Source organism: Trichosurus vulpecula, chromosome 3 (genome assembly GCF_011100635.1).
Source record: "Trichosurus vulpecula isolate mTriVul1 chromosome 3, mTriVul1.pri, whole genome shotgun sequence".
Taxonomy (NCBI): domain Eukaryota; kingdom Metazoa; phylum Chordata; class Mammalia; order Diprotodontia; family Phalangeridae; genus Trichosurus; species Trichosurus vulpecula.
In genome coordinates, this window is record NC_050575.1 from 178521861 (window position 1) to 178664532 (window position 142672).

At 44.6% G+C, this 142672-nt stretch overlaps 4 protein-coding genes across 9 annotated transcripts; 3 read left to right on the forward strand and 1 right to left on the reverse strand.

Annotated features, from left to right (window-relative positions):
* Positions 1-13735: 13735 nt before the first annotated feature.
* Positions 13736-26115, forward strand: SAMD10 (sterile alpha motif domain containing 10). Of its 2 annotated transcripts, none has more exons than XM_036752455.1 (5): positions 13736-14571; positions 22231-22412; positions 22644-22812; positions 23228-23368; positions 24026-26115. In XM_036752455.1, exons 1-5 carry the CDS (start codon positions 14481-14483, stop codon positions 24046-24048), a joined length of 606 nt encoding a protein of 201 aa, XP_036608350.1. In that variant the 5' UTR covers positions 13736-14480; the 3' UTR covers positions 24049-26115. The 2 variants fall into 2 exon arrangements, with proteins under 2 accessions (XP_036608350.1, XP_036608349.1); XM_036752454.1 differs by having other exon boundaries at positions 14209-14571; positions 22602-22812.
* A 13966-nt stretch (positions 26116-40081) lies between these two features.
* On the forward strand, positions 40082-76183 carry ZNF512B (zinc finger protein 512B). 2 transcript variants are annotated; one of them, XM_036748294.1, is made up of 17 exons: positions 40082-40108; positions 48243-48402; positions 51799-51878; positions 53334-53462; positions 55390-56174; positions 56356-56588; positions 56856-56927; positions 65737-65883; positions 66519-66643; positions 66861-66953; positions 67387-67494; positions 67795-67965; positions 68080-68274; positions 68822-68923; positions 69530-69592; positions 70212-70310; positions 70563-76183. In XM_036748294.1, exons 2-17 carry the CDS (start codon positions 48285-48287, stop codon positions 70812-70814), a joined length of 2772 nt encoding a protein of 923 aa, XP_036604189.1. In that variant the 5' UTR covers positions 40082-40108; positions 48243-48284; the 3' UTR covers positions 70815-76183. The 2 variants fall into 2 exon arrangements, with proteins under 2 accessions (XP_036604189.1, XP_036604190.1); XM_036748295.1 differs by lacking the exon at positions 66861-66953 and having other exon boundaries at positions 70563-70837.
* A 3206-nt stretch (positions 76184-79389) lies between these two features.
* UCKL1 (uridine-cytidine kinase 1 like 1) lies at positions 79390-114869 on the forward strand. 4 transcript variants are annotated; one of them, XM_036748297.1, is made up of 15 exons: positions 79390-79591; positions 96089-96276; positions 96865-96971; positions 98272-98442; positions 100366-100437; positions 101144-101333; positions 102509-102570; positions 104776-104792; positions 110166-110264; positions 111254-111347; positions 111611-111673; positions 111846-111968; positions 112231-112338; positions 112738-112894; positions 114179-114869. In XM_036748297.1, exons 1-15 carry the CDS (start codon positions 79464-79466, stop codon positions 114253-114255), a joined length of 1656 nt encoding a protein of 551 aa, XP_036604192.1. In that variant the 5' UTR covers positions 79390-79463; the 3' UTR covers positions 114256-114869. The 4 variants fall into 4 exon arrangements, with proteins under 4 accessions (XP_036604192.1, XP_036604191.1, XP_036604193.1 ...); XM_036748296.1 differs by lacking the exon at positions 104776-104792 and adding an exon at positions 107837-107856; XM_036748298.1 differs by lacking the exon at positions 104776-104792 and adding an exon at positions 107837-107856 and having other exon boundaries at positions 96092-96276.
* A 12672-nt stretch (positions 114870-127541) lies between these two features.
* Positions 127542-136006, reverse strand: LOC118844190 (tripartite motif-containing protein 54-like). Its single transcript, XM_036752029.1, is given in 11 exon segments — positions 127542-127632; positions 127879-128105; positions 128206-128423; positions 130004-130128; positions 130223-130245; positions 130476-130709; positions 131560-131667; positions 131670-131732; positions 131735-131936; positions 132120-132268; positions 135887-136006. Coding segments are annotated over 11 exon segments (1560 nt in total).
* Positions 136007-142672: the final 6666 nt, after the last annotated feature.

Sequence of the window (142672 nt, forward strand, 5' to 3'; positions counted from 1 at the left end):
TTCATACAGTGCTGAATTCAAGTTAAAAGTGATTCAGTTTGCAAAAGTGAATGGAAATCGTGCTGCTGAACATAAGTTTGGTCCTCCTCCAACTGAGAAAACAATCTGAGACTGGCTATGGGAAGAAGAAAGCCTACTGAAAACGCCATGGCAGAAGAACGCCATGAGAGGCAAGTCAGCAAAATGGCCTGATTTAGAGAGGGAATTGAAGATGTGGATTGAAGAGCAAAGGGCAGTTGGAATTCCTGTGTCCACAAAGATGGTTCAGCATGAGGCAAGGAGAATTGCTGATGAAAAAGAAGTTACTGATTTCAAAGGAGGACACAATTGGTGCCTCAGGTTCATGAAACAGAATGGACTAAGCATGTGTACATGCACCAGACTTGCCCAAAAGATGCCTGAAAGCTGTGAGCAGATGAATAAAACTTGAGTTCAATAACTTTATGTAATACATTTTTTTTTCAAATTTCGGGCCCTAAAATTAAGGCACGTCTTATACATGGGGAAATACGGTATTTGCCCCAAACCATACAACTTAACATCAGTAATGAGGACTCAGTTGAAAGCAGGTCTTTTGATTTCATCTAATATTCATTTCATTATACATATACATCACTTTGTTCTTTTCTAGAGACCCAACTGAGTTACCAGAGTGGTACAGGCTAGAGAGTGGAGCTCATATTTCCGTAGCACATTAAAGGTTTAGAGTGCTTGCTTCACACTGATCTTGTAGAGGAGTTGTTTTAACTATGCATTATGTGATCCTCAATAAACTCCAGTGGCTCCCTATTGCCTCCAGGAACAAATGCAAAATGTTGTTTGACATTCAAAACCCTTCACAACCTAGGCCCCTCCTACCTTTCCAGTCTTCTTACATTTTACTCTCCAGCACATATTCTTTGATCCAGTGACCATGATCTCCTTGTTCCATGAACAAGATACTCCATCCCTCACCTCTGGGCATTCTCTCTGGCTGCTCTCCATGCCTGGGATGCTCTTCCTCCTCCACTCCAACTATTGACCTCCCTGGCTTAAGTCCCAACCAAAACTTCACCTTCTACAAGAAGCCGTTCCCAAGCCCTCTTAATTCCAGTGCTTCCCTTTTTAAACTATTTCCTATTTACCCTATGCATAGCTTGGTTTGTATATATTTGTTTGCATGTTGTCTCCCGCATTAGACTGTAAGCTTCTTGAGGATAGGAACTGTCTTTTGCCTCTTTTTGTATCCCCAGCACTTAGCCCAGTGTCTGGCACATAGTAGGAACTTAATAAATGTTTGTGGAATTGAATATGAGAAAAGTGAGGATCAGAGGGGTTGAGTGACTTATACAAACTTGCACAGTAAATTGGATTGCCCAAAGTCAGACAATCAGGATTTGGATCCATGTCTGCTGATTCCAACATCCTTTCCCCACTTGTGACATGAAGAAACTACTTTTCTCCTGTGTTTTTTTTTTCTATGCTTACTCTTTAGTGGAACTTCACTTCAAAGGAGGAGGGGAAGAAGTGATGTCTGAATGTCTGTCAAGTTTATCATGATATAGAGTATAGCCCTAAAGAATAATAAACTCAGCTTAACAGATGAGCATCTCCCAACACCTTCATGTAGTAGAAGGAGCACTGGATTTGGAGTTAGGGGACATGGGTTCAAATCCTGCCTCTGCTACTTGAGGTCTGTGTGACTTGGGGTAAGTCACTTCCACTCTCCTGACCTCTGTTTCCTCATTTTCAGAAGCAGTTGGGCAAGAAGGCCTTTAAATTCTCTTCCAGGTCTAAATATATGATCTCATGATCATTGTTCCAGCAGACAATTTCTTCCCTGAACTCAGACAGAAAGGGGGAATAGAAGGATCATTAACTTAAAGCACTTAAAGAGCATTTAGAGATTAACTAGCCCAGAGATGTCAAACTCATAGAAATGGGAGACACCAATCTATGCATAAGGATCCCAGTGGACCACATATTGACTTAGTAATTGTATCTGTATTTTATCGTATTTTTATTTATTTTGCTAAATATTTCCAATACATTATAATCTCTGCTTCCAACCATATGGGGAAATGTTGTTGGGCCACATGTGGGCCATGGGCCACGCATTTGTTACCCATAACCTAAGCCAACCCCTTTTATTTTATTTGTGTCACCAGCGCTCAGCACATACCTTGGCACATAAATAAGGACTTAATAAATGCTCATTCATTCACATATTTTGTACATGAAGGAACTGAGGCCCAGAGGTATTGAACAATTTGCCCAAGATCACACAGGCATCCAGAATTTGGACACAGGCCCTCTCACTCCAAAGCCAGTGGTCTGGAGCAATGCAGTCAGGACTGGCAAGGAGGATGTTAGACTTTGGTGCCCCAAGCAGTTGAATAGAAGAATGGTTTTATACATATGAGGATTTGACTATGTTTCACATCATATTTTGTTGTGTTTTATTTTTAATTTGCTAGCAAAGTTTTAAAAACCTTTATTTTCAGTGGGATTCAATTCAACAAATATTTATTAATAACAGTGTTTACATAGCACTTTAAGGTTTTCAAAGCACTTTATAAATATTATGTTATTTGACCCTCACAGCAACCTTCAGAGGTAGGTGCTGTTATTATTATCCCTATTTTACTGATTCAGAAACTGAGGCAGATAGAGGTTAAATGACCCAAGTGGAATTTAAACTCGAGTCTCCTCGACTCCAGACCCAGGGTTCTACCGACTGTACCACCTAGCTGACAGCTATTAACACCAACTGTGTACAGAGCACTTTGTTAGTGCAACATTTTCTCTAGACTCACTTTCCCAAGCCCTCTCAGACTTGGTCCCCAGAAGGGGGCTTCTCCCATAAGGGATGCTATCACTATGCTAATGCTCTCACTGTCAAGGTTCTATCTGGTGTGCTCCCAAATAGAAATTAACCAGTTGAAGTCTCTCCAATATTAACCAGCTGACATTAGTTCTTTTTTTTACAAAAGGAATTTATTGAGAAGGTAATAAAAATCACAGCTGACATTTATAGAGTGTTTATATGTGTGTCAGACACTATGCTAAGCTCTTTACAATTATTATCTCATTGGATCCTTACAACAAACCCTGAGAGGTAGGTGCTATTATTAGGCCCATTTATAGATGAGAGAACTGAAGCAAAAAGAGGTTAAGTGACTTGTCCAGGATCGCCCAACTAGTAAGCATAGTAAGTTATAACAAGAATAGTCATTACAAAACCCTCTGTCTCAAACCAGGAGGAACACACACACAAAAGGTCCTTGGGGAGAGCGCTTTGAAATTTAATGTACAAAGGCAGTAAGATATATGTGAAAAGAACATGTGGGCAGTAGGAGTATTTCAATATTCCTGGGCCTAAGAGTCCTTTTTTTTCCTTCACAAAATCCCACCAAGTGTGCTTCTAAGGATGGTGTCCTCAAAGGGTTAATCTCTCCCTTGTTAAACTAGGTTACCTCCTTGAGAGACTCAGTGTCTCAAGTGACAGGTCAATCCATTGATGGTCTGGGTAAAGGTTATTTGGCTGCTGCTACTAACTTTGCAATGCCAGTTAGTGGGACCTAAGGCGGCTTTGATAGATCTTCCCGTCTCCATGGGCACACAGGCACTCCCATCTCAGAATACTCGTTCACCTGAGATCAGGAGAGAAACAGCACAAAAAAAAATAGGTACAATGTCCTCAGGGACACATGGCAGCCAGGTTAGGAGATAAGGTAACCCTTGCCCTCACCTGATGGCTCATATCAATCCTCCTCGATTGAAAGCCTCCAGGGAAGAGAGATTGTTCAGTCAAGGCACTCTGGGTTCTGCCTCAGCCTCTTCTGTATCTTCGATTCTTCCAGCTCCTCAGCCAATCAGAAGACTCCTTCAGGTCACAGCACCAGCTTCTCAATCGCTCATGGCCCAAAGAAAGATCACTAAGCCTCCATATGATAGATTAGCAGCAAGCAAAAACACTGAAATTGCTCAAAATAACCTACCAGGATCAGCCAATCCATACGCACTGGGCCCTCATTGGCTTAATCCCCCATTATATCAAGTACCGAATGACATAGAAACTTTAGCTAAACATTTAAGCCCTAATAGAGCTTAGGGTTTGGTAGTTATCACATGCAAAGATAACTATGATGTAAATCAAGTGTATATTGAGACCAAGAAATGTCGTAGATAAAGCACTAGGCTTGGAATGAGGAAGACCTGGGTGAAAACCCTGCCTCATATACGAGCTGTGTGATCCTGGGTGAGTCACTTAACCTCTGTTTGCCTCATTTTCCTCATCTGTAAAATGAAATTTGTAATGAAAAAATGAAAGGGTTGGACCTTAACAGCCTTATGTCCTCTAAGGTCCTTTCCAGTTCTGTATCTGTAATTCTATGACCCTTTGATCCAGTGATCTATTTTCTTATGATCTATCACAAAGTGTCATGGTGAGGTCAGAGAGGAGAAAGGCTATTGTGGAGGAAGTAGCATTTTATTTGGATTTTAAAGAAAGGACAGCTAGGTATCATAGTGGACAGAATGCTGGACCTCATCTTTATGAGTTCAAATCTGGTCTCAGGCACTTACTAGCTGTGTAACCCTGGGAAAATCACTTAATCCTGTAAAATGGGAGATGGAAATGGAAAACCACTCCAGTATCTCTGCCATGAAAACCCCAAATGGGGTCACAAAGAGTTAGCTACAACTGAACAACGAATCCAATACAAAAAATTGAGGAGAGCATTAAAGACATATGGAATAGTATGAGCAAATCACAAAGGTATAGGTTGTGTGCCAAGAACCGTTCAATTTAATCAGAGCCTAAAGTATGTAGAAGAAAGCAACATGAGATAAAATTGGAAAGGTAGGATGCCATGAGGCTGTGGAGAGCCTTGCATGCTTGACAGAGACATTTTAACTTTACGCCATAGGTGATAAGGGACTACAGGGGATGCTGTTATTTGTGTTGTTGTTGTTAGCGGGTGTGAACAGATCTAGACAAGATTAGCCAAAGAAATGTTCGAGGGAAGAGCGTGAAGGCAGTTGGTTTCGTAGTTAGTCTGAGCAAGTGGCAGTGAAACTTTGGCCTGGCATGGTGGCAGCGGGGATTGAGAGGAAGGGGAAAGATATGAGAGATTTCATGGAATTCATGAAAGAAAGGATTTTATCTTTATATAGGCCAGGAGCACTATGGAATTTTGGACTGGTGGTATCCAAACCAGGAGATCACAGAGAATGAACTGGGGCTTAACTGTGAGTGATAGTCCCCTTTCCATTTGGGACTTTTCTGGCTAGGAAAAAAATATCCTCTTGGCCCAAATACACGTTCTTTCTTTTTTTTTTTTTGCCAAATTCCACCTCTACCCAAAACCCTCTCCCCAAATCCTTCATTGTCCCTGATTCCTGCTATATTTCAGAATGAAGTTCCCTCTTTATCTTCTTCCTGTGTGAGCAAAAGTGGGAGGTCCTGAATAATCCCTTAAAGGTGGGCTACTTTTATTACTAAATCAGAGGTCACAGGAGACAGAAGCACCTTGCCTAAACTACAATCCAAGAACTCCAAAGCACTAGGCATCACTACAATCCTCACTATAGGTGATGTATCAAATAATTGTAGTGAAGAAATGGAATGTAGCTTTCCATAGAGCTAGGCATGTACTCTGGCTCCTTTCTATAGAGATATGTGCTCTGGAACTTTGCTAAAGGATGTGGGTGACCCAGCAACTCTAGATAGATCCACTGTTACCTTAAACTGAAGTGAATGGCATAAAAGATGACTGGTTTTAGAGTCAAGGAGAACCTCCCCCAATGTAGGCCATCAGAGCTGTAAAAAGAAACTACCTCTTTGGGGGTACCATGAACCTGTGTAGCAAGCATGCTCTGGCTCATCATCTTAGAACCTCCATCTCCCCCTCAGGGTTCTAGGTATACCCTGAGGGCTTAAAGGTGTTCTCTTCTCTAGATGTGGTATGACTTTTAGATAAGTACTTGTCTTAGCTGTAGCTGGGCTGGGTCCTGCAAGATGCTCCTTAATGTTGGGCTGCCTTCCAAACCTGGCATGGAATGGACTGTGGGCTCCCTGGATTCTCCAGACTCCCCAGTATCCCAGATACCTGGATGCTTAGACACCTGGATGGCTCATTCTTCTGACCTTTCAAAACTCACAAGGTTAGAACCTCCAATTCCTCCACCTAAAATGAAATAACAAACACTGAGGCAAAACAATAAAGTCTATTTTCATAGAGAAAGAGCCCAAGGCCTTTCCCCTTAATAGAACTGTACTGGATACTATTAGTAAGTCAGTCAACAAGTATTTTATTAAATAACTACTAAGTGCCAGACACTGTCTTGAGCACCAGGGACACAAAGAAAGACAAAGGATAGGTCCTGCTGTCAAGAAGCTGATAGTCTAGTGCATTCCATCATTGAAAGTCAAACCAGGAACTGAGATCCACCAAGAAAGAGCACCCATAGGGAAAAGCTTTGGCTCTGTTTGTGTTCCCTTACCCCGCTCCCTACCCTCCAGTTCCAGCTATGCAGCTAAATGGAAAGGCTTCTGTTAACCACTTTGTTAGCAGACCAAAACAGTTACTGAATGTCTATGCATGCTGCAAAGTCTCTCCAAGGCACTATTATTAAACACTATTCCAACTCGTCCAAAAGCAGCTCCTCAGTCTCTTTTTGGGGGGGGGGGGAGAGGTGGCCTATATCAATAGCACTTTGCATATGTATTGGTCCTCATTATACTGGAAATTATCATAGACCTGAGTGAATCACTAGCTATGCAAGTCACTTGACTTAGACTGTTCACACAGTTTGAAGGAATTAATATTTCTTTGTTGCTGTTGTTCAGTCACATCTGACCCCATTCAGGGCTTTCTTGGCAAAGATAAATGATAAATGGAGTGGTTTGCCACTTCCTTCCACAGTTTACTTTACAGATGAGGAAACTGAGGCAAATAGGGTTAAGTGACTTGCCCAGGGTCACACAGCTAGTGCGTATCTGAGGTCAGATTTGAACTCCAGAAGATGAGTCTTCCTGACTCCAGGCCTGGCTCTCTATCCACTGTGCTACCTAGCTGCCCAAACATTTCTTAAGCCACCTGCTATGTGTGAGGCACTGTGCTAAGAGCTAGGGATACAAAAAAAGATAAAAGACAGTTCTTGCCCTCAAGGAGCTCACAATCTAATGGGAGAAGATAACACATAAAAAGCAGCTGAAAAGAGAAGGGGCGTGATGAAGGGTAGAGGAGTGCAGGAGCAGGACATAATGAGATGGTTGCCCTGGGAGCCCTTTTTAAAATAGAGGAAGTAGGAGGAGAAGTCCACCGTCTACCCTCTACCTCTCCAGTCAGAGGGAAAGAGGAGCCCTAGAGATGGAGAGTGCAGAGGAGATTTCAAGGTTGATTCCATCTTTGCAGAATGAGGAGATTCCCAAGAAGCACATGAGATGGTGACCCTGCCACAGTCCTGCCTGCATGCCCTTCAGACCCCCAGCACTGTCATCCCACCTCTTCTAGGAAGCCTTTGTGGATAAACTTTAGATAGAATTTCAGGTTTCTCTCATTCTTGACACATTTGAGACAGCAGAGTAGTATAGTGGATAGGGTGCTGGCCCTGGAGTCAGGAAGATCTGAGTTCAAATTCTGACTCTTACTATGTGCCCATGGGCAAATCACTTAACCTATCTCTCAGCCTCAGTTTCCTTGTCTGCAAAATGAGGGGGTTGGACATAATAGCCTCTAAAATCTCTTCTGGTTCAAAATCTATGCTCCTATGATCGGCATGAAACTTGTGTCTACCCCCACCACACTCCATCTATATAATACATTTTTCCTAACATAGATACAATGTAGTGTCTCAGGCCTCAATGCGATGACTACAATGTCATTTGCAAAGAGGAGCATTTGAAAAACACTTGTTATAAGTCAACTAGATGGCACAGTAGATAGAGTGCCAGGTCTGCAGTCAGGAAGACTCATCTTCCTGAGTTCAAATCTGGCTTTAGACATTTACTAGCTACATGACCCTGGGCAAGTGACTTAACCCTGTTGGCCTCAGTTTCCTCATCTATAAAATTAGCTGGGGAGGGAAATGGCAAACCAGTCCAGTATCTTTGCCAAGAAAATCCCAAATGGGATCATGAAGAGTCAGACACAACTGAAAACTACTGAACAATAACAACATGAGTGGTTGTAGTTATGGCAGCAATAAGAGTGGCCTGACAGCAGGAGAAGCTTCTGCAGTTGACAGAAAGCCCAAACTTGTCTAGTTGATCGAACAATGCCAATCTGAAGGGAAAATAACTAATTAGCAGCCATGCAAAACTGCTTCTTCCTGCGATGAAGCTTAACTACTAGCACATTTCACCTATAGTGCACCTGTAAATTGTTACCGATTCTGTTCTGATTGTTCTGTTGATATATGCTGTCATTTATGTGGTTATCGTTGCTTTCCCTAGGAATAAACTTCTTGTCTCATTCAAAAAAAACCCCACCGTATGCTACAAAGTCTTCCTCCTTAGTAAAATCCATAGTAATATAAGAGATCAATTTAATTATCCACCTAGGAAAACAAAATGAATTTTTAAAAATTACAATAGCTAACATTTACATAGCACTGTGTGTAAGGGCACTGTGCTAAGTGCTTTACAATTATTCTCACTTGATCCTCATGATAACTCTGGGAGGTTTTTGTTTTGGGGGGTTTTTTTGTTCAGTCACTTTTAAGTTGTCTGAGGCCACATTTGAATTCAGGAAGTTGAGTCTTCCTCTGACTCTGGGCCCAGTACTTTATCTGCTGCACCATGTAGCACAATAACCTCTTAAAGGGGAAGGGGGCATATACTATGAGTCACATTCTGTAGGGTTATTTGGTTTATTTGTTTTTCAGTTGTTACAAATAGCTCTAGCTCACTCTCTCAGGGCCAGGCCAGAGAGATCTCCCATTAAGGCTCCCAGAGCTGTGTAAAGGTATCTCATCTAATGCTGTTAGCTCAAGTTCCCTTTACCCCTATCCCTCTCATTGTAGCACCTCAGTTCCACTTAGTCACTTAACATTAATTAGCATTTTAAAAGGAATACTTATTTCAAATATATAGCAATAATTAGAGTACAGATATCCCTTCTCTCTCCCCATCCCCCCAAATATCTCCTGGACATACTTTCCCCTATAACTTCTTGGTCTCTGGGAAGAGTGGACTCACAATTAGCACAGTTTCTGCTTAGCACTAGTCACAACAAGTTCACATCTCAACTACCCCTGGTCTGGATCCTGAAGATCAGTTCTTGCTCCTTGTTGCTTACTTGGCTGCAAAATCTGGCAAGGGCTCAGTCTCCTGCCCTTTAGGTCAGAGTCTCCAATCCTTTTGCTTAAAATTGAAAAGAATAAATTTAAAGGCCAAGTACTGAATCTCCTTTTCACAGGGTCATATTTCAGTCTCAATAGGAAATGCCCAAGGTCTCAAAACTTATATCACTGTAAAAATCTTCAACACTAATATTCTTCAAGTGATACTCTTTGACAGCTAGTTCTAGGATGCCATGATCTGAGAAGTATGAAAATTGCAGGTGACCTACAGGGCAATGGGAGGATTATGGTAGACACTGTAACATGGTTACAATGATAACTTGCCTGCACAACATTATCAGGGATATGTACAAATGAAAAAAGAGGTCCTGTAGTGAGAATGAGAGAAAATCAATGGACATCCTGGTACCAGTGGACAAGGAGACCTTGGTATCCTGGAGATAATTAAAGAACAAGAAAAAAGGAACACTTGGAGCCCATTGGGTAGTTCCTCTATGGGATATTTATGGTACAGCAAGGACAAGAATACCATAGAATAAAAGAGGCTAGGATCTGGGTGAAGGGAACATTCACCCTAAGGCTGTCTCACCTCTACCATGTTAGGATACAGGGTAAATAAGTTCAAATACTTGTCCATTTGTTTAACATTATAACCAAGTCTTCTGTTCCCTCCTCCAGGAGAGTTAACGTTAGCATGTCAGTCCTCAAGACAAGATCTTTGCATCTTAGTCCTACTAACAGAATAGGGGATAGGGACCCCTTAGTCTCTCTCCTTTCCTTGCTTTTCAGCTCAGGGTGTATGGAAGCATCTCCTTCCAGGGAAGGAAGCTTTGCAATTGTCTTTGCAAGCTTTGTCTCTGAAAGTAAGATTGTGATTGCAATATAGAAAGGAAAACAACACTGAAAAACTTAAGAACTCTAATCAATGTAGTAGGGAAATACAGAATGAGGCATATGCTGTCAGACATGGCCAATGTGTTGATTTTGTCTTAATTCAACTTTTTTGTTAAAACAGAGAGTTGGGGGGTGAAGTGAAGAATCATTGAAAAGTTATATTGATGCAAAAAAGCATCAATAAAACAGATAGATAGATACATAGATACATACATACATAGATGATAGATTACATGAGAAAGATTTCTAAGAAAGGTGCTGAAAGATTATAGACCCAACGACCCTGGGCAGAGGAAACAAAATTTGGCATGGGCTTATTCTTGTAACCTTTCAAAACATAAAAGGTCAGAGTCTTCAATCCCTTCACCTAAAATTAAAAAGAATAAATGAAGAGGCCAATTACTGAATTACATTTTACAGGACCATATTTCAGTAGGGAGTACCCAAGCTTTCAATCCTTATACCATGGTAAAAATATTTTTTTATCATTCTTTGAGTGATACTACTAGACAGCTAGCTTGACAGTTAAATGGATATTGTAGGGCTGGAGGCGGGGGCGGGGCATTATCCAATATGGTCTCTCATTCAAGCCTCCACTACCCAAGGTGACAAGATGTTCGAATCTGACTGTAAACTCTATACCCACCCATATAATGGAGCCTTTGAAAATGTGTTGGAGATGGGAGTGGGGGAGGAGACAGCATTTCTGTAGGGGCTCCTTCTCCAAGCAGAGGTAGCAGGCTTTAGGAGTTCAACACTGCTCCACTGGCTGCTGAGGAACTGGACTGTGTAACAAAAACCTCCTTCATAATACTTTTCTGCTCCCACATCTCCTCTCTCTTTTGACCCCCTCCACTTCTCACCCCTACGCCCACCCCACATCCCTTCCCTTCTTCCACCCCAATCACACAGCTGCCTTGTTCTCTTGGGGGACTTTGTCCAAGAGACTCCCTTCTCCTCCCCCAGTTCCCCTGCCTCAATGTTGACAAATCCCACTAATTCTCCCTGAGCCTACAAACTGATCAATACCAGGGAAGGGAGAGGACTTTGGGGGGATGAGGGGTAGTTAACTTGTTACAAAGCATACCTCAGCCCACATAGATCTCTATGCTTGTGTCTATGTCTGGTCCTGCTCAGACTAGAAGCAACCCCACAATGACCATTATCACCCTGGGCACTTGATACTCAATCAATAAGTCTTTGTCCTTGGGTGCTGCAGTCTCTACCACCACTTCCCTTCCCCGTTGGAGAAGCCAAATGTTCTTTATGTGTTTGCCTTGAGTCCTTTGGGGGCAGGGAGGAGTGACTGAAGCCTGAAGTCGCCCAGATTTCCTTGTATTTAACAACACAGATTGGGCTGGAACCCCATGACCTGACATAATCTTTAAATCCTGCTTTGGCTCATGGCCCATGAGGATACAAAGGGGAGTGAATAATACCTCTCAGCCTGTCACCATTAATATGTTCTGGGGAGTGGAGGCAGAGAAAGGGGCATCTGCATATGTCTATATATCTGGGTAAATGTGTACTTGTGTGCTTGTGAATTTATGAATTTGTGTCTATATGTGTGAATATCTTTGCATGTGTTTTCTACACACTGTGTATATATATTTTGGATAACGTGAATGCATGTATGTGAGTGTGTATGTGTGAGGGAGTATCCATATGGATTTATGTCTAAATGTGCCCGTATATGCTACATACATCTTGTCCATTTGGGGCATCCAAACTGTATCTCCACAGCTCCTTCCCAGGCTTTCCCTTGAATGATCCTGTGATGAGCTCCTAGGCACAGCTCCACAAGACAGGCCCCATCTTAAAGCTAGAGCAAGACTCAGGTCACAGCTGATGTCATTAATTGAATTGAAGGTGGTGTAGTATAGACAATGAAAAAAAAACCAACATGGAATTTGGAAGCAGAGGATCTGAGTTTGCAGTTCTGTGGTGGGATCTGGGGTATGTTATTTCTCTCTGGACCCTTAATTGTACGTTCAAGTTGTTATTGCTGATCAGGTTCAATGTTCAGCCTAAGACCATAGGATTTAGAGCTAGAGGGAATCTTAGAGGTCATTTGATCCCACCCCTCACTTTACAGATACAAAAATTATAATTTTTCTAACCAAAGTACAATGTCCACACTAATCATTGCTGATGTCGCTACAGCCAAGGCTTTGTACAGTGGAATAACATTGGTGTGAGGGAAGAGTGGGCTAAGCTTTGGGCTGACAGGATCCCAAATCACCTAAATTAATTCTCAGACCAGAACAGGAAATAGTTCTCAGCTACTTCTTTTCTGCCCAAGGAAATGGCAGCTGAAATAGGTGAGAATCCCTAACCTATGGTATTAGGGAGATCCCCTGGTGGATACCAGGCCTTCATCCTCAGAAAAAAAGAAAGAAAGAAAGAAAAAAGTTAAAGACCTAGGAACAAAGCTATAAATCACGGGAAACTCCTATCCATCCTGAGTACTTTGAGGCAGAGAAGCAGAAGGACCCATAGACTCCCCCCTTAACAAAAATTCTTTGATTCTCCTCCTTAATAACCCCCCAAAATGCACCCCTTTTCTGGATACCAGGTCCCATTCCCCCAAAGCTATCAGCTAAACTACCATATGGGACTCCATATGGCCTTACCCCACCCTCACTCCCCACCCACCACACCCCCTCCAAGCTGCGGCTTCTGCTTTTTAGGAAAATTCAATTCATCTTGAAAAGCTCAGAGAGACTCAATGGCTGGGTACCCTCAAGTCCTTCCTAGATCTCTAAAAAGCAATTAGTCCAATTAACCTTCCTTCCCTCCCCCATCAATTTGACCTAGATCTTTAAGATGCAAGCCTGCAACAAACTGAATTGGGAAAGTAAATATGCTGAGGGAATGATATATTCTGCAATGACTTTCAAATAAAAGGAGGAATGATTTGTGGATTATCCACTGTTTTATATATGTTGTCAATCCCTAACCCTGGTAAAATTGAGAGCTGACAGCATTTGTGGGCAACTTTGGTCAAAGAAAGACATTCGCTTTCAGGATCCATAGGTATCTGACCCATGGGGGATATGATCCCCTCCCTGCTTAAGGCTGGGGCTAGAATCCCAAAATACTGCACAAATACTGCAGTGAAGCAGGAGCAGAAAACAGCCTTAGTCTGTTTCTTTGTCCCTCGATCCCAAAGGGATGGTAAAGGATATATTATGTTTAATGGGGGGTCAGGAGCTTTACAATGGGGAGGGAGGGAGGAAAGGCAGAGGGAAAGTATCTTTTCTCACACTTCGGCTCCAAAAATTCTTACTAGCACTTCAGCCACTTTGGTAGGATGGACACCACTCAAATCCAACACAGATTAAACCACATCGGTGTGTGATGGGGGTGGGGAAGTTCACACTCAAAATCACAGAGACCTGGAGACAGCCACAGAACAGATTTAAAAACAGGTAAGGCATCATACATATACACAGATGAACACAACAAATATTCATGCATTCGTTCATTTGGCAGACACCTATTAATCTGCAAGGCATTGCGAATACAGATACACATAAACCCAGATCTAGATACACGCGCGCGCGCGCGCACACACACACACACACACACACACACGGCATTCCAAATGAGACTCAAACATAGACAGCCGGACGTCGAGAGGCGTAAGATATAGATGGTCCACACACACATGTGCCAGTAAGAGGGGAGTGAGGGGCTACGCCGACCATCTGAGGCCTCAGTTTCCGGTGACTATTTGTCCTGTGTGGAGAGCCCGGGGTGGGGGGGGTAGAGGGGGAGGTTGTCTTCCTCCGCACCCCCCACCCCGAAACCCGAAAGGCTGGGAGAGGTAAAGGGGGTCACACCCAGGGAAGGCACTTGGGTCATTTACCTTCAGAGCTATTTTCCCCACCCACCCGGGGGGCCGGGAAAGCAGGGCGGGGCTGGCGGATCTGGGGGCGGGCCCGAAGAGACCTGGGCAGCCAGAGAGCGGGGGCGGGCGGCTGTAAAGAAACCTCGACCCGGTAAGCATAGGCACACGCGAGCACACACAGGCACACGCATACGCCGAAAGACACACAGCTAGACCCAGCACACACGTTCCCTCTCTATGACACATTCCCCGCCCCTCTGCACTTCCCGAAAAGGGGTGTGTGAAGTGTGTGTGTGTGTGTGTGCGCGCGTGAATCTCCGACTAGGCGCTGACTGGGAGCCGGGTCCGGGCCAGAGCCAGAGCTGGAGCCGGGGCGGGACCCCAAGCCCGTGTCCACGCCTCCATCCCGAGCCTCTCCGATTTCCCCCTGCGGCGCGGATGCCCCATGTTCACGGAGCTGAGGTCCAAGCTGAGCCCTCCGAGAGGCCGCGCTGGGGCGGTGAGGACGAGCTTAGGAGAGCGCAGAGATGTGGACGGTGAGAGGTGGCAGGGGTTGGGCATCGGGGAGCCGGGGGGGGGGGGGGGGGGGATGGGGAGGGCGCTGGGGCCAAGGTGAAGAGAGGGTTCAGGAAGAACGGTCAAATGTGGCAAAGGAAACCAAAGGTCTAGGGCTGATGGGCGGGAGGTTCCCATCTGCTAATAAAGCTGCGGCACAGTAGAGAGAAAGCAAGTCGGTTCTCTGGTTTGCCCCGACTCCGCCTCAAACCCAATTTATGGTTTCTTGGGCTGGCGGTGCGCAGTCGGGTTAGATTGGCGGGGAGGGGGGATGGGGGGGGGGACCTGGGGACTAGAGCTCTAGCCTGAGGTCCGTTCTAAGCCTGGCCCAACTAGGTTCTGGGCCGAGGTCTCCTGGAGACCAAGAAGGGAAATGGTTGGGGGATGTCTGAGGCAGAGCTTTCCAGCCCCTCTCAATTCTAAAGTCAATGCTAGGGAGAGAAGACCCCTCTCGCCTGAAGGGTTGGGGTGACTCCTCCGTGACAGCTCTCCCCATTCCCGCAGCAAAGGTCGGGGAGGGGCAGAGAAAAGAAGCAACGACAAATCAGTCGCCTTTGTAGTGGGGGGTGGGGGGAGGGAAGGCGGAGCTGTCTTTGATTTCCCATGTTCCTGTTGTTCCCAGCTCTGGTCTGATCCCCCGGGAAGGAAGGAAATGGAGAGGGGGACAGAGCCCACACCCTCTGTCCCGGGGTCCCCCATTTAGGGACATCGGCCCTCCAAAGAATTCTCTTCTCCTTCAAGGGCGATACCTCCCTAAGGGACACTTGTCTCTCTCAGGGATATTGACCCTTACACAGATTCAGCTCCCTGTCTTACGAATGCAGCTCCTCTTATAGGGAAAATTATACACCTCTCTTCCCACACAATCCTCAAGATCAGGAGGGCTTGGTTTAGCAACATTTTGCAAATGCCAGAGCTGGGGTGGGGGGGGAAGGAGGAAAGACCCGGGGTTAAGGCCACTTCCATTCCTTAGAGGAAGCGCCCTCCAATGATTCACCTTCACTTTTCCTCTCCTCCTTCCCAAGGGGGCCCGGATGTAGAAAGGTCTGGTAAGTGGGGAGTCTAGGACCCTTGCCTCCCATTCAGACTGTATTTGTGAAAGTCTTTAGCCCAGTTTGGTGGTGAGTTGGGAAGGGGTAGCCTTGCCCCTCTGACTTCAAAAGGGAAAAGCAGGAAATAAGGGGAGGTGCTAGGAAGGCTTAGAAGGCAGGTATGTACAGATGTCAGGTGGGAAGAGACACCAGGGTGTCAGACAGGTTTCCCTAGGGAGGGAGGGTACTGGGGCAGGGTGATTATATTGCAAACTTCTTTTCTGGCTTGGGGTGTTTCAGTAGCCCAATTCCCCTCATTGAGTCCCCAGGACACCCTAGTCATGGGAGTACTTAAAATAATTTCAATCCTGTCACTGGAGAGTTAGAATGATCAAAAGTCCTCCCATCTTCCTCCCATCTCTCTCTCTCTCTCTCTCTCTCTCTCTCTCTCATGCTTGAGCTCACACTTTTTCTTCAATTATTAAACTTTTTTTCCTCCCTCCTACTAAAAGCCCACACAAAACCCTTGTATCATATAAGCATAGTTGAGCAAAACAAATTCTCCCACTGACCATGTGAAAAAATGTTTTTCTTATTCTGCATATTAATCCATTACCTCTCTGTCGTGAGCTGGGCAGCATTTAATTCTGGTTGATTGCCACATTGATAAGAGATCTTAAGTTGTTTGTATTTATAATATTGATGTTGCAGTATAAATTGTACTCCTGGTTCAGCTTACTTCACTCTGCATCATTTCAAAGAAGTTATCTCTGAACATTCCACTTCATTTCTTTCTTTCTTTCTTTCTTTCTTTCTCTCTTTTGAGGCAATTGGGGTTAAATGACTTGTCCAGGGTCACACAGCTGATGTGTCTGTGGCTGGATTTGAACTCAAGTCCTCCCAACTCCAGGGCCAGTGTTCTATCCACTGCACCACCTAAATGCAATAGTACCCCATGGCATTCATATGCCATAATTTGTTCAGCCATTCCTCAGTTGATGGATGCGCCCTTAGTTTCCAGTTCTTTGCCATCACAAAAAGAACTGCTGTAAATATTTTTGTACATATAAGTCCTTTACTTCCTTCTTCCATCTCTTAGGGGTGCAGATCTAGAAGTGATGTCATTGGGTCAAAGGGCACACACAGTTTAGTCATTTTGGGGGGCATAATTCCACATTGCTTTCCAGAATGGCTGGGACCAATTCACAGCTCTGCCAATGGTGCATTAATGCGCCTGTTTTCTAGTGGCCTCTCCAACATTTCTCATTTTTTTTTGGTCACCTTTGCCAATCTGATGGTTCCATTGTCATGGATCTGATTTTGACCACAAAGGTAAAAAACTGCTTGGTGAAATAGAAAGGAACCTTGGAAGGCAGTTGCCATGACATTTTAGAGTATGAGGTAGATAAGGACAAGATCACCAAGTATAGTGTAACTTCCCCACTCTGTCCAGATTTTGGGAGAACAAGTTTCAGAGTTCAGAGAAAGAATACATAGGATCTTATAGCCTAAATTTATATAGGAGAAGTTAGCACAGAAGGCATAGGAATCTCTTGAGAAAAAAAAATCTGAAAACACAGATGAATTATTCTAATAAGGAAGAAAGGGGGAAGCTTTCTAAAGAAATAGGCATAGATACACAGGGAGTGTACTGACATCTTAGTTTTTTTAAAAAGATCTATGTACAGGGTATCTCAAAAGTCTTAGTGTAGTTTAAGTTTTAATAAGCTTATGGAATTATTTATATTTCATTAATTTTAATTTACCATTTTATTAATAGGAATTATTGTTGATATTAATTGATTGATATTTAATGAGCTTATTAAAATTAAATTACACTAAGCCTTTTAGGACACCCTGTGCATAAGACAGAAAAAAGAGAAGAAAAAGCAGGTAATGGGGGATGAATAGAAAAAAAAGTGGCATATTCCTTTAAGAACAATACCAGCAACACTAAAGCCAAGGCCTAAATAAATGCTAAATGAAATTAAAGGAGAGGGTCCTTTTAAAAAGCTTGGTGAAAGGGGTGGAGCCAAGATGGAGGCTGGAAAGCAGGGACTTGCCTAAAGCTTTCCCCCAGGACCCTGCAAACACCTATTAAAAATGGCTCTGAACAAATTCTAGAACTGCAGAACCCATGAAATAGCAGAGGGAAGCAGGGCTTCAGCCCAGGACAGCCTGGATGGTTGCTGGGTAAGGTCTATTGCACTGTGTTGGGAGCAGAGCAGAGCCCAGCATGGGCTGCACCAGGACCAACCAGACCAGGAGCCAGGCAGAACAGGCCTTGGCTCCCTGAATCAGTGAGCTGTGGCAGTTACTGGACTTCTCAACCCACAAACACCAAAGACAACAGAGAAGATTAGTGGGGAAAAAACTGCAGGGACAGAGTGAAAGGAGTTCATGGTAGGACACCCCCCCACACACACACACACCCCCAGGGTGGCAGAGGTAGTACAGCTCTGAGGCTGCTTCCAGGGCTACAGCTCCAGTTGCCTCCAGCCCCAGCCCCACCTGGTGGGAGGAATTAAGTGGGGATCAGAGCAGGAGTGCAGAGCCTGCTTAGATCTGAGTTGCGGTCCAGGTTGGTGGTTCTTGGGGGAGGAGAAGTGCTGATGTGGCAGAGCTTGCTGTGTAGAAAAAGCTCTGAAAACAACAGTGCAGCCCCTCAAGCTTGGTAAAAAGTACTCTCTACTCTACAACCAGTCATACCCCACGAAAAGCTCAAGGGTCAAGTAGTTGGCTGGGAACATGAACAGGCAGCAAAAACACTCTCAGATTCAGATTCAGACTCAGACTTTGAAATCGTTCTTTGGTGACAAAGAAGACCAAAACATAAAGCCAGAAGAAGTCAACAAAGTCAAAGAGCCTACATCAAAAGCCTCCAAGAAAAACATGAACTGGTCCCAGGTCATGGAAGAGCTCAAAAAGCATTTGGAAAAGCAAGTTAGAGAAGTAGAGGAAAAATTGGGAAGAGAAATGGGAGTGATGTGAGAAAATCATGAAAAACAAGTCAATGACTTGCTAAAGGAGATCCAAAAAATACTGAAGAAAATAAAAAACTTGGTGAAGGGAATAGACATTTATACAGCACCTCGTAAGTGCCATGCACTCCACTAAGTGCTTTTTACAAATATTATTTCGTTTGATCATCACAACAACCCTTTGAGGTAGGTGCTATCATCCCCATTTTACAGTTGAGGAAACTAAGTCACTCAGGGGTTAAATTACTTGTCCAGGATCACATAGTAGGAAGTGTCTGAAGCCAGATTTGAACTCCCACTTTTCCTGACTCTAGGCCCAGTTCTCTATCCACTGAATCACCATCTGCTTCATCTTGCCCCTCTTCAGGGCAAGAACAAAAAGAGAAAAAGAATTATGGTAAATATGCAACAAGTAGAAATACCCAACTCCTGTTTTGCTTCTATTCTCTCTACCAAGAAGAATGATCTTTGGACTGGCAAGGACAGAATGAAAACATTTACTGGGAAAATGAAGTGAAAGATAAGTGAGGTAATGTTAAGAAAGCAACTATGTAGTTGCCTTTAGTGAGTTCAAGGCACCTGGCCTAGACAAACTCTATCCCCGGGTCTGAAAAGAACTGATAAACATTATTATTGAGCTGCTATCAGTCATCTTTGGAAAATTCATGAAGAATGGGGGAGGTGCTGTTAAAGTGGAGATGGGCAAATGTACTAATCATTTTTGAAAATGAGAAGAAAATGGATTGTTCCAACAGCAGACTAGTGAACTTGACTTTCATTCCTGGCAAAATGATAAAAATGCGTTACTAAAGTGATACTTCATGAGGAATAGGTCCTGTTCCACTTAAAGCTATCCAAGAGGAGGTAAACCACAGTGTGTAGCCAAAGGGCCAGTGGCTTGACAACCAATAACAGGGCACAGACTTGTCATTAGGAAGTCACTGATCAAAACTGACCTATGACCAATGTCCTAGGATATCAGAGGATTTAGAACTGGCAGAGAATTTAGAGATGATCTCTTCCCTGGTTCCCCTCTTATTTTACAGATAAGGAAACAAGTCGCAAAAGGTTAAGTGACTTGACAAAGGCCACAGAGGTGGTAGCAAGGAGTAGAGAGAGGCTTTAATATCAGATCCTCTGACTTCAAATCTTTTCCCTCTATCACATTATTCTAAAAATTTTTTTTTAAAGCATGCTCATTTGACTAACAGTTTATTCAGTGGGAATTCATGGAAGGGATAAAATTCAGTTCAGCACCTCCTACAAAGTCATCTATTGATAATTTAAAAGAAATAAATTGCTCAAGTTTCTATAGCACTTTAACATTTTAAAAGTGCCTTACTCATATTAATTCTAGAATTTGCAGTAAAGAGATTATTCCCATTTTACAGATGAGGAAGCTGAAGCTCAAAATCATTTGCCCAAAGTTACACAGCTAGTAAATATTGAAGCTAGAAATTAAACCTAGCCCTTTGTTCCAAGTATGGTGTTCTTTCCATTACTCTTTGCTGATATTATAAAAGGGCAACATTTGCTATTTGGCAGCTTTGGGCATTCCCAAACTGCCCTTGCTGCCTTTTCTGAACATGGCAATAACGCCCCCTGTTTACTTGATTTGATGATGCAGCCCATATAAGGAAAAGTCATGCTAGAATAACCTCATCTCTTCTTTTGGCCAAGCTACTCAATATGATAGACTAATTAGAGGAATTCTATACATTAACTTTGGATTTCAGCAAGACATTTGACAAAGTTTCTCCCAATGTCCTTGTGGTCAAAATGGAGATAGGGACTAGATAACAGAACAGTTAGGCGGATCTCAAACTAATTGAATGACTAGACCCAACAATCAGTCAATACATTGATGTGAACTTGAAGAGAGGCTTTTAGTAAAATGACCCAGCAATGGCTTTGAATTTATTCTCTTCAACATTTTGACCAGTAACTTGGATGAAGACGTGAATGCCTGTTTTCAGATTTGTGAATGACACAAACCCAGTGGGATTGGTAAAATGCTAGGCAATAGAATGGGGATCTCAAAACATTTGTAAGATGAAACAATGCACTGAATATAATAAGGTGAAATTTAAAGGAGTAAATGTAAGTCCTGCACTTGAGTTCCAAAAATATTAACTAGATAAATGTTGAATGAGAAAGGTATGACTAGGCAACAGTCATGTGAAAAATATCTGGGCTTGCAAATAAACTACAAATTCAACAAGAGTTTATATTGTGACAAGGCAGACCACATACACACACACAACCCAGATGCAATATTAGGCTGCATTAATAAAAGTGCCAAGATTGAGTAAGGTGACAGTCCCGTTGTCCTCTACCCTGGTCAGACTATATCTGCAGTAGTGTGTTCAGTGCCAAACCCCACAGTTTAGGAAGGACATAGGCAAACTGGAATGTATCCAGAGGAGGGTGCTCAGGATGTTGAGAGGATTTCCAACAATTCTTCTGGAGGATCAGTTGAAAGAACTGGAACTGTTTACCCTGAAAAAGAAAATTTAGGGATTCTTGAAAGCTGTCTTTGAAGAACTCATGTTAGGAAACACAGTTGGACTTGTTTTGCTTGGCCCCAGAAGGTAAAACTAAAAGCAATGTGTGGGTGTTATAAAGACATAGATCTTGGATCAATATAAGGGAAAACTAATTATCAGACCTGTCCAAAAATGGAATGGACTTCCTCAGTAAATAGTAAACTCTTCATCACCAGGAGTGTTTAAGTAAAGTCTGGATGACCATTCTGTATTTTTAGTATGCTTTAGAATATAGAGAGGATTCCTATTTAGGTATGGGTTGAATTCAATTACTTTTATGATTCCATGAAAATAAATCTAATTCTTCTTCCACACTATTGCCCTTCACATATTTGAAGACAGATATCATGCTTTCTATTCTCCTTTTCCCACCCCCGGATTGTTTTCTTCTTCAAGCTAAGTATCCCAGTATTTTCAGACCATCATTGTATGACTCAGAGTTGTTATCTATGTAATGGGTATTCTGGAACTGCCTACTCTCTCAGGAATGAGAAATGTTGGGCTCAGTCTCCATCACCTAGTACCCAGTGAATGTCTCTTGAATTAAGGAGGGAAGGAAGGAAGGGTGGAAGGAAGGAAAGAGATAGAGGAAGGGAGGAAAAGATGGAGGAAGGGTAGAAGAAACAGAAGTAGAATGGAAAAAAACTGTTGATTTAAGTTGTAGGGAAAGCTGAAACACCTTATGAAGAAGGGGTAGATAAGAGACCAGAGGCATGCTGGAGCCAGCTCTTACCAGTTTGGCAAACTGTTAAATTTTCATTGTATTTATGTCTCAGAAATCATCAAATGCTAAAAAATCAGGGCTTGATTTATTGTTTTGTTAATTGTCTAGACTTAAGAAAGTGATGGAGAATGCAGATTAAACTTAAAAGTGTGTTGTGGGTATAATTTTTCCCCCAGACAGCAAGTTGTAAAACATTTACCACCACACCCCTTGTCTGGGACCCAGGAATCTTAGCTCTTTCTGGGTTTGGTAGAGCAGAGGAAGGGAATAGTCTTAGGATCTGGGTTTAAGTTCTGCTGATTGTCCTCAAACCTCATCACTCCCACCCTCCTCCCCATTCCTCCTTGTGTCTCCATAGCTGCTGCACATTTCAGCTTCTGCCGGAGTCTTTTGGAGCACACCGTGTCTGCTGAAAATCTTCCCTGCCGGCTCCAGCGGGCACCAGGCTCCAGCCTCACTTGGCATGATAGTCGGAGCCAACGAGCTGGAGGGAGCAGGACAGTCAAACTCCTGCAGCAGCCCGGCACTGAAACGCAGCAGGTAATGCCCTCCCCAGACTCTCATCCAGATCCCTCCAATATCCGCCCCCCCACCCCAACTCCCAAAGTCTCCCAATTCATTCTTATGTGTAACTTCAGTCTCTCCCACTACACAATTGGCCCATTTCCTCTGTCTATCCACCCACCTCCCCAGTTACCTGTCCCACTGTTTCCCTACTTTTATGGCTAGGAAGTCCTTCCTTGGGTCTATCCAGCACCCTTCCTGCTACAGGGCCGGCACTATGACCACTATGGGTTCTACCACACCAGCCCCACACTGGGTGGCCTGATGCGGCCGGTGGTCCTGTGGAGCCAGCAGGACGTCTGCAAGTGGTTGAAGAAGCATTGTCCCCACAACTACCTCATCTACGTGGAAGCCTTCTCCCACCATGCTATCACTGGTGCGCTGGGAGATTGGGGAATTGAAGTGTTTAGTATGGGTTTGTGGGGCTGTGTCTATGCCCAAGCATGTGTGCCCATGTTTACATGTTTGTCTCTATTTGTCTTTGTCTATGTGTGTGTTCATGTCTGTTAGCTATGTCTGTGAGTGTATGTGTATGAGAGTAAAGGTCTATGCGTGCCTTTATGCCTGGGTGTATATCCCTTACTCTAGCCTAAGTTAGAGGGTGACATCCCTCTACGTTCCCTAGGCCTCATATTGTGCATGTTTATCTCTCATTCTAACTACGTCTCCTCAGTGTGTGCCTGTGTGACTGTCCCCCACTCTAGCTTTGGCCTCTCCCCATGTCTCCCAGTGTGTTTCTGTGTTTCTGTGTCTGTCTTCACCCCAGCCATGGCCTGTCTGGGTATACCTAGGTCGGGCATTGCTTCGGCTGAATGCAGAAAAGCTTCAGCGCATGGGGCTGCTACAGGAGGCCCAGAGGCAGGAGGTGCTGCAGCAAGTCCTGCAGCTGCAGGTACGGGAAGAAGTCCGGAACCTGCACCTGCTGAGCCAAGGTGAGGGCTCTCCTCAACCATCAGCAGCTATAGGGTGGGGGAAAGGAGGTGGGGAAAAAGAAGATCTCATGGGCTTTTAAGTAGGAGGTGGGGGAAAAGCTATGAAGGTACAAGACCTGGGCCTCGGGATGTTACCCTCCAAATCTGGCCTGGCAGGAGGAACTTGGTGGGGTAGGAGTTATAAGTCAGGCTGCTTTGGGATAAGGGTCAAGATAAGAAACCTAAAGAGGGAGGGTGCCTAGGAGATTCAAAGCAAGATTGACTCGCTTATTATCTTTGACAAATGTCCTCCCCTCTCGGAGCCACTTTCCTAATCTATAAAATGAGATAATTGGTCTAGGTGATCTCTAAAATCTTTTCCAGTTCTGACATTCTGTGGTTCTGAGAGATGGTCTCTGTTGAGGGGCTGAAATCTCTGACTGGGGTTAGCACAGTCAGGACCAGAGCCAGGTACCATCTACCATAAGCTAGGTTCTCATGGGAAGAAAAGATTGAGTGTAGACAGCAGGCAGAATTTCCTGAAGCTGCTGCCCTGAAAGTTTCAGATGTTCAGGTAAGGCTTTCAGAGGCAAGTGAGAGGCACAAATCTATCTGTTCACAACCCAGCTTCCTGCCCCACTTCCCTAGCTGTTCTTTCTTTCTTATTGTCCTCTACAGCTTCCTTTGGAAACATCTCCTAGCTCCACTCCTTCAAGAGGTGTGGGTGAGACCCCAGCACTGTGATGGCTGACCTGAACTAGAAAGAATGACAGACCGCTGGGTCAGATGAGGCATCAAACAGCAGTTTCCAGACCAGCAGGCAGTGATGAACCAGAGGCTGAAGCTTGTGTGGCCACTCCTGGCCAAAATACACACAACTTTACCCTGAGGTTAGAGGTCTGCCTTTATCAAGCTGGCCACAGGTTGCAGGACCTCCAGGACATCTACTGGCAACAAGAGACTCAGTCTTCTTCTTATATCCTAACAGAATCCAGGGAATCCGGCCCCTGTAGGGTTGGAATCCAACACCCAAAGTTGGGGAGGGGGCAGAGAAGGGAAAGAAGACATATATCTAGCACTGGCTCCTCCTGCAACAAAGATTCTGGAGTTTTACCCCTCCTAGACCCTTGTGCCACCTATAGCACATATTGACATCTGTTGGGGGGGGGGACCGCAGTTCCAGGAGTATTTGATGCACTAGTTCCTGTCTGTGATTTCCCTAGACAAGATGTCTATTTATAGCCTTTCTCCCCAATATTGGTGACCTTCTCCCATCTGTAAAGTCCTGGAAAATGTCCAGGCATGGAGGCTGATTCTACTACTCCTTCCCCCATGGCTGTGTCTCTCTCATACCCTCAACACTAGGACTTGAGCCACAAGGAGGCTTCCTAGAGAGATTGGCTGCTCAGCAACCAATTTCTGCCCCACCCCCATCCATTTATTTATTTCCCCCTCCTCAAGCCACATCCTCCCTGTTTGTCTCATTACTAGGGATTCTTTGTTTCTCTCAGCTTCCTCCTCCCTACTCCCAAGTTTGTCCTCCCAGAGACCTTCCTGATCAGTCTCTGAACAGGTGTGACCCACCAATGGAGAGATTTCCTTTTCCAGTGGGACTCCCTGAGGTCCCCTGGGGAATCAAATAAATCCAGTTTACACAGAGCTTTGCTGAGACCATCTCTGCTCTGAGGTCATAGGTTTGTAGCATCTGACTGGCTGTAAAAGTCCCATTTTGGAGTGGTTGCAGATGTCCCTGCACTACAGTACATATGCTAAGGGGTGGCTGTTTGCTTAGAATTTGGTCAATTTCTTGGGCAGTGGGACCCTTTCAGTCACTGGCAATGACCCTAGAGCAAGATGGTGCCATCTGAGGACTGGGCTGGGCAGTATAAAGTTGGGTTATAGCAGATCACAGAGCTGAAGCTGGGTCTGCTAAGCTGGGAAATGCAGTGTTAAGAAGAGATAGAGCTAATTAGCTACCATCCCCAGTCTAAGTCCTACTTATTCCACTCTAGTCTTCCTATCCTAAACCCCTTTAGAAAAATCTCAGGAACAGAAGAGCCAGGGGCTTTTCCATCTAGCCCCTCCCCCTCACATCTATTCCACAACCCTAACCTAAAATGATAGTGTAGTAGGTATGGGGAGAAACCCAGCTTTGGTAGACTGTACCTAGGCAACTCCTATCCTTACTCCCAACAATATGTCCATTTCTATGCTAGGCAGTGAAAACTGCTGTTACCCCTTCAAGGTGTCTGAGGTGATGGCCCTAGGCCCCGGGGAATAAATTAAGAAGGAATTTAACATCCTTGGAAGTACAAGGGGAACTGTCCCCTCCCCCACTTACCCTGAAATACTTCCTCAAACCCTAACCCCACTCTGACTTCTCACTGGTAAATGAGCCCTTAAAAATGCAATAACGTCATAGGATTTAATTTAACCCCTTCATTTTACAGTTGAGAAAATGGAAGCCCAGAGATGTTAAGTAAGTGACTTGCCCATGGCCACATCATTAGTTAGTGGAAGAGCCAGGATTTGAACCCAGGCCCTGTGACTCTAAATCCAGCACTCTTTCCATTCACTGCACAATGCTGGTTCCTGTTGTCCCTGGAGCAATATATGAACCCAAGCATCTCCCTCTTCCCCTGCCCAGCCACTGTGCCATGTACACTTGTTGGTTCTCTCTGTCTCTGTTTTTGTCTCTGTTTCTGTCTGTCTCATTTTTTTATACACTTGATGTAAAATTATGAAATAAAACCTGGTTCTTAAGTGACTGTTCGGTTGGTGACATAGGTGCCAAAGGAAGACTGTGTAATTCAGTGTGATTCAACACATATATACTAAGCATGATATACTTATATTCAGTACAATTCAATGTATATACGAAGCATATATACAACACATATATACCATGTGCAAGGAACTATGTGAGACAATGAAGATACAGACATGAAATAAAACTTAGTTCTTGCCCTGAAGAACCTTACACTCTACTTGAGGAAAATGACAAGTGCACAGAAAAATATGGTATAAGATAGATGGTTATGAGTCAAGGTGACATCCAGACAAATAAGGCATAAGAAATATTAAGGGAGGGAGCAGAGATACTTTACTTTCTACTAGAGAGCTCAGGAAAGACTTCATAGAAGAGGTGGCATTGGATCTTGAATGAAGAGGATTGCAACAGGCAGAGATGTGGAGGTAGTGAAGATGGTACCCATTCCTGGAATGAAAGACAGCTTTCAGAAATGCAAGGTTGTTAGAGAGTGCAGGGTAAGATTGGAAATTATTGAGATGTCTAGTTTGGCTAAAATGGCAGAGTGAAATTGGGCTGCATTCAGATTGTGAAAGGCCTTAAATGCTCAGTTAGGGAATTTATATTTTACTACATAGCAATGCTTCTTGAGCAAGGGTGAAGTGTTGGCAAGTCTGTTCATTTGGCAGTCTTATAAAGGGTGGACTGGAGAAGGAAGAGGCTGAGGGCACCCAAGCCAGTAAGTAGGTTATTCCAATAATCTAGCTATTCCAGTAGTCTAGGTAAAAGGTAATGAAGATGGGTTTTGGTGGTGGAAATGTGAATGGAGATAATATTGAAGAGCTATTGTGGAAGTAAAGTTGTTAGGCCTTATTATGTGTTTGGATTTGGAGAATAAAGGAGGAGAGGACTGTCAAAGGTGACTCCAAGATTATAAACCTGGATAAAGATTGGGTGGATGGTAATGTACTAAAGAAAGATAATGGTTTGGAAAACAGGAAAGTTTAGGAAGAAAGATAATGAGTTCACTTTTGGATATGTTGAGTTTAAGGTGCCAAGACACCCCTGACAGAGATGTCTAGCAGGCAGTTGGGGGAACCGAGATCAGGAGAGATTTTAGGGTTGGATTTGGCAGGCATCTGCATAGAGGTGACAACTGAAGCCATTGTAGTGGATAAGCCTTATGAGAGAGGAGGTATAAATCAAGAAGAGAATCAGGCTGAAGACAGAACCTGGGAAGGGGGAGGGGAGGGCAGGGAGGAATATGAACCACTGAAGGGGACTGAGAAAGAAAAATCAGGCAGACGAGAAGAGAATCAGAAAAGAACAGTGTCTCCGAAGCCACTCACACAGAACAAATCAAGAAAGCATTACTCAATCATGTTCAATGCTGAAAAGAGGTGAGGTCAAGGAGGATGAAGGATGGCCAGGACCACTGGATTTTGCAATTAACAAGGTCCCTAGGGACCTTGGAGAAATCAGTTTCAATAGAGTGGTGGGGGCAGAAGCCAGATGGCAGGGGATTAGGGAATGAGTGGGTGGTGAGGAGAAAAAAGTAGTGGGTATATATTATACTTTTCTAGAAGCCATTTTGTACATTAGGAGAGACCTCAGAATGTTTATAGGCAAAGGAGGAGACAGTAGAGAGGGATAGATTGAAGATGAATAAAAAACAGGGAATGATTAACAAGGCAAGGTCTCAAAGAAAATGGAAAGGGATAATAATAATGGCTCACAGTTACATAACTCTTTATAGTTCTCGTAAAAATCTTGTTGAAGTTGGTATATATGTTATTACCCTTATAATTTGCAGATAAGAAAAGGGAGAAGTTAAGTGACTTGACCAAGGTCACAGAGCTACTGAGTAACAACACCAGTACTCTAACTCAGATCCTTTCCTTCCAAGTCTACTGCCTCTCTGAGGATGGAATCATAGGATCATAGATTTAGAGCCAGAAGGGCCCCTAGAAATAATCTTGTCCAATGCCTTCATCTTACAGAGGAACTGAGGCTCGGAGAGCTGCGTGACTTGTCCAATGTCACACAGTTATTAAGCGGAAGATCTAATTTTTGAATCCAAGTCCTTTGACTGCAAATCCAGCTCTCCTTAGAGTGTGCCATACTGTCTGACATAAGAGGAAGATGCAAGTGTCAGTGAAAGCCTTGTTAAAGAGCTACCTCAGCCTCTGAACCGAAAGAATGAAGAGAGGCTGGACAGATAGTTTTGAACTAGAGAAGAGAGATAAGAGAGCCCAGTACAGGAGGCCTAAATATCCTCAATAAACTAAAAAGGTTATATATTGAGGGAGAAAGGTACAGGTAGGGTACAAGTGGATGCTTGAGTAGAGAGTAGAAGTTTTGGAACAGATACTGTGACTGCGTGATATGAAGACAATCATAGATAAATAGAAGAATTGCAGTCAGAAGGGAGGGCTCAGGGGAGGTCAGAGAACATGATTTTTGGTGGATCTGATCAGCTGTGGCTTCCTCCTGAAGTGCTAGACTGCTCAGAATAAAGAAGAGACTTCATAAATGCTGGGAGATAACCCAGGGTTGTGCCTCTGTGTGCCAGGTTGGGGAGGGAAAAGGGAAGCAAGGGATTCAAGGGAATAGGCCAGTGTCTTTGTCAAAATTTCCAACCATAGATTTCCAGGGGTGGGGAACCTACTCTTTCAAGGTCACATGTGGCCCTCTAGGTCCTCAAGTGCGACCCTTTGACTAAATCCAAACCTCACAGAACAAATCCCTTTAATACAAGGATTTGTTCTATACAACTTGGACTCAGTCAAAAGGCCACACTCAAAGACCTAGAAGGCCACATGTGGCCTTGAGGCCAAAGGTTCTCTATCTCAGGTTAAGACTGTGAAGAGAAGGAAATTAAATCATAACAGGAGTCGTAGACTAGGAGGAAAGGTTGAGATGAAAGGACCAGAGCATCCTGATTAAGACAAAGAGCAGGTTTGGGAGGGAGAGGTGAAAGAACTCAAGCTTGAGATCAAATAAAGGAATTTCAGAGTTCAGTATCTTAGAGGTGGAGCAATTTCAAGTGATGATGGGTAACCACATGGAGATTGAGATCACTGGAATTCATTGAGTTCAGGAACTGAGAAGTCAAGGAATTAGAAAAGGTATCAGTGTGAGCAATGAAATGACAGGAGATGATAGCAGGGTTGGAATGGAGCAGAAAACTATTATTCAAATGCTTAAGTTATTGGGGAAGGTATATGAGTAAGCAGATGACAGCAGCAAGGAAGAAGAGAGGGGGATATTAGATAAAAGGAAGGATGTTGGCTGATGCTGGTAGTGCAAGACCCTTAAAGTGGGAATGGGGAGCTTCAGACTCTGTGAGTCCAGGAGTGTGAGAGGAGTACTTAGCATAGGAAAGTGTTACAAGGGACTAGGTGTTTCCAGGATAAAGCCATGTTTCCTTTAGTGCCAGAAAAGAAAAAGAAAAAAAACCCATAGGATTAGAGATTCAGAGCTGGAAAGGATCTTAAAGGTAATTCAGTCCAACCTCTCATTTTACAGTTGAGGAAACCGAAGCCAAGAAAAGTGACATGACTTGCCTAAGGTTCCAGGGTTTGTAAAGGGTTTGGCTGGTACATTCATTGAAGGGGTTTTCCCAATAAAGTGTGGGAAAATTTGCTTCAAGTAATTTGCAATGACTAAATGCTCAGAAAGATATGGAAAGGGTGTTAATGAATCCCTAGACTCTCTGGTTGCCCCAGGAATAATCAGGCCCCGCTGTAGACCCTAATGCAGCAGCCAGTGACCAGCCACCAGGTCAGGCCAGTGGGCTATTCAGGCCACTAGGTGGCGATAGTACCACATCCCTTCTACTCCTCTTAGGCCCCCTACCTCCATTTTTACACCCCTCTGTACATCCCCATTCCCTTCCCAAGTCAGACTGTATTCTTCAGCCCCAACCCCTGCATCTCTTCATGGTGGTTCAACCACTCAGCTTCACTTTCTGGCTTCTTTCCCCTCCCCAGCCCCATGCTGTTCCATGCAGTTACCCAAGCTCTGGACTGGGAGAATATCTTCTCAAACTGAAGACTGCTTTGGAAGGAGGGTCTGAATAGACATGAAATGATGGAAACAGCATTGGATTTGTGTTGAATTGAACCTCTCAGCTCTGTGTGAGAGCTTGAACAAGTCATTTAATATCTAGGCCTTAGTTTCTTCATCTGTAAAATGAGGGGGTGACCTCCAAAGTCCCTTCCAGCTCAAAAATCTATGATCATATATTCTAGACAGCTACAACTCACCATCATCTGTAAGATAAAATACAAACTCCTTTGTCTGGCATTCAAGACCTTCCATACTCTAGCTCTACTCTGCCCATCCAAGTTTACCCTTATCTACTGCTCCCATTCACATAGTCTAAATTACAGATAAACCGGACTATTACTATTCCAAGATCTTGTCCCTCTTCTGCCTGCTTCTATCTTTGTTCCTTTATGTGTGCCCCACCCTCCATGTAGAAATACAGTTAGAAATTTTTGTGCTGAGCAAGTACCTCAAAGGGCACCAGTAACCAGCACAAACTACCTTCAGGTGAAGAGGGGAGAAGGTGGAAGACAGAACCTGAGCTGCTAGGAAGTCTGCCATGCAAAAGGGGGAGGGGAGGGAGACTCAGTTCACATCATAATCTACCTCTAAATCTAAGGTTCTGTGATCCTTAGCTTCCTGTTTAAAACAATTTTTGCTAAGTGGGTAAACTCTGTTGTTTCTGTGCTGCTGAAGGATGACAATTGTTTTTTCAACTTTGTATCTTTAGTCCATAGGACAACTAAGAGCACTTTAAAAATGTACATAGTAGGTGCTAAGTGTTGGTCGAATTGGATACTTTTTTTTTTTGCAGTGACTAATGGAGCTCGAGTGGTTTTTACTACTCACCTGGAAAGGGATGGAGGGGTAGAATCGAGGAACTAGGGGTAGGGCTAGGTCCCTGGGGAGGTCCCTGGATAGGAGTTAGGAAGGTTGGGGATTGAAGTAGATAAAGTCATTGTGGCAAAGTATGGGACAGATTCAGAGAACATTCAGGCTCAACTTTTAAAGCTGGAGAGAGGAAGGGATAGGCTGTCTGGCAAACACAAAAGGACCAGAGCAGTTCTTAACCTAGAGTCAGTCCATGAACTCTAGGTTTAAAAAATTTAAAATTAAAAAATTGATAATTGAATTTCAATATTTCCATCTTTTATTATTCTATATATTTTTTCTTATACATTTAGAAACATTAAAGTACGTAAGTTTTCAGCAGACTGCCAAAGGAGTCCATGACATATTAAAAAAAAAGTTAAGAACCTCTGCCCTAGAGTAATGAAAAGACAGAGGTTAGTAATATAAAATCTTCATTTCTGAACTTTAATTATTTTCTCTTTAAAATTTTTTAAAATTTTAGTTTCTTCCAATTACATGTAAAAACAATTTTTAACATTCACTTTTTAAAAATTTTGAGTTTGAAATTCTCTTCCTCTGTCCCTCCCCTCCCCACTCCTTGAGAAGGCAAGCAATTTGATATGGGCAGTCATACAAAACCTATTTTCATATTAGTCATATTGTGAAAGAAAACACTGATCCCCCCCCCGGAAAAAAACCCAAGAAAAATAAAGTTTCAAAAAAGTATGCTTTGATCTGCATTCAGACTCCCATCAGTTCTTTCTCTGGAGGTTGATGCATTTTTCATCCTAACGCCTTCAGAATTGTTTTAGATTATTATATTGCTGAGAATAGCTAAGTCATTCACAGGTGATCATCATACGATATTGCTGTTTCTATATACAATGTTCTCCTCACTTCATTTTTCATTAGTTCGGGTAAGACTTTCCAGGTTTTCCTGAAATCATCCCACTCATCATTTCTTATAGTATTCCATCACAATCATATACCACAACTTGTTCATCCATTCCCCAATTGAGGGGCATTCCCTCCATCTCCAATTCTTTGCCACCACATACACAAAAAAGGTGCTATAAATATTTTTGTACATACGAGTCCCCTCCCCTTTTTTACATCTCTTTGGACTACAGACCTAGTAGTGGTCAAAGAGTATGCAGTTTTTTAGTCCTTTGGGTATAGTTCCAAATTACTCTCCAGAATACTTGGATCCATTCACAACTCCACCAATAGTGCCTTAATGTCTCAATTTTTCTACATCCCTCCAACATTTATCGTTTCCCTTTTCTGTCATATTATCCAGTCTGATAGGTGTGAGATAGTAACTCAGAGTTGTTTTAATTTGAATTATTTTCAGGGTGTTGGGGTGGAGGAATATGTTGCTCATATTTCATTCAGACTGGAAGAAAAGAAGTGCATTATTGAAGATCTGGTTCCTAAACTGAAGATACCTAGATCTCCTCACTCAGCTTCCTCCCAAATGGAGGGCCATTTCCCTGGGGCTGAGACCTTGGAATGTCCAAGCTATGAAAACTGCAAAGTTTTGCCTCACAGATTTCATGTCTCTTGCTCTGCCCCTCCTCCCAATAGAGCAGAGACCTAAGTGTCTCCTAATCAACTCCTGACTTCTTTCCCTCCAAACTCCTTCCTATTGCCTCTAGAATCAAATATAGGTTCCTTCTTTGTCCTTTAAACTCCTTTAATTCCAACCTACATGTCAAAATTGATCATACTTTCCTTTCCTTCAAGCACACCTGCCCTTCTTACCATTCCTCATACAAGATATTCCATCTCCTCAAGTCTTTGCACAAGTTATACTCCATCCCCCAGATTCACACCCTTTCTTTCTTCTGCCTCTTAGAATCCCAAGCTTTCTTCAAAGTTCATCTCACAAGCTACCAACTACTAGAGATTTCTCCTGATATCCCAATTCATACCTTTCCCAAATGAGATATTTGTGAAATGGTTAGCACAGTGCCGGAACATAGTAGATACTTAGTAAATGTTTGTTCCTATCCCCTTCCTTCCCCCCTCCCCAACTCCATACTCACATTACCTTATATTTACTTTGTGTATATTTTGTATCTACTAACATACATACTTGTTTTCTTCTGATACATTGTAAATTCCTTGAGGGCTGGTACTGTTTAGTTTTTTTCTTTAGATCTGCAGGACCTCAGACAGTTCTGGCACTTCCTGGCATACAATAATTGTTTAATAAATGCTGGTTAATTGATTCCCTAGTCTCCTCTCTTTTCCTCTTTTTTCCACTCTTCTAAATCTGCTGAGGGTAGGGGGTGGGTAGAAGAGATACTAAGAGCTCTTCCATTCCACTGGAAGAGAAAGCCCCCAATCCTACCACCTACCTGTGCCTGCTGACCTCTCACATCCTCAGTGACTAAACCCTTCCTACATAAAGTGGGCCTTGTAGAAGCACATTTAAAACATCTTTTTTAGTTCAATTGAAAATATTAATAAATAACCCTTGCCAGACTTTTTACCTTTAGGAAAATGCGTAAAAGGTCAAGAAAAAGGCAAACATCTCTCTAGTGAAAAATCATTGACTTTCCCATCCCCTGAAGTGAAGACACTCAGACAAACTTCTTAATTCAGAAAGAATTAAGATGCTGCTCTTAGGGAGGTAGCCCTTTAGTGGTAAAAGAGCAGTAAAAGAAGAAATTAAATAGTACTGGTTGAAGATTAAGTGACTGTTGTTCTGGAATGATAACCTCAAATTATATTTTAACATATTATAAATTTGTCCTTGTTCAGGGTTTCTATAAATGTTACATCAAATTGTATAGCAGTAGAGAGAAATCCAAGGGCATAAGGACTGTGTCAGTTTGGGATATTTCTCTAAACTGGAAATGATTGAATGAAGTCAACAAGTTAAGGTATCAATCATTTACTAAATGCTTACTATGTTCCAGGCCCTGGGCTAAGCATTAGGCATAGATACAAAGACAAAAAAAAACCCACAACAACAACAAACTCTGCCCTCAAGAAGCTCACATTCTTTTATATATCTATATATACACACACACATATGTGCGTGTATGTGTATGTATATGTATATGTGTGTATAATGTTTATTGAGCATGATTGCATAAAATAAAAATTTTAAATAACCAGTACAGTACTATTGCGATCATTTTAAATTCAGATTTTCTAGGTCTAACACATATGAAATATGTCCAACATTTAAATCTAATCATATTCATTCATTCCTGAATTTGATTACAGTGCATATAGCACATATAGACATTGCATAGGAAATACATAGACACAAGGAAACAGAAAGCCTGTCTCACAGAAGTGGAGAGAAGGTCAGCTTAGGACTGTGGAGGTGAGGAAGATGTCTTCTGTGAAGGTCATTCTTTCCCTACTTTCCTCCCTACCCCCCTTACAATGCTACTGAGAGATGATTAAGTTCATATATTCTGCTTAATTAGCTTTAGCTGGTACCATGATAATGCTCAGCAATTCTTTTACTCATTCCTTAGCTCCAGGAAGTGCTCAAATCATTCTAATGGGAAAGGTAACATATACACAATTATGTATATACAAGATATATCTATATCTATATCCATCTATCTATCTATCTATATATATATTTATATATACTGGGTAAACTGTGGGTAGTCTCAGAGGGAAGGTCTTAGCAGTAGGGGCTATCAGGAAAGACTTCTTGAGGAAGACAGTAGCTTTGTCTTGAAGGAAGCCAAAGAATCCAAGAGGAGAAGAATTCTACTTAAGGAGGACAGCCAGTGAAAAGGCACTGTGTTGAGAAATGGAGTGTCACTTTGGAAGAACAGCGAGACCAATTGTTGGATTGAATGGTAGAGTATGTGACTGGGAGTAAAGCATAAGAAGACTAGAAAGGCAGGAATGGGTCAATTAATGAAGGGCTTTAAAAGCCAAACAGAGGATTTGATATTTAATCCTGGAAGAAATAAGGAGCCACTGTAGTTTATTGAGTAGGGAAGTAACCTACACTTTAGCAAGATCATTTTGACAGCTGAGGAGGATCAGTAGGGAGAGACTTGAGGCAGGGAGATCAACCAGAACGCTAATGCAACAGTCTAGGCCTGAATGAAGTGGAGCTGCCCTAAGAAGATGGCTGTGTCAGAGAATAGAAGGGAATATATACATCCATACATACATACATATATATACAAATATATATGAAAGACATTGTGAAGAATATTTTTTAATAAATTTATTTTTTTTTTAGTTTACAACACTCAGTTCCACAAGTTTTGGGGTTCCAAATTTTCTCTCCCTCCCTCTCCTCCCCCCAACCCCCTAAGACAGCATGTAATCCAATGTAGGTTCTATATTAACCTTCACATTGAACTTATTTACATAATAGTCCAGTTGTAATGAAGAATTATAACCAATGGAATGAATCATGAGAAAGGAGAAACTAAACCAAAAAAAAAGGAAAGAAAAAAAAAGAGAGAGCAAAAGTTTGCCTCAGTCTGCATTCAGACTCGATAATTCTTTCTTTGGATGTGCATAGCTTTTTCCATCATGAGTCTTTTGGAGATATCTTTGAACCTTGCATTGATGAGAGGAGTTAAGTCTATCAAAGTTAGTACTTACAGAGTGAAGAATAATATTAAAGATAATAAGGATAATAATAATGTTAAATTGTTAAACAATAATGTTTTGAATTTTAAAAATATTTCTGGAAGATGTACCTAAAATGCAGAATACAGTATTAACATTTTTCCTTCAACGTCATCCTAGGATTTTGAAATGGATACTCATGAACCACACCCAGACAATCCAGAATTGTATTTAATGTTGTAATCTAGCTATGGCCTTTGGACACCAAGTCATAGAAGCTATAACTGGAAGAGCTGGAAGAGATCTTTAGAGGCCACCTAAAGGTCACATTATGGTCAATTCTCAATTATTTGGATGTGGTTTATGAGTGCCCATTTTAAATCCTGGCATGATTTCTTTTCCCTACGCAGTCCATGTGGGCTCATTGAAAGCAACTTTTGTTCCTATCAAGCCTAGCTAGGCACTGTGAGCCAGCTGGAGGAAATTCACAGAATATATGTCAACATTAACTAGAACATAAAGAGGCAGAGTACTGTAATGCATAAAAAGCTGGCCACGAAATTAGTAAAACCTGGTTTCAAATCTTGGTTCTGACACTGGCTTGTGTGATCCTGGGCAAGTAAATCACTTATCCTTTTAGTGTTCTGGGCAACTCTCTAAGACTATAAAAAAAGAGAAAGTGCTGACCTGTGCTGGTAGAGGGAGTTTCCTCACCTGGGAATTCCCTATATTAATGAGATCACAGGTCCAGTTCCTATTATAGAGAAATTGCTTTTTGCTCTTAAAGCTCTTTATAACATGGCACCTTCCTACCTTTTCATTCATTCCTACCTTTTATCATTGTAATGTGTGGCTGTCTCAATCTGGCTTGCAGGGAGGCAAGAATAGACATTTCTATCATCTTCTTCCCCACTCTTCTCCAAAGGAGACTGTAATTCCTGGTAGGAGGGGAAGCTGGAGGTAGGGGCCAGAGGCTGGCCATTTTGCTCTCAGAGAGAGAAGATACTGGTCTAGAATTTATGTATATGTATATACATACATATATGTATACACACACACACACATATATATGTATACATATAATCCGCTCCTTTAAATGTCATTGGTCTAAGGGAAGTAACTTTAAGCTAAACTCCTGATTGCTATTCATTAATGCGGAAAGGAGTCTCCAAGCTTTATATACAAGGCTTGACCCCCTTCCCACCAAATACTAGTTCTGCAATGAGTACGAACACAGCAAATAGTAGAGAAACCTATTTATTTAAGTTAACAGGAAAATAGAAATGAAAGAAAGTATACATATGAGACAATATAGAACAAGGGAGCTTTCCCACTAGGAGTAAGGTTAATCAGCTCAACCCACTGAAGAGAGAGCCACAGATCTCACCCAAGGGGAAATTCCCCTGAAATATCTAGTGAAGCAAGCTGTAGATAGACCATCAGCTCCTCTCATGTCAGCTTTTTTCCAGAGTCTTTTTCTCTCTTCAGCAATCTGAAGAACGGTTGCCATTGAGGATCATCTCTCTCAAACCTGGAAACCAGAATCCCCGAAAAGATTCAAGTGATCCCATCTCTCTTTTCTCCTACTCTCAACAACTCTTCCCTACCCCTCAAACGAGTGCAGAGCATTGATCTCCACCAGTGAGGAAAGAGTCCCATATAATGGTCTTTGGGGTTCATGCTACATTATACTTCACCCCCCCTCCACAAATTCTATGACCTAGCTACATTGGCCTACTTGTTTCTCCATGTATACAAGACTCTATCTTCTATCTCAATGTGTTTGCACTGGTTGTTCTCCATTGTTAGAATGCTTTGTTCTTTCACTTTCACCTTTTAGTTTCCCTGGCTTCCTTCAAGACTCAGACCAAATTATACCTTCTGTGGCTGGCCTTTCTTAGTCTCACCCCTCCCTCCCCTCCCCAGTTGCTGGTGTCTCTCTCTATCTCTGAGATAACCTTTCAGGTACTCTATATATATCTTTTATAAAACCATTTATTTGCATTGTCTTCCCCATTGGAATGTAAGCTCCTTGAGGGTAGGGACTATTACTATATTTCTTAGTATCTCCATCACTTTGATGCTGGGTACATTGTAAGCACTCAATAAATGCTTGTCGATGGACTGACTGCATGTCCTGGGAGATATTCTGAGACCCACTTTCCTTCCCCAAACACAGTATCCTAAGGCAAATTAGTTGAGAGGAAGAGAACTAGGGACACAGGAACCAAGGGAACACAGGTAGAGACATGGACACTCCCTCTTATTTTTTATAAGAAATTTTAGGGGAATGTCAATGTTCTGGTTCACGAAGCATGTGAGATGAGTAGCTAAGGTTGTTAACTCTGTAGTCCAGAGTTAATTGAGAAAAGAGATGGCTGCCTCTTTATCGGTCAGACCAGAGATGGGACACCATCCTCCCCACCCTACCCCGAAAGGGAGAGTATGAGAAGGGAGGACAGTAGAAAGTAGGAGGCAGCAGGAAATGAGTACAGTAGCTCAAAGGGAGACAGCTCCCCAGGACAGAGACAATAGCAACCTGGGTGTGTCAGTTGGGATGGCCCAGCAACACCTGGAGGAAGCCTGCCTTGCTGCACTCCAATCCCTCCATTGTTCAAGTCTGGGGCAAAGCTCCAGGAGGCTAACTTTAGTTTTATCTGTAGTCAGTGCTGTGGGTAGAAAGTCTTAGTTCCCAGAGAAGGTAGCCTTATGTACAGTAGTGTGATAGAGAAGGTGCCAAATTGGGAGTAAGGAGACCACAGGTAAAGTTCTGCTTCTGAAATAAACTGGCTTTATGACTATGAGCAATCACTTATCATCTCTGGACTTCATTTTTCTCATATGTAAAATGGGGCTAATTATTCCTGTCCTGTTGACTTCACAGGGGAGTTTATGAGGATCTGATGAGATCATCACATATTTCTCCCTTTCTCAGCCAAATTCCCAAGAAAAAGCCATCTATACTCAATGCCTCCATTTCTTCTTCTATTCTCATTCCAACCCTTTAATCTGGCACACTACTTCATTCAACTGAAACTGAGCTGTCCAAAGTTACCAATGATCCCTTATTGCTCACTATAATGATCTTTTCTCACTCTTCATCCTTTGTAATCTCTTTGCAGCATTGGTGTATCCCAAGACTGTCCTGGGCCCTCTCTTTTTCTCTTTCCACACTCTTCGTGATCTCACCAGCTTACATGGGTTTAATGATTATCTCTATGCTGACAACTCTCAAATCTATATATCAAGGCCTCCTCTCTCTAGGGAGCTCTATTCACAAATCACCAAATGCCTAAAAGACATGCCCCATAAGCATCTTAAAAGCAATGGGCAATGTCCAAAATAGAACTCTTCTCAACCCCTATACCCATTACCCCTTTTCCAAAATGACCTAACTCTGTTGAAGGTACTACCACCATCCTCCCACAAACCCAGATTTACAACCTCACTGTTATCCTTGATTTCTCACTCTCACTCACCCAGCATATCCATTGTTGCCAAACCTTTCCTTTCTCTATATAACTCTCAACTGTCTTTGTTTTCATATGCTGCCTAAGACTTTATCTGTGACCTGGAACAAGTCCCTTAAATTCCCTGGACCTGTTTCCTCCTCTCTCAAATGAAAGAGTTGGACTAGATGGCTCTGGAGATGCCTTCTTGCTTTAGAATCTAGATCTATGATCCCACGATAAAAGGTCTGAGATGCCCAGTCAAGGAACAAAATTCAGTGTCCAACGGGGGATGCTCCCTTCTAGTAGACACTCTTCCCCAAATGAGTTCTTCCCTTTTCCTCTGCAGAATTTTTTGGGGAAGATCAACACACTGAACTGGAAGCCCAAATGCCTGAGTCCTTTTCTGTCAGCTCCTGCTATGGCTTTCACAATCCTGAACCCAGCGGGGCCCGGAGCAATTGATCCCGGAGCCCTAGAATTGCTCAGTTTCCCCAGTGACCTCAAACTGCCCCACTTGGACAGAGGTCTGTCCTTCGACCGAGGCTCGGAATTTCGGAGGTTTTGTCAGACCCCCCCAGCTCGGGCCGCAAGGAAGGGGCTCCCGCTGTTTAGGCCACCTTGTCCCCACCCTTCCGGAAGGTTTAAGGGGAGCAATTGCAGTCCCTCGTTCACCCAGGGCGGTATCGATCTCCGCTTGACTGATGGGGGGATGGGGGCACAAGCTGGCCTCCTCGGCCACGCCAAGAGGGACGGACCCTGGAGTTCCCGGAGCCCAGGCTGGGGACTCCGCGTGCGCTCCGCGGTTGGTGGCGGGGGGGGGGAACAGTAGCCTCGGGCTGAGGCCTCCCCCAGCCCCGTAGTCGATCCCCATTTCCCTGGGAGACTGTGCGGGGCTGCAAGAATAACGCGAGAGTTGCAAGTTGCTTCCCCCGTCCCCCCGCCCCACCCCCCCCCGGACTGTAAAACTGTCAAAGGTAGGAGGGGGAGGGAGCGCGCATGAGCCCAGCGCGGCGCGCAGCCTGCGCCGGCCCGGGGGAGCCGTGCCGAGCCGCGCCGCGCCGCGCCGAGCCCAGCCAAGCCGGGCCGGAGGTAAGCGCGCCCGCCTGCCTGCCCGCCCGCCCCCGGCCCTGGCCCTGGCCCTAGCCCCCGGGGGCCTCCCCCTCCGGGCAGCCCTCCGCGCCCCGCCCGGGCCCCGCGCCCCCTTGCCCCCAGGCCCCGGAGCCAGCACAGGCCGGGGGGCGGGGCCGCCTGGGGCTAGGGGGGGCCGGGGGCGCTGCAGACCCCCTGGGCTGGGGGTGCGGCCGCTCGCTCGGCCTCCCGCGCCTTCGCGCTGTTTTCCTTCCTTCTCCTCCTACAGAAAAAGTCGCCATTTTGCTTCGCTGCCTTCGGCTTGCTTTGCGCCCCCCCCCCCCTCCCCGAGTTTGGAGCTGTCCCCCCTCCCCCTCCGGCTCGGCCCGGTCTGCTCGGCCCGGCCTCCCTGTAATCCGGCCCCTTCCGGCTCGCCGCCCGCCCGCGCGGGACAGGACAGGACTAGACGGGACAGGCCGGGCCGGGGCGGGGTGAGGGGCGCGGGGCATGGGTGGGGGGCTTATTGGGGAAGACGATCCGGTCCCCCCGTGTACCCCTACTTCTTCCACCTTCCTGGCCGCTTCTCCCCCTGTCCCAGCAGGGCCACTCACAAGGCGGAGGGGGAGGGTCAGGCAGGTGACAGGTGGGTGTGGGACCTGTTCAGTGTGGCCCCCAGCAGGGTTGGGGTTGGGAGGCCGCTGTGCTCTCGGTTAGAAAATTGAAATCCGAGCAGGTCTACATGGGAGAAGAAGGGGATGATCCGGAGGTCCTGCTGGTACCTTCCTGGGGGTTGTGATGGCCATGAAGACATTGACCCTCTTTGCTGGAGTTGGCCAATCGCTTCCCTACACACTACCCCAGTCCTGTCTTACCCTTCTACCCCAACCCCAGCCCCAACTTTGTCTATCTCCCTTCCCCTCTTCCCCCCCGCCCTCAGCTCTGCCCCCTCAGATGTAGGTGTCTCCAGATTCTCCACAATCCATCCGCGGTTGCCTGTCTTCTTATTTTCCCCCCCTTCAAGCTTTCTTGAGCCATTTCTCTTTGCTGTGACCCTAGGACTGAAGTAAAACTTCCTGCTCTTGGTTTGTTTCCATGAAATGGTGTTCTGGCTTGCTCTGCCTTTGTTTGGTTATGTGAATTTCCTGGGTTGTGAATTTTTTTTATTAAGAGGATATAATTGTTGTGACTTTTGATGGGATTTTTTTTCTCTGGGTGCAAATGTCCCTCTTTTCCCAGTTCCCTGGGAACTGGGCTTTTGGAGGGGAGATGCAAAGGGGCAGAGGGCTTCCTCTACCCTAATGAAGTGGGTAAATGTAGAAAATCTCTCCTACTCCTGTGATGTTATTGTGTGAGTCCTGCAGTCTTCCTGTGTCTAATCCTGAATCCCTTGGTTTTCCCTAGTCCTGAGCTCAGATCGTTGGCCTTCCTAAGCCAGTCCAAAGCAGAGCTCCTACTCAGTTTATAATAATGATAGCTTATGTTTATATAGTTTTATGGTTTGCAGAATATTTGATGTATATTAATCTCATCTGATCCTCACCCAGTTATTCCCATTTTACAGCTAAAGAAACTGAGGCCTTGAGAGTTTTAGTCTGTGGTCATTTGGCTAGTATGTGTCAGAGGCAGGATTTGAATCCAGATCTCTTCAAGTCCAGTGCACTTTCTGTGATACCACTAGTGCCTTCTGAGTTGATTCATATTGGTATCATATGGGGGTGGGGTGGGGTGGGGTGCGAGAAATAGAGAAGAAAAAAAGTGGCAGGGATTATTGAATTAACCCACCAATGGCACCTTACCTTAGTAGGTTTCTGTTCCTTTGCTGCCCCCTTGACGGGGCATGGAGTACATATATACAAGTCTGAAGCTTGGTCTCTTGACCAGATGGGGTCATCTCCCTCTCAGCACACACAAACACACACATTTCCCTTTAAGCTTCTGTCTCTGAAGTTTGCAGTAAAAATTATAATCATCCATACCTGGTCTCCGCCTGAGTCTCTTTCTAGAGGATAACTCACTAGTAACCTGACCTGAAGTAGTCATCTTCAGAGAGGTCAGCAGGAGAGAGGGAAACCCAGTAAATTTGTTCCTACCTTCTGAGAAATCATTTAGAGAGAATAGAGACTCTCTAAAAATTTGGGCCTTGAACAAGGGGATTTGTAAATGAACAAGTGTAATTAACTAGCCGGTTGCTCCAATCTTCTTGTAGTACTGTCTGTACCTGTAGATTTGCAGAGTTAAAGAGGTTGGTTCTCCAAAGACAAAAGCTTTTCCTGGGTTTGTCCTAGTAATTACTTTGTTTCTTTATTCCTTTGTTGTATTCTTACTTGGGCTGGGTCCTTTGGGGAAGGGAGAAAAGAGGCTGAGCTGGGAGAAGGGAACAGGTATAATAACTTTGAGGAATGTATGGTGAGAAGTGTTTTTCTGAGTGAAAATTAGACTGCCAAAGTATAAAGTAGATAGAAGTCAGGGATAAATTGGATAAAGTTATGGATGTCAGATTTGGAAGAGACCTTGGAGATCATCTAGTTCAGGCTTACTAGTCTAAATAATTAATTTTTAAAAATTTTATATATGCACATATGTTGATAACTATGTTTTAGTAAAATTGGTTTCCTTTGTAATTCAATGTATTTAATTTGATGCTTAAAAATATTATTCTGTGAAGGAGTCCATAGGCTTTACTAGGCTTCCGTGACAAAAAAAAAAAAAAAAGATTAAGAACTCCTGACCTACCTATCCCATAATGTTTTGGGAGAATTGAGTAAATCTGACCCAGCTGAAAGTAAAGTTGCTTCCCAGGGTTAGGGAAGAAGACATAGATACTCAGTTTAGGTGCTTAGTATATCAAATAGTACCTGATTCAGGGTTTAGATTAGTTTCAATTCAATATTTATTAAATGCTTGCTGTTTGCCAGATATATTGCTGGGCACAAGGGAATAGAATGACAAAAACAAACATCTCTTGCCCTTAATAAGTCTACACTTTACTGGGGGAATTTAACATATACATAAATCGATACAGAGTACTTTGGGGCACAGTAATAGCTGGAGGAAACAGGAAATGCCTCTTGTAGGAGGTGGCCCTTGAGCAAAGCTTTGAAAGAACCAGGGGATACCAAGAAGAGGAGGAGCAAGGAGGGAGAACATTCTTAGCTTGGGGAGTCTTCTAAGAGGTAAGAGATAGGATGTCATATATGAACAACATCAAATAGGTTGGCTGGAACAAAGAAGGTGCAATGAAAAATCATATGTTATCAGCCTGGGAAGATTAGTTAGAATTAAACTGTGAAGGGTTTTAAATACCAAACATATAAGTGTGTTTTTCATTTTAAAGACTGCTGAGAGCAACTGAAGATTCTTCAGTAGAGGGGTGACATGATCAGAGCAATGCTTTGAACAGCAGTTATCAAAGTGTGGTCTAGGGGGCTCTTGGGGATCTCCAAGACCCTTTGTAGGGGGAGGTCTTTGTGGTCAAAACTATTTTCATAATAATACTAAGATGTTTAAATTTCTAATAAGATAAATATAACACATAAAAGCCCTTTGAGGGGGATCCTCAATAATTTTTAAGAGCATAAAGAGACAGAGACCAAAAAGTTGGCTTTAGAATATCAATTTGGCAGCTGTTTAGAGGGTATTCTGTAATGGAAAGAGGCTTCATATAGGGAGACCAATAAGGAAGGTTGTGAAGTAGTCTAGGCCAGAGGCAAAGAGGGCCTGAAATAGGGTAGTGGCTGTGTGAGTGGGGAGAAAGAACAAGGTGTTAGAGATGTTATAGATATATATTTGAAGGAATTGTCAACTGAGTAGGGATGGGGAGTGAGAAAGAATTAAAAATTGAGGATGACTCTGAGGTTCCAAACCTGGGTGAATAGAAATTCTTTGACAGAGATATCTTTTAGGAAGAAAGGTGGGTTTAAGGGGAAAGAAAATGAGTTCTGTTTTGAACATTTTGATTCTGAGATGCTTAAGTCCAGCAGGCAGTTGGAGATGTGAGACTGGAGCTTAAAGAGAGATGAAGGCTAGATGTGTACATTTGGAAGTCATCTATATAGAGATGATAATTAAACCCATGAGAGCTGATAAGATCACTAAGAGAAAGAGTATACACATAAGAGAAGAAGGCCCTGTTTAGAGCCCTGGGATGCACCCCTACAAAGGGGATGAGACATGAGGATTTTGCAGAAGAAACTATGTAGCAGTGGCCAGACAGGGAGGAAAATAAATAGGAGAAAGCAGTGTCCTGAAAATTGAGGGAGAAGAGTGTATGTAGGAGGAAGGGTTAGCCGGCAGTGTTGAATGTTGAAGGGAGGTCAAGGAGAATGAAAACTGAGAAGATGGCATTAGGTTTAACAATAAAGAGACCATTGATGACATTGGAAAGAAAAGTTTCAATCAGGTGTTGGCATCAGAAGCTGTATTGTAAGGAACTGAAAATTGTGAGTAAAAGGTGAAAAATGGAGGTAATTTAGACAGCTTTTTCCCCACAGGAATTTGGCTGTGAAAGGAAAGAAGGATATAGAAAGATAGCTTGAGGAGATGGTAGGGTGATGAAGAGATGTCTAGATATAGAAATGTATGTATGTGTGCATATCTATCTATCTATCTTTTTATCTATTTATCATCTATCTATCTGAAAATGTTTCTAGGCAGACAGAAAGGAGCCAGATAGTAGATAAAGGAGAGGAAAGAACTTGTCAGAGAAGCAGTTATTTGTAGTCTGGGAATACTCTTCCTCATTTTAAAGTGCGTGAAATACCTCCCCAAGACAAGAGGAAAAGGAAGATGCCCCTCAGGGTATTTCAGACTCGGGCATATGAATTCACCAGCTATTGGCTACAGGGCTTTTCTGAGCAATACAAAGTCTTCTGTTAGGCATTTAAAACTTCTCATGACTCCCTTCTACCTTTCTAGGCTAGTCCTATATCACTTCTCTTTAGGTACTCTGTAGTCCAGCCAAACTGTCTTTCTTGCTGTTCTTCACACTTAACATTTGATCTCCCATCCATAGGCATGGAATGCACTGCCTTCTCAGTCTTGCCTCATAGATCCTTGGTTCCCTTTTCTGCTGAGCTTGACTACCACCTCCTGTCTGAATGCTTTCTGGAGTTTCTCTTCTCTCTCTCTCTCTCTCTCTGCGCCTCTGCCCTTCCACTTGGTGCTCAGTAGCCTCCCACTCTCCCACAAAAAAAAAAAAAAGCAAACTTAAAAACCACCAAAAATCCTTCAAGTGAAAGTGGAAGAAAGGCTGTGTGGAGAGACTGGTGAACCGATAGGATGGGGGCTTGGCTTGAGACCTGCAGTATGGCAGGAGAGAAGAGAACTTTGCCGGGATCTGCTTGGGGCGCCTCCCCTACGCTCTGCCTCAGGCTCCTTGTTGCTCTGTTCTGCCTCTCATTCAGGCCAGGCTCTCTCCTCTGTTCCTTCTCCTGCTCTTGATTCTCTATCTCTGGCCCCCCATGTGTCTGAACCGTGTGCCTACCTCCCTCTTGTCTCCTTTCCCCCTTTCCCTTCCCTGTATCTTCAGGCAAATTTGCTTTCTGGAGAAGTCTGTGGAATTGTCCAGTTATGTCAAATGAGAACTGTCTGTATAGATACTGTATTTACCTATATTTATGTTGTTTCCCCTAATAGAATATATGCCCCTTGAGGGCAGGGACTCTTTTTTTAATTCTCAGCACCTGACAGCACACCATAGTGGCTAGAGTTGGCCTAAAAGCCAGAAAGACTGGATTTAAGTCCTATCTCTGACACATATTGGATATGTGACCCTGGGCTTAACTGCACAGTGCCCTGGACACCTCTCTATGTTTAAAGCTTTAGAGAAGGTGTCAACCTGCATAGTTAAGAACTTCCTTACCTAGAACTCTGTGTGTGTGTGTGTGTGTGTTTGTGTTTCATTCTATGTGAAAGAAATCACAAATCCAGTCCCTATCCTCAGCACCTACCATAGTGCCTGACTGATAGTAAGCACTTTATAAATATTTGTAAATAAATGAATAAATAGCGTTTTTGTGAGAGAGGAAGAGGGAAAACACAATCTAACCCCATCCTACCTGTTTAGCTTTTTTATACATTCTCTTCGTGTATTCTCCATTAGAGTGACCTCTTACTTTTCTTCATACATGATCTTCATCTCCCACCTCTGTGCCCTTACACTGGTTAACCTTTGTGCCTGGAATTCACTCTATTATCACCTCCAAATCTTAGAATCTCTAGTTTCCTTCAAAGTTCGGTTCAGATACCACCTCCTATATGGAGTCTTTGCTTATCCCCCTTGCTACTAGCACCTTCCTTCTCCCTTTCCCTGTCAATTACCTGGTATTTCTTTTGTATATACTTAGGTGTGTATGCTTCTTTCCTGACAGAACATAAGCCCTTGAGGGTAAAGACCATTTTATTTTTGTCTTTTTATTCCCAGCTTCCAGCACAGTGCCTAGAACACTGTACGCACTTAAATTCTAGTTGCTTTCTTGAGCATATTTTTTGATGCCTTAGTGAGCCAGTTTATAGAAGACCTCAACTCTTGCCTTTGCCTTTGGTTTCTCCTGCCCTCCTAGATCTGACAATTATGTATTTGGTCCTTAAACCCCAACTTGGTTTGACTCTGCTCCATGGCCAGACAGTGAAATTCCTTGATCATCTTTCTTCAGTTCTTCTATATGATTTTAATTTTTGATGGGGAGACACAAAACAGCCCCATAGGACAGAACTAGGAACAATGTCAGGAAGTTTCAAAGAGGTAAGTTTAGGTTTGATATAAGAGATTACTTACTAAAAATTTATAGCTGTCCAAAAATAGAATAGACTGCCTTGGGAAGTGGATGGTTCCTGATTTGGGCATGGTGTGGAAGGAATTCTTATTCATGTGTGAGCTGCACTACATGGATTTTGAGAACCTTGCAACATTGGGATTCTGTGAGAAGATAGTCCTACCTCAGCATCTGGGGCAGGAAGGAATATATTGGGGAAATCTAGACTGATTGGCTTATAGAAGGGTTTCCATGGGGATCCTGGCTAATGGAGGTCTTTGGATTGGCATATGTAGTATATTTCTTCTTGTCTCCTATTCCTGTTACCTAGGGCTCAGAGAGTTTTCCATGGAGCCCCTTAATTTGCCTGGGGAGAGAAGGCTGTTCTTGTGGCCTCCTTACCCTGGCCTTGTCTGCCGGCTTAGGAAGTTTGTTTCAGCATTAACCATTGGCTTGAGCCTTAAAGTGGGTGATGAAACCTGGAGGGCAGATGCCATTCTTGAGGGCTCGGCATTTTGGAGGATGCCAGGCTTTGCTGTTAGGGGGTGGGGAGCCTTAGGCCTTGAGACCACACGTGGCCCTCTAGGTCCTTTTGTTAAGGGGATTTGCTCTGTGAAGTTTGGGTGAAGTCAAAAGGCCACAGTTGAGGACCTAGAGGGCCACATGTAGCCTCAAGGCCAAAGATTCCCTACCTCTGCATCCAGATGAATAGATAAAAAAGGATCACTTCACCATTAGTTGTCACTGTTCATGTCAGGAGCCCCCAACTGGGATCTCCTCTTGTTCTCCTCCACAGTGGGAAATTCAGCAGATGAGTTATTTTGACCCAGTATTTGACATCGTTTTGCCCATGTTGGCAGTAGTCAATAGACACTTCCAATGATTAAGGTTAGAATTGTTGGGGTGGTGGGTAGGACAGTAAGATACAGAGTCAGAGGTGCTTCTTGTTGTTGCCTCCACCCTAGATGTGACTGGGGAGTCCCAAGGGAAAGCTTTTTCTTTAGAACCATTTGTTATAAATAGAAAATAAAGAATTCTTGGCCGTGCTTAGAAATGACTCTAACTTGGGGGGAGTTGGAGGGGGTGGGACGAAGCATGTGAGCCTTGCTTTACATAGCATATATAAGCCTGTATGTAAAAGAATTCATTAATCAAAGAAATCCTGTGGTAAATATCACACTTACAAAGCAAATGATGACTTGATAAAGTATTTAAAAGCTACATTTGTATAATATCTATAAAGTTTGTTTAACTACTGTAGTAAATTGTGCTGAACCTGCTCCCTCCCATCTCCTCTCCCTGTACTTAAGGTCTCCCCAGTCCTGCCCTCCCGTACCCACCAGTGTTCCTATTCCCTGTTCCTCTGCCTTCCCCTGACCCACTCCCTGCATCTTTCCTTATAGGCTTGGTGCATTTTCTTATGCATCTGTACTTGGCTTGCAGAGATGGGTGACCCATACGGAGGAAGCCGAAGGCTCGCCGGACCAAGTAAGGGTGGTTTGGGGAAGGATGGAGAGAGGATGGAGAGCCAGCTTCCTGCCCCTCATGAACCTCCTAAACTTGGTAAGAATACTTTGATCATTGACAGATTTCTGTCCCCATTCCTCAGGAACAGCTAGGAGTATGGTTTGCTGGAGTCAGTGTCCTAGAACCTCCACTCAAGGCTTGGGAATCCACCTCAGAGGTTTTGTCTAATGTTCAGACAATTGGGGTGTAGTACACTCTTTGTACTGTCCACTGGCAAGTTCTGACTTTTGAGACTGACCCCTTCAAATTGCAGTCTGTGAGTGAGATCAGAGAATAAGTAAAACCAAATCAGCCCCAACCCCCCAAAAAAGGACAAACCAGCTCTTTTGGATCCAAGTACAAATTAGCTTTATATAGAAAGACATCATGTACATATGCACACACACACACATATATGTGTGTTTTATATATATGTATGTATATATGCACATATATATATGTACACATATAAAATATCTATGACCAGTTCTCTATCAGGAGCATGGATAATTGAGAAATGTTCATAACTAAATTGAGAAATGTGGATCTATCCTGGCTGTTCTCCCTACTTCTAATATACTATCAATCAACCAAAAAGCATTTTTTAAAATTAGATGCTATATGGTTAACAAAAATCTATTTTCTCTCCTTCCTAACCCTCCTCCATATTAATAAGAAAAGAGAAAAGAACTCTTATAACAAGTATGCATAGTCAAGTAAAACAAATTCCCATGTTGGCCATGTCCAAAAAATATGTCTGGGGGCAGCTAGGTGGCTCAGTGAGTAGAGCACCAGCCCTGGAGTCAGGAGGACCTGAGTTCAAATCTGGTCTCAGACACTTGGCACATTTACTAGCTGTGTGACCTTGGGCAAGTCACTTAACCCCAATTGCCTTGCCAAAAAAAAAACAAACAACAAAAAATATGTCTGATTCTTCGTACTGAGTCCATCAGCTCTCTGTCAAGAGATGGGTAGCACGCTTCATCCTCCATCCTCTGGAATCATTGCTGATTGTTTTGTTGATCAGAGGTCTTAAGTGTTTCAAAATTGTTTGTTTTCACAATATTATTATTGTATAAATTGTTCTCCTGGTTCTGCTCACTTCATTCTGTTTCAATTTATGTGAGTCTTCCCAAAATTCACTGCTTCTATACCTTTGATTATTTCTTTTATTAAAATACATTTTATTATGGAAGGGAAGAGGGGGCAGATGAAAGGGAATGAGTGAATCTTGCTCTCATCAGATTTGGCTTGAGGAGGGAATAACATACACACTCACTTGGGTATCTTACCCTACAGGAAAATAGGAGGGAAGGGGATGGGGGAACGGGGGCAATGATAGAAGGGAGGGCAGATTGAGGGAGGAGGTAGTCAAAAGCAAACACTTTTGAGAAGGGACAGGATCAAGGGAGAAAATAGAATAAAGGGGGAGGGTAGGATGGAGGGAAATATAATTAGTCTTCACAACATGAGTACTATGGAAGTGTTTTGCATAACTATACATGTGTGGCCTATGTTGAATTGCTTGCCATCTCAAGGAGGGTGGATGGGGAGGGAGAATGGGAGAGAATTTGGAACTTAAAGTTCTAAAAACAAATGTTTTTTTAAAAAAGTTGTTTTTACATGCAACTGGGAAATAAGATACACAGGCAATGGGGTATAGAAATCTATCTTGCCCTACAGGAAAATAAGGGGAAAGGGGATGGGGGGAGGGGCATGGGAAGATAGAAGGAAAGGCAGACTGGGAAAGGAAGCAATCAGAATTTTTGCCACCTTAGGGTGGGAGAGAGGGTAGAAATGGGGAGAAAATTTGTAACTCAAATTTTCACTCTTGTGAAAATCAATGTTGAAAACTAAAAGTATTTTAATAAATAAACAAAAAATATATTTTATTAATCTTTTGTTTTTACTTAATTATAATTTCATCCAATATCTTTAGAGCTATTTCATATAGCAAGGTTATTTTTTTAAGAAAAAGAGGAAGAAGGGAAAAAATCAGCAAAACTGATTAATATATTGAGAAAGTCTGAAATGTTCCACATCTGACCTGCTCCTTCAAAGAAGTATCTGGGAAGGGTGACTTCTTATCCCTTCTTTGGGATTATGTTTATTCTTTGTAATTTTGCAACATTCACTTTTGATTGTTTGGCAGTTATTGTTCTTTCCATTTATGTTGCTGTAGTCATTGTGTATATTGTTTTCTTGCCTCTGCTTACTTCACTCTGCATCAGTTCATGTAAGTCTTTCTATGCTTCTCTGTATTTATCATATTTGTTGTTAAGCACAGTGTTACTCTATGTACCACAGCTTGTTTAGCTATTCCCCAATTGATGCTGCCATAAATATTTTGGTGTTTATGGGGATTTTAATTCTTGTCAAAGACTTCTTGGCTTATACGCCTATTAGTAGAATCTCTGGGGCAAAGGGTATGAACATTTTATTCACTTTATTTGTGTAATTTCAAACTGATTTGCAGAATGGTCATACTGACTCACAGATCCAACAACAGTGCAGTAGTATGTCTGTTTTCCCACAGCCTCCAACATTGACTATTGCCATCTTTTTTTCATCTTTGACAATTTGTAGAGTGTGAGGTAAAACCTTAGGGGTTTTTTGATTTACATTTCCTTTGGTATTAATGATCAGAGCATTCTTTCACATGGTTGTTAATAGTTTGAAATTCTTCTTTTGAGAACTTTGTTCATATCATTTGACCACTTATCTATTGGGGAATAGCTTATGATTCATCATTTATTATGGCATAATAGTATTTCATTTAATTTACATAGCATAATTTTTTCAGATATTCCCACTTAGTGGGCACCTCCTTAGCTTCCAGTTCTTTGCTGCTACAAAGAGAACTGCTAGAAATATTTTTGTTTATACAGCTCTTTTTCCTCTTTCTTTGATCTCTTTGGTGTGTAGGTCTAGTAGTGGTATTGCTGAGTCAAAAAGGGTAGGCACAGTTTAGTGACTTTCGGGGCACACAGTTCTAAATAGTTTTCCAGAATGTGTGGACCAGTTTACAGCTCCACTCATAGTATATTAATATACCTGTTTTCCCATATCCCCTTCAGTATTTCAACTGGTATTAAGAACTTATTACGTGTCAGTTAGTATGCAAAGTGCTAGGGATACAAAAAGGGCAAAAACAGTTCCTGCCCTCAAGAAATCTTACATTCTGATGGAGGAGAAAAAATATAAATAAATAGATACATCTAAGATACCTATATCATAGATAAAGAGATAACTTTAGATCTAAGTAGGCATTAGTTTCATTTCCAGAAAAATGCACAGGAATTGTTAAGGGAATAAACTCTGCCCTTCTAGGGACATAACTGCCCCGTTTCAGTTTTGAGCAGAAACTTCTCATTCTTTGGGGGGTGAAGGGAGGGCAGAGGGCATCTCCTCCCTTCCCAAGTTCAACAATCCTTGCCTCTGCTTTGTTCACAGGAAATTCTACTAGTGACAAGATGGAGGGCAGGAAGAAAGGACGGCCAAAGGTCGAGAACCAGGCACTGAGAGACATTCCTGTGAGCTTCTCCCCAACCTGAAACCCTGTCTCTGTTCTTTCCTTCCCATACCCTTCTGACATAAAACTGTTACCACTGCTGAGCCCCTGGCAAGCTTTGGCTAACCCTGTGTCTGACCCTCCACTGTCCAGAATGCTCCCAATCTAAGCTTCTTTTTAGACCGAGTGAAAACACCTTTGCCTCCCTCTGTCCCCCAACAGTGGAGGCTATCTGTGTTCCTTAAGGAAAAATAGCTGCTAGGTGGTGCAGTGGATGGAGCCCTGAGCTTGGAGTCAGGAATTCCAATCTGACCTTAGGCACTTACTAGCCATATGACAAGTCACTGATCCTTATCATTTGTCTGCTTCAGTTTCCCCATCTAATAAAATGGGGATAATAATAGCACTTATCTCCTAGGGTTGTTGTGAGGATAAAATGAGATAATATTTGTAAAGTACTGTACAGATTTTCAAGTGCTTTATCACTATTATTAGGATCATAGATCGATCAAGAGTTGGAAGGAGCCTTAGAAGCCATCTAGTGTCACTCCTTCATTTTACATATGAATTAACTGAGGCCCAGGAAAGTGAAGGTCACACAGGTAGTAAGCATCAGAGGCAGGATTTGAACCTAACCACTTTTGACTCCAGAGGCAGTGCTTTTTCCACTGTACTCTGCTGCCTCCCTCTAATTTTTAAGTTATCTCTTTAAAGAACCAGCTAGGTGGTGCAGTGGATAGAGTGTGGTGCCTGGAGTCAGTAATACTCATTTTTGTAAGTTCAAATCTGATCTTAGACACTTGCTAGCTGTGTGACTCTGGGCAAGTCACTTAACCCTATTTGCCTCCGTTTCCTTATCTATAAAATGAACTGTAGAAGGAAATGGCGAACCACTCCAGGATCTTTGCCAAGAGAACCTCAATTGGGGTCATCAATAGTAGGACACGACTGAAAAATGACTGAACAAAATCTTTTTAAAGCAAATAAGCTTTGAAGTTTTAGCCAATTAAGGTCCTTAGTGTTCTAAGGCAAGGGGCCCTGGCAGAGCCATGTAGCTAAAATGGCCTCTTCCCTGCCCAGGGCTTATTTGGTACAGGGAAGGGGTGGGGGTGGGGGTGGCTAGTGAACCCTATCCTGGTTGAGGGTCCATCTTGTCACTATTGTTTCCTGAAAGGGAAGTAGGTCAAGTATGGTATAGTTCTCTCTTGTTTCCCCTAAGGATGAATAAAGAAATCAGACATGTGGGTAGAGGAGGGAAAAGGGCTGATCGGGGGTAAATTTGAAGAGGGAAGAAAAGAAAAGTATGTTAGATAACTGATGTCCCTGTTACAAATGGGAGAGTGGAAGCTCACCTGGGTTTTATTCAGCAGACATTGATTAAGTGCTTGCTGTGTGCAAATGCATGCACTGGGCTTGGGCAAAGTTTAGATAAAGGACAATATAAACTCCTGGATATTTCATCTCTTTTCTACCCCAGCTCTCCTTGATGAACCAATGGAAGGATGAATTCAAAGCCCACTCTCGGGTGAAGTGTCCAAACTCAGGGTGCTGGCTGGAATTCCCAAGTATTTATGGACTCAAGTACCATTATCAGCGTTGCCAGGGGGTAAGACCATTGGCTGGATAGTGGGGCCTGCTAAAAGGTATATATTATAAGTCTTCTTGATGCAAATGGAGTTTAGGATTTGGGAAGAATAAAGAAGAGAAACTAATGGAGATGAGGGAGGAGGGATGGAGTAGGGAGACTTTAAGGACGTTGGCCTTAAAACCTCAGGTCTAAATTTATAAAGCATTACAGATATGGGTGTGTGTGTGTGTGTGTGTGTGTGTGTGTGTGTGTGTGTATACATACACATATATATATGTATTGTGTGTATTTTGCATATATATATACATACACACACACACACACACAGAGGCCCATTGTCTGTCTGAAAAGTTCTGGGTGGGTTTTTTTGGTGGGGAGGGAGTGGAGGGGCAGGGGGTTGTACAAATCAAAATATATCTGTTTTGGATGCTGACATGTTTCAGAACACTTCTGTTTTTCTTCATGTATCATGAATGTTTCTGTATGAGCATCTTTCTAAAGGTCAGAAATCTTTGTGTAATGACCAGGCCTAGAGGACATGATTCTCAGTGGTATAAGATTTCACCTCAAGGGACAACCCCTATATTTAGTAGGTTCTGTTTATGGATTGTCCCAGTATTGCTACTCATTCCCTTTCTTCCCCATCCCCATGCCTCAATTCTGGGATTGTTTTTGTTCGTCCTCCCCCAGAATCCCCACAATTGTTTTTTCTTCTGTTTCCTCCCCATCCCTATGCCTGGCTTCTGGGATTGCTTTTGCTGATCCTCCTCAGGGATCTGGAAGGGGGTGCCCTATGCCCTCTCTTACACCTTCCTTGTTTAGCTACCAGAATGAGTATTTCCAGGTTAAGATATCGGTATTTTTGAGTCATTTCTGCACATTGGTCCAAATTATAGTGCCTAAGGAGCTTTCTGGGCATGTTGTCATTCCAGCTGTTAGCCTCTCCCACTTAGATGCAGAAGCAATCTCTTCCTCTTTCTCTCTGCCTCCCTCCAACTCCTCAGGAATCTTGAAGTCCTTCGGAGGAGAAGTTTGTTGATTTAGATATCCCCCTATCCTTACAACCAAATATCCTACCTCTTTCTTTCTTACCCTTTCCAGCCTTTACATGAGAACTCAAGGCTTCTATTTTATTATCCCCGTGCCTTTGCTCCCAGTGTTTCTCCATGACTGCTAGCATCTGTCTGATTCCTACCTAACCTTCCAGGCCACCCTCTCTAGGAAGTCTTTCCAAATCCCTCTAGTCAGACTTGGTCTCTTCCTTCTTTCAATCCCTGCATCACCCTCTTGTAGCATGACTGAAGGCAGGGATTATGTCTTGTTCATTTCTGTGTCTCTCTCCGTGCCTTGCACAAGACTATGCACACATTAGGTATTGAATAATATTCATTGAATGACTAAATGAATGTAGTCAGGGTAGCATTTCTGCCACCCTGGAAATGGATAGGCTGATATATAGCATTTGCATGTGTGGCTATGTGTATATTGTATTAAACACATCTGTAACATGTGAACCATGTGTCTGCTGTGCATGGGCTCTATGTTGAGCTGTATGGGAGATGAATGATAACAGAGGGGTATCAGTTATCTTGCATGCTTTCTTTTTCTACCCTGTTCAAGTTTAGCCCAAACTGCTTTTGTTGTTCCTCTTTGCCCACATGTCTGATTACTTTGTTTATTTTCTGGGGGAATGAAAAAAAGCCATAGCTCTTTTTTCTTTTGCCTCTGGTTTGAGGCTGGGGATTAGGAGTTGGGAGTAGAAAGGAAATGTCAAAGAACAGGATTTTCCTTGTGTTTCTCCACCTCCTGTGTGCTATTCAGGATCTGGGGATAAGGAACTTGGGGACTGCATTGCCCCCAGTGGGAGCATCACCTACAGGACTTGCACTATTTCTGTGGTCACATTATCCCTGGGCACATGTGGCTCTGTCTGCTCTTTCTTCAGGGTGCCATCTCTGAGAAGCTGACATACCCATGCCCCTACTGTGAAGCTGCCTTCACCTCAAAGACTCAGCTAGAGAAGCACAGACTGTGGAATCACATGGACCAGCCTGTCCCAGCCAGCAGGCCTTTCCCCCTGCCTAAAGCTGCACCCCCTGGGAAGCCAGTACAGACCAACAAGCCAGTCCCAGTCACTAAGCCGGTCCCAGTCAGCAAACCAGTCCCAGTCAGCAAACCAGTTCCCATCACTAAGCCGGTTCCAGTTAGCAAGCCAGTTCCAGTCAGCAAGCCGGTTCCGGTCACTAAGCCTATCCCAGTCACTAAGTCGGTCCCAGTCAGCAAGCTGGTCCAAGTCAGCAAGCCGGTCCCAGTCAGCAAGCCAGTCCAAGTCAGCAAGCCGGTCCCGGTCAGCAAACCTGTCCCGGTCAGCAAACCAGTCCCAGTCACCAAGGTGGCCCCAGTCAGCAAACCTGTCCCGGTCACCAAGCCTGTCCCAGTCACCAAACCTGTCCCAGTCACCAAGCCTGTCCCAGTCACTAAACTGGTTCCAGTCAGCAAATCCGTCCTACCTAGCAAGCCGGTGCCAGTAAGCAAACCTATTCTGCCCAGCAAACCCTTCCCAACCAGCAAGCCCATCCAAATCAATAAGCCCTTCCCATCCAGCAAACCTGTCCTTGTCAGCAAGCCAATTCCAATCAGCAAATCAGCATCACCCAGCAAAGTGTTGCCGATGAACAAGCCGGAGAGCAAAGCGCAAAGAACTGTGGGAAGGAGCGGTGGTAAGAAGAGGTATATATGGGGTCCGGATATGTCTGGTATCTGCCTCTCCCAACCTCTCAGCTGGGTTGGGGTTCTGTTTTGAATGGGGAGAGAGGACACACTTTAGCTACAGGTTGGGATGGATAAAAGGAATGGCTCCTTTAAAGGCTCCAGCCCCACTCCTCCAGGTCACTGTGTATATGAATTCCAGGGCTGCTGAGGGCTTGGACACCTGCCCCGTCCATCCAAAACAGGCAAAATTGGAGAAAGAAGGGGATCTACACCCAGAGAATGGAGAGTGTGCCCTAGACACATGTGAGAGTAAGGACTTCCATATGACTGCAGCAGAGGCCATTGCTTCACCTGCTACCAAGGCTACAGGCAGCAAAGAGGCCACAGGCCCAGTATCACCCCCAGAAGAGGACCCTGAGCGTTCCAAGCACAGTAAGATTAGAGCCCAGGATGAGCAAGGGGAACACTTCAGAGCCCCCATACCTGCATCTGTCTCCACATCTATCTTTGCAGTGGGCATGGAGGGGCTGGAGTCCCCTCTGTACCATTCCTGGCATTGATATAGCTGGGTAGGAATGGTCCTTGGGATGGGGGGAGGTCCCTAGACTGGTTAGATGAGAGGTGGCACTAGAGGTTCACCCTTTTCTCTATGGTTATTTAACCAGATTTGGTATTCTTGTTTTCTCTCCCTTGAGTCAGGAAGGAAACAAAAAACGCCTAAGAAGTTCACTGGGGAGCAGCCATCGATCTCAGGGACCTTTGGTCTTAAAGGTAAGGACTCTTCCCCAAGGCCTAGCACCATTCTTTACACATAATACAGGTTTAATAAGTGGTAGTAATTGAATAAATGAACTCTTCACCCCCAGGCAAATGGGAGACCCCAGGAGCTCCTCCCAGAATCTGAGTAGTAATGGATATGATTTCAGGAAGTGCTGATCTCCCCTTTCTCCATCCCAATCCTCTCCAAATTTGGAATAGAATTCTAGGCTTTTTTCCCGGTGGGTTGCTGGGAGGCAGAACCAGAACTAACACAGCGCCACTGGGGTTGTGTTTAGGCAGCAGGATGGGGAGACGTTTCCTTCCTCTTCAGAGAACTAACTACCTCACCTGCTGCCCATTTCCTTACAGCCCTGGGCTGCCAATCATTAGGGGCCTGGGGCCTTTACTCCCCTTTCCTAAGGCTGATTTTTTGAAGTCTCTCTGGGCCACCTGGGCTTGGGGGTCCTATGTCATAGCAGGAGGGCAAGGGACAAGAGTTTAGGGTAAGGAGGAGAATCACCAAGATGAGGGGAAGGGGATGGACAGGAAGACTAAACTTGATGATGTCACTCCCCTACCCCCTGCCAGCCAGTGAAACCCAGTATAAATTCGAGTTTAATGTGCCATACCCTCAGGTAACACCCAGTCAGTGTATACCGAGTATGAAAGGTGGCAACACCATGGGAAGAGCTGGGAGACTCATGCATCTATGTGCAATTAATTACAAGGTTAATCCTAGCATACCTTTTCAGAACCACTGTTACAGAGGGATCTTTGGCATGATCTGGTATGATCACTGAGGCCTGTTAGTGGTGTCTTAATTTGCCTGATGCTCCACAGCAAGTTAGGCCTTTGTTCTTAGACTCAAGACACCTTAGCTCTAGTCTTGACCCTAGCACCTTAATTCATCCCAGATTAATACCCTTGTCTGGCACTTATCACAAGCTCCTTGTCCTTTGGTTTTCATGCCTGTCATTTCTCTGCTGAATTATAAGTGAGCAGGGCCTCACACACTGTGGACATTCAATGAATGTTTTTTTTTTCCAGTGAATGAAAGTGGAATGTTTTATAGGCAGATTACACAGGATAGCTATGTTTTTTGGAGAGTTTGAAATATCTCATCTCATTCTTACCAGGAAAGAAATGGAGCTTGACAGAGAAGTGACTACTAGGGGTGGGGAGCCTGTGGCCTCGAGGCCACATGTGGCCCTCTAGATTGTCAAATGCAGCCAGAGGTAAAGTTTGGATTCAGTCAAAGGGCTACACTTGAGGACCTGGAGGGCCACATGTGGCTTCAAGGATGCAGGTTCCCCACCCCTGAACTAGTCCTAACTGCTCAGTGTGATAGAGCCAAGACCAGAAATGATTCTTTACTGTGTCTCTTGTGCAAACTGTCAGAAAACACTCTTAATAACAGAGGAATGCATTCTCCTTCAGAGTTAGGGTTTGTCAGAGTCTCCTTTGTTCTAACTCTATGTTTCCTTCTTCTTCAACAGCTCAATATTGTTTCCATTATTAAGGCTTTAGAAGATGGTCAGTTAGTCAGCTAGCATTTATTAAGCATCTACTGGCACATGTTAAGCGCTGGGGATACGAAGACAGACAAAGAATAAACAGTCCTTGCTCAAAAGGAGCTCACAGTCTGTTGAAGGAGAGACAACATGAAAACAACTATGTAAAAACAAGATATATATATATATGTATATATGTATGTATGTATGTATGTATACATGAATATATATACATACGCACACATATATATAATATGTGTGTGTATATGTACATATACATACATATATACATGTGTGTGTATATATATATAATGAATTGAGAGTAGGCTGAGAGAGAAGTCACTGAGATTAAGGAGGACTTCTTGCAGAAGGTGGGACTTCAGCTGAGACTTGAAGGAAGCCAGGGAAGCCAGGAGGCAAAAATGAGGAGAGAGAGCATTCCAGGCATGGGGGAGAGCCAGTGAAACTACGTGAAGTCAGGAAATGGAATGTCATATGTTTAAGGAACAACAAGGAGGCCAGTGTTGCTGGATGGAAGAGTTTGTTGGGAGGAGGGGAATGGGAAATACAGGAACAGGAAATTACATCTATGCCAGTGAATAATATGAATGATGATGAAATGATGATTGGATTTCTAGGAAGTTTGGTTTAGTTTAGTACTTCATGGATTTGTGTTTTCATTCATGAGATTACTCCTGGAACCAACCTATTGGACCATCTCCACAACTTCCAAGATGGTCGTTTGAGAATTGTGGTCCCCAAAATTCATCACTTTTTTGTCTTACCCGGTGACAAATCTCTTCAAACTTAGCTTGCTTTGATGCCATACTTTCATGTGGTTTGATCTTGTGCTCATGGAAGCTTTGCCAACAAGTGTGTAAGGCTCTGCCAAATTGGAAATACTTCACCATGGGCCCAGCAATGATCAGAAGGGATACTTAATTGCAGATTGTGGAGTCCCTGGGAGTATAGGACCTTTAGAATTCCTTAATTCCCTTGGCCTCCAAGTAAGGCCCAATTTAAACAGTCCTATTCAGAATGGTATCTCTTGTAGCTTTATAGGTCTCCAGGGAAAGAACATCCACAGTCTCTCTTAGCAACCCATTCCCATTGCTGCATGATTGACTATCCAAGGCAATGTGTGATAGATACCATTGTAAGAGTGGTGGAAAATGAGGGAGAGGCTAAGTCTGTCTGTATCAGCAAAGGGAAATATAAAACTGAGGAGAAAAGGGAAGCATAGGGCTTAGGGTGAAAGGTTGTAGAGTGATAGAAAGTTTAGTTAGTAGAGAGGCAGCATGGTATAAGGGAAAGAACATTGGACTTGGCATTTCCTCAGTCTCTTGGGATCACAGAATTATAAATTTAGAGCTAAAAGGGATGGTAAAGACCATCTAACCCAACTCCTTTATTTTACAGATTAGGAAACTGAAGCCTGAGGTCACCCAGGTGTCAGAGGCAGAATTTGCACCTGAATCCTCTGACTCAAAATCAGGTGCTTTTCCCATTGCATCACTTATTACCTTGGGCAAGTCATTTACCTCTTTGGGCCTCAGTTTCCCTGTTAAATGAGATAGTTGGATAAGTTGGCTCCTGAGGTCTCTTCTAACTCTAAATTTATGATCTCACAATCCTATCTAGATTCTTGTTGCTGTCATTTATAGTCCTTTGGGTTATTCCTTCTTCTGAATTCAGAACCTAGCTTACAGTCTTTAGCATTCTCAATTCTTTTTTTGAATACTCTGGCCCTCTAGTTCTTCACTAGTCCTCACTTCACAAGTAATAGGTCTGTCTGAGTGGCCGTACTTTTCACCTTCCTTACTTCATCCCAGTTTCCTGCTTAACTGATTTTGACTCAAGCACTAGAATTCCTGATTTAGATTATGCCAGGAGCATGGTACTTTTGTGCCTTCCTGGCCCCATTATGACACTTGTCAGATATATCCATTACTGTAATACTGTCCTGAATTATTTTCTTTTTTGGGGGGGGTTCAGCCTATTAGCAATAGTTTTAAAATTCTAAACATGTACATGCTATTATTTGATTTTCAAGTAAAACATCTCTTTTCTTAGAGAAAGAGGGGCCAGATTAAGGGTAGGCCAGATGTTTTCTGTAGGCCAGCAATGAAATTCCTTCTTTGTTTCTGCCCTCCTGTATGGTCATCCCCAAATAATGCTCATCACAGAGAGTAGGAAAGAAATAGTAAATGAATCAGTGTGGTTTTTTACTGATATTACACACCCTTGATGTCAATAAATACTGCATTTTGACATAAGGCGATTTCTCATCCGTGTGTGTCTCTGTCTCATTCTGTTTTTCCACATTTCAATGACTTGCCTGTATGGTTTCTTCTCACGGGAGGGCTTCTTGCAGAGTATTAATGATCATTTTCCAGGATATTTTAAGTACAGAAATGTTATAGGATGCTTAAGTACAGGTTATTTTTTAGAATTAGTGATTCTGTGACTGGGCTTCTCTATTGGTAGCCAATTGCAGGACTCACAGGAGAGGCAGTAGCCTCTTCGATCTGTGTAGCTAGATGGATTGTATAAATCTATCTGTAGTTTTCATTATTGATGACTAATAGGCTGTAGGCATCCACTGTTCAACAGGATACAGGGACCATGATACAGGTGCCAGATGTAGCTTCTCTGTTGTCTTTGGTGTTTGTGGGTTGAGAAGTCTGGTAACTGCCACAGCTCACTGATTCAGGGCACTAGGGCCTGTTCCGCCCAGCTCCTGGTCTGGTTTGTGCGCGCAGCCCACGCTGGGCTCTGCTCCCCTCTGCTGCCAGCTCCATGCGCGGTAGACCTCACCCAGTGACCATGCAGGCTGTCCTGGGCTGGAGCCCTGCTTCCCTCTGCTATTTTGTGGGTTCTGCCATTCTAGAATTTGTTCAGAGCCATTTTTTATAGGTTTCTGGAGGGACTTGGCGGGGAGCTCATGCAAGTCCCTGCTTTCCAGCCGCCATCTTGGCTCCCCGAATTATTTTCATATAGCTGCAAATACCCAAGTGTGTATAACCTAATATTCTAGGAGAATAATTAACACCTTCAAGATCCTATTTAGATTTTTATGAATGATTCAACAATTAAGATCATACTGAGGGCAAAACACTGTCCTAAGTTTTGGAAAGATGCAAAGTTTTAAGTAGGCTGGGTGCCTCTATTCACAGAGCTTACAGTCTAGTAAGGGGATGTCACAAACTCTGGTGACCATAATACAAAATATGACATTGACAAGCGTATTAGAAAGATACAAACCAAATTGTTCCCTGAGGAAGATCCAAGGGGGAAGGTCATTACTGATCAGGAGATTCAAAGAAGTCTTCATGGAGGGGAGGTGGCATTTGAGTTGGGCATTAAAGGCTGGGTGGTAATTCATCAAGCTATGACGTAAAGGAAGGACATCACAAACATAGAGAAGAGCTCGTGGTTGGGCAATAGAGAATAGGCTGTTTTGGTTGAAGTGTAACATGTAGAAGGCAAAATCATGTTAGAGAAAACTGGGAAGGTGGGCTGGTGCCAGCTTGCAGACAGCCTTAAATGCCAGACCAAGGAGTTTGATTTATTCAGTATGCAGCAGGATCATAAAATGATTCAGAGCCACCTGGAACCTTAGAATTAATCTAGTTCAACCCTCTTATTTTACAGTTCAGGAAACTGGGGCCCGGAGAATTAGTTTGCCCAAGGTCATACAGGCAGTAAGTGGAGAGTCAGGATGTGAGCCCAGGTTATCTGACATCAAATTCAGTGCTCTTTCTACTGCACTAAGTTTTCCCATCAAAAAAAAAAAAAAAGTGAAGTTAAAGATTTAGGGGCAAAGAGATGACAAGATTTACTTCTAAGTATAATTAGTCTGACAGAAGAATGAAATAGAGGGGAAGAGAATAGAAGTAACCTTTTAGGAAGTTTTGATAATCCAAGGTAATCATAATCCAAGTTTATACTGTGATAATGGCAGTGAGACTCAAGATAGAATAAATTCTAGAGAAATCCTAGGAGGGGTTTTTTTGTTTGTTTGAGTTTAGCTTGCCTGCCTGCCTGCCTTAGGTTCATTAGTTCTGAAGCAAGTAACAACATACTTGAATTGAATTTCTGGGAATCTTCAGAGTCAGTAATTTTCAGTTGTCATGAAACTTAGGTTCTGACCTGAAATTGCAAATGAACATCCCAGAACTGCCAGTAACACTTTAAATAAAAAATGGGCAGCTTTATTCTGATTAACAAATGACCAAACGAATTTTATATAGTTTGATTAATGCCTTTTGTTTTTACATCATTTACTCTTAGACATATTCCTTTCCCCCTTTGCTCTTCACCCCCTTCTTCCACTATTGAACTCTGTCTTATAACAAAGAAAACAGTTAGGCAACACTAATATATACTGTGACCTTATCTGACAGTGTATTCGGTGTCTTGCACCTGTAGCTCCCCTACAGGAAGGATGTTTCATTATCTATTCTCCAGAACGAAGATTAGTCATTACAGTTATTTAGAATGCAGCTGCCTTCTTTGTGTTCTTTTCATTTACAATAGGGTAATCATTGTGTATATTGTGCCCTTGGTTCTTCACTCTGTCTACATTACATGTTTCTCTGAATTGCCCATATCTGTCATTTTAAAAAAAATCTTTCATTTTTACATCACCTTCATTTCCAAATATGTACTTCCAAGAGGAAAAAAAAAAGTAATTCAGCAAAACTATTGGACCATCAACTCAGTCTGACAATATGTACAATGTTATGCACCCATAATCCCTCACCTTTGCCAAGAAGAGTAGGAGATTGATTATTTCACTTCTTCTTTAGAGGCAAGTTTGATCATTATCTAAGTACAGTGTTGACTTGGTTTTTTTGGATCTTTCCATTTACATTTTTCCTGGTAATTATGTATATGGTTTTCCTGCTTCTGCTTACTTTACTTTGTATCAGTTCATGTAAGACTTCTGATGTTTCTCTGTATTCATAATTTCTTACAACACAGTAACATTCCATTACATTTGTGTATCGTTGTTTATTTATCTGTTGCTCAGCTGATGTGCATCTATTGTGTTCCTGTCCTTTGGTACTACAGAAAGTGCTGCTCTAAATATTTTGCTGTTGATCTTTACAGCACAATAATATTCTATTATGTTAATATACCACAATTTGTTTAGCTATTCTCCTATTAATAGGCAATCACTTTGTTTTTTATTTTTTGCTATCACAAAAATATTACTATTCATTCATGTATTCAGCAGGCATTTATTATGTACTTACTATATGCTAGATGCTAAAAGGGCTAAAAAGGAGAAAAACAACAGTCTTTGCCCTCAAGGAGCTTACATTTTATTAGGAAAAACAACATGGACATGTCAGAACAAAATCTTCTGAGGAATGCGGGAAGTTACTAGCAACTGTGAAGATCAGGTTAGGCCTCTTATAGGAGGGGGTACTTGAATCTTAAAGGGAACCAGAGATTCTGTGAGGTAGAAAGTAAAGTGCATTCCAGGCCTGGATGATGCAAGGACCAGAGAGGTGAGATATGGACTATTATGGATGGGTACCATCAAGGCTAGTTTCTCAAATACAGAGTGTATGAAACAGAATAATATGCAATAAACCTGAAAAGGGAGGCTGGAGCCAGATTATGAAAGACTTTAAATGTTAGAGGAGTTTGTATTTTATCCTAAGGTAATAGGAAGACGCTAAAGTTTGTTGACAGCATTCGGGCAACGGGGAGGGGAAAGAATGATGTGGTCAGACTTGTGTTCTAGGAATGTCACTTTGGCGATTGTGTGAATTTGAAGGTAGGAAGGTAGGAAGTCATTTAGAAGGCTAGGTCCAGATGAGAGGGAGTGGGACCTGGATTCATGTGGTTGTAGGGTGAATAGACAGAAGGGGACAGATATAAGAGCTAATGTGGAAGTAGGATTGATAAGACTTGGCAACTGGGTAAATATGGTGGATGAATGAGAGTGAAGGGTAGAGGATGACTTCTAGGTTGCAAAGAGTCAAAAAATGAAGTGATCAGGAAAAGGGGAGATGGAGGCAATGAATAGAGACATATTTTTCTAGGCATTTGGCTATGAAGGGGATAAGAGGCGTAATGCTATATATACATATTTTGGTTTATGTGAGATCTTTCTGTCTTGGACCTCCTTGGAACTTATGCTTGGCAATTGGATTACTAGGTTAAAAGATATGAACATTTCAGTGACAAATTGTTTTTTAAAATGGAAACCAGACCATTATAGCTCCAACAACGATATGTTGGTGTGTCTGTTTTCCTTTCTTGTAGCCCCTCCGTCAATGACTATTTTATTTTTATCATCTTTACCAGTTTGATGGATGTAAAGTGAAACCTTAGAGTTTAATTTGCATTTCTTTATTATGAGTGATTTGTACCAGTCATTCATATGATTGTCAAGAGTTTGTAATTCTTCTTTTCAAAACTTCTTTTGACCACTTACCTCCTGGGGACAAATTAATTCGAATTAATACATGGTCTAATTTCTACTGTCATGAATATGAGTTGTACCCTGTGGGGGTATGTGTGTGTGTGTGTGTGTGTGTGTGTGTGTAACTCAGCCTTATAAACCATAACTCAAACCTCCTACTATGTATAGAACCTTGTGTTACATTCTGAGGGAGATGCAAAATTGAGCTAAGAAAGTTTATGCCCTCATGGAGCTTGCTGCCTAGTTAACATATGGATCATTTGGTTTTGCACACATAACTGAAATATTCAACATTATATAGTAAGTTGGGAGGTGGAAAACAGAACTCTGTGAGAAGATTCTTCATCTGTCAAACGAGGAGGTTGAACTAGGTGATTTTTACGGTCTCTTTTAGCTTTTAATCCTTTGATCCAAAGAAACTATTTTGTAATATGATTTGTTTTCCTTTAATATAGCTGCTTAGTAAGGTCAAATTTTGTGTCAGGTGTTCTTGTAACTTAGCTTATATTTATCCACATATATAATGTAAAAATGTCCCTTGGGTGTGAAGCCCCTGAGTTTGAGTTCTGGGAAAGTCCCTGAGGCTCAGTGTTGAAATGGTAGACTCAGGACCCCAGAAACATCAAAGGGAAAGTAGAGAAATAAGGTAGGCTGGTTACCTTATGTGCTGACTATTACTGGGGAACGGGCCTGGAGGGGATATCTATGGGGCTCTGTATTTCCCTGAGACACCCTTAGTATCTCTCTGAAGCCTAGAGTAGGGCCTGGAGGTATGAATGTAGACCTTGGTGCAGCCAAAAGGGACTTGGGACTCGTGTCATGCTAGACATGACAGTGGGTCTGTTAGTGACATCCTTATCCCTCCCAGGCCTTGCCAAGGCAGAGGACAAGGCCAAGGCCCACCGTGCCAAGAAGTTGGAAGCCAGCAGCAGTGCTGAGGAGGGGAGGAAAAAAGTCATGGCAGCTAATGTGAAGAAAGAGGTGGTACCTATAGCCACAGCTCACGTGAGCACAGGTGAGTAGGTGGAAGGAATTCTCCCAGCTTAGGAAAGTAATACCAAAGAATGGGCTGATTCCTGTTTTAATAACAATAATAGCTCACATTTTTATTAAGATTTTCAAAGCATTTGAAAATATTAGATCCCCACTGAAGAGCCTGGGATTATCTAAAGAAACTGAAGGTCAGAGAGGTTAAGTGACTTGCCCTGGGCAACACAGTTTCTCTGATAGGGTTCAAACACAGATTTTCCTGATACCAAGTCCAGCTCTTGAAGCTGTTTACCACACCATCCTCTCTGATGGCCTGGGGAAAAGGCAGGGAGGGGTTAAGGGTCCTTGGACTGTCCTAAGAACTGTACTCGCTCTTGGGGGTACAGAGAAAAAGAGGCCCAGATAGCCTCAAAAAGCAGTGTGTTCCCATGGTCTTATAAATGGGGAAAGAGAATGACTTTGGGCAGGCAGGTTCTAAGGAGAAATTGGATGTGGGTGGGCAAGACATAGACTTACTTCTGAGCAGAAAACCAGTACATATCATTATTTGAGTACGGGCTTTCTGGAGTGTGAAGATTGGTGCCATGTGTTGTCTTCCTCTCCTGTCCAGGTCCTCTCTTATCCCTTTCTCTCCACACCTCTTAACTTCTTGTCTTCCAGGGAGCCCTGAGGAACAGTGGCAAAGAATCCTCCATGAGAAGGGTGAGGTTGTCTGTCCCACCTGTGGAGTCATCACTAGGAAAACCATTGTAGGCCTCAAAAAGCACATGGATGTTTGTCAGAAGGTAAGGATGAGTTTAACCCCTGGGGCCCAGGGCTGAGGATGCAGCAGGACCCAGGTGTCCTGGAGTCAAGAAAGCTGCCCCTTGTTTGCCTGGAGCCCATTCTGCCCAGGACCCAAAGAAAGGACAGAAGGGAGACAATGAAGGGGGGAGTGGATCTTGTCTCCTCTTGTCTCCTGCCCCCATGCCTGACTGGGAGTGGGGGTGGGGGGCTGTCCAGCTGCAGGATGCACTCAAGTGTCAGCACTGCAAGAAACAGTTCAAGTCAAAGGCAGGGCTCAACTACCATACCATGGCAGAACACAGCAGCAAGGTATGACTGCCCCACTCCTTGGCCTTCATCCCTCTCCTTATGCCGATATATTGCCCTCTTAGCTCCTGACTCATTGACTCACTCCCCAGCTGCATCCCTCTGTCTAAGACAGGCTGGTGAATCATCTTCTTACCCCTCCTTGGTATTTACATTAGATAAACTTGTTGATTACTAGTGAGGAGGATGTGATTCTAGGGATGGTGGAAGAGTGCGTATGCATAGGACAGACCTGTGTGTGTGTGTGTGTTTTGCTTGGAGGGAATTGAAGTATGGGAGTAGTACAAGGACAGAGGCGTGTTATATGCATGTATAAGTTGGAATAAGAAGCAGCATATATATGTGGGGGGTGTGGATAGTAAAAGGATGTATGTATATTAAAGGGGAAAGTCCTTTGTAGGATGCTAACTCTAGCTTTGACCCTGTCTGGCCCCAGCCTCAGCCGCTGACAGATGTAGAGCCTTCAGAGTTGGATGAACAAGAGGAACGGGAGCGTTTGAGGAAGGTTCTGAAGCAGATGGGGAAGCTCAAATGTCCCAATGAGGTCAGTTTCCATTCCCCACCCCAAAATCTCCAGAGGTCATGCTTCTCATCCCCAATACCCTTTGGGTTTGAGATCACTCAGTTTGGGGAGGGTCTCTAGGCAGGTAACTTGTTCTGGTCAGCTTGAAAGAGACAGTGGACAATGCTTGTCATTAAAAAGGGTTCTTCAGTTTATATTTGTCTCTGTTTCCCATTATGAAGTGGACAGTTGGTGGGACTCCGTGGCTCTGGTCCCTCTTCCCAAAGTGACTGGGGCTAACCCTGGGTGGGATCTCCTGGTTCTTAGTGAATGTACTTACAGGGCTGTGCAGCTGCCTTCTCCAGTCTCATGGGATACCAGTACCACCAGAGACGCTGTGGGAAGCAGCCATGTGACCTGGACAGTCCTGTGTTCACCTGTCCTCACTGTGGTAAAACCTATAAATCCAAGGCTGGCCATGACTACCACCTCCGCTCAGAGCATCCTGCCCCGGTAAGACACCTTTTCTCCCCTTCCCCTTAACTGAATGTTCATTTCTCTGAGTATATACTCTCAGAAATGCCATACCTTCCACAAAATGTTATCTTACTCCATTTTTTTTGATAGCCTCCTGAGGAGCCTGCGGGAAAACCTCCTGAGCCGGATGTTGAGATGGACATGGAACGGACACCAAGTGGCCGGATCCGCCGGACGTCTGCCCAAGTGGCAGTGTTCCACCTCCAGGAGATTGCAGAGGATGAGCTAGCTCGGGACTGGACCAAGCGACGGATGAAGGATGACCTTGTGCCTGAAACCAAGAGGGTGAGACACCTAGGGGAGGGAAGGCTAAGTAATTTGGGGCTGGTCATTTACCCTCTCTAGTTACCTGCTTTGAAGATCAGTGACCGTATGACTGCCCTGACAGTCATGTCCACTCCTATCTCCGAAAGGACTGGGTTTCCAGACAAGTTGTCCCACTACCCCTTTGGGGCACCCATTCTTACATCTACCTCATACCTCCTTAGCATCTAACCTAATTTTCTCTGACTCCAGTATTGGCTACAGTTTATTTTTTAGTGTTTATACTGCTGTTTTGTATAGACTGTCCTTGGGGGGGCGGGGATGCCTTTGGAGTGCAGGCTATAGCTGTAGAGAATGCCTTCCATTCCCTCTTGCATAGCTTCTTTCTATACCGTGGTGGTTCCAGGTTAGTGGATGACATAGAAAGTGTGATTGAACAGAATGGGGTTTGAGGGAGGAGGTAAAGGGATTGGCTACAGATTACTTGGTGCTCTCCTACCCCCATTACAAAGAAAGCCAGTGTGTGGGGAAGGCTGCCCTGTTGTCCATCACACACATTGTTTGGCAGCTTAATTACACTCGGCCAGGACTCCCAACACTGAATCCCCAGCTGCTGGAGACGTGGAAGAATGAAGTGAAGGAGAGAGGTCATGTCAACTGCCCTAATAATGTAAGGATAAGAGGTGGTGGGGAAGCTGGGGAAGGGGAAGAAAGAGTCCACACTTGACCTTCCCTGGAAAGGGCCTGCCTGTATCCCCTGCCCTGACTTAAAACAAACTCATAGACATGAGGAAGCTCTCCTGAAGCTTTAGGAGTAGATGAGTCACAATCTAGCTTCCTTAAGTATTGGGGTCATTGAGCAAGCATTCAGATTGCCCATATAGAAAAGGTCACAGAAGGGATTGATTCAGGTATGGGGATTTGCCCTGAGATTCCCATGGACACAAACAAGAGACAAGCTTTCCACCCCAACCCTCAACCCCCTGCTTCCTTCCTTGGAGGTAGATCCAGGAAACTCTCCTACTATAACTCTCATGGAAAGGGAAACAGTGTGGAATGATCATGTGCCTATGGGCACTTTTGTGGAGTCAGGCCCCTTCTTAGGTCCATAGAGTCCTAGAATGTTAGAATTGGAAGAGGTCTCAGAGGCCATCTAGTTTTATCCCCTCAGTTACCTGAACAGGAATACTAGTTCCCAAGGGAGGGCATGTTATACACAACAAAGCAGCAGCATCCCATGACCCTCCTCTCCCTCTGTCTTCTGTCTTCCTCTCAGTGCTGTGAAGCCATCTATTCTAGTGTGTCTGGGCTGAAAGCCCACCTGGCCAACTGCACCAAGGTCAGTCTCCTATTCCCTCAATAGGGATATTCCTATTCTGTTTGTGGGAAGGGGCCTTAGCAGTGGTAAACCTCTCCTTGTGCAGAAGTTGGCCACAGTGACAGAGGAGGGGGGTCACATGGAGAGAATAATTCCTTCATAGCTATCTGTACAACAGAAGGAAGTGATGCTGTCTCTGTTAATCCAAAGTAGTAGAAAATCTTCCCCTTTGTTAGGGTCTCTTGCTGGGACTTGAAGAAACATCACAGAAGAACTGGATGAGCAATCAATGCTGAAAGCAATAGCTCCTTTTATTTGATCTATTTTAATAGAAGGCCATTCTTAAGGGGTTTACTGTGTCTTTTCTCTGAGAAATGGCCCACTGGACAGGGCTTCTGAGGCATACATACTTATTATTGTCCCTGGAGCTGCAGCCTCTCTCTTGCTTGAGCCCCTGTGGGAGAAGAGGAATATTTATATATGTGTGTTGGGGGTGGGGTGGAGAATGGATGTTTGTGTTGCCTGCCTTTGTTTGGGTTTGAAGATTCCAGAACTGCTTGTCAGCATATTCTGAGGCCTTGTGAGACAGGGACAGGGTGGAGGGCTTGGGGGATCATGAACCCAGCTCTGTGTACTGCAGGGAGACCACTTGGTGGGAAAGTATCGATGCCTCCTGTGTCAGAAGGAGTTCAGCTCTGAAAGCGGTGTTAAATACCACATCATCAAGACACATTCAGAGGTGAGGACCATGGAATGTTAACTAAACCTCCTTTCTAACAATTCTAGCAACAAGGGTTCCCAGCCTGGTCCCCCTAGAGTCAGGAGTGGGTGGAAGAGAAGGCTGGGTTTGAGTCTAGAAAGGACAGGGGGAGGGAGTCTGTCATATAGTTATAGTGAGATTGGGGAGCCAAGATTGAAAGAAAAGCTAACTTTTCAGCCATGCTAGATACGGGGAATAATTTCTCCTGAGGGTACTTTCTTTTTTCCATAGAACTGGTTCCGAACCTCAGCAGACTCCCCACCCAAACCCAAGAGCAGGGAGCAACTCTCTGCCAAGGAGAAGAAGAAAAGCACATCAAGTGGAAAGAAGCGGGGCCGAAAACCCAAGGAACGGCCCTCTGAGGGCCCCCCCCCAAAGACTTCCCCTAAGCCCCAGGACGATTGGCCCTTAGGTGGTCGAGACAAGGGGAACCGAATGGTGCCCAGCCGGAAATCGGGAGCCAGTAAGGTGCCTGAGAAATGAGCAGAGGTTGGGGCTGGGGGGTGAGGGTGGGGGCTGGGGAGGCCAGACTGCTTCTCAGACTGTCTGGGTACTGAGTTTACAGGCCAGGGAGAGGAGAAGGGAGGGGAGGAGGGAGCTGGCTCCGATCTCCCATCCCTCATTCTTTAGCTTTCCTATCCTTCTCCTTATTTCCCTGGCCATTCCTTTGGAAGGAAGAAGAAAACCACTCCCAGGGACCTGTTCCTTAGCCTTGTTTAACTGAGAGAGGCTGTGGCAGCCCATCTAAGGTTTTGTCCGTCCATCCACATGCATAGTCATGTCATACACACGCTTGCCTGGGTTGCAGTGTACTCAGGTTGGGGAAGGGGGCCAGTTGGTGTGCACAGGTAAATACACACACACACACACACACACACACACACACACACACACACACACGCCTGGGTTGCAATGTACTCAGGTTGAGGAGGGGACCAGTTGGTGTTGAAAGGGAGAAGAAAGTGCAATAGGGGTGGGGGGGTCCTTAGGGGGTAGCAGCAAGATTTTCTAAGAGAAGGATGGGGACTGATCAGACACTTGGTCTTGAAGTTCTTAGGCTTTTGTGCATTGGGGGTATGGGAGATGGAGTGAGAGAGATCTGTGTCTAGATGATCTCTCAGAGCCAAGACTTTGGATCCTTGGAAATTGTTCGAGAGTGGTCCTGGGTGGAGGCTCTAGGAAAACCTCCCTCCTCCTCCCACGTCCCTAGGGGCAAACTGACTTTGGGGATACTGGTATTTGGAAAAGGAGCTGAAGGGAAAGAACTTTGTTCTGGAGGGGCAGGGCTATATTGGGGAGGGAAAGAGAATACCTCCTGGGATCTCAGCTCTCCCTGCTGGAGGGAGGGAACAGATTTCAGCTTTAGTTAAGGAACGATAGGGTCTGGACTTTCCTGTGTCTACGGGCCCTCCATTCACATTTCTGATTTCTCAGCCTCCAGATAGGACAAGTGTTGGTCCTGTTCTCAGGAGAGCTTCCTTTTGTGCCCTCATGGCATTGTGTTTCTGTCAAGGGTTGCTTGTAGTTTCTTGGGAAGAGATTTGAGTGACCTAGGACCCAGTCTAGGTCCATGGCTCCTCTTCCTCTCAGCACTGTAAGCCTGAACCCTCTTGAGCCACTTTCCTGGATAGATCCCTTATATCCTAGGCAGTCCCTTTGTATCTCCTCATCCCTTTTCCCATTTCATCTCTCCTTTCTGTGTCTGTCTGCTCCCCTCCACCAGAGGGCATAGTAGTGGCACTAAGAATTGAAGGGCTGACTAATATTGGGGTGGGGAGAAGGGGCACCCTTAAAAACACTTCCTGTCATTCCCCTTCCCTTGGGAGCTGTGCTCTTAGAAGACTTGCCCATCTATCATTATCTCTGAGTGTTGACTTCTCTGGTCCCTTGGTGGAGCTGAGGGAAGATTGCTAGAAGCTAGGGAAGGTAAATCTCATCCCTATAGGGCTGGTGCCCTATAGTACAGGGCTCCACATCCCCTCTCTTGGAAGAATGAGGTTCTGCATGGGATAGTCGCACACATGACTGGTGGTGATAGTGAGAGGAGGACATAGCCCAGTTGTGCAAGGCCCTCTTGCTTTCTCTGTACTTGACCTTTACCAGTTTTTTCCAGTCATAGTATCATGGGATTTAGAGTTATAAGGGAATCTTTGAGATCATCTTGTCCAGTTCCCTCATTTTGACAGATGAGAAACCGAGGCCCAGAGAGATACAGTGAGTTGGCCTCCAAGCTGGATTCCATATACAGAGCTTTTTTTCTTCAAGTCTCCAAGCGTGATTCCATATACAGAGCTTTTTTTCCTCTTTCACTACACCATGGTACCCAAGATGGTTTGCTGCCTCAGAGACTAAAAAGTAGAGTTAATAAGTAATGACAGATCCAGGAATGCTGATGATAGGAAGGGCCCAGAGCTTCTGATCTGCTCCCTCTTGAAGAATGACCTTCAGGACAGGTTTCAGACTCCCTAGGTTGGAATCAGATAGTATATGGCACCTACTTTGTGGGTGGTGGAAGGTGAGTGTCACCAAGATGAGAAATGCCTCACACTGGTAAGGTAGTTAATAAATTCTTATTCTTGAAAGCACTGGGAGGTAGGCTTTCCTCCAGGGATTGTCCCCACCATATCCTCCCTAGTAAGCATGTAGTATCTGCTGTAACCTTGCCTTTGAGCATTTCCTTAGCCCCTAGCCATCTGGCTTGTCCCCGAATCTCCTTTGGGACCTTTTGTCTCCAGCTTTAATGGGGAAAAGAGGGATGGAGGCTGCAAGGGAGGATTGAATGTGGATCTTGGGGAAATTGAAAGGAGTTCTAATCTCATTGTGTTATAGCTTTAGAACTAACTGGAAGGGACCTTAGAGATCATGTTGTCTAGCCCCCTTGTTTTGTATTTAAGAAATTGAGACCCCGCGAAGGTCCCCACGGTGGTAGAGCTGACCTTTAAACCAAGGAGCTCTGACTCCAAATCCAACACTTTTTCCATTACACCATGTGCTTATGATGGAGACTGGTCAAGGCAAGGTGGGACCCACAAGGAAGTGGTAGCTATGGACTAGCCAGTTTGTAGAAGTCAAGGTTGGCTTTTCTCCCTCTTCCTCCCAGGAGTCAGTGTAAGCCCACATAGGAAAGGTCACCTGAGATGAGGAGCCAGACAGAATGAAAAAGGGAAGTCAGGCTAGTACACACACAGAAGCTTACACTGCCTTCCCAAACACAAATTGTTTTTAGATTATTTGCTGTTATGGATTATCTGTGCCACACTCCCCTCCGTTAATGCAGATAATAGACATAATTATGACCCAATTTATCACTGGGTCATCTCTCTAACACCCTACCCCTTCCCCCATCAAAAGAGAAGAAAGCCCCTTAAAGTTGAGGGAGGATTTGGATGTAGCTAAAGACATGAAGGGGCTGCTGTAAGTGGGCTGTTTGGGGAAGGGGTCTCTGCTCCCCCAGTCATCCCTAAGGACCCATTATCAGGAGCTGCAGTCCATGATGTGAATTTTTATATTTGCCCAGTGTGTGTCTCCTAGATATTGTGAGAAAGCCAGTTGTCTTCACAAGTAACAAATGATTTTATATCCTTTTTATACTATAAATTGTCTAATCTCTGACACTTTGGTGCTAAGGGTTTCCTGGTACCGACTGTACCCTGGGGGAGCCAGTGCTTCCCTGAGCCTCAGAAGTTGAGAATTTGGATCACAGTGGCAGGTCCAGGACCACTTTCCCCTACCCCTCCAGCTACTGAAACTCAGCCAGAGGCCTGAGTGTCTAGTGACTCAGGCCATGGCTGCCATCTCTCCAACCCCCAAAAAGAGCCTTCAGGGCAGGGTCCACCCAGCACAGGTCCATGGGGGAGGTGGACATAGGGTAGTTTCCTGCCCATAGACCCTTATGGGGAGGCTGGGCTCAGGGATACACCTCACAAAGATAATTTCCCCTCTGAGCCTTCTTACCCTCCAATTGACCTAGTTGCCTCTGAGTAGTGTGAGACCAAGACTGAGGTTGATGCTGTCCCCTGGGGACAGGGATAAAAGGGGAGTAGGGAACCTAGGGCTGGGACACTGTCATTGCTTTCCATGCCCTTGGCTAAGGTTTTAGGGCCACATACATTGGAGGGGTTGACCCTATATGGTGGTGGTCTTCGAGGAGTTGGGCCCTTCCTTCTGCTTTACCTTGGAATGAGAGGGGAGACACTGGTTCCTTCCATCAGGAGGTCCCCAGTCTGAGGGAAAACACAAGAACTGATTTAAAGACACAAACAAAAAGAAATTGATAGAAGAAAGAAAAGCCAAATGCTGAGGGGCTGCAGAAAAAAATGGGGTGGGAAGGTGAAGGGGAACAACCTAGCACTGAGCTCTTTGGGGTATCAGAACGGGTCACTGTGCTTAGATGATCAAGTCTGGAAGTAGGCTAGTGGTAGAGTAGAGATGGTATGTGCTATGTGCCATGCACACACCATTTCTTCTACTCTCAGGCTGTCTTCTCTCACTCTTTAGCTATTTCCTCCCAATCCTGGGGCTCCTGGGAATAGAAGTTTATTGGTGTCAGAGGTGTATGTGGAGAGGGTAGCAGAGGTAGTTGCCGTGAATGGGAAAGAGGTCTCTGTCCTCAGTCTTTCGGCTAACATTCTTTTGGGAGACCAGGTGGTCGCTGCTCCTCACCAAGGAATCCCTGGGGGTGGAGGGTTGAACTCCAGAGCAAGACGGGTCCCTATTAACTTGGATTTTAGCACTTTACTCTCCCCTGGATAAATTGGGTGTGTGGGTTCCACTGACTTTGGTAAGGATGGGCAGGTCTGGGTCACGTCTGGAATAGCTGCAGGCTGTTGAGGGTTTGTTTGAGTGCTGCAGCCACTGCCCTCTACCCCACCCCCACCCCAACATATGATTTCCCCCTGCTTCTCCCCCCCCCCCCCCCCCCCCACCAAGGGGCAGCGCCGGCACTGAGTTCCGGACTCATGATGTCCCTGTTCCCAAAACACACACAATTTCTCGTTGCCGCTGACATATTCAAGGCCACCTTCTCCAGATCTACCTCTGACCTTGCTGGGGCACCCAAATCCAGCCCTCAGTGGTAGGGGGATGGGTGTGTGTGTACGCAGAGAGGAGGGCCAGCGCTTGCACAGGACGAGGGAGGTCGGCGGTGGGAGGAGGGCGGAGTTTGGGTATGATAGAAGGGGCGGGCAAAATTTCAAGGTAAAAAAAAGGATGCACTTTATTTGCACGTGCAGAGGCGATGGAGGCAGGGCAATACATTTGCCTCAGCCTTCCAAGAGGGCTCTGAAATCTGCCCTTTTACAGATTCCTCACTGTCCCCTAATAGCCTCTGACCCTTGCCGCCGGAGTCATTTTAGGACTGGGAGGGCTGGACTTAAGAAAAGGTCTTGCTTTCCCCTCTCCTACCCCATCACCGCCGATTCAGATTCACCAGTTGGAGCAGGTCGGGAGAGAACCCCTGGACTTGCCCGCCTGTCCCAGCCCATCAGAGCATCCTCTCCCTTTGGGCTTCGTTTGGTTTTTACGCCCGTTCTTAGACATAAGTGCATTTTGGAAAAAAAAATTTCAATTTATCCCTTGTAACCACATATATACATATATATTATATCTACAAAGTGTTTATTTGCGAGAGGCGTTTTAACGGCGACCTACCCGAGGCTGCCCCCCCCCCCCCCCCCAAGCGTGATGATCGGTGCCCTCATTAATCACCGGCGAGCACGGGGCAAAAGTTGGTAAGGCCCCCAGCCGGAGGGTACATGCTGTAAAGCCCAGGGCCAGCGAGGACCGGGCTGAAAGTCGATTCCTGTATGTACGAAAACGACCGTATCAGATAAATGTTTATTGATTCTTTTTCATGACCTGGGTGCGAGTGAGTTTGTTGTTCAGGTGTGGGGAGGGTCAGAAGTGGGCCTTGAGACACACACACCTTCTTGACCAGCGAGGACTGAGGAAGGCTGAATGAGCGGCTCCAGAGTCCGAAGTGCCTCTTCTGGAGATGTGAGATTGGGAAAGGGGAGGGGGAAGGAGCTCGAATTTAGCTTCTGGGATGGTTCCCCAGTACTTACCCTATCTTTGGATTCCTCTGAGGACCCAGAATCGCTGGGAAAACAAAAATACCATGGACAAATCCTGTCCTCAAGGACCTTACAGTGTGAGCTGTGGGGCATTAGATGTCGATGAAGCTTTCCCGGTCCCCCCAACTCCTAACTCCCCTCCTTGGTGGAACTCTTTCTTCTATATCACATACTGCTTTGTTTTGCAACTCTAGTACCTTTACTGTATATGTGTAGTGGAATTACTGTTCTGGTCCTATCCCCTTTCTAGTACTTAAGAACCTTGAGTATAGGGACCCAGTCTTATGTACATTTCATTTCCCCCTTTCCTCCCCTATTCCCTACCAGTGCCTTAAGACACCTTCTTTGGAGGTAGCAGGGGCTTCATGTTTCTTGAGCGAATGAATGAATGGAGACACACAAGTAACTGATACAAGGTAGAGTATGATTAAGTGCACACCTAAGATAAAACAAAGTTTATTTTTAAAAATTCAAGGAGAGAGGGACCATGTAGACAAAGGGTAGGTGAGGGGATGCTATACTAGCCACCTCAACAGTGCCTTAAGGAAAAGAATAATTTCTTCGAGAGAAATGTGGGTGAAGACTTTCTATCATAGATGTAATGCAAATGTGATATAACAGGCATTTATGAAGTGTCTCTCGTGTAATGCACTGCACTAGGTGCTAGGGATAGCAAAATACACTGGACACAGACTTAGTTCTCAAAAAGCTTATGTTCTAGAAATAAGAAATAATAGTTGCCATTTATAGAGCACCTTATATTTGGTCCTCACAACAACTCTACGAAGTAAGTAGGTACTACAGGTATTATTGTTTCCACTTTACAGATAAGTTAACCAAGTCACAAAGATTAAAGAATTTTTCCCATGGGTATTAAAGGTTGGAGGTGGGGTTTGAATCCAAGTCTCTCCAGACTCCAAGTCTCAGGCTCTTTCTACTACACCATACTACCTTCTAATTCAGTTCGGGATCTATTGAGTTAAGGTAATGATATCATTTGGTGGTTATGTATTACAGGAAGTTTGAAACATGGCACTGGAGCTCTGGAAAGAGGCTGGAGGTGAAGACATAGATTTTGGAGTCATCTGCATAGTAGAGATACTTCACAGTACTGGGAATAAATGAGATCAGCAAGATAGAGTTTAGACAGAGCAGAGAAAATGATGTACAGAAAGAGGACACTGATGTTTATGGGATGGGAGGGTGAGGAACCTGCAGAAGAGGCAAGAGGCAGTCAGAGAAGTAGCAGAACCATGGGAGTGTAATAATCAACCAAGCCAAGAAATAGAGGATCTCAAGAAAGAGGAAATGGTCCATAGTATGAAATGCCATAGGAAGTTCAAGGACTAAAAATGGTGGGGGATTGAAGCAATATAGCAATGGTCCTTGGAAGAGTCATTTCTGTAAAATGGTGGGGACAGAAACTAGTTTGCAAAGGGTCGAGGTAAGGATGTAGATAAAATTCCTCCACGAAGAAGGGGACAGGCGATGATAGCTTGAAAGGATTACGTTGTCAGGGTCAAAGGAATGTTTGGGTGAGGGAGCGGGGTGGAGATTAACAAGGGAGAGACCGGAGCAAGTTTTGCTGACTGAGAAGGGAGCCTGTGAAAAAGAAAGTTGAAAATGCAAGAGAGGAAATGATCTGCAAGTCCAGTTTGGCTAGAATACTGTATAGAATGTGTAAAGAGCAAGTTGCAAAAATAAGATGGAACAGAATTATAGAAGGCTTTGAATGCCAGAATCATTTTATTCTGGAGTCAATGCGAAACCACAGGTTTTTGAGTTGGTATCGCAAAAGCCCTCGTTTTCTAGGGCATCTTTGCTTCAGGTACAATCTTTCATTACTCCGAACCCTAGCTGTGACCCGAGAGAGGTTTAGGAGGGCTGTTGTACTCCTGCCTATCTTGTGCTTTCAAGTAGAAGTGCTCGAAACTGACCAGAGCCTGGCTTTCAGCCTGTATTCCTCCGTCACCCTCAAATTCGCCTCCGACCCCATCATAGCCCCAGTCTTCTTCCTCGCCCCACACTCTGCTCATTCCTAAACTCCAACCTTAGCCGCTGGGCTTACTTGGAACGAATTTTTCTCAAAATTTGCTGTGGTTAAAGGGTCGGTGGAGGAAGGACGTGAAGTTCCAGCAGTCTCTCTACTAACTTTTCTTTCAGAAAGGGGGTGGTGGGCGAAGACAAGTCAGGAGAAGGGAGGTGCTTAAACTATGCTGGAACATCATCGGTGCAATCCGGGTTCCCGCTGCTTCTCACCCGGTCTAAAAACTACCCACATTCCAATTAGCTCCTCAGCTTAGTGCTGGCAGAGGACCGAGAGTCATGGGGAAGGAGGGGGTAAGAGACAGTCGGTCACATCACGTGCCCAAGAAGAGTTCTGGGTGGAGAGGACTTAAACTTCCTTTGGAAGTATCTCTATTGGATAATGACTTCAATTTAACTAACTTTTATTAAAGTAAAGCTCTTACTACGTGCACAGTGTTGTGCTGGGCACTGGTGAGGGGAGAGGGGTTATAAAGATGAAAAACTGTTCCTGTCTTCAAGGAGCTCACTTTCTGGTAGCAGCAGGGGCTGAGCGTGATAAAGGAAGGGATTGTAGATAAATTATAATACAAGGCAAGGTGTGACGAGGTTGGAGGAGAGATCCAGACAGTGCTCAGCGAAAATCAGAGGAAGGAAAGGACAGTAAAAGTGGGCTGGATCAGCAAAACTTCCGGGAAGGACAGCTCAACAAGAGAAATAGCAAGGAAGGTTCCCATTCTTGCGCCCGTGTCCTTTAAGGTCAGATCCCCTATCAATAGGCTTTGTCGCCTCCAGCAAGGACTACAGCTCCCGGGATGCACTGGAGGTCCCGCCATATAGCCTCAGTGGACTTGTAGTTCTCACCGTGCTTGCTCTCCGAAGTCAAGGCAAGACTGCGAAACCACAACTCCCAGAAGTCCTTGTGGGAGCACTTCTGTCACCGCTCCGCGGCCGCCGCTCATCCTACTCTGTGTCCGCCTCCTCCCGGCTTCGGCCGGGGACTCGGTTCCAGCCCCTTTACGAATCTGGAGGCGCAATGGCGACGGCACTGGCGCTGGCCCTCTCGGCCACCGCCGCTTCTCCGTCACCTCCCACGGAAGAAGCTCCCCCAGGACTAGAAGAGCGGGAAGATGGGGTGGAGAGCGAGGCGCGGTGCGAGGCCAGGTAACCAGGGCGGGGGACGAGGCCGGGAGCGCGCGGAGCGGAGGCCCTTGGGCACAGGAGCGCGCTCCTTTCGGGCAGGCGCACCCAGAGCCTGGCGCCCGGGAGGGGGCGCCGTGCCCCCGGCGGTGCTTCGGCCCGGGAGCTGCGGAGGAGCCCCTAGCCCCAGCTCCACGTGTTCTTCGTGGCCCTTCCTCTCCCCTAGAACCACAGTGTTCCCGGGGAGAAGTGGGGGGAGGGAAGGGTGGAGCTGGCAGCGGGCTTGAGGGAGGGGTTTCTCTAGTCGTCCCGGTACACTCCGTTTTCTGTTCTCCTTCCCGTCCCGGCCCCCTTTGCCCCCTCCTTTCCCGCGTATTTAATACTATCTGCCCCCCACCTTCCCCTTTTTTCTGCTTCCCCGCCCCATAGACACGCCTTCTTTCCCCTCCGTATCGCCTGCTGTCTTCCCCCCATAGCTCCCGGCAGTCACTCCACAGCCAGGTGTTGCCCCTCGCCCACATTCCAGGGGTTCTTAACCTAAGGTACCCCCTTAGGAGTCCATCGATAGATTTCTGAGGATCGTTGAGCTTGAATAGAGGGGAAAATTACATCTTTCTGTTCACCAGCTTTCAACCGAAATTTCTCATTTCCTTCAATTATAAATGTAGGAACAAACATTCTGAGTAAGAAAGGGTCCACAGATTTCTCCAAATTGCCACAAGGAACAATGACCCAAAAAAGGTTAAGACCCCTTGAGCTATACCCATCTTCTGGTTTTCCTTCACTTCCGTGCATGCTCACGTGGTCTGGCATGAACACACTCATTTAGAGGCTGTGCTTTCTAGAGGCCTCACTTTAGACATGCCCCTTATAACGCTCTGGGTCAGGTGCCCACTGTAGGCTTCTCCAGCTGTGCAGGAGAGGATGTGTACCTATTATACGTAACTAGCAATTCTCCTTGGACTAGCCCCCTTTAAACTCCATGCATTCTAAAGTTTGCTTTCCTCAGAACTGTGTGTGCTCATCTGGTTCCATCTCTTCATAGACTAAGGAAACTTATTATTTTTGCCAAGTATAGAGTCTGGGTTCTCGGTTCATAATTTCCATAACACCAGCACAGTCCCCATGCCAACCTTTCTAAATATCATGCTGTGTTTCTTTACTTACAGCTGTTTGAGTTTCTAAGTTCTGAGAACATTCCATTTGAATGAGTGTCGTAGATACCAGGGTTATTGACACACCATTTTTTTAGACCTGATCGTTTTAGTGTGAGAATTCAAAAATATTCATTTGAAATACAGAACAGATTTTCTTAATCCGTAGACACCCTGCAGGAATATATGGGGACCAGTTATCTGAAGTGCTGTCATATGGGAAAAAATACTGCCCAGAAGCAAAAAGGAGGAACAAAAGGTAGATGATACAGACAGTCAGAGGTGGGTTCTTCAAAGGAAAAACTTCAAAAGAAAGTTGAACAAATGTGGAATGGTATGCTTCAGTAATGGTTTTTAATAATAAATTATATGACTTCTATGAGGATTGTTATAGGACAGCCTTAAGAGGGAAATTCACTTCAGGTTTGGGTTAGAGTAGATGACCTCTGATGTGTCATCTAGGCCTGGGATTCTGTGGGCTAGAATCCAGAACAAAGAGTCGTCTCCTGTCTTACTATAAGAAATCAGGCCATATGTTCCTGGTTGTGGTGGTTTCTCTGTGTTTGTTGGCTAGAATCCTGCTTAGTAGAGACTGAAGACCAGTCACTGTCTATCATTCTTCTTGGGTCCTTCCGTGTTATGGACTTTAAATGACTTTCACCTAATGGAGACATCTTCCTATTCTGTGCCTCTCTAGATAGAATTTCTGAGGAGTAACTTCACAACTATTTAAGAATGTCATTTTCTCTGAAAGATATGTTAGGAATTGTAATTTAATCAGTTTGTTTTCAGAGTGGAAGACTAGAGTGCTACAAAAACCACCATCTAGACTACATAGAGTGAGTGTGGATTCTAAGACCCTCTCTGGCTGGTTAGGCATTTTGTGAACATTCATAGCATTGTCATATTTAAAGATGAAAAAGTGTGCCTTATTTTCATTCACTATTAGTTTAATGATGCTGTATCAAAAGGATGTATATATGTATATATATATTACCCTCAATGCCTATAAGTTTATTTTTAGTTTTCAACATTCACTTCCATAAGTTTTAAATTTTCTCTCCTTCCCTCCCCTCCCTTTCCCCAAGTGGCATGCAATCCAGTATAGGCTTTACATATATATTCCTATTAAACATATTTTCACATTAGTCATGTTGTATAGAAGAATTAGAACAAATGGGAATAACCATCAGAAAGAAAAACATAAAACAAAACAAAAAAAGAAAATAACCTGCTTCTATCTGCATTCAAACTCCATATTTCTTTAAGTGTACTTTATAAGTACAGAAACGAATGAATGAATGAAAAAGCATTTACTAAGCTCATGTTATGGGTCAGGAACTGTGTGAGGCTGACTGGTTATACAGCTGTAGAAAAGAGACCACCCCTATCCTCAAAAATTTTTTTGTGTATTTTCAGGCACGTCCAACTCTTTGTTACCAAATTTGGGGTTTTCTTGGCAAAGATACAGGAGTGGTCTGCCATTTCTTCCTTCAAATCATTTTATGGATGAGGAAACTTGAGTCCAACAGGGTTAAGTAGTTTGCCCAGGGTCACAGAGCTAGTTAAGTGTCTGAAGCCTGATTTGAACTCGGAAAGATGAGTCTTCCCGACTGCAGGCCCTGCACTCCATCCACTTGGCCACCTAGCTGCCTCATCCTCCAAAAGCTTACCTTCTAGTGGGAATAAGAACACGTAGTGGGGGTGGTTTCTAGCTATAGCTTTTTTGTTCTGGGAAGTCCCTGGGATGGTCAGTGGAGCCACAGGGCAGTTGATCTGACACCACTTTTCTAGAAGCAGTGGTAGTATTGATTTGATTATTGTACTCAGAATAAGAACTAGAAAAGGGGAAAGGGTACATTTGGGGCAATGTGAAGGAGCCCTCACTGATCAAGAAAGCATGCCCTAGGCAGGAAGTGATTTCGCTCTTCCTGGACAAGGTCTCTGTGGGTGCCATTGTTAGGGGAACGCAGAGGTTGTATGGAGGCATGACAGAAACTGGAAGGAAGGCATTTTCTATTTAGATTTTGGCCGCCCTGAGATGACATCTAAGCAAGCTGATGCCTAGCGCCTGGGGCATTGGCTTTAGAGTTTGAGGGCAGGGTTAAAGTCAGTTCTGTTGTGCGATGAGAGGTGAGTCTATTGTGCCCCAACTATTTAGTCATCTAGGGTGGGGCTTTCTGGTAAAACATTAAAAGTTAAGTGGAAGTTTGGGTGGCACTTTTTGAAGAGTTTTTAACTTCATGAACTTCTGCCACCAGAGGGAGCAATTTACTATCCCTTTGAACTTTGCAAATCCCTTAAAGTAGTTGAGAACTGCTTATCCAAAGCTCCTAATTGAGAAACTTAAAATTTCAGAGCAGAAAATTTTGTTTTAGAGAGAAAAGTATATTTACTTCCATGATCCATAAAGCAATATTATCCATACCAAAAACACTTCATTATACCATGAGGTATTCAGAAGGCACCATCTGACAAAACACTACAAGGACAGTTGTCCAAATCAGTAAAAGAAGTTTGAAAAAAAGAGACAAGAAAAAAATTTAGAGAAGAAAGAAAAATCAGGTCAAGTGTCCTCTCCCTTGCTTGTCATTTCAGGAAAAAGAAACCCTGTGCTTGTTCTGTTAAGTCTTCCAGTGACTGAGTGTGGTTTGTCTCTCCCTCGGGGCCCTGAGTCTGGACTCAGTCTGTAGATCTCTTTTAATTGGCAGTCGGGAAAGCGGGGAGGGAGAAGGAAAGCCAGAGGGTAATGACAACCAGTTCTTCCAACACTGCTTTTGCATTTTGACATATAATTTCTTCATAATGGCTATAGCTCTGTTGAGTATAGAGATGGGAAAAATTGGGGCCAGTTGTTGCTTACATTGAGATTTTTGGCTATCCTTTTATGGAGTGTTGAATATTATATAGCTGAAATAGAAATAGGGACTAGTCTTGTGATTTCTTTTATAAAGAGAATTCCTAGAGAAGGAAACTCGCACTGTCTATGCAGGTAGGAGGCACCTTTGTCAACCTAGAATCTTAGAGAGTTGCCCGCAGCAGTTTGCCCTAGGTCACAGGCAGTATGTGTCTGGGGCAAGACTTGAACCCAAGTCTTCTGGCAGCCACACTGCTTTCATTTTATATAACTGACCAGAAGTATTTTAGTCAGCATTTAAAAATTTATCATGAAAAAAGACTGTGTATTTGAAGAATGAGTACAAGTTAATAGTTTTCTTTACAGGTAGATTATCCTTTGTGAAAAGTGACATTAGGGGCAACTAGGTGGCACAGAGGATAGAGTACCATTCCTGGAGTCAGGAGGACCTGAGTTCAAGTCAAGTAAGTCACTTAATCCTGATTGACTCAAAAAAAAAAGTGATGGTAGAGAGGGGTGACCTGGATAGAGAAAGCAGCCACTGAATCAGAAAGTCCTGCTTCTGTTACTTATAACTCTATGATCCTGGGAAAGTCCCTTAACTTCTCAATGCCTCCAGGTGACTAAGCCTAAGCTTCATTGGTAGACAGAGTTTCCTTACTGGGATTTCTTTACTGTCATGAAATCACAAGTCAGTGTCAAAAAGAAAAAGAAAGAAAGGTTATGGTAAGGTGTTTTTTTTTAACTACCAGGGGATTGAGAGAGTAGGGAATTCCTAACCAGCAACAAATTTAAATCCGTTCAAGATTTGGCCCGTTAAACTGCTAATTATTATTGTTGTTGTTAATAATAATGACGGTAAATGTATGTACTACTTTAAGTTTTGCAAACATTCTGCTTCACTTTTTTTGGAGATCTTCCTTCCTGAGAAAAGCAGTCCTTGGGATTCCTCATGGAGCCTACTAGGGATGACAGGTGATAAAGAAAAAAATTTTTTTTTCCAGATAAAAATATAGTAACAGACCCAGGAGCAGTGAAAAAAGAGCATGGCTTCTGAAACCTTTTGATTCTGCCTTTTCTCTATCCCCATCCATCCCCAACCATAAAAATTATTTCCCACCTTGAAAAAGAACCCTTGAAAGTATCTCTTTGCAGAAGTTTCGGGTGTGAGGTGCATCCATCCTTACTCAGTGCAGGTGAGATCTGCATTCTTGAGGGTGGGGTCCAAAGGGACAATGAGATGGATGTCTAAGGAATCAGGCTGGGAATATGGGAGGTCATGTTTGGATGCTGCTGTAAGCTTAGTCCAGTGTTTGTGAATGGGTCACTAAAACACGAGTTAAAGTTTCAAGAGAAATGGAGAGAAGTCTTTTTAAATAAGTTATTTTCTTTCCACCTACCCTTCCTTCTTACTTCTCTTAAGCCTCTTTATCTCACCTGTGATTTCTTGTTCATCCATCCCTCTGAGGTCCAGGGGTGGGGAATCTGCAGCCTCAAGGTCCTCAAGCACAGCCCTTAGAAGTCAAAGGGCCACACTTAAGGACCTAGAGGGCCACATGTGGCCACCAGGCCAAAGGTTCACCACCCCTCCCTGAGCTCTTCTAGGCCATTACTTCTGCTCTAGCTTTGCTTTTCATCTTTCCCAATCTTGAACTTATAGCTACCATTTTAATTATATTGCTGTCCTCAATTCTAGAATCTCTTATTCCCTTGTCCTTTTGTCACTGAGGCTTGCCAAGCCCTAACCCTGAGTTACCCCAACATTGGCCTTCTTCATTCCTGTTTTTATGCCATTAACTGGATCCACCACAAATTTATGTTAATTAATTTCAACTAGGCCCTCACTATTATAAGGCAGTCTTTTATTCTTTCTTATTTCATTCTCCATTATACTTTTATTCTCCCCTAAGTGACTGGCTCTCACTCCTCACGGCCCTGACAGTGTCTATTCAAACCTCTTCTCAAGCCTTCTGCATTACCCGTTCTACTTAGCAAAGGATTTTACTTCATGTTTTTACTGAGTAAATAGACTTTCTTCATAAGCTTCCTCTTCCCTCTTCTATGGCTCCAAATCCCTGGAGATCATCCCCAGTTCTGTCTTTCTTTGCTCCAGTCTCTGACAAAGAGACTTCACGCAAGGCCAGCCTGTTTACTTATGCCCTTGATTCTATCTACTATAACAGTTTACCTTCTCAATTATCCCCTCTTTTTTAATCTTCATCCTCTTTCTATCTATTGGCTCCTTCCCTGCTGCTGAAAAACCATGCCTGGGTCTCCCTCATATAAAAAATTTTCAGTCGTATTCCCTCAATTACCCGTCACTCTTATTCCAGTCTGTCTCTGGACCTCATTACTAAATGGAAATTTTCTCTCTGTGGCTACCAGTGATCTCTACTGTTAAATCCATTGGCTTTTCTCCAGTCATCTTTCTTGACTTCTCTGCAGCTCTTGATACTGTTGTCTACTCTCACCTCCTGTATTCTTTGTTCTTCCTGGTTTTTCGTGACATTTGACCTTGATTGTCCTCCCTATCTAGCCACTTTTGTTGGATCATGATTCATGCCCCATCCCCTAACTTTGAGTGTCCCCCAAGGTTCTGTCCTGGGCCCTTTCTTTTTCTCTCTCCATATTCTCTCAGCACATGTCTATATATAACAGTATCTGTTGATATCTGTATATCTCCAGCCTCATAATTTTTTCTGATCTTCAGTCCCACATCCCCAGCTACCAACATCTCCAGTTAGGTGCCCTGTAGGCATCTCAAATTCACCTTCTCAAAATAGAACTCATTATCTTTCCTTCTAAACCCACTCTTCCTAAATTCTCTTTTTCTGTCGAGGGCAACACCATCCTTTCAGTTCACAGCCTTTGAGTTATCCTCGATTCTTCATTCTCACTCATTTTCTTGTTTTCAGTTGGTTCCCCTGCCTCTCAGGCATTTTTTACAGCCATCCCCTTCTCACCATTCACGTAGGTCCTGCCGTAGTCATCGCTTCTTGTCTGGACAGTTGGATGTAGTAGCCTCCTAATTGGCCTTCCCTCTCCAGTCCATTTTTCACACAGCTGCCAAATTGATATTCCTAAATCACAGGCCTGACAAGTCACTCCTCTACCCAAGAAACTCTGATGGCGAGGATAAAGTACATACTCTTGCCTCTGGCATTTAAGGCCCTTCACAGTCTGGTTCCAGACTGTTTTCATGTGACTCTTGTTGCACACATTACGTTCCAGCTGAGCTAGCCTGCTTGCTGTTCCCCAGCCAGATTAGTCCATCTCTCACCCGGGCCATGCATTAGCTGCCTGTTGTGCCAGGAGTGCTCCTGCTCCCCTCTGCTGCTCAGAATCCCTAGTGTCTGATAGTGCCTTCCCATCTTCTCTGGCTGGGTACTCTGTACCTTGTATGTGCCTAACTGTTTTCATGTTTGGCCTTTGTTTGTATCCCCAGCACTTAGCTTAGTACCTGTCACACAGCAAGCACTTAAAAAGTGTTTGTTGATTGACTGTCTTTTAGGGTTCACCTTAGGTGCCTTTCTTTGAAGGATTCTTTCTTGCTCTCTCCCTGGCCCAAGATATTTTTGTTTATTTGTATATGTACAGGTTGTCTCCTCTGATAGAAATTAAGCTTCCTATAGGCAGGGACTATTCAACTTTTGTCTTTTTATTCCCAGCAGCTTTACATAGTGTCTTGAACATAGTAAGTGCTTACAAATAAATACATGTTGAATGAATGTTTAGGCTGTGAAGCTTCAATAGCCATTCATTTGAGTCTAGAAAATTAATCCTGTTGCCACACTTTAGTCAAACTCCTGGCTTCATCTTTTCTTGGTATTCACTGTCTTCTCATGCTAGGACACCAAAAGCCAGGAATGATGAAAACTCTAATTCCCTAGTTTCATTCATTCATACTCCGTTCAGTCTATAGTTGGGAGGTACTTTGTGCTTGGGGCTGCATGAGATACAAAGTTTAGCAAATAGAGTTTCCTTGCCACTAATGGAATTTCAAGTCTAGCAGAGGGCTAAGATACAAACACAGATAACTAATACACAATAAATTCAGCTCTCAGCTCCCAGCTCCGTGTGGGATAGACCTCACCCAGAGACCATACAGGCTATCCTGGGCTGGAGCCCTGCTTCCCTCTGCTGTTTTGTGGGTTCTGCCGTTCTAGAATTGGTTCAGAGCCATTTTTTATAAGTTTTTGGAGGGTCTCGGTACAGAGCTCACACTATTCCCTGCTTACCAGCTGCCATCTTGGCTCCGCCCCACCCCCCCAATAAATTCAAAGACAGAAACAAAATTCGAATATGTATCAAAATATTCACAGCAACACTTTTGTGGTAACAAAGAGCCGGAAGTAAAGTAGATGCCCCTGAACAATGAATTTGATGAAATATTATTGTACAGTAAGAAATGATTCTGAGTAATTCAGAAAAACATGGGCAGAGCTGTGTAAATGGATGCAGAGAAAAATAAGCAGAATGAGAATCCATAATGACCCCAAGTATGTAAATGAAAAGTTCACTATAAGGAAGCCAAACCCAGAGTCATTGAAAAATCTCTAATGGTCCTGGCCAATAGACAATGAAACCTGCTTTCCTTCTCTGAGCAGAGAGGCAGAGGATCACCAGGACAGAATGGTGCTTACAATCTGACAGTCCACCCAGTCTGTGGTTTTGGTACAGTGAGGGTGGGGTTCAATTCGGTGGTGGTAGGGCTAATAGGGTAAGGAGGGGTATCCAGAAATGACAAAGGCTTCAGTAAAAGTGACTCTTGTTAATAGGGGTGAAAGGAAAGCTCATGTTCCTGTTGGCACTTGCTAGAGGCCCATTCCAGCCAGAACCTCCAGGTACCTTCTGCCCAGTTTCTGCCATTTAAATCTATAGTGCTGAAGTAAAGACTTGTCAGCTCAGTGGTGTAGCCCTCTGGGCTACGTGTGTGCTAGGCTCGGGGAGAGCTTAGCTGCTGCCTCTAATTTAGCCCTGCAGACTTAGTTCCCTTGGCACCAGGATGGCTGAGGAGAGCAAAATGCAGGGAGGGAGAAGAGGAGGAGAGAGAGGGCAGCAGTTATTCTTAGCTGCCATATTTCCCGATCCCGGAGTGTAGAGTTTCATGTTTGTTTGTGCCTGGCTAGAGGCACCTTGGAGAGAGGGAGGAGCTGACAGAGAGTGCCCCTGGGTGGGGGCATTGCTGGCACTGACATTGGCTCTGACCGATGTTGTAGGGAAGTAGAAAGCTTCCTGCCTAAGGCGTTGGAGTCAGAGAAAGGGAGGAGTAGAGTCAGAGGGAGGGGAGCCCTGGGGGCTCACGTTGATCAGTTTTGCTAGTCTAGTGCTAATGCAGCTCTTCTGGCTCCAGCTTCAGAAGGGTGGAGCAGAGCTTAAAGAAATGGGCTGCCTCGCTAGGTGGGATTCAGACCCCTAGACTCTTCCTGGGAATGCCAGGGCTGGTGACTACATCAGGCTCCTTGGTCCTCTACCTTTCCTAGAAAACGAATGTCTGCTGGGACTGCTTAGAGGCAGACACCAGAGCAAGTATCAGAGCAGAACCTGTGGAGGGTGAGGGGAAACCCCAGGGCAGGACATATTGTGGGTAGGTCATAAGCCAGAGGGGCAGCTCTGTGAGGTGCTGCTGGTTTGTTGTTAGGCTAGTCTTTTTTTTTTTAAACCAAAGTCAGTGCTATTAATATCAAGTAATGAACATAATCTCTTAGCTAAGTTATCCTCTTATGCCTGTTGGCCTTTGTAGGACATTGAAGTCAGCAGCACGTACTGGCTTCTTAACGTAGGTCCTATTGCCCTTACATCTAGCACATCAGAAACATTGAATTGCACCTTAAAGAAAATCCAAATTCCTACCTTCCTCTGCCACACCAGGTTCCCGAATCATTCCCTCAAGACTCACCTTTAGAATAGTCAGTCATGGAGGTGCAGCCCAGTCAGCTCAGAACTTCTCCAGATTTCTTGTGGCAAACTGTCATTCCAAGCTCAGAGTACTGTAGGTCTGGGTGGAAGAGCTGGGAAGTTTAGAAGTAGATCCTCTCGCACCTAACTAGGAGTCAGACATCAGATAGATACAATTATACTCAGAGCGTCCTGCTCCATCCACGTCATAGTCCTGTGATTGCTACAAGTTGGGGAATGAGCAGCCCTCCTGGTTACCCTGGGATCAGGATATCGGGGTGCTGGGCCCTTGGAGCCGAAGGCAGGTGAGTTTCAGAGTCATTTTATTGTTATTATTGTGGTTGGCTCCAGAGCAAACCTCCAATTGGAGTGCTGTCCAAAAGGATCTGCTAGTGTGAATGTATCTATGGAAATCCGAAAACAAACAGGCAACAGCCAGGTAAAGATTCCCTAATTCTCCTAGAGAGGGGTGGCTTGTTTTCATTGCCAATTGTTGTTAATTGCAAATTATTTTTGTGGCTGGTATTGCTTGTTGGGTTTTTGTATGTAGCTTCTTTGCCAGGGACAGAAGCATCTTTGCAGTACTGTAAATGAGGGTAAGAAAAGATCCCCATGTCATTTTTCCACGGAAAGGGAAACTTTCCCCCAGTGAGCAGATAAGGCCGAGCTTTGTTATCTGAGGACACAAGAAAACTTTGTATCTGATGTGGGGAGGGGAGAGGAGAGAAGCCCAGGGCAAATCTGGTAGTCAGAATAATAGGACTTGTAAGATTTTGAATGTTTGCAAGTCTCTGGATTCATATGGCTTTCTGTCGGTTGTCATTGGCCTGCCTCGGTTTTCCTGTTAAATTGTGGAAGGCTGACAGATTTCAAGGCAGGCCACCATCGTTCATCTTTACAAGGTATCATCAAGATGGACTGCTGTTGGGAAAGTCCTTGAAAGGAAACATAGGATGATGATTAAGATAAGCTCATTAGAAAAAGGAAATAAGAGGGAGACTGCCACCAAACTCGTTTGTGAATAAAAACAGACCCCTAGATTTGGTGGTTGATTTAAAGAACAGTTGGTTTTCAGATGAGAAGAGAGGCGTTTTTCCTATTGGACTCTTAATCCTCAGTTAACTATAACATTTGTATTTTGGGGAAATTAAATCTTTAAACTGGCTGCATTAACTAGTGAAATTCAAGCAAATCCACTAAAACAGGGAACGTAGTCACCCCACAGCATGTGTTTCAGTGATGACAATAATAACTGACGATAACAGCAACAGTAATAATAATGGATTAATGAGGAAGAGGCTGAAAGGAAGGTATTAGTTTGGTGCTGATCAGTGTTTCTGGGTCAGAGAGTTTTTTCCTCGGCATTTGGGGAGATGGGCAAGTCATTCACTTCCCTGGGTGAGGGAATTAAAAGTCCAGAGAGTAGTGACTTGACCAAGGTCACACAGCTAGAAACTAGTAGAACAAAGATTTGAACTCAGGGCCTCTTACACCAAATCCAGTGGATACCACATTGGTTATCAGGCACTTACTCAGCACTCTGTGTTTGCAAGCATTTAGAAAGGGAAAGGATGATCCCTAAGAACCATTAGGATGTCATCAAGAACAGATTGCACCATACTCACTTCATTTCCTTTTTTGACAGGATTACTAGACTAACTTAGTGTTAGTCTTTTACAGTGGTTAGAATGCCGTTTGATGTAAGGAAGACCTTGTTTCAAATTGTGCTTCCTGAGGTGGTGTGATTTGGAGGTAGGCCCTACCCCAGGTGTTGCCTGCACTAACAATCGTAGCTAATATACATATAGGCCTTTAAGGTTTCCAAAGTGCTTACGTCCCCAACAACCCTGGAAGGTAGAGACTGTTATTATCCCTATTTTATACATAAGGCAGAGGTTATGTGACTTGCCCAGAGTCACACAGCTAAGGAAGTATCTGGGGTAGGTTTTCCTGACTCCAGGCCCAATGCTATATCCACTACCTAGCTACCCTAGAGGAATGCTGTAGATCAGGGGTGGGGAACCTGCGACTTCAAGGCCACACGTGGCCCTCTAGGTCCTTAAGTTTGGCCCTTTGACTGAATCCAGACTTCACAGAACAAATCCTTTTACTGGCCTTGAGGCTGCAGGTTCCCCACCCCTGCTGAAGACAGTATACCTGTATTTCAGCAAAGCATTTGACAAAATCAGTCTTCTCTTCCTTGTTGGCAAGATGGGAGAGGCATAGGCTAGACAATAATACAGTTAGGTTTGTTTGAAACTAGTGGACGATTAAACTGAAACTGAGCTTGGAGGAAGGTCTCTGGTGCAGTGTTGACACCATACTTTTCAGCATTTTTCTTCAGTGACTTGGATGAAGGCACAGATGGCATAATTATTAGATTTGTAGATGCCACAAATGAGTTTTTGTCCAGTTACAACTTTCCCAACTGGACAAAAACTCATTTGTGGAAGTTCTGGAGATCTTGGTGGACGTTGGCCTTAATATGAGTCACCAGGGTGACATGGCAGCCAGAAAAGTTAATGTGGTCTTTGGTGGCATTAATAACCTGTCCAAAGTGAGGGACCTTGTAAAGAGGTAAATCTTGTTGTATTTTGCCCTGCCTGTAGTGCATCTAGATCAGATTATTTCTGGGTTATTGATTGGATTATTAGTTCTGGTTATTTGTTGTTGTTTAGTCATTTTCTGTCAAGTCTAATTCTTCATGACCTTTTGGGGTCTTCTTGTCAAAGAAACTGGAGTGGTTTGCCATTTCCTTCTCCAACTCACTTTACAGATGAGGAGACTGAGGCAAACAAGGTGAAGTGACTTGCCCAGGGTCATCACACAGCTAGTAAGTGTCTGAGGCCAGATTTGAACTCAGGTCCTGCAGACTATAGGCCCAACCCAGAACTTTAACCATTGCACCACCTAGCTGCCCCCAGCCAGAGGAGGAACTTGGAGTCATTAGTGTAAGTTTCAAAGGGATAGATTTTAGATATTTTTACAGGCTTCCTTCTAATTAAATCAGGCTAAAAATGAAATGAACTGCAAATTCCCCACCGATGCAGGTCTTCAGGCAGTTTGGATGACTATTGATCAGGGTTGTTATAAGAGGGGATTCCTATTCAGGTATGGCTTGGGATCTCTGAGCTTTCTTCCAGTTTCTTGTTCTGTGATTTTGTGAAAAAAGATCTCTTATTGATGAAGTAGGTGGTACCACTTTGATTTAGAGAAGCGTCCTTAGATATTGATGCTTCATAAAGCCCCACTCCATGAAAATAAATAAGATAGCTAGCAGAATATTGATGCCCTTTACCCCCATCGTTTCTCAATGTTACATCATTCTCCTTCCCTCAATAAATCCTCCCTTATAACAAAGCCGCTACACCAAACCAATGAGCACCATGACCTAAACTGTCTGCATAAGTGCAGTAAAGTTTTGGTGCAGGGGCATTCACTATATACTGATAGAGCCAATCTGCCTGTCTCCTTCGACAAGCCAGACTTTATTACTCATGTTTGTAATGGCTTCATTGTCATCCTTTGTCAAGAAGCTAAAATAAGGATAATTTCGCAGATTTTGAGATGAAAAGGTTCATTTCTGATGCTCTTGCTAGGCAACCTTTTATGGAAATGGAGTGAACCGTACTCATATGTGGAAAGGATTCAACAAATTCAAATTAATCATTTATTGATTTGGGGTCTATTATGTGCAGAGCACTACACAGTCCATAGGTTTGAGATATTTTTATCCCTCCATTAGAAGACTTAGGTGGAATAGAATAGTTGTTTCAACTATTCGAAAGATTGTCAAGTGGAAGAAGGTTTAGCCTTGTTTGCTTGGCCTCAGAGGGCAGAATTAGGAACAAATGGGTGGAAGCCATGAAGGGACAAGTGCAGGGTCTAGGCAAGGAAAAATCTTTCTAATAATTAGAGCTATCCCAAAGTAGAGTCTGCTGTCTTGGGAGGAAATGGATTCTCTCTCTCAGAGGTCTTCAAGTGAAAGCCCAATGAGCACCTGCCTAGTGTGTTGTAGAGAGGATTCTTGTTCAGGTGTGGATTTGTACTAGATGACTTCTGAAATCCCGTCCCACTGTGAGATTCTGTGATTCTGTATTCAGTAGAGTAATAGTCTATTGCTCATAGTTTCTAAGACTAAGAAGGTGGCTTGCCCATAGCAACTAAGTTATTGATGAGTATTGCAAGTTACCGATCTCACCTCCATCCTGGATCTCCCCTTCCCTTCCCCTTAGCCCATTCAGGGGAAGAAATTTTATTTTTTCTTCTTCTTGTGTTTGGAAAATAGTGAAATCAACAAGCTTGCTTTTGGTTACAAAACATCTACTCTTCAATCATCTTTGCATCAGCACATCTTTGTTTGTGTCCCAGCCTCACACTGATGTCAGCGTTCCTTTGGGAATGGTGCTTGCTAGTTAATTGCTGCCTCAGAGGCACCAGAGGTTGAACAGACCAAAATATATTGGCTAATTGTTCTGATTTTGTTCATCCATTTTCTCCATGATAGAATGGGTAGTTCTGTTTTTTTTGTCTCTAAGGAGATGGGGCAGAGGGCTTTTCTCATTAGATATTATGGATGGATGTTTTTAATGCTGTGTAGACTCTGAATCTAAAAGCTCTTAAACCTCCCTCCAACTATATTTTAGGTGAATAGTAAGGTGTGATGTCACCTCTGTTTTACTTACCCATTTCTGAGGAACCCACCTAGCCCACTGTGTCTCTCCGTCTCATTTTTCCTCTGCTCTCAGTGGGGGCCTCTGGGAACATTGACATTTCAAAACAAGAACAGCTTGGGCTGTCTCCAGGGCCCTACTGAGCAGCAGTCCTTCAAAATCACAGCACGAGTCCATCATCTCCTAGCTCTGAGGTCGGAGCCCTGTCTGCTCAGCCTGGAGAAGAACTGCTTTCCTATGTTACATGACATTTACTACTCAAAGATGAGTCCCTAGTGGTTCAATATAAAGCTGTTCTGTGTCTGTCACTGGACAAAGTAGAAAAGGAAGAGCTAAACAGATAACTTCCCAGGAAGGGTAAAGGCCTGAAAAAGTAAAAGCCCTAGTTCCTGCTGCACGCAACTAAGATGGTGAGGGAAGGGAGGAAAGGGCAGCCCTTCAGACTCCCGAAGAGAACTTACTAGAGAGCCAACCTAACCCCCTTTATAGAGTCCTTTGTCAATGGGTAGAGCTGAAGGGGTGAGGCACTGTGGGGAAGAGAAGCCAGTGGGTGGAGGGAGAGTAGGAAGTTACTTGGTCCAGAGCAGTATGCCCAGTGGAAATGCTCCGTTCTCTCTGGCCCTATGCAGCAAGGAGGGAGGGACAGATGGACGGATGGACATGCAGAGCTGGTGTTACTCAAGCCCAGGCGGAATTGCTGATCTTTTTAATCCTCTGGCTTGCAGCTGTGGCTCTCTGACAAGTCCAGAAGGTTAGAGCTGGACTCTGACTTGTCCATCCGCAGGCAGCTGAGGCACCTCTGCGACTTCCTTTTCCTTTTAGTGGCTCAGCACTCCGGATGCTTTCTTCACAAGCAGTTCCACTGTAGTCTGCTCTAAAGAGACCCTAACACAGCCTTGGAAAGGAATGTCCCTGGATCATGGAAATAGTGGTGGTGACTTAGCTGGGACAAAGATGCTTATTCTGTGACTGTTGCTGTGATTTTCTTAATTATATTTTCTGTAGTGGTCATCACAGTGCATGTTGCCCAGTGGCTAACAGAAGGCAAGCCAGCTGTTAAGATCAAGTCGGGGGAAGTCCGTTCTAGGTAACTGTTTTCATATAGCTGGAAGGGATCTCAAGAGAAATACTCATTCTCTTGCTTTCAAGTTGGCAGGCTATTAGCCTCATTTTGTAAATGAGGAAACTGAGATCCAGTGAGTTTGAGTGACTAACCCAAGGACACACAGCTAACTAGTGAAAAGAGGACTAAAGCTCTGTTCTATGCCCTAATCTAATGTGTTGTTCTTTGCACCTTACCAAAGGAAGTGAGAATGGGGAAGCCCTTTTGAAAAACTTCAAAGTCTTATCCAGTGTAATTCCCCTTCCCGTCCATGAGCCCATCTCCACCACTAGCCATTGTATATCTTTCTAGCAATCAGCATTGTGTAATGGAAAGAGTATTAGACTTAGAGTGGACCTGGGGAAATCTCCGTGGGCCTCAGTTTCCTCATCTGTAAAATGAGAGTTAGATTGAGTTACCTTATTAAGGTGCTTCTTATCTTTAAATCTGTGATTCTAAGATACTGCTGAATCTCTTTAGTTCTTGGATATAGTGATACCCATTCTCCAGTCTCTAACTAAACAGGGGCCTTAATTTCTCATTCCATATGATCGTGGGCAAATCTGTAATTCCCTATGGCTCAGATTCTTTGCCTGGAAAGTGAATTTACCAAAACTAGACTATTAAATGAGGTTGTAGGCAGGAAGAATGGTTAATAAAGGCCATAAGTATCTTTGAGTGTTAGAGAAATGCCAAATGAAATCAGATTGAATACAATTGACCTCTGTTTCTTAGGAACTTTCACAAAGTATCATACTGTAGAAAGGAGACTTCCTCCCAGTCCTTTACAGTGATTCTTCATCTGAATTCTCCTGTCTTTTTTTTTCTTGATAACAGCAGTGCTGAGTCTCTAGACAGACTTCTTCCTCCTGTGGGCACAGGTCGGTCACCAAGGAAACGGACCACTAGCCAGTGTAAATCGGAGCCACCTCTATTGCGGACCAGCAAAAGGACGATCTACACAGCTGGGCGGCCTCCTTGGTACAATGAACATGGGACGCAGTCAAAGGAAGCTTTTGTCATTGGTAAGTCTCAAATGCTTCTGGCGAACTTAAAGTGGCCTTTGCTCTGGCCAGATGGTCACATCCTGGAACCTAAATGTGTATTGGCCTTGCATTCTAATCTCTTTGAGAGTTCTGTTCTTCCATGTAAGGATCACCATTAGGTCTTGAGCAGAAGACCATCTTCTCTTTGGTTAATCCCCAGATGCCAAGAGCCTCCCATGAGTGAGTCTATTCTACAGCCCTATTGGTAATAGGGGAGCCCCTTGGTAGACTGAAGGAAAGAATTGAGACCCTGTGATTGTTGAAAATCCCACCCAGTCCTAATTCCTGTTTATTTACTCATCCAAACAACATTGACTTTTTTCTCTCTGGTTTCAAAGTCTATATGATATAAGAACCTTATTTTAGTCCTGTTTGAGCTACCCTGAGAGTAAGAATTGAAGTCTTAGACTCCCTTTATGTTCAGGGGCCTTTTTCTTAAGGGTAATAAAATGGAATTATATAAGGTCTTCCAAGAGCTGTGGTGTTTTTTGGACATTGAAGGGGTGAAGATTGAATTAAAGAAATAAGGCTCATTCCTTCCTTATCACCTAACCTTCTCCCTGACAGGCCTGGGTGGAGGTAGTGCCTCTGGGAAAACCACTGTGGCCAGAATGATTATTGAAGCTTTGGATGTCCCGTGGGTAGTCCTGCTGTCTATGGATTCCTTCTACAAGGTAAGCCTTGTACAACCCCATTAAATAGGCTAGAATTGATCAGTGTGCTTCCTTGGTAAAGAATCAGAGCCATAGGGAGTTTGTGATTTACTCCTAGTTACATGATGTTGAAAAGAGAGAAAGGCCCCCGGGTTAACTAGAGAGAAAAGAATGGCTGTTGCTGTGTGTTTGGGAACTGAGGAGATAAGGTAACACCGTCTGAAAAACATGTGGAGGCAGTAGATAGAAGAGAGGCTCAAGAAGGAGAAAGGAAATCCCATTAAATTGTGTTCTGCAGTTTTGTTGGGTTTTCCGAGCACTTCCATTTGTATTCTTTGATTTGTATTTCTGCCGATTTCTCCATTCCGTGTCAGTTGCAGCTCTATAAATGGCTAGCTTTGTAGTTTTCTCCACTGACCCCTCTGATTTCTTAGAGGCTCAATCCCCCTTTCTGTGACTTCCCTCTGCTCCACTCTAAAAAGCCAGTTTCATGGTCTCACTTTGCCATACGCTTGTGGTGCACACACGCATGTATCTTCATACGGACCCACACACAGCGCTGGCTGGTTGCTGTGGGCAGTCAGGTGGCCATACTATCCAACTGCAGTTGTCAGACAGGTACATGCCCTCAGCCTGGTGTGATGAGAGACATCTGTCTCTGCCCAGGAAGGGCAGATGGGCACCTCGGTCCTGGAGAGTATAAACACCAGGCTTAATATATCAGTTGTACTCCGCTTGCCCTCCCAGGAATGATGGGCACTGGCCCAGTCTCCTCATTTGCTTCCTGGCAAGATTCTTTGCCCAGGAGTGGATTATGCCTGGCTCTTCCCCTACCCTGCACTAACCAAGTAAACAACTAATAGAGGATATTGTCTTTCTTGGGAGACCCGGGCTCATTGCTCAAGTTTTCATCAGGAAAAAGGGCATGTAGGTGATACATCGGATAGAATGCCAGACTTGGTGTCAGGAAGACCTGAGTTTGAATCCTGCCTTAGCTACTAGCCGTGTGACTTAACCTCTGTTTGCCTCCACTTCCCCATCTGTAAAATGGGGGTGATCATAGTAACCCCTGTCTCCCAGGGTTGTTGTGAGGGTGAAGTGACGTAATTGTGAAGCGCTCAGCCTAGCGCCGGGTACGTAGTAAATGCCGTCATTATTGTCCTTATTAGGTCCTCTGGAAAGGCCCTTCACATGCTTGTTCCCTCCTCCTCAGCAGGAGCCCTAAGTAAAGGTTTCCTTCCAAAGTATCTGGTCCCTCTGGCCGGAGAAGCCATCCAGGCATGTGGAGGGCGCTCTTAACCCCAGGCCTTCTCCGTGGTAGGTGCTCACCAAGCAGCAGCAGGAGCAGGCAGCCAGCAACGACTTCAACTTTGACCACCCCGATGCCTTCGACTTTGACCTCATCGTTTGTACGCTTAAGAAGCTGAAACAGGGAAAGAGTGTGAAGATCCCTATCTATGACTTTACCACGCACAGCCGGAAAAAGGACTGGGTATGATTGGCACGGGGGGCCAGAGGCTGTGGGAAAAGATGCCAGGGACCACACACAGCTGGAAAAAGGACTGGGTATGATTGGCATGGGGACCTGGAGGCTGTGGAAAAAGGCGCCAGAGGCTGTGGAAAAAGGCGCCAGGGACCACACACAAGCAGAAAAAGGACTAGGTATGGTTGGCATGGGGGGCCAGAGGCTGTGGAAAAAGGTGCCAGGGACCACACAGAGGCAGAAAAAGGACTGGGTATGATTGCCGTGGGGGCCTGGAGGCTGTGGAAAAAGGCGCCAGGGACCACATACAAGCAGAAAAAGGACTAGGTATGGTTGGCGTGGGGGGCCGGGGGCTGTGGAAAAAGGCGCCAGGGACACACACAGTCGGAAAAAGGACTGGGTATGATTGGCATGGGGGGCCAGGTGCCAGGGCCTTTCCTGGCTTGTCTGAGATCCTGCAGAGAGTAAAGGGGAAAAAACAGAAAATAAGGTATGTTGTGGGGAGTCATTGGGTCTCCCTCAGGCACTGTCTCGCCTCCCTCCCGGCACTTCTCAGTTTTTTCAGTGACCCATGAGCACCTCTCTATACCTTATGCAGTGAAACCATTTAAAAACCCCATCCCACCATCAGATTCCATGTGAAGGTCTTGGGCTGTAGGACTGTCTAGACAGCTTTGTTGGTTATTTCTACTTCCAGTTCTGCCTGCGGTTTTAGCAGGGCTTTGGATTAAGGAAGTGCATTCTTGTTTGTGAACCAGCCAGTCCTATTTTTCTGAGAGAAAACTCAGTCTTTGTGGAAGAGGAAGATGTCCTCCATGCCACCTTAGGCCTCATCACCTCCAAAAGGTACAGACCCTGTAGGAGAGACTCCTGCTCAGTCACAGGCTAAAAGACAGATCTAATCTTGATGTAGCTGTCCAAGGTGTGGACAGGGGTAGAATGAATCACTTTAGGAAATGGCTGGTTCCTCTTCACTGAAAGTTTTCAAGTGGAAGCTAGTTGGTTCTTTCTGGGGGAATTGTAGGTGATTCCTGTTCAGTAACAAATTGGACAGGATGGCCTTCTGCAGTCCCTTCCAACTCAGACTCTGTTAAAGACTTTAGAGGACAAGAGGTAGAACTGAGGCAAGGTTGAGGATCAGGTTAATTTCTGGAATGGTGTTTGTGTCAAAGACATAATAGGATTGACTGAGATTCCATGTGTTATGATCAGGAACTCTGTGGAAAGGGGATCCACTGTATGGTACAGCTGTGTAGGAGCCTGGACCTAGAGCTCAGGAGCAAGGATAGGATCTTTCCTAAGAACAAATGGAGTTGCCAGGGATTAACGGGTCACCTTGTCTAAGAGCTGGAATGAAACAGGCAGGCATACTTTGGAATTCCTGGAGGGAGAGCTGATCATGGCCAAGGAAGACCATTTTTTTCTACTGGCAGGAGGGTTTATGTGTTTATGCTGTCTATGTGCCAGTGAAGCAAAGGATGCCCTCTCTGTTTCTTGGTGCTTTCATCTAGTCCCCACTCCCTAGTTCTAGGTCACGTTTCGCATTCTTGCTCATTTCAGGCAGAAAGCAGCATAGTTCCCTAATGCCCTTCTTGAGAACTGCTTCACCACAGCCAAATGAACCTTGTTACCTTGTGAACTTTTTTTGGTGGGGGGGGGAGGACAGAATATCAGCCACAGCTGGGTTCCCCAAACCTCTCTGCTGAGTAGTTGTGGCTCCTAGTTGTTTCAGGGACCCAGAAGGAAATGGGTTAGATAATAGTTGCACGGACTTAACTGACATCTTGACTGGCTGCTTTTTCATTGAATTTGATGATTGAGGGCCTTCAGCTAGGGTGCTGGCTTTGGTGTTCTTCCTCTTTTTATTTTCCTTTTGGTCCCTTCCAGTAGCTGATGGAGAAACTCTCTGACAGGTTTGTGATTATCTTGCAGAAAACTCTGTATGGGGCCAATGTGATCATCTTTGAGGGAATCATGGCGTTTGCAGACAAGCAGCTCTTAGAGGTGAGTGTGAGGTGGGCATGAGTCTGGAGAACAGACGTAGGGTGCACATATCCTGGGGTAAAGTCACTGAGGGCCTTAGAGGACTTACTACCAGTTGCCAGGCATTGGTATCTGTGGAGGGTGAGGAGAGTTCCCTGAGAGCTTTCTATGGGAAGCTCAAGCAAGGCATCAGGCTTCATGGAAAGTGGCCAGCCCCCTGTCTGTGTGACTGCTCTCACAGTCCAAGGTGAGCCAGAAAGATTTTGATGAGGTAGCTTGTAAAGGAGCTTTTTTAGGGACCTGCTTTCGGGCTGTAGCACTAATATCGTACAGGGAAGTAAACAGGACGTTCCACTATAGTCAGGGAGTGTAACTCATGGCTGGAAAGTACGAGGGAAATGAAGGTTTGGGGTACGCTGTCCTCTTCTTAGAGTGACTTCTTCTAGGCTTGCTAACATCAACACTTGTAAGGCTAACTTCTACCACCCAAGATGAGCCATGGAAGAACTCCCCTTAGGAGTGCCCAGGGCCTTCTGGCCTGGGATACCAGGGAGTTCTATTCGTGATTAACCTTGTTGGATCAGAAAGAATGAATTCTCAGTCACTGTTCATACATAGCTTTGTTTGAATAGCCACTCTGACTACCCTCCCCTCTGCTCTGAGCAGGCAGTCCCACTGAGCTGCCTCTCAGGAAAGAAATATCACTTCAGCGGGTCTCTTGCTTTAGCTGTTAGATATGAAGATCTTTGTGGACACAGACTCGGACATCCGCCTGGTGCGACGGCTTCGAAGAGATATCAGTGAGAGGGGCCGGGACATCGAGGGGGTCATCAAGCAGTACAACAAGTTTGTCAAACCAGCCTTTGACCAGTACATCCAGCCCACCATGAGGCTTGCAGACATTGTGGTTCCCCGAGGTGAGCCAACTCAAGTGCTGGGTGGGATGTTGGTTGGAACAGCTTTGCTCTTCTTGAAAAAGAAAAAAGTTAGTGCATCCCCAGCACTCCCCAAGGGTTAGGGAGGGACTCTGGCTGTTATCATGACCTATGTTAGCTACTTCTGGTATTCAGCCATTGGGCTACTTGCTGTTATATTCTCAGCTCTTCCCAGAACTTGGGCTCTTCCTCTCCTCCTCATTTCTTCCTGACCAGTGAACATGAGCCTGCTCTGTACCACTTGCCTCCTACTTGTGCCCCTGAAGTAGAGTAGCAGTCGAGCCTACCTATGCCAAGCTTCCCTGCCCTTCTGCTGCTTCTTCCCTCAGTTCACCTGTCTAAGGTGCTGTAGTAGCCCTAGATACCAGGACTGTTCTCTCATCCCTTCTCCCTCTTCTCGTACTTTTATTTGGGCCATCTCTTCCAAGTGCCTTCTTGTAGAACAGTTATTGTTTTATTGGTCAGATGAATGGTAGGTGACTGTGTTCTCAGTTGTCTTGCTGCCTCTGTGTATGAAAACACCCCAATCTCTTTTTGAAGGATGTTGCCTTCAAATCCCTGTAGAGAAAATCCAGTTACCCCATTGTTTGCCATTAAAGTAGAAGACAGAAAATTGAGATGGATAGCCGCTAGTGCTTTCTTGAACTGGAAATCATGGCTCATGCACGTCTTCTCCATGGAACTGCTCAGTACCTGACTCTCCTGGCTGCTATGGTCCTTCTGGGAGTCGCGCAGAGACAGAAGTTAGTTGTGTTATTTCCAGGTGCTTTATTTAAGTAAGGAATAGGAGAGTGGATAAGAGAGCAGGGAACCCTTTTTTTTTTTTAAGTAGAAATTACCTCAGTCATTTTAGCCCAGGCATTCTCTTTCTTTCATCCGGTAGCCAGAGCAAAAGAAACCTCCAAGTGAAGCCAGTAGCCAGTGAAACTTTTTGAATTTGCACAATCATTGCCCAAGAATCATTTCTGCCTGATACCTTTCCCCACCCCAAAAGAAACTATTTTTTGTATTCATTTCAGCAGCAGATAGGAAATGAGTGGTGAGAATGAGTAGGGAGGTAATAAAAGTTTTCCTCTGAAAAGATCTGATTTCAAGTCCTTATGCTTAAAAGTACTTTGTAACTAAATCCGACTTTTTTTTTTCTCTTGTTCCCAAAGGGAGTGGAAATACCGTGGCCATTGATCTGATTGTTCAGCATGTCCACAGCCAGCTGGAAGAGGTAAGCTCTGAGGAAGAAGCCAAAGGGGCCAACAGAAGGCCCTCAATTAAGAACAGAGGCTTGGGTCTTGCATGGTAAGCTTCCTCAGGCATTGCTTCAGACCTGTATGAGGGTGAAATCCTGGCCAGTTCTCTTCCCCCCGATCCCATCTCCACAATTGTCCTCCTCACTTCTCGTAGCCTGAGAAACTCGAGAGTATTGTACCTTTCCTCCATTCTGCCTGATGGACAAGGGCATAGCTAGGTCTTTCCCGTCCTCTCCCCAACTTCTTCACCATATGTGCCATCACTGTCATTCATGTTATCAAGGTACACTAAGAAGATCTTGGTTCTGCTGGATTTGCTGTTTGTTCATTTTTACTGCCCAGGTCCTAAAAGAATAGATAAACCTTCCAAAAAAACTTGAGCGTCATCGCTCTCCCCACACCCATTGCTCCCTGTCTCTGGCAGGTTAAGTGCTCATAGGCATGCTCTGGTCATGGGGATTCATGCCTCTCAAAGATAGGAGAGAGTGACTTGGCTTCTTCCTAACTTGAGAAAATAACATCTCCCAGAATTTACTGATTTTATATCATTATTTTAGCCTGGGATTGTGTTAAGGGAATGTTATTCAAGGAAAACCCCAATTTTTTTTTATTTTAGCAAGAATGAATGGGAGGTACTTTTTTGTCTATTAACTCTTTGCACCCGGAGCACTTTGTGAGCCTTCTGAAACTGTATCGTGGCTAATAATATGGTAACGTAGTTTTCTGGTTATACCTCTGCGATTAGTCATTTTGGTTGCTCAGAGAAAAGTGGCTAGAAGGGTATTTCTTTCAGAGCCCCAAAGCTGTCTGGACCTTTAATAATTCTGTACCTATGCTATATCGAGTCAGTATCATAGTCACTGACACAGATATATAGCATTCTAAGGGTGGCAAAGCCTTTTCCATACATGTTCTCCTTCGATCCTCCCAGCATCCTTAGGAGCTAAGTACAACAGTCATTATCATCTTCACTTTTTAGATGAGGAGACTGAAGCCCAGAAGGAGAAAGGGTTTTGTTCATGGCCATACAGCTAGTAAATGTCAGAGGCAGGACCTGAACAGAGGTCTCATTGATCTCTCCTGACTGGATAGAGGCCACTGTTTCCACTTGGCCACACCGCCTCCAAGGTCTTCCCTGTACATCCAGTCTATCCCTTTGCTTATAAGCAGTCTTCACTTACATGTTAGTCATGGTGGGTATCCCTTGTTCTAAAATCTGTGGAAAGGGTTACTGACATCTTTGAGGCGCCCATTTTAATGTGAATTTATCCCCACTTCACCCCTTCCCCACTTCCTCTTCATGTGCCTGAATTATCCTAGATACTAGTGTCAAATTAATAAAATTTAATATTAAATTTAGAGAATTCCTCACAGTCATTTCAGAGTCTTCCAAGCATACTGGGACCAGGCCATCCATGAGTGACCCACACGAGGGTAATTTTACTAGATTTCTTCATGCCTTTTGATGCATTCTTTCTGCCCTGAGGTTATTTTATCCTGAGGTTATTCATAGCAAAAACATTTTCTGAGCAGCCCCTTAGTGCAGGGTGCTGTGGCTGCATACTGTCCTAGCCACCATGGTTCCCACCCTCAGCAACAGATGATGGGAGTCCCTTTGTATTTCGTGTTAAACAGTGAGTGGTGTTTTGCCTTGTAGAATTGACCCCTCCCTGTGTCGAAGGTTGACTGGGTTCTGAGATAGGTTCCCTGGCCTCCCAGCTCAGCCTCCCACTAGTAGCTGCAGGATATTGTGTTAGGCCTCTCTCTGCTTCTGGAGAAACCAGTCATCCCCTAGCCTGAGTCTTGCCATCTCATCAGAAGACATGTAACAGGGCAGTAGAAACTGGACTTGGGAGGTCTGGATGCCCAGGCTATTCACCTGGTGACAGAGGAGCAGAAAAGGTCTTGACCCCACCAGTGGCCAACTTTCCCCTTCCACTTACATTAGACTGATGGTCACCAGCCCTTGAAACTTGGCTCCCCTTAGCCATGTGTTTGCTGTGTGGACCAAAAAAGCCCAAACCTTCATAATTGGAAAAAGTTATATATGAGTGATGTAATAAAGATGGAGTGACATTCAGTTGTGTTTTTCTTGTCTTTGAAAAGCAAAATAATGCCTATGTTGCTATTAATGATGTGTAACCCCAATTGCATTTTGTCTTTCTGTGTTGCTGCCACAGCGTGAACTCAGCGTCAGGTAAGAATTTTAATGTTGTCCTGTCTGCAACAAGTGAGGCATTTCCAATACCTTGGCTTGAGCTGTTAGGGAAGGCCAGCAAAATCAAGATCTATCTCTAAATAAACCAAATTTTCTTGGTTGGTATTACTCTTTGATAGAATTTTTGAGTGATCAGAATGAGAATCTCCAAACCAAAAGGGATTTTCCTGGGCATCTAGTCCAGTTATCTGAACTCACCGAGGAAGAATTGGAAGCCCAGGAAGGAAACATGATTTGCTCATGGTTGCCCAGGGAGCCATTGGCTAAGCAAGGGCTCGGATCCATAGCTCCTTGTTCCCATGCTGTTGTTACTCTTTTTGACATGTCACCCAGCTGCTAATGGCTCAGCCTGGGAAGAGCTCTCTGCCTTTACAGAGGCGAACAGATTTGTGTTTGTTTTGTTTTTTTCACATGTTTGGATTACAACAGTCCTTTGGGAGGTGGAGCATAAGACCATGCTTTGTTTTTTTGTGATAGTTCCTGATTCTGCCCAAGGGCTTGTTTTTAAAAAATCAGTTGTGGACATGAAAAGAAAGGCAAATTGGGATTTTTCCCTTCTGGATCCTGTTACATTGGCAGAAAATGCATTTTGCTCCCAAAGATTGTGAACATGAGGTTTCTTTCTTCAAGAGCTCTGAGCTGTCTCCTTTTTAGGAAATTTTGGCTGCTTCATGGTAAAGCTTTGATGGTTGAAGCCTGATTTTAGAGCTAAGACATTTTTAAGAGTAACAGTAATTTTTTAAGCTTAATATGGAAGAGAAAGTAATGATTTTCTCATAATTCTTTTTTGTAGCAAAAGTTGCTTGAAGTTAAAGTGAGTTACTAGCCTGGAACTCTTCCCCACTTACTGTGATGGACTATCTCCATTAGGACTGGCTATCTGTTACAGATCCAAGGGAAGAGTAGCCACACGGGGACCAAACAGATAGAATGAACTTGACTGCACCCCTACTATCTCCTTCTTAGCCAACCCAAAGAATTCAGCCATACTCCAGATAGTAACCTGCTGGGCAGTAGAGTTCCTGAAGGGCTCAGAGAAAGGACCAACCTGCCTTGTGCTCCATTTGGAGCTGGTTCCTCAGCTCTCTGTGGAATCTCTCTCAAAGGACTCTTGGAGAAAATCTCTTGATTTTCATGTGAATTTAAACTTAAGCGCTATGTTTAAGCAGCAACAACAACAAACAGAAAAGGCTTGGGTCAATTATTGCTGAAACAAACAAAGCGCTGAGGGGCATCTCTTCTCATTGGCTAGCCCCCAGGGTCACTTGTTTTCTTGTAAGCGGGAAAATAGTTACCATTTCAGAATCATTGGGGGTATTCACCTGGAAGTATCCATAGGCGATTGTCTTAGGTAGTTCTACTTTCTCTGCACAACTGGAAAAAGCTTTGAGACTTCAGGAGCCATTTAGAATTAAAAGCTTGAAATTAGCTTGGAATTAGACTATGCAGTCCCACAGTCTATAGCCGAAAGCCCATTACTATGAAAGGTGTGTGCTAAGATAGCTGATAGCTGTATTGCCCCTTACCTTCATGGTTACAATCTTAGCATTTATTTTGGTCCAGAAAGTGCCCTGATTTAGTGTCTCAGTAGTATTAGAACTCATGGTCCTCAAGTTTTCAGTCCAAAACATAATCCTCCTTAGGGAGGAGCCATGTTTTAGATACCAACATGCACACCGAGGGTATGGTTCAATGATTCGTATGTCAACCATAAGAGCCACTGTGTATTTGAAATGCCTCTCACATGTTCAGTCCTTGTTTCATCTGCTTAGCTCTTTGCCTCTGGTCTGCTTCCTGTAAGACTGCACGATGCCTTTATAAGGCACTTTCTGAGAATTGGTCACCTCTCAGATTTGATTTTATTTGTTCTTTGTTTCCTTTTGAAGTTTTTGTTCTGCAAAAGAAAAAGTAAAGTAGTTTCCAAAGTTTCAACTTTTAGAGAGTGCCTGAGAGCAGCCTGCTGAATTTTCCATTCATTGGTCAGCCACCAGGAAGCGGTGGCAGGAGGCCCCAAGTACCTTCTTCAGACACAGGAAATATGATTACTGTGCTTGGGAGAAGTTCCTTCCAGGGCCCCTTGCAGACACATTACCAGGCTGAGGCATCAATGGACAGTCTGCAGGGACACTGGACTTGTGGTCTGGTCTGTAGAATTTCCTAGCTTCTCTTACTTTCAGTGAATGGATTAGGAAAGTGCTCCACTCGCTCCCTTCTTCTGTGTAGCCATCTTGTTTATTAGTACACGAGGGTGCTAATCTTGTCATCTGTAGAAACATCTCGCTTCTCTACCCTCATCCAAATATCCTTTCTCCTCTACCATGATTCCTGCCTCCATCTTTCTTGTTAAAATATGGCCAAAAGTAACAGAAGAATTCAGTATGTTGGCAAATCTGGGGCCACTTTGCCATGTGTCAGAGCATAATGATTGGGAAACAATGGGTCAGACGTAGCCCAGTCTGTGTTCCATCTTTAGATGGGGAGGCCTGCGATGGGTGGGATGGTCTGTAAAGCTGACTTTGCTTGGGTAGACATCTATCAGGTGACCCTGAAGAGTCTCCTTATTCCTCCGTAACTTCCATTATTGATCTCTTCTTACCACATGGAAGCCAATTACAGGCTAACTCCTAAATCCAGTATACCTCTGGCATCTCCCCTTGTCTGGGATCAGACACTTAGCTTAGACTTGGGTCACCTGGCTGGGCAAGTGTGGTCTTTGGAAGGACCCTGGATTCTGTGGCTTCTTGGGAGTCTGTAGCAGGTCAGCCTATGTATAGCCCTTCGAGGAAGCAAACAAAGGCTCATCTGATAAAACCATCATAAGGCTGTGTCCAGGAGCCTCTGTGATTGAACTGGGACATATGACCAACAATGTGAACTCCTGCTGGGAGGGACTCCCAAGTCCTTAACTAAACAGCTTTCTTCTTTTTGTTCTCTTGTTTTGGTGTCGTTGTTTTTAAAAAATGCACCCTATGTGTTTCCTGCCTTGTTCCTTCCCTGAACATAATCTTCAATCTGGTGAGCAGAGGAAGCTTCGCTGGGATATGTGAGGAAAAAGTCACACTCTTTTGATTCTGATACTAATTGTGTTAGCTTGGTAGTTGGGGCCACCATCCCTCTCCTCTCCTTGACTGGGTTCATTTGCATGTGGGGTTTCGTGTGTGCGTGTGCTTCTGCATGGGCACAGGACCCACGTTAGGATGCTGAGGGCATGCCTCCCAGGCACAGTCTGCAGCACATTCTCCTGGATCTCTTTTTTAAGATGCCATACAGGCAAACAATCTAGGACCTGAGCCAGGAGCCAGATAGGACTCTGCTGATTGTTCCCATACTTCCACTGCTGTTGTTTGTATAGAAGCCCACGACAGCACACATGATGGGTTTGCCAGCTGTGCCCAGCCATGCAGTCTAACACTTCCATCCAAGCATGGGGCAGTAGAAGAGCCCGGTTGCTGTTGCCAACATCAGTCTATCAGATAGCACACAGTTTTGAACTGTAGGAGCCCCTGAATTATCTGTGAGTGCTTATAGTTCTTTTTGGAGAACATTATGGCAGTCTGATGTATGGTTTGTTTGGAAGAGGAGTGAACTCTTCAGCCTGTGTGGAAAGAGAAGGGAAGGAAGGGCTGCTCTCTCTGATTAGATGAGTTAGGGCAGCTCTGACAGACCTATCATCACCACCTCCCCAGTGCCTGCTGAAGCAGGCATTCTCCCATGTTTGGATGCGTCCTCTCTGCCATTCCTTTTCCAAGAATGGGGAGATGTGAATTGTGACTCATTCCCAAGAGAAATGTGTCCAGATGCCATCAGATTCGATCCCAGAGGAATAATTAGATTAAAAATTGAACAATGACAAAATCATCTCTGATGTTTTCAGAATCACAAGCACAAGACTAATTTCTATTTCTAGGGTTTAAGTCTCCCCAGCCCATGCTTGTCTGGTCCCAGGTTGTGGTGACGACATCTGCCTGTGACAGTCTAGGCAGGTCACTAACCTCTCTGCGGGGCAGGGTTTTTTTAGTGTGGATTTTTTTTTACCATCTGTCATTCAGTTGTTTTTTGTTTGTTTTTTTAATGAGGGTATGAAATATAGATGCCTGTCTTATTGATTAGTGACCAGGAGCCCAACTCATCTTGCCCTTTCCAGCCTTGACCTCTTGCCACTTTAGTCCATTTGGCTGAAGGAAACTATTGGGCCAAATCAAAGCATCTTGTTTCAAGAAGCTAAGGCTTATAAACCTGTAATTAATCATTTCTGTGCGAGCCCAAAGGAGAGTGTTAAAGAAATCGGCTTCTTGGGTAGAGAGGGAGGTAGTTCAGAGAGGGTAGAAAAAGCTGCTACAGTTCTCCCTCACAAACCAGTTTCAGCTTACTTCCTGGCCCACTGACATGTTTTCTCTATTTCATAATAAAAATTCCCGGGGACTAAAGCTCTTCCAAGCCTTCTTGGGAGACATGACACTGTCAGAACTGACCATCTTTGTCATTTGGACCAGCCCAGCCTAGCTGAGAATGTGCCATTGAGAGCAGGCTGTTTCCTGGTCTTTGTGATACATGTTTATCTCCTATTCTTCCCCTCTTCCCCTCCTCTCCCCCCCGCCATACATTATCATTAAATATTTACCATTTGGCCATTTTTCCTGCCTGCTCCTGGAACAACTCCCCTAAATCCTACCTTTGGACTACGTAGAGGGATTATTTCCAGTCTTAGGAGCTGATTCCCTGTCACCTTCTCCCCCTCATGGGGGGCTTCCTCACCTAGAAAGCAGCTGCAGACTTGCCTATGTTTGAGTAGGGCTCAGGGAAGAGATAACTTTAAATCCCATGGATTAGTCAAATAAAAGGCAGAGGTGCCCCATAACATGGTGAGATTGCCAAAACCCCTTAGAGGTGCTGCCTGCCAGATGGGTTTTATTTTCAAATACTAAATGCTATTGTGATTTGCGTCTGCTTGGCCAAGAAGGGGGAGGTTGGTATGTCCAAGATGGATATTCCCACCGTCTCTTCTCCTTGCTCCTTGCCTAATGATAGTGCTGTGTGACGGTTGGCTTGTGTGTTCATTAACCCCACCCCCAACCCCTTGGCCCCAGTGTCACTCCCAATGTATAGCAGGTAGCTGCTATACTAGTCTCCTGGCCTACAAGAGTCAGCTTTCATGTGTACTATACCCCCATACACCACACACCCTTACTGCCTCTGCTATATCACCCTAGAAGATCCAATCAAGTCCATATGACTGGGGTGAATAGTTTGGGAACAATTTTCCACTTGTCCTTTCTTTTGGCTTTGTGATAATGGGACTTTGCCTCTCCTTTGATGGACCTTCATGAACATTGGGTTTTTTTTTATTTGTAGGGCAGCATTGGCCTCAGCCCACCAGTGCCACCCTCTCCCCAGGACCCTTAGTGTGCTGAAGAGTACCCCCCAAGTGAGGGGGATGCATACCATCATCAGGTATTCAGGCATAGCTGGTACAATCCCTTTGATCACCTCGGGGTCTTCATTTCTAGGATGCTCCCCAAACAATACAGGGCATGTCAGCACTAGGCTGTGGTACTTGTTGAATTAGGTGACTTTCAAAGCCACAGCCATAACTCTAGAGCTTTCTCACTGTCAACCAGTCTAATCCCCTGGCTTGAGTGAAGTTGTGGTTGTTTTACTATGGGTACAGAGCTTTTTGCTTTTTTTTGTGGCTCCCCCACACCCCAGGTTTCAGTGGGGGATGCAGTGTGTATAAACAAGCATGTTCAGAGTAATGCAGGGTCATTTCACAAGGGAAAGAGTGCCCATGCCTGGAGTATCAAGAAAAGGCCTTGTGTAAGATTTGGCACTTCAGATATGATTTGAAAGAAACCATGGTTCCTGCAAGATGGGGGGGGTGGGGTGGGGAGAATGCATTCTGAACTTGGAAAACATGTCATACAAAGGCCTGGAGGAGAGAGGTGGTCAGTTTGAAATGGAGAGTGCAGGAATCATGGGAGCAATGTGAAATGAGACTGGAAATTGCCTCTTCAGAGGATATGGGTTGGACTAGATGGTCTATAAGTCCCTTCTGGCTCTGAGGTTCTCTGACATTGGTTAGACTGGGACCACCCAGTAGACAGATCCTCTGGAGGCCAGCCCTAACTGTACTTATGTCAGATTTGGGAGAAACAACTTCCTTCCTGCCTGCGCCTGGTAACTGGACCCAACACCACCAGGACATGTTTCAGGAGAGAAGGCTCTGAAGTGGATGTAGTTCCTGAGCTGGTCTGGGTACTGGACAGTATATTCAATGGCTATTTTCAGTGTTCATTTAAATTCAATATTTATTAACTTCCTATTCTATGCTTATCTTAGCCCAAAGAGCAGGATCTCCTCCTGTCCCTGGGTGAGAGGTGAAGCTATCTGCTCTTTATTCCCCCCCACTCCTTCCTAAACTTAGCCTGTATCTTCTTTTCCAGGGATAAGGAGACCAGTCGGGATGAGTTTATCTTCTATTCAAAGCGACTAATGAGGCTTCTCATTGAGCACGCCCTCTCCTTCCTGCCCTTTCAGGTGAGGAGCCCTTGTGCTTCAGGGTTCGGGTTTGATGGGGAGAAACCCAGGAGGCTGTAGTTTGGGAAGTAATGGAGTTCCGGCTAAGAGTTCCTGTGTACTGTAGCAGGGACTCAAGAAATCCTGATTTTCCATGGGAAGGAAGCTATGTCTCCATTGCTTTTGAAGGAATCACCCTGTGCCAACTCACATGACTTCAGGGAGGAGGTATAGACAGATTATGCCTGGTCTAATGCCCTCCGTCTCATTCTCCTCTTGCTTAGGGCTGCACAGTCCAGACACCTCAGGGGCAGGACTATGAAGGAAAAACTTACGCTGGGAAGCAGGTAAATGACAGGAAAAGCCTAACTTCATGTTGGGGGTTAGGGAAGAATGACCATAATGGCTCCCAACCTAGCAAATATATGATGAGAACTAAATAGGTTCTCGGAATATGAGCAGAGCCCTTGGACTGAATGACACCTCAAGTCTCCCTACTTTCTTCTGCCATGGGGGCAGATCACAGGGGTATCCATCCTAAGGGCTGGGGAGACCATGGAACCAGCTCTGCGGGCTGTGTGCAAAGATGTCCGGATTGGCACCATCCTCATCCAGACCAACCAACTCACTGGCGAGCCAGAGGTGAGGACACAAGGAGGCCCCACCATTGCAGGGATTGTAGGGATGGCATTGGGTTTGGAACCTTGATGTCATCCAGGGGGGTGGGTGCCCTCTGGGGTAGCTCTTAAATGCACAAGAAGGCCTTAGGCTAGTACATTGGCTCCTGGTTTAGGGCATTTCTGCAAAGAGCAAAGGGAATGGGGATGGGACTTGACTTAGGCCAGAGCAGCAGCTCCCACTGTCCACTTAGCTTTGACCTCGGCCTTCTCTCATTGCTCCCCAGCTGCACTACCTTCGGCTCCCCAAGGATATCAGCCAGGACCATGTAATCCTGATGGATTGCACAGTGTCCACCGGTGCGGCAGCCATGATGGCAGTGAGAGTGTTGTTGGTGAGTGAAAGAGGAAAATGGGACAGCTGCAAACAGGGCTACAGGAGTAGGAAGCATCTCCACCCCCTGAGCTGCCCAGATGTGGGCTTCTCCCTTAGAGCTAACAGTGGGACACAGAACTCTTCCCAGAACACAGAAGTGCCTTGGTTGTTTTTCTGCAACCTGTGCAAGGTGGGCCTGTGGGATCAGACAAAGGGATCATGGGATTTAGAGCTAGAATTGACCTTGGAAATCACCTCCTCCAACCCTTCAGATTTTATGGAGAAGGAAACCAAGGCCCAGAGAAGCTTATGTGACTTCCTTGAGGTTGTACAGATGCTAAGAGGCAGGGGGTGGACCCAGGTGTTCTGACTCCAAGTCTGGCATCCTTTGCTCCCTGACACTGCCTACTGCCCTCAGGATCATGATGTTCCAGAAGACAAAATCTTCCTGCTCTCATTGCTTATGGCCGAGATGGGTGTCCACTCTGTGGCCTATGCCTTCCCTCAGGTGAAGATCATCACCACAGCTGTGGATAAGAAGGTGAATGACCTTTTCCGCATCATCCCTGGCATTGGTGAGTGTCCTGCCCTCAACAGCCCAAAGCCCTCTGTCATGCAAGTCAATTTTAATCTCCCAGCAGGGGCTTACCTGATCTAAGGGCTTCGATAGGGAAACACATCTGACTTCCAACTGCCTCTCCAGTGAAGGTACACCAGGGGCATCAATAATCCACAAACCACTTGACGCGCATATTGTTGTCCATTCGCATTGGTTGTATCTGACTCTTCATGACCCCATTTGGGGTTTTCTTGGCAAAGATATTGGAGTGGTTAGCCATTTCCTTCCCAGCTCACTTTACAGATGAGGAAATTGAGGCAAACAGGGTTAAGTGACTTGCCCTGGGTCACACAGTTAGTAAGTGTTTGAGGCTAGATTTGAACTCAGGTCCTCCTGACTCCAGACCCTGCCCTCTATCCACTGCACCACCTAGCTGCTCCTTGGAGTGCATCATGTGATTTTTTAAAATATTCCCCATGTTGTGGAGGAGCAGCTAGCGCTTCTGAACATGCTCTAAGCCTACCCTCCATGACCTAGTGGTGGGAGGAAGAAGGGAGGAGGCACAGACATTGACAGTAGATTCTAGGGGTGGCAGGATTCTAGGCGTAGTGGCGAGAGCCCTGTCTGGAGTGAAAGTTAGAAGGCCTGAGGTTTAGTTCCAGTTCTGCCTCTAGCTTTAGGTAAGTCACTTTGGTGCTCTGGTCCTCTCAGAATTGTCTGCATCAGTATCGGTGGATGAGGGACAGATCCTCATGTGACATTTGAAAAGCTGTTTTTCAAATGTTGAAAATCGTTTTTACATGCTCCTGGGAAATAAGGTATACAGGCAATGGGGCATAGAAATCTATCTGGCCATACAAGAAAGGAAGGGGAAAGGGGATGGGGGCGGGGAGTGGGGTGACAGAAGGGAGGGCAGACTGGGGAACAGGGCAACCAGAATATATGCCATCTTGGGGTGGGGGGGAGGGGAGAGATGGGGAGAAAATTTGGAACTCAGAATCTTGTGGAAATGAATGTTGAAAACTAAAAAGAAATTAATTTTTTTTTAAAAGCTGTTTTTGACCTTGAATGCTCAGATAGCAGTGTCACTTCCCGTGCTCTTGACAGAGGGTGATCTTGGGAGAAGTCCTGGGGCCCAGGAGTCCTAGAGAATGGGTCAGTTTGGACAGGAAGCCCGTGTTCTGGGTCCAGTTATCTGAACCCAGCTAACTATAGCCCACACCATCTGACCCCTCTCATTTCACTCAGAATAAGCCTGGGGAAAATTCCCATCACAACATTCTTTCCTTTCCCTGTCCAGGAAACTTTGGAGACCGCTACTTTGGGACAGATGCCCCGCCTGACTGGAGTGATGAGGAAGAACTGGTGGGGACTTAGCACCCACAGCCTGCCGAGGGAATCCTTGCTTTGTCTCACCATTCCCCTCCTCTTCCCGGACAAGCCTTCCAGGGCCTGCGAAACAGGGCTGGGTGGGCAGGGCTGTGGAAGGGCGGAGATTCACGGGCTCCTAGGCTGTCAGTGGAGGGAAAAGAGATTAATTTATTTTGATTTAGCTTTGCCAATATAATTTATTCCAAAAGTTTTATTAAAAAATGAAATAAAAATGTTAGCCAAATTGAAGTTACTAGTAGAATCAGAACACTGGACTCCAGACACTCTAACCCCAGTTTTGAGCCTTAAAGCAGAAGAAGGGGCCAGGCCATGCAAAGGACCAAACGCCCTCCCACCTAGTGCACCAGCCTAGCCACGGCTCGGCCTGGGAGCCCAGAGGAATCTGGAAGAGGAAGAGAGAAGAAGGGTCTGTCCAGGCTTCAGGCTGACATGGGTCAGGAGCCGCTGCTTTACAACAGGTGGCGTTACCTGACCGGCATGACACCATTGCCTGTCCTGCCCAGGGCAGGAGGGAGCAGGGCATACACCACCCATCCTGTATAGAGTTCAAGCCTCAGCAGCCCCCTAATGCCTGGTACACTAAAAGCCTCCGTCTTCCTCCTCCACTAAAAACTCACATGATGTGGTTGCAGTTGTCTTTCCTGCTGACAGCATAGGGGTTTGTGCGTGGGTGGGTGGGTGTGTGTTGAGGGGTGGGGGTGGGGGTGGTGAAACTGGGAAACACAGTAAAAATAGGGGGTGGAGGAAGGAAGAAGGAGGGCCGGGCAGCCCCTCAGGCCAGCACAGAGGCCCCACTTATCCTCTGAACTGAACAGCAGTTTGGAGCCCCCAGCCTCTATGAAGGCTTTTCCATAGGAGCCTATTCACCCCTTTCAATTGAATCTGGACCCATCCTGCTCTCATTGAGCACCAAAGTCAGAGTCCCTTTGAGAAGATATAACATGAGTCCCCCAAGACCATACTAAAGCCTCACCAGCCTGGGCTAGAGAGAAAGCTGTGTGCTAGGAACTACAGCCAAATTTTTGTCTCTGTGATTTAGCCCCAAGACTGAAGACCCCCTTTCCCTGGGCCTCCACCTTCCCTTTAGTAGCAGCTGGAGAGCCCTCAGGTCCCCGAGATTTGGTAATCGTGATACTTGTTAAGAGAGGTTTGAAATCGGCCTGTCATCATATGATCAAGGCAAACATTGGGTGGCGAGTGGGAGCGACAGGACAGCTTAAGGTACAGTCTCTGGAGCTGCTTGGAGCAGCTCTGGGAAGTGCGTGCTGCTTCCTAAGCAGCCTTGCCCATACCTCTGAATTTGTCTGACGAGTTAGACTAATCTCCATACTCATTTGCCCCACCCAGTTCCTATGGAATCGTCCCAGTGCAAACCCCAAAGAAACTGGGGAGGGAGGAACTAAAGACACCCCATTCTATGTGCTGGAGCATGACTAGGGATGCTGCTCTTGGTAACCACCATCCTTCACATCAAAGCCTTTGTCCTCTTATGGCCACCAGCCCAGTTGACATCTTCACTTCTTGCTTGGACTATTAAGTCTTCTGACAAGTCTCCCTCCTTTCAGTCCACCCTTTCCAATCCATTTTCCACACAGTTGCCAAAGTAGTCTGAATGCCCAAGTCTCGACAACATGTCTCCCCTGCTTGAAAGCATCTGTTCTTTCACTTAATCAAAGTATTTCATTAAGGACCTGTCTGCTAGTTGTTGGAGCTTCACTGGCAAATAACAGAAATGGTCTTCAAGCTAACATTTTGTGGGAGAAACCACATACATAATGATTTTGTGTTATACAAATGTATAAAACAGAGTACACATTTATACATAATGTATACATTTCTATGTGATATACAAATATATGTATACAACTGTTAGAATTCACATACATTATATATACTGTAAATATTTGTATTATGCAAATAAAATACAAATACAAAATGATTTAAAGGAATTTGGAAGGGGAACTAGCAACCAAGGGCATCAAAGAAGGGCCTTTGCACTGTTCTTTGTGGGAAACCCAGGGCTCTATGAAACAGGAGTGAAGAAAGGAGAGCATGGCAGGTACAGGGAGCAGCTGGTGAAAAGACCTGGAATGTTGAGTTCATAGAGGGAAGTAACGTAACAAGGCTGGGGCCAGACCAGGGGTAAGGAACCTGTAGCCTTGAGGCCCTATGTGGCCCCCTAGGTCCTCAAGTGCAGCCCTTTGACTAAATCCAAACTTCACAGAACAAATCCCCTTAATAAAATGATTTGTTGTGTAAAACTTGGATTCAGTCAAAGGCCGCACCCAAGGACCTAGAAGACCACATATGGCCTTGAGGCCACAGGTTCCCTACCCCTGGGCCAGACTGAAGATGCCAGAGGAGCCCTCCATCATCTATTTCCATTGGGAAAAAAATACAAACTCCTAAGTTAAGTTCCTTAGGGACTGAGAGTTCTATTTTTCTCTTTTGTATCCCCATTGTCTACGTGGCACCTTGAGAGTACTTAATAAATGTTGCAGTAAATATGGGGCACTTACTGTCTCTTACAACTTAATTCCAACCTAACTCTACAACCTTACTTCATGGTACTCCTCTGAATACCTTCTAGTTGAAAGGCACGGCCAGCCATCATTACATTTCATGCTGTCTTCTCCCACATCCTTGTGCAAACAAGCATGGACCATGCCTAGGATGCACTTGCTCCTTACCTCTGAGTGTTGGAGCCCCCTTTCTTCAAGGCCCAGCCCAGATGCCAGCTGTTCTCAGAAGCTTTCCCTCATGTCCCAGTTCAAAGTTCCCTCGTCAAATTTTCTTTTTGAAAGCTCTCCTTTGCTCCTGTCATACTCTATCGTATATTTGTTTGTATATACTCAGAATAATAGGTTTAGAGTTGGAAGAGATCTTAGAGGCTATGGAGTCCGACTAGATTTGTACGAACAGGGAAACGGCTAGGGAGGCCCACCTTTAGATAGTAAGCTCCTGGAAGACAAGGATGGTTTTGTCTTTATCTCCTGTATGGTACATAGTAAGTGTTTAATATCTGTTAGATTTCATTGAACTATGGGGAGGACAAGGACAGTGTGACGTAAACAGGGTATACATTGCTCCTCTCTCCCCCCAAAGGAGCTCCCTACCGAGGTCAGAGGGAATGGCAGAACTCAGCAGGACTGTGACTAGCCTCATGCCCTGCTCCAGCTTGTAAGAGCTTGGAACTGACTTTTTTCCTCAGCCCTCAGTGTTCTAATTTGTTTACAGCAACTTCAGGCAACCACAGCGGAAAATGGTGTGGGTGTGAGGGGGATTGAGGCCTGCACCCTTCCCTCCTGACCATCCCCCTCTCCTATAGCAATGACCATAGTGCTAGGGGAAGGGGGGTGGGGTGGGGGCCGGAGCAGCCCTGTTCAGAAAGGAGATAGAGATCTCTTTGTGTGGAGTGACACAGAACCCAGACCTAGGAGATGAACCAGTAACATACTGAAACCTTGACCTCCCACCCTGGACCATCCACTTATTTCTCATTTTGCAGCCACATGGCCAGCTTCCTCCCCCCAGCCAGCTCCACCACAAGGGAGCTTCACACCAGAATGAGTCACTTGGGCCACTCTAGGTCTGTTTTTTCCATCTATAAAATGAAGAGAGCATCTCTTCCCCTGCCCCCTCCACTGTCTCAGGAAGGACATGGTAAGACTCAGGGAGGGCCTATAGGTTTGTTGTGTGTCTTGAGCCCTGAGACAAATGCTTGCATATTTTTTAGTTCCATACCTGAGACTGGCCTTTCATTTCTCCAAAGGCAAGGCTAGTCAAAGGCTATGGAACCTTTTGAATTGATAATTAAAATTTATGAAATTATGAAATAGGGGAAGGCACATGGTTCTGGTTCGGGCAGGCATGGCTTTGGTTCTTTGGGTACTTACCAGGAAAGACCATAATTGGCGGTGGAAAATGGGGCAGCAGTCACACTTTAGTAAGACACCAAGACAAGTGTTGAAAAGTGGTACAGAAGCAGAGAGTGGTGTGAGGACAGGGAATGGGGTGGTGAAAAAAGGCAGCATGGGGAAGAAGATTGGGAAGGGCAGAGGCAGAGAGCATCACTCCCATCACCCAGGAGTGGAGTTGAGAGCTCTAGGAAGCAAGAACCTGACAGAGGGAAGAGTGCTTGGGAAGGCAGGAGTTTGAGGTTTCATTTTTTAAAATATTAATTTATTTATTTTTAGTTTTCAACATTTACTTCCATAAGTTTTAAATTTTCTCCCCTCCCTCCCCAAGACAGCATGCAATCTGCTATGGGCTCTACGCGTACATTCCTATTAAGCACATTTTCACATTAGTCATGTTGTATAGAAGAATTATGACAAATGGGTGAAACCGCAAGAAAGACAGAAAGACAAAACAAAACAAAAAAGAAAATAGTCTGCTTCTCTCTGGATTCTGATTCCATAGTTCTTTCTTTGGACGTGGATGGAATTTTCCATTATGAGTCCTTTGAAATTGTTTTAGGTCCTTGCATTTGAGGTCTTATTATAGGGTTTTGTTTTTTGCGGGGGAAACAGACCAACTCCTATCTGTGCCACTTTGGGGTTCATTCATTAACATATCCAGATCATCTCAAAGTTATCAGTAAAACTTCAAAGTCATCATCACCTTTTTTGGATTTCTGGATTTTGTCTGGAATTTACATAAGACCAGAAACCTTGACAGGCATCACCTAGATGGTTTCTGCTGATCTGGCACATATTACTAGGATGTCAGTTTTAAGTTAATATATGATATAATTTTAAAATTCTGCTCCCTTGATCTTTGGAATGGTTTGTACATGACAGGTTCCCCTTTGCAATCTTATTTCTTGCTAAAACTTACTACACTAACTAGAAGGTGGGGGGATGGTTAGGGCAACCAGAACAAGATACAATTTTAACAGACAATGGCTAAGCCTCTGCTGGTTTCCTGCCCTTTCTGCCGTAGTGATTCAGGTGCCTGGTTTCTCCTTTCCAGAGTCCACAAGCAGTTTACTTCAGGTCTCTCATGACCCTTTCTCTTCCCCTCCTTATCCCTCCCACCCCTGGACTAGAGATGAAAGAGTTGGGGAACAGTTTCTGTATTTGCTAATTGCTGTGCAACACCAGTTAAGGGGTTCACCCTCTCTGGGCCGAGTCCCACAGTCAATCGGCCTGGATTCAAGCTCAAAAGAAATCTTGAATTTAGCAGGTAAAGAACCTTTCAATTATGCGCTGAACATTCAAATAATATCACCAAGCTCAATACCAGCTATGACATTGCAAACTAGATTTACTACAGAAGCTAGGAGGGAGCTCAGAGAGGGCGTTTAATTCAATCCAGCAAGCATTTAAGGGCTTGCATTGTGCCAAGTGCTGGGAATAGGAAAACGAGGATGAACCAAGGCCCTTCCTACAGACCAAAGATGGGGACTGGACCTGTAATTTCACTAGTATAAGTTCTGAGTGAGAAACTTCCTGTACAAGGCAGGTCAGCATCTTTTCAACTACTTACAGTCTTCAAGAAGCACCTGGAGCACTGAGACGTTAAACAACCTTCCCATGGTCATATTCGTTATGTGTCAGAATAGAAGTCAGACTTAAGACTTGAACCCAGGACTTCCTGGGGCCATGGCCAACCCTCTAGCCTTTACTCCAGATAAGCAAATGAAATGTGAATGGGAGTGCTAACAACTGGAAAATCAGGAAAGCCTGGCATAGGAGATACCACATAAGCTAAGCTTAAAGGACTTTAAGAGGTAGCTTGTACAAAAGTATGGAATCAGAAGATGGAATTATCAGGTCCAGAGGAATCTGTTCCATCCATGCCCAAACAAAAATTCTTCTACCATATCCCAGACAAGTGGCCATCCAGTCTCTGCCCAATGAACTCTTCTCAGTCTTGAGTACATTAGCACAGGAAAAGTCTTAGAACAGCATTTTTAAATATAGCAATTGTCACACTTTGGGAGTTTCTTTAATTTTCATGTACTTTGGTGTTCTTATAAAGGCCTCCAAAGCTTTCCCTTCTTTTTGGCCCAAGGGTACAACAGCTAACATTGACTCCAGTGTTTCTGATGTGAGTGTGGGAATTGGGAGGGATTGGAAGGAAGTCTCAGAACTAATTGCTTTTCCTCCCCAAATCCTAAGGCTCTGGAGAGCTGCTTGCTCCTACTCCTGGCCCTCAGTTTTCAGAATGGTCAGGTCTTTGTATAGTAACCCTCTTCTGCCTTCAGCAAAGGCCTCTGCTGCATCAGGCCCTGGGCCGTGTCATGGAAACTGCCCAGGGTGGGGTTGGGGGGTGGGGCGGGGCTGGGACAGGAAGCCCAAAGCTAGGTCGGCATCTTGCTACCAAGCGCAGTAGTGGGGACCATGAAAGAAAGGGAGAAGCAGAAGAAGGGCAGGACATGAGCCCCAGAGAGCCAGCCAGAGGCACAGAGACGAGAGACAGGTAGAGAAACAAGCCAAGGCAGACACAGAAAGATGGTGAGTCCCTTCCTCGTGCCCCTTTCCTCTGTGAGGGAGGTCCAGGGTTCTTTTCAGATTAGTGGCCGAAGTGGGGAATTCTGGGAGCCAAATCTTTCCCCAGGATGAGACAAGGGCCTAGGGACAGAGACAATTGCAGCAGGAAGAAGAGGCTCTGGTTTAGGTCTAGGGTCCTGTTGATTCAGCTCAGAGCACTTCAGAAGAGGTAAGCCAAGGCCCCACTCCTCTTTATTTACCCTAATTTCCCTCTATTCCATCTCATTAACATCAAGAAACCTTTCCAGGGGTGTAGTGAGGTCAAGGCTGAGGGAGGTAGTTTCTGTAGAGCATAAGCCAGATAGATTCCCATTTCCAGTCATGCCCTATATTTCTAGGTCTCAGGGTTGAAAGTAAGGGGAGGAGAGGGGAGGAACACCATGAAGGTGAATTCTGTAGGCTTTCTGACCTTAGTGCTTGAGCCTCTCTCTAGCCTCTCTGTAGGGTGGTCTCACATTGTAAAGGGGTCAAAAAATATATCCCCAAAGTGAAGGCCCCCATTTTGCAGTGAGAGTCTGGGACCAGGAATCTTACCTAGTGCTGATTGTGAGCCATCTGGACTTCTCTGAGAGAACCTTAACATTTCCCGCCCTTTCCCTTCCTCCATTTACCCCACCCCCATCACCTCCCCTTGCCATCGGAGGCCATAGAAGAAGCCTTCCTGGCCTGTTGGGAATTGCTCTAAATACCTATCTCCTATTATATTCCTGGCCTAAGATTTAAATTGTTTTTGACACAGATGAGCCACAAGCTGTGGTCTCCAGGGGCCAAACCCAGGAGTAAGATTGTCCTATCACTGGGTTTTAGCAGGTAGCTTGGCCTATGGAGGGGGCATATATTCTCTTTCCCTCCTAAAGAAAAAGTCTGGAAGACTTGAAGGTAAAAACAAAAACAACAGATTCTAAATTCTATGCTGTTAACATGAAGTGATGCCCCAGACATTTGAAATAATGGTCTAGCCATGCAGGCAACCCTGAGTTGGCTGGGCCTACCCTGAGCTGGAGTTTCAATGTAATTTATTGGCAGTAGACAACTCCTCTTTTCCCTGATATTTGAATTAGTCTCCTAAACATCCCTTCTAGTCCAAGGAAGTATAAGAAAGGAAGGGTGGATGCTGCAATAACATGAGAAAACAGAAAAGATCTGTGATTCTCCCATGATAAAAATTCTCTCCACCAATGCAGACCTGTGACTTCATATTTAAGTGCTGGGAAGCTGCCTGAAGCATCTAGATAATGTTAATTGACTTTCCCAGGGTCATACAGCTATTATCGAGGCAAGATTTGAACTCGAATCTTCTCCACTAAATGCCCAGTGTTCTATCCACCAAGATACCTATTGGTACAACAGTGATAGTAATGATAACAATGAAAGTCATTTTAGAAATCTACAAAAAATGAATAAATCATTGAATTTAAAGAAATAACAGCAGTATGTAAACTTGTCCTAGGGCCATTTCTACTTGAATTCCGTAGAAAGAGATGACAACATGATCATGTTAATAATAACAATAATAAATATTTAGATAGTACTTTAAGGTTTTCAGAGTGCTTTACATACGTTATTTCACTTCATAATGAAGTGACCAAGAGAATGTTGTATACTGCACAGCAATATTGTTTTAAGAACTACTTTGAGCTAATAAGTTATTTTGAATATTATAAATACCCAAATTAACTATAAAGGACATATGAAGAAAAACTCTACATCCAGAGAAAGAACTGATAAATAGAAGTATGTATAGAATAATTTTACATATATACATATATTTATATATGTGTGGTTATGTGTATTTACCTGTTTGGGTCCAATGGTACCTATCTCTGGGTGGTGGGGGGAAAGAAATTTACGTGATAATCTTGTTGTATATTTGAAAGGAACAGCAGGTTGTACATAGTGATTGGCAGTTTCACGTGCGGTGATCTTTTTTATTGTACTATGTTATGGAAATGCTTGTTTTGTTCCATAAATTAAAAATAAAATAAAAAATAATGAAGTAGCAGGTAAAGTACTGAGTTTTAAAGTCAGAAAACAGCGATTCAAATCTTAGCCTCACCTTATGCTAGCTATAACCATCCATTTCCTCATCCATAAAATGGCTATGATATTTGCACTACTAATATTCAAGCAGGGTTGTAGTGAATCAAATGAGATGATGTAGTTAGTATGCCTAATAAATCCAAAAGCATCTTACATATCTAAGCTGTAAAATACCTATTTACCTTATCAAGAAACTTAAGGAGAATGCAGTATAGTAATTTGTTCCAAGTCTCTACAAGGACCCATGTGCCCTGACTACTATCCCAGTGGCACTTCTTCCCTCATCCTACACCCTTAATCTAATTTTCTGCCGTGGCTTCTGATTGGATATTTTCAATCTTTTCCCCAATAATGAATTGTCTCTATTAGTAATCTGATACAGACACACTACAATGTAGACCTGCCTTTCCCAGGGCCAGGGAAAAGGGACTTCTGGGTCCTTCTTGGGGTCAGAAATATAATCTGTGATTAAGTCCCATCCTTACTTCTGTGGGGTATCTGTCTCCCCAGGAGATCAAGTCTGTGATGTCAGGAAGAGAGGTGTCTTTACTCCAGGAAGGGAAAAGTGGTTGACAGCACATGATGCATTCAGGTTTGGGGTGGGGGGAAAGTTGATGTTCAGTTTGGGACATGTTGAGTCAGAGATGTGAAAGGACATTTAGATGGATATACCTTGTGGATAGGCAGGGGAAAGCAGAAAATTAGCTTGAGAGAGAGAGAGTGGGAGGAGGTGGGGAGATGGGGGGAGTAGAGGGCAGGTTTAGAAACTTAGATTAGGGAGTGATCGCTTTTATGTGGGGGAAAAAGGTATGCACTGTACCCACCCTGGAAATAAGATCCTGGGCACCCTGACTTCGGGCAATTTCCTCAGGGGGAGAAGTAAGGATCCTCCAGAGCAGTGGGATCAAACTCAGGTAGCAAAGGGGCCACTAAACTGACATAAGGATCCATGCAGGCCACATATTGGCTTGGTTTTAAAATGTAATAGTTATAAATGCTTTATTGTATTTTTACTTATTTGTTAAATATTTCCAAATTACATTTTAATATGTCTCAGCTGCACTTGGGAGTGTTGTAGACCACAGCCAACCCTCATGCTTTATGTTGGACACTTTAAACATGCCTTCCCCTGCCCCCTCCCCTCAAACTGAGCTCTGGGCATCCATGGGGCCCTTGATCACCCAGGTTGGGGAAGGGATTGAAAAGAGGGTAAGTAGGTCAAGAATGAAGCAGGAGGGAGAAAGGAAGGGAATAAGCCTTTATATAGCACCTACAATGTGCCAGGCACTGTACAGATAGTATCTCATTTGATCCTCACAACAATCCTGGGAAGCAAGTGCTCCACTTCACAGTTAAGGAAGGAAATTGAGGCAAGCAGAAGTTTAGTGATTTTTCCCAGGCCCACACAGCCTGAGGCTGGATTTGAACTCAGATCTTCCTGACTCCAGGTCCAATACTCTATCCACTGCACCACTAGCTGCATCTAAAGCAGAGGAATGAAGGGGTAGTAGGGGAAGTGGAAAGGTGGAAAGAACAGCAAAGGACAGAGAAGCCCCAGGAATTCATGTTCCAGAACCTTTTTTCCTTCAGTTCTGTGACTCTTTTTTTTAACCAAATACTTACTGCCCAATTTTATGATGGGGATTATCCAATTATAGATGATTCCCCAGTTCCCAGTGAACCTGGAATTTACGTCAGTTCAGTTCAGTAAATACATCGTGTGCAAGGGACTGTGTCAGGTTCTGGGAATACTTTTTTAAAATCACACAGTCTCTTCCCTCAAAAATTTTATGTGCTATTGAAATCATGCCTGGTTAGGCTGAGGATCTCACCATCATTTTCTGGAAACGAAAAGGGTTCATTCTTCAGATGCTGCTCTCCATTGGATTCACATCCTCAGGGTCAGTTCTGGGATCTCCACCCCAGCTGGACTCCCCAGTGGAGGTAGGGATGAGATTTGAATCTAAAGTCTACTCATCGGTCTGTCTCTCTTACCAGAGAGTGGTTTGGAAGCAATGGAAGGTGCATCTAGGACTGTCTAACCTGAGAATGGTGAATCTCAGGGTCAATCTCAGGTTCGTCAGCCCATGAGGTGCCTTCTCCAGACCTCGAATCCCAGAATCTACACTTGAAGCTACTGGTAACCAGGATGGGGGGTAGGGTGGGAGGAAGGACCAGGAGGGTGTTTGTCTTCCCAGAGGCAGCAGGAATTGGGGCAATGACCTGGTCATTTGAAGAAACTGAGATTCGTTGGCTCCTGTGACCCTGAGTAAAAAACATCTGCTACACTCCCCAAATGGCTGATCCTCACCTTACTTTTTCTCCCCGCAGAAACTTGAACCACATGGCATCCCAGGGATATACTTTGGGGCCATCTCCCCACAACATCCTTCAGGGTTCTGGTGGGAGAAGGGGAGAGAAAGAGAAATCCAGGGCTTGGGTTCAGGTTTGGAATTTCTGAGGTGCATCTCTAACCTTTGCCAAGGGACATCTTTCTGACTGATGTCATTCATCTCCATTTCCTCAGCCTTTAGTCCCATCTGAGACAGAAAGGGCCAGCCACCAATCAAGGGGACACTTTGGTCAGGGAGAGTAGTGTATGCACTTTGGACTTCCTTGTGTGCATCTGATGAAGAGGAAGATAGAAGAGTAGGGGCAAAGGGTGGCGCAGGGAACAAATTCACCCAATCCATGTCTTGGCTGATGTAAAAGCAAGGGTGAGGAGCCTCAGTTAGCTGAGGCGATAGTTTTGGAAGAAAGTAATTGATCTTTCTAGTGCTGCTCAGATCTCATGTAGGGTGAAGCTAGCGAGGCTAGCCGTTACGATGTTCTCCTGATATAGGATATTACATAGATAGATGTATAGATGGATAGATAGACAGACAGACAGACAGATAGACAGATATTTACAATACATGTGAATAGATCTATGAAGACAGTAGAGGCATTATGCATGATATAAGTGCAAATTATCACGTTTAACATAGGCATATGGAGGTGCATGAGATATTCATACAGAAAGAACCACGCAATACAAACAGACATATTTAGGAGCACAGGGACAGACTACGCCCAGGCTAAGCTCCCAGACTGACACTAAATGTGAATACAAATTTCCGGTCTGAGTCCCAGGCTACCGCAGCCCCCGCCCCACTGCCCTCTTCCTTCGTCAGCACCAAGGACAGCTCCTGCTACTTCACCGGCTCCTCCCAGCCCCGCCTCCACTGCCCTGTCACGTGGTGTAGTCGTCCGCGGGGAATATAAATAAATGTTCCCCGACCCTCTACATCAGAGTAGCTGCCCTCAGCCCCTACCCCAGCTCCGACTGATCCTGAGTTGCGCGGCACGGCTGCTGTGAGTGTCTCAGGACAGGAGGGAGGGATTGGGGTGGGGAATGAGGGGACCCTGACCGACTCCCAGCCCAGTACCACCTGTCTTTTTCGCAGCCCAGCAATCCAAGACCCGATATGAACCCCTCCCTCTGCTTCGGTACAACCAAAGCCGGCTATATTTAGGGTCCAGGGATCTGGCATAGAGTTGAAGGTTGGGGAAGAGGAAGGAGAAAGGGAAATCCAGGCTGGGCCAGGACAGATCTAGTGCTGGGGTGGGCCCAGAAGTCTGGCTCTAAGGTTCTGAGTTGGCCGAGGACGGATATCCAGGCAGAGCTAGGGATAAAAGTCGGGCCTCAAGTGCAGCGAAGGACTGAGAACACGTGTATTGCAGGCCATGGCCTTGAGGAGGCTCCGGGTCGTGACATTGACTTTGGCTGTGGCTGCGCTGCTGTTCCTGCCCCCAGATACCTGCTTCCCGTTGCCCAGTGCTTGGGAAGTCCCTGTACTGAGCCCGGACCATTTGGGGACTTGGAGACAACTTGCGGACTCCACCGGCGAGCAGTGGCGGTCGATTCGCGCCGCTCCAGGCTGGAAGCAGCGGGAGAGGATCCCCAACGCCCTGGATCTGCCCTTCCACCTGCTGCGGGAGTTGCTGGACCGCGCAAGGGAAGAGAGGCTGCGTAGCCGTGCGCGGAATAACCAGCGCTTGCTGGGGAGAGTGGGCTAGTGAGGCTACGAGACTAAGGGGCTAAGAAGGAGGGGTACTTGCAGGGTGGAGGGGGGAGATGAAGGGAGCTGGAAGTAGGGAAGTCAAAGGATAGTGGTCGGGGCAGGCATGGCTGCTGGGACACTGAATGTTCCACGATCTCGTAAAACAGCGAAGTTTAGAGCAAAATTGAAGCCTCCGATTTATTGAGGGAAACTACCCCCTCTGTGTCTGTTTCCGCGCCCTTTCTCCGCTACCGGGAGAACGTCCCTTTCTGTTTTAGCAACTCAGTTTCTGTATCAGCGGCGAATGCCTCCATTTCCTCCTTAGCCCACCTCCTCTGGGAAATGGCGAATCTAACACTGGGATCCCCAACTCTTGGGACTGGCTCAGTATTTCGAGAAGGGGTATTGTCTAGCGGGAGACTGCACGTAGGAGATTCAGTCCAACCTCCTGCTCCCTGACCCGAGAAAGGACAGCTCGCTTCTCAAACCCAATTTGCAAATGGTCACATAAAGTTGTGGGCTCCAGGCATCCAGGAGAGGGCGGGAAGAAACTTTTTGGTAGCACACAGCACGGAGCCTGGAAGAAATGCGCAAAGAGCTCAAGTTCTCCCAGGATCGAGGCAGCCCCAGTACCAGGTTAAGGGAGGTAGTAACCTAGGGAATTCCCGCCCTTCCATCAGCACGGCAGTAGCTAGGGGCTGGAGACTAAGGAGAGATCCGAGGCAAAACCCTGAGGTTCCTCTGTCTCCTGCTCTGATCCCTCAGCGGCCGGCACGTCTGTACTCTGCAAGTGAAGAAGGGAAGAGTCAAAGAGAGGAAGGAGATAGGCAGCCTTTTCACCTTTCTCTTTATCTTTTTCCACTGGGAAACTCCCGGTTCCCGCCCCATCCTCTCTGTCCCAAGGTGGGGGGAGAGGGGACGGGGTTTTCTAAGTACTGCTCCTGGATTCTGCACTAAAATTCCTAGACGGATGGGAAGTGGGGATCTCTAAAGGAAATTCGTCCCCGGTCTCACTGGCCTGGCTGCACCCAGGTGTTCCTGTCCCATCTCCGTTGTGCCGGCCGCTGACTGTACTGCCGGTCCCTTCGCTCCCCAAGGTCTCAGCCTCGCACAGCCCCGGGTTGGGGGATTCGGCCCGGGGAGCCCGGGGAGGTGGTACCGGGATACGGCCTGGAGCTGAGAGGCATCCGCCGTCCTGGAGCTTCGCACTCATCGCTCCGCCAGCCTCAGGTTCCCCACCTGTCTCCTCGCCATCCTGGCAGGCAGATTTAAGGGACTTTTACTAGACTCAGATATCAAAGTCCCTTAGATTCTGTCCAAAGTCCAGAGGGATACCACGCTCTCTAACACCTTACCTGCTTCCCGGTTCTGGGTTCCAAGTCTTCCTCCTGGACTGCCCCCCGGGGCTGCACTGTCCTGGCCCCAGCCTCTTCGGGGGCCTCGGCTCCCGAAGCAAACGCTGCAGCTACCTCCTCTTCCTGGTCCTCGCCTACTCCAGGTTCTTCTGCTGGGGCAGCGCAGTCCCCTTCTTCTGAGGAGGCTGCCACCGCTGCTGCTTCCAGCGGTTCCTCCACTAGGATTTGTTAGGAAATGAGGGCAAAACAATCAATATAGCCTCGAAGTCCTTGAGCCCTCCCGCTGCCCTGCTAGTGCTGGAGATGCCTTAATCTCTTCCCTCCACCAGGACCTGGATTCCCTTCAACCCTTTCCCCCAGGACCAAGGCTCTTCAACCCTTCCCCCAAGACTGAGGTTCCCCTAAACTCCCACCATAGTTGATGATCCTTCCATTTCCTCCTCTCTCAGTTCTGACAGCAGTTTTCAGAACATCCCAACCAGAGCTAAAATCTGGCCTGCCAGGACTGAGCTGCTCCCAGTTGGGGCTCCCAAACCTCCAGCCCCCTCCCCCATCTAGGTCTGGGGCTCTCCCAAGTGACTTTTTTTTTCTCTTTTAAAGTAAAAAAAATTTTTTTGTTGTTAAGCCAAAGCTTGCATAGAAATAATGAAAGCTCCTCGCTCATACCAGGGGTGGAGAACCTGCGGCCTCCAGGCTGCATGTGGCCCTCTAGGTCCTCAGGTGCAGCCTTTTGACTGAATCCAAACTTCACAGAACAAATCCCCTTAATAAAATGATTTGTTCTGCAAAACTTGGACTCAGTCAAAAGGTCAAACCCAAGGACCTAGGAGGTCACATGTGGCCTAGAAGCCACAGATTCCCCACCTCTGTTCTATACCAAATGATCGGTTACAGATAAGCTGTAGTCCCAAAGCAATGTCTCTGAGCTGGCTTCTGTGTGTTTCCCAGGTTTCTTCAGTGTTTTCCTTTTGAACTCAGCTGATTCAGTCATTCATTTCCCAGATGTCAGGATTTAGCTCAGTTTCTCTCTCCCTCCCGTCTTTCTCAATTCCATTACCACAGGTGATATGTTTCTTATTTACTTTTCCTTTTTTCTTTTTTTGAGGAAATCGGGGTTAAGTGACTTACCCGGGGTCACATAGTTACTAAGGGTTTGGGGTCTGATTGTAACTCAGGTCCTCCTGATTAAAGGGCCAGTGCTCCACCACCTAGCTGCCCTCCGATTTTCCTTTTCTAACTTTAGCTCCCGGAGTTACACATATTCCTTCAGCCTTGCCAACCATTCTGCACAAAAAGACTGAGCTCTCCATCTAGAGTCCTCAATAAGGCTCAGAATCTAGAGTTATTTCCTTTCCTATACTAAGAAAATTTAAACTCTAGAAGGGGGAGGGATCAGGACTTTTTCTAGGAGAAGAGGGTGGGAAAGAGAGGAGAGGGAGAGGACAAGATATGAGGCATATGAGGGAAGTGAGAAACAGAGACAGTGAGGAAAGAGAGGACAAGAAGGACAGGGAAGAGTGACAAGAAGGGAACAGAGGGCATACAGGAGGTAGAAAGATGAAGGGACAAAGGAGGAATGAAGGAGATAAAGGCCAGTGGCTACGAGGGACCATCAGTTAGGGGACAGAGTTCAAAGAGCAGGGGCTGGAGAACACAGAAGGGAGATAGGAAGTACATGGGGACAGGAATGGAGACACAGAAAACAGAAGTGGCTAGGGAGGGATAGAGGAGCCTCGGAGACAATGTACGGGAGAGAGACTCGAGGTTTTAAAGGGGAACACGATAAGGCGGGGCCCACTCTTGATGAAGTCCAGCTGGTATAGTGCCCGTTCCTCTTCGTTGAAGTCCACTGCATAGTGCTCCATGTTGTCAAATCCGGGTTCCACGGTTTCCAGCTCTGGGCTGCCTACAGCCTCAGCGATCCTGCGGAGCGAAGGGACGCCAGGACGTCTTAGCCGCTGGTCCCAGACACTAATGGAGGGGAGGAGTCAGATATGGGGGAAGAGGTGCTACTCACTTCTGGATGAGGACCTTGGCATTCTGAGGAAGACGGCGGGAGGAAACTGAGGAATCCGGTCGGAGCCAGTACCAACCGACAAGGGAGGAAACGAAATTTTAAGTACCCTGCGCCTAAAGCGGCCGCACAGTTTGGCTAAAAGAAGCTAAGGCAGGCCCTAAGAGCATGAGCAAGCCCACTAGGCCCAGATAATTGGCCGCTGCCCCATGCACCTTCCTGCCTGCCTCACTCTCTCCCTCTTTTACCGACCTACCTGCAGGAAGAGCGGGACCTGAGGTTCCTCAGCAGCCTGTAAAGCCGTGTCCACCAGCTTGGAGGCAGCTTCCACGCGAGCTTCATAGGCCCGGCTCAGGGCTTGAAGCTGGCGGGTCTTCTCCGCCTGTTCGTAGGACACACGCTGAAGCATGATCTCCTTCCGCTCCTCCAGTATGCCCGCCATGCGCTCGAACTTCTCGCACAGGGTCTGTTTCCGAGCCTTGCAGTTGTCCTGTGGGAGTGGAGCGGTGAGAGGGCGCTGGCCAGAAGCCGACCAGAGCCAGGACCTCTCCAGGATCTAGAGGAGGCACTGACCTTCTCTCCAGGGACCATCAACGCCTTCAGGACAACCGAGTCCCTGGGTTGAGATTAAACCCAGTGCAGGTTCCAGGAAAATCATAAAAGGTTAGAGAAGAGAGCACCCTAGAGATCAAATCCCAATGCCCTCAAGATCCATTTCTTGGGGGCAGCTAGGTGGCCCACTGAGTAGAGCACCGACCCTGGAATCAGGAGGACCTGAGTTCAAATCCGACCTCAGACACTTAACACTTACTAGCTGTGTGAACTGGGGCAAGTCACAGTCTCAATTATCTTGCCTCACCCCGCCCCCCCAAAAAATCCATTTCTTTTGTACTCTGAGTTTCCAGGATGCTACACAAAAAGCAGTCCCTTCCTGTCACCTAACCTAGGTTATCCCCTTCATAAGTAAGGCAGTTTTCATAGCTACCCTTATGGAGGCTTCCCAAAGTCACTTAGCCTCCAGTCTCCTACCTGAAGCTTTTTCTGCCCCTGGGGCAGGTCACCCAGATATTCAGAGTCAAATTTCAGCTCAATAGGAAAGAGAAACATCCTAAGATTAGAATAATCCAAAAGTGGGACGAGTTGCCTCCGGAAGGAGTGAGTTCCCCCATCAAACGGAGGCTGGATGACCATTTGGAGATGTTATAGAGCGGATTCTCAAGTGAGAGCAAAGGTTGGCCTAGACCTCCTATGAGATCTCACACATTCTGATAAAGTCACGGTGTCCTCTAGGGGGCAACCACAACCCTTAGGGGCACTACGCCTCTAGGCCCTCTACGCACCTCCACATTCCGGCAAGTGTTCTGCAGCTCGGCTATCAGCGCTTGGGTCCGCTCATTGGAGGCCACCAGGGTTCGGATTCCGTCCGTCAGCTCCAACTGTCGGGGGAAGGGAGGAGCAGTACGTAGGCGCTCAGGCCCTGGTCTTTCCTATCCTCCCCGGATCCCCCAGCTCCCGCTTCCTCCCCAGTACCGAGGTGCTGATCACCTTGTGCTGTTCGTACACGTCGGAGAGAGGCGCCACTCGGCAGGCCTGGTGCTCCCCAAAAACCTTGCACAGGGAGCAAGTGGGCACGCGGCACGTGACGCAGTAGATGTTGATCTTTTCATCCTCGTGCTCCTCGCAGGTGGGACACTCGGGTTTCAGCAGCGGCTTGGGGCTGACGTCAGGAAAGGGACAGGGGAGTCAGGCCAGAGCCTAGCCTCAGGGGACCCCGAGACGGCAGCCCTCACTGGGCTCAGCTCTGTACGCCCAGGGGAATGAGGTCTGACAGCAAGGACTTCTGGTTGGGGGTGGGGGGAGAGCGTCATATATTGGGAAGGTCTAGGCCCTTAGGTTGCACCTGGCTGACTCCTGTTTGTAGATGTCAATGATGTTTTCCACCAGCAGGTTCCGCTGGAGCCCATACACCCCGTGCCTGTCGAGGACCACCTCGTGGCGGCAGGATGGACAGCGGAATCTTCCGCTGGAGCCCAGCGTGGTCCCTCGGGACTGAAAGAGAAATACACGGGGCATCTAAACTTAGGATCCTTCTTCAAAGTCCATGTCCATCACATTTCCCCTGATCCAGTACTTCCGGGCTTTTCCAGAGAGAGGCCTCCAAGGGGGTAGGGGTGGGGGAAATGGTGGTGGCTCTTGGTCCCCAGGCTCATTAGTTCAGCATTTTTGAAGGACTTTGACTGGACGCAGAGTGCCCAGAGAAGTGTGACCAGGCCGATGAAAGGACTGGAGAACGTATCCTTCCTGGATCAGTTGGAGGAACTGGTCATGTTTTTCATGAAGAGGGTTGAGGGGAGGGTTTGTGAGGGACATTTGAGCTGTTTTTTAAGTATTTGAAGAAACCTGCTATGGAAGAGGGATTTGTTTGGCACCAGAGAGCAAAACTATATAGTAATAGAAGTTGCAGAGAGTTAGATTTAGGCTTTATGTAAGTAAGGAAAGGCTTTTTAACCATTAGAGCTGTCCACTCGCTGCCTGGGTTTCTGACCCTTTGCTGAGGGGAGGGGATCTTCAAGAAGGGACTAGATGACCCCTTAATGATAATACCAACTAGCATTTATTTAGATCTTTATGGTTTGCCAAGTGCTTCACAAATATATTATTTTACCCTCACAAGAAGCCTGGAAAATAGTTTATCTTATTGTTGTCCTCATTTTTCAGATGAGGAAACTGAGGCACAGAGAGTTTGTGTCATTGGTGATGTCACACAGCCAGTGGTGACCTAGTTGCTTAGGTGGCACAGTGGCTAGATTACACTTGTTGGAAATTTGTAGGTGGGATTTTATTTGGAAATGGGTTGGACAAAATTACACTGAAGTTTCTTCCAGCACCCGAAATTCTGTGATTCTGGTCTTTACAGTGTTTCCAAACAGGGGATGAGACACTTCAGGCCCTAGGCTACCAATGTTCCAGTAGCTACGTAATGACCATCGCTAAGGAAAGGCAGTTGCTTTTGTATAGCAGTAGCAGTACATGACCACCAGATGGGGTGGTGGTTCAGTCTTTTCCAGATACTTTCCCACCCCGACATCTACTTCCAGCCACTACAACAAAGAATGTTGTTGTTTTTTTTTTTTAAACCGATCTACAGTTGTATTTATTGAATAGAATTTGCAATTTATTGAATAATCTTTTCCAAGGCTCTGTTCTGGGACCCCTTCTCTTCTTCCTCTCTATTATTTTACTTAGTGATCTATCAGCTCTGTGATTTCAATCTTCTATATACAGATAACTACCAAATCTACTTGTCTAGATCTAACCTCTTTCTAACCTCCAATCTCCCATCTCCAACTGCCTATTAGGCATCTTGAATTGGATAACCCATACTTATCCTAAATTCAACATGTCCAAAGCTGAACTCATTAGTTTTCCTTCCAAATCCTCTCCTCTTCATAAGTTCCTAATTATTATCAAGAGTACCACCATCCTTCTTAGTCACCCAGGTTCATAATCTAGGTGTCATCATCAATTCTTCACTCTCTCTCACACCCTATAGCCAAAACACCTTTTAAGTCTTGTTCTTTCTGCCTTAATAACATCTCTCTTATACTTCACCTTGTCTCCTCTGTCACTACAATCAGGACTTCATCACCTCTTGTCTGGACCAGTGCACTAGCCTGCTGGTTTGTCTCCCTACCTCAAGCATCTCTGTATATCGTAGACAATGAGCTTGAGGGTAGGGACTATCTTTTTGCCTTTTTTTTGTATTCTCATCACTTATCACAGTGCCTGTCACATAGGCACTTAAGAAAATTAAGAAAATGCTGGTTGACTTTCACTGGCCTGGTAATCAGGAGGCCTGAATTTCAGCCCTGGCTATATCACTACCCATGTGATTCTGGGCAAGTAATTCTGAGTCTCAGTTTCCTCTTCTGTAAAATGGAGATACCAATATTTGTAGTATCTAACTCACAGAGTGGTGAGAAAAGAGTTGTAAATCTTAAAATAGTATGTAAGTATCAAATATTATTTGGAGAGCTCAATTTCTTTATAAAATCAAGTCGGTATACTAGATGGACTCTAAGAATCATCTCAACTCTAAGTCCCAACTAGATAAGGAGAATTTTTTATTTTTCCCTTCCCTAAAAGTCCCTACACTAAGTTGCTTTTTGCTTAATAGATTTCTGTGGATCAGTGATCTTTGAGAGATTTTTTAAAAAAAAGTTCCTCATTCTGCTCTATGTTTGAAGGAGGAATTTCTGCTCCTGAAAGGGAGTGGGGCAGGCACTAAGAGGAGCCAGCTTGGTGACAGAAGGTTGAAACTCAAGAAGTGAAGTATGAATACTGGTTGAGAAGGTGATGCTGATGGACCTAGAGAAGAATCTGGAGACAAGCGGGCACTGGGGACATGGGTATTTTTACCAGGAGGATTCATGGGGCAAATCCGCAACTGTAGACACAGGATATTTAATGGACAAGTGACAGATATTGGAGGGGCAAGTGGCAGATATTGGATGGGCAAGTGGCAGATATTGCTTCTTGAAGGAGGGGATGGCAAGAAAATCTATGTATATCATCTATGCCTTAAGCCACCTGCCCTTGTCTGGTCCCATGGCCCTGTCCAGTTAGAATGAGATGCAGTATGTCCAGATACCAAATAGCCAAGAGCCTCTTTCTTCATGGTCTGAGTGCTCTTGGGCAGGACCTCTCAGAAATGAAATAATATGTGACTTCCCAAATCTTTCTTAGGATCATAGGATTTAGAGTTGGAAAAGTTCTTAGAGATCAGTTAGTTAAAACTCCTCATTTTTTGTTTGGGAAATTTACCCTCAAAGAGGTTAAAAATGACTTGCCTTAGGTCACACAGCTACCTTGCCTCAGTCAAGAATCTGGATTAGAGCTCAGGTCTTTGGACTCCAAATCCAGTGCTCCTTCCACTTCCAGTGATCTTAGAGTTATGATCACTAAAAGCCATGGCTCTCTCAAATCATTTGATGAAAAGGCCCTTCCCCCCATTTTTGTAACTTAGGCTGTACCTAGAAACACGTGTATATACCAGGCAGGACACATATATGGACATAAATACTCAATACATTCACAAACTCTTCCATAAACCTCAAACACACCATGTATTCTGAGACCGACCACAAGACTATAGGAAAAGGAAAAGAACAAGAATTTAAGTGCCTACTATGTGCAAACACTGTGCTAAGGTCTTTGTAAATATTATTTCATTTGATCATTTGAGATAGCCCACTCAGCAAAGCTATTTTCCTTAGCCCCAAGGCCCAGATCATAAACTCCCAGCAATCTTTCATTGGGCAATGCTTCTTGGTGCTATCATTCAGTGGCCCACTGTTTGCAGGTCACATCAGCTTCTCCCTGTTTGCCCCAGAGGTGTCCCCCTCCCTTCTCACTCAGAACAGAGCTGCCTGGGTGAAGGTGATCAGGGAGGTCACTTGAGAAGAAAGTGTAGCTTAGGATTGGTGTGTACCTCTCTCTGACTGTCTTCCCTCTGCTTGGCTTGCTCAGGATCCCAGGGAACAATAGGGGAGGGAGAGGAGGAGGAAGAGGAGCAGGAGGAGGAGGAGGAGGAGGAGGAGGAGGTGGAGGAGAGGTGAAGGCAGAAGAATCTATAGCAGTCAATGATCCTGCAGGGCTATAGCTCACCTGGAATATATCATTGGCACACTTACGACACAGGTTGTGCTGGCAGGGGAGGATGACAACGGGCTTGGAGAACATCTCCAGGCAGATGGGACAGATGAGCTGCCTCTCCAGTGTGTCCATGGTGTGGCAGTCTCGGGAAAATGAGCTGTAATCCATTTTCAGAGACACCTCAAGGGTGAGGAAAAAAAATAAAGCCACTAAGAAAAACCTCCTTCCTCAGGGCCAACAGGAGCACTGAAGAGCTGAGATTTGTCCTGTTCATCCCATTCGTGTGGCACAGGGGAACAGTGACAGGGTTTGAGGGGTGGGGAGGTGGATTGTGGACCAGCCTGTCAGCTGTGCTAAATGCAGACCCTGAGTATCCGTCCCTTGGGTAGGTGCTGCATGCGTTAGTTTCTCCAGAACATTCTCATGTTACCAAGAAGCCCTTTGGGCCATGGAGATCAGGCTGGCAGGCAGCCCCAACTAACTCCAAAGCCTAACCCTATGGGAAGAATATTTTTTCATATTACACATGCACATCTCTGTTCAAACATTTAAGTGACTGCTCCATGAAGAAGTTTCTACTTAGATTTCCTTGTGACCTCAACTCTTCTGGGTCTCTGGCTTCCTTGCCTGTATGATGGGCATGTTGTTACTGGAGCCAAGATTTGTAAAGCTTGAAGCACTAGGCTCAAAATACAGAGATCTTTGGGAAGGAAGCACAATAGAAAATTCTGTCCTTGAAATTGTCCAAATAATATCTAAATTCCCTGACCACAGAATTGTACCACCAGGCTTATGCCATATTCTCTGCCTTTCATTTTTCATAAAAATGAAGAGGCTTTATTTATTTGTTTTTACTTTTGTTTTTTTTTTTTTTCCCTCTCTGAGCTTAGAGATTTTGAGGCTGCTGGCTTTGTTGTACATGTAACAGCCTTTGAGAACCAGAAGGGCTGGTACCAGACCCATGTCCAGAAGAGGAAAAACACTTTTTACTTGATTTTGCCAATAGCTAGCTCATGCCACCACAATCAATTCCACTTCTTTAAAAAAAAATTTATCTTTTCAATCAGCAAAAATTTGCCTTTTCTTGCACCCCTTCCAACCCTTCCCAACTAAGAATGAAAGGAAATAAACCTCTGTTACAAACACGTATAGTCAAACAAACAAAAGTTCTGCATTGACCATATTAAAAAATGACTCCTTCACTGAGTCTTTCTTTTATATGTACATATGTACATATATATATATATATATAAAATTTATTTTTAGTTTTCAACTTTCACTTCCATAAGATTTTGAGTTTTAAATTTTCTCCTCCTCCCTCTCCTCCCCCCTCCCCAAGACAGTGTGCAATCTGATATAGGTTCTACTTATATATTCACATTAAACAATTGTCACATTAGTCATGATGTAAAGAAGTGTTAGAACTAATGGGAGGAACCATGAGAAAGAAGAAACAAAACAAAACAACAAAACAGGAGAGCAAGTAGTATGCTTCCATCTTCATTCAGACTTCAAAGTTCTTTCTCTGGTTGTGGATAGCATTTTCCATTGTGAGTCTCTTGGAGTTGTCTTAGGTTCTTGCATTGCCGAGAAGAGCTGTCTATCAAAATCAGTCATCACACAATGTGACTGTTACTGTGTACAATGTTCTCCTGTTTTGGCTTATTTCACTCAGCATCAGTTCATCTAAGTCTTTCCAGGTTTTTCTAAAGTCTGCCTGCTCATCATTTCTTATAGCACAATAGTATTGCATTACATTTGTAGACCACAACTTGTTGAGCCATTCTCCAGTTGTTGAACATCCCCTCAAATTCCAATTTGCCACCACGAAAAGAGCTGCTATAAATATTTTTGTACATATGGGTCCTTTTCCTTTTTAATGATCTCTTTGGGATACCAACCTAGAAGTGGTATTGCTGAGTCAAAGGGTATGCAGTTTTCACTCTGAGTCTTTCTTCTCTTTATTGGGAGGTGAATAGCATGTTTCACTGCTAGTGTTCTGGAATCATGGCTGGTCATTACACTGATCAGAGTTTCTAATTGTTTCAAAGTTATTTATTGTCATATAAATTATTCTCCTGGTTCTGTTCATTTCATTCTGCATCAGTTCATAAAAGTCTTTCTGGGTTTCTCTTAAACCATCCGTTTAATCAATTCTTATAGCACAATATAATTCCACTATATTTATATAGTATAGGTTGTTTAGGTATCCCCCAATTTTAGGGAACCTCCTCAGATTCCCATTCTTTGTCACCTCAAAAAGCTATAAATATTTTTGTATGTTCTTAGGGTTTGTTCTGATTGGGACTAATCCCTGCCTTAATCTACCTCCCCTCTAATTTCTCTTGTTTCCTTCTCTCCTGTCCCTCTCATTTCTCTGTTGAGTGAAATATATTTCTATATCCAAATGTGTGTGTGTGTGTGTTTTGATCAGTTCAGATGAAAATGAGGTTCAAGTCTCAGCTGCTCTCCCCAACCTTTCTTCTTGTTTCTATAGATGTCTTTGCACACTCTGGTTATGAGATAATTTTCCCTAACTTTCATTTTCCTCCCCTCTTCCGGTGCATTGCTCTTACTCTCTCCTTCCATTTTTCTTTCTTTTTTTAAAATTTTATCATTTTTATTTAATATCTTAGTTTTCAACACTGATTTCCACAAGATTTTGAGTTGCAAATTTTCTCCCCAGTTCTACCCTCCCCCCTATTCCAAGATGGCATATATTCTGATTGTCTCGTTCCCCAGTCAGCCCTCCCTTCTGTCACCCCACTCCCCCCCCCCATCCCTTTTCCCCTTACTTTCTTGTAGGGCAGGATAGATTTCTATGCCCCATTTCCTATATATCTCATTTCCCAGTTGCATGCAAAAACAACTTTTTTTTTTTTTAGCATCTGCTTTTAAAACTTGGAGTTCCAGATTCTTTCTCCTCTTCCCTCCCTACCCACCCTGCCTAGGAAGGCAAGCAATTCAACATAGGTCACACATGTATCATTATGTAAAACACTTCCACAATACTCATGTTGTGAAAGGCTAACTATATTTGTTTCCATCCTATCCTGTCTCGATTTAATTTTCTCCCTTGACCCTGTCCCTTTTCAAAAGTGTTTGCTTTTGATTACCTCCTCCCACTATCTGCCCTCCCTTCTATCATCCCCCCTTACTTTTCTGTGGAGTAAGATATCCAATTGAGTGTGTAAGTTATTCCCTCCTCAAGTCAAATCCAATGAGAGCAAGATTCACTCATTCCTCAACTGCCCCCTCTTCCCTTCCTACAGAACTGCTTTTTCTTGCCACTTTTATGTGAGATAATTTACTCCATTCTATCGCTCCCTTTCTTCCTCTCTCATCCCTTAATTTTTTTAGATATCATCCCTTCATATTCAACTCACCTTGTGCCCTCTGTCTATTCATATGTATATTCCCTTCAACTACCCTAATACTGAGAAAGGTCTCATGAATTACACACATCATCTTTCCATGCAGGAATGTAAACAAAACAGTTGAACTTTAGTAAGTCCCTTATGAATTCTTTCTTGTTTACCTTTTCATGTTTCTCTTGATTCTTGTGTTTGAAAGTCAAATTTTCTATTCAGCTCTGGTCTTTTCATTGAGAAAGCTTGAAAGTCCTCTATTTCATTGAAAATCCATATTTTGCCTTGGAGCATGATACTCAGTTTTGCTGGGTAGGTGAGTCTTGGTTTTAATGCTAGCTCCATTGACCTCTGGAATATCATATTCCAAGCCCTTTGATCCCTTAATGTAGAAGCTGCTAGATCTTGTGTGTTATTCTGATTGTGTTTCCACAATACTCCAATTGATCCTTCCCAGTGACCATCCAGGCTCTCCTGGGCTGGAGACCTGTTTCCCTCTGCTATTTTGTGGGTTCTGCAGCAATGGAATTTTTTCAGAGCCATTTTTACAGGTGTCTGGAGGGATTTGGGGGAGAGCTTAAGGAAGTCCCTGCTTTCCAGCCACCATCTTAGCTCCCCCATTTTTTTTTAAAGATAATTAAGACACAACAATCACTCCCAGGCTTTGTTTCCAATTCTAAACTATCACAAAAATATGCTGTTATACATGTTTTGGTATTTATAAGGGTTTTCTTCTTATCTATGGCTTCTATGGGGGTATATGCCAGCAATAGTCTCTGATTCAAAAGGTATGGGCATTTTAGTCACTTTATTTGCATAATTCTAAACTGTTTTACAGAACAGTTGAACCATTTCACAGCTTCACCAGCAATGTACTAATGTACCTGTCCTTCCTCTGGATTGTCTTTATTTGGATTTCTCTTATTAGTGATTTGGAGTATTGTTTCATGTGGTCGTGAATACTTTATAATTCTTTTGAGAACTGTCTGTTCATAACCTTGACCACTTATTTGGGGAATGGCTGGCTAACAGTTACACACACCCTTTTAATATTAAGATTGTTTATACATTTAGAATGTACTGTGGAATATAAGGTAGAGTTCAAAACCTAATTTCTGCCAGACTGCTTTTCTGTTTTCCAAGTTTTTACCAAATAGGAAAATTTCCCCCTGGGTAATTTTTTTTCCACTTTATCAAACACTGGACTATTGTTTCTGATTCTCCCTTATCTACTGTGTTCCATCGATTTATCGATTTTTAAACCAATATCAGATGGTTGTGATGATTGTTGCTTTATAAGATGGTTTGAAGTCTGGAAGTGCTATTTTCCTTTTGTCTTTTCTTTCTTCTTTCCTTTCTTTCAGAGGCAGAGTTAAGTGACTTGCCCAGGGTGACACAGCTAGTATCTGAGGCCAGATTTGAACTCAGGTCCTCCTGACTCCAAGGTCAGTGCTCTACCCAATCCCTATTTCTTTTCACCATTTCCCCTAATATTCTACATCTTTTGCTATTATTTTATCAAGTCTTATAAAGTATTCCCTCGGTAATTCAGTTGGTATAGTATTAAAAGCATAAATTAATGTTGATAGTATTAATATTTTTATTATAGTGGCATGGCCTAGCCATGAACATTGAATATTCCTCCAGCTATTTAAATTGTTCTTTATTTATAACTGTTATTAAAAAGAACAGCAGAGGGTAAAGCCAGATCCCTGGGGCACCAGAGTTTCTCTTCCATTAGATAAATCCATTAATCGTTACTTTCTGGTCTGGTAATCAAACCAGTTCTTAATGCTTACCTAGTCCATAGCCATCTTGCCCTAGGGATATGACAGCTTTCACTGAAATCCACATATACTATGCCTACTTTACCCTTTCAAAAGAGAAAATGAGGTACGACATGACCTATTCTTGATGCAACCACTGCACTGTGCCCTTCTCAATGTTGAATGAATTGAATTCTTTTAAGTTCTAGAATTTTTCCAGAAATCCAAGTCAAGATTACTATCCCATAATTTGGACACTATCAACCTCGAATTTTTTTTTTTTGGGGGGGAAGACCCTATTTACTCCACTCTGAGCCTCAACAAATTTTCAAAGATCACCCATAGCTTTTTAGCAAACACATTAGGTAGGTCTTTGAGCACCCTGGGATATAGTCCAGAGGCCTGGTGACCTGAACTTGTTTATTGCAGCTAGGTGCTTGATCTTATCAGTTGCCTTCCTATCTTGAGTTTCAATTCCATTCATTATTTCCTCCTATCCTTCCCAGATTGAAGACTTTCTCTTTGGTTGGGAGGGGAAAAAAAGCTGTAAGAATTGAATAGTTCTTCATTGACCCTTATCCTTGTTCCCACACACACCACACAAGGTTTGTCTTACCCTTCATTCTGCAGCCCAACTATCCTTCCTGATGGCTGATCACATCACCGTTTCCCTCAGAAATCTTTAGTGGCTACTTGTTGTCTACATGGTACACTCTTTATCCTACCATCTGAGGCACTCCAACCTAACTGCACGTTATTCCTTCACTTCCTCTTTATTTCAGCAAAACTGGACGCTCATCTCTTTCCTTTCCCATGCTTACTTTACATTTTCTTTTTCTGTTCATGTTATTCTCTGTACCCAAAATGGTCTGTCTTATCTTAAAGTACTTCCCTACCTTCAAGGCTCAATTCTAAAGCCGCTTTTAATGTGAAGTTGCTCGACTGAACCTGCTGAATGACGGGTGCCTCCTGAAACTGTCTTGTGTGACTTTATCTGGACTTCTTTACCCTTAGCTCATCAATGCTGCCTACTGTCATAACTATTACTGTGCACCGTATCCCTGCTCTATATCCTATCTTTGCGGTTCTACCATCCTGCACAGGCCCTTGTATATAGAGGCATTTAGCAGATCTGTTGAATTAAACTAGTCAGGTATTAAACCATGATATCCAGTGTGCTTTCTATTCAGTTTGGCCTTACTGAAATGTAAAATAAGCTGTGCACTCTGTAAACCAAAGCACCACATAAATGTAGCTATTATAACTATTAACTTGCAGCAGGATTATTTCCACTTATCCAAAGGTATAGGCTAATAGACCTGGGACATTTAGCAGGGCAGAAACTGAAGAATGCCCACCCTATAATTCATTCAATATTTACTATCTATTATGTATAAGGGACTGTGCCATCTGATTTCAGCTACAACAGAACCTCTATGTCCAGAAAAGCCAGTTTTAAACAAAGACCAAACACTAATATGCATTGAAAACATTTATTTTACAACAGTAGTTTCAGATAGATAATTTAGCAATCTTTATTTTAGTGGATATTCAGACATACAATACATAAATTACCATGCTAAACCATAAAATAATTCCTTCGGCTTAACCTTATGTATGTACAGGAGCTCAGTAGTATCAAGTGTAACAATCCACAAAGTTCT

Coding starts and splice junctions, on each gene's coding strand:
- SAMD10 (XM_036752454.1), top strand. CDS start 14,481: ATGTTCACGGAGCTGAGGTCCAAGCTGAGCCCTCCGAGAGGCCGCGCT. Junction 14,572..22,230: donor AGAGCGCAGAGATGTGGACG/GTGAGAGGTGGC, acceptor GTGTCTCCATAG/CTGCTGCACATTTCAGCTTC. Junction 22,813..23,227: donor CTCCCACCATGCTATCACTG/GTGCGCTGGGAG, acceptor GGGTATACCTAG/GTCGGGCATTGCTTCGGCTG.
- ZNF512B (XM_036748294.1), top strand. CDS start 48,285: ATGGGTGACCCATACGGAGGAAGCCGAAGGCTCGCCGGACCAAGTAAG. Junction 51,879..53,333: donor AGGCACTGAGAGACATTCCT/GTGAGCTTCTCC, acceptor TTTCTACCCCAG/CTCTCCTTGATGAACCAATG. Junction 66,644..66,860: donor ACATGGATGTTTGTCAGAAG/GTAAGGATGAGT, acceptor GGGGCTGTCCAG/CTGCAGGATGCACTCAAGTG.
- UCKL1 (XM_036748296.1), top strand. CDS start 79,464: ATGGCGACGGCACTGGCGCTGGCCCTCTCGGCCACCGCCGCTTCTCCG. Junction 101,334..102,508: donor AGACATTGTGGTTCCCCGAG/GTGAGCCAACTC, acceptor TTGTTCCCAAAG/GGAGTGGAAATACCGTGGCC. Junction 111,348..111,610: donor TCTCCTTCCTGCCCTTTCAG/GTGAGGAGCCCT, acceptor CCTCTTGCTTAG/GGCTGCACAGTCCAGACACC.